We start from the raw sequence: 144,179 nt of genomic DNA, 5'->3' as shown, positions 1-144,179 counted from the left end.
CTTTGTGAGCAATGCCAGTACTGTTCGGGAGGATAAGACAAACGTGGGGAGGGCCCAAGTTTCCACAGGCAGAACAATACACAGTCCTGAGGGTGCAGAGCAAAGGTTGGCTTCTTTCTCTGCTCAGGATGCCTTAACTCCACTACACCTTTAAATTCAAATGAGTCATTTGATGCTATGTAAACATGTAAAATACTGCATAGTGCATGGTTAAGGTGTAATGTGCTAAGTTCAACCCTCATTCATATATTATCACCTACACCCAACTCTTCTGAGATATGAAACGGAATTTGGATTCTTATTCCACATCTTCCAGTTCCACATTAAATATTGCAGTAATGTCAGGCACTTGAATGTAATTGATTCTTCATTTAAAGTGGAACTGGAAATTATCTCGCTACCTGCCGAGACATCAGTGTACTACTAGTGTGTTTTATGCTTGTTATAAAGAAAATGTGCCATAATACATTAAAATTACATTAAACTAACATACTATAATGGTTTTCATAATTTTTAATGGAAAATACAGATATATTTTAGATTATTTCTCAAGGAGACCCCTACCCAAAGACAAAACAGAGAAATGTGATTATCCCTAATTCTCAGTATTGTTAATAGTGGTATCAGTTTTATATATATATATATAGGTGCTGATCATAAAATTTGAATATCATGAAAAATTTGATTTATTTCAGTAATTCCATTCAAAAAGAGAAACTTGTATATTATACTCATTCATTACACACAGACTGATATATTTCAAGTGTTTATTTCTTTTAATTTGATGATTATAACTGACAACTAATGAAAACCCCAAATTCAGTTTCTCAGAAAATTTGAATATTGTGAAAAGGTTCAATATTGAAGACACCTGGTGCCACACTGTAATCAGATAATTAACTCAAAACACCTGCAAAGGCCTTTAAATGGTCTCTCAGTCTAGTTCTGTAGGCTCCACAATTATGGGGAAGACTGCTGACTTGACAGTTGTCAAAAAGACGATCATTGACACCTTACACAAGCAGAGCAACACACTAATGGTCATAGCTAAAGAGGCTGTTGTTCACAGAGCTGTGTCCAAGCACATTAATAGAGAAGTGAAGGGAAGAAAAAGATGTGGTAGAAAAAAGTGTACAAGCAATAACCGCACCCTGGAGAGGATTGTGAAACAAGACCCATTCAAAAATGTGGGGGAGATTCACAAAGACTGGACTGCAGCTGGAGTCAGTGCTTCAAGAACCACCACCACACATACGTATGTAAGATATGGGTTTCAGCGTTGCATTCCTTGTGTCGAGCCACTCTTGAACAGAGTCAGAAGTGTCTCGCTTCCAAAAAGGACTGGACTGCTGCTGAGTGGTCCACAGTTATGTTCTCTGATGAAAGTAAATTTTACAGTTCCTTTGGAAATCAAGGTCCCAGAGTCTGGAGGAAGAGAGGAGAGGCACAGAATCCACGTTGCTTGAGGTCCAGTGTAAAGTTTCCACAGTCAGTGATGATTTGATATGCCATGTCATCTGCTGGTGATGGTCCACTGTGTTTTCTGAGGTCCAAGGTCAAAGCAGCCATCTACCAGGAAGTTTTAGAGCACCTGTACACAGTGCCAAAGCTACCAGTACCTGGTCTAGGGACCATGGTCTCCCTGTTATTAACTGGCCAGCAAACTACCCTGACCTTAACCCCATAGGCAATCTGTGGGGTATTATGAAGAGGAAGATGCAATACACCAGACCCAACAATGCAGAAGAGCTGAAGGCCACTATCAGAGCAACCTGGGCTCTCATATAACACCTGAGCAGTGCCACAGACTGATTTACATGCGTTTCAAACACAATGGGATTTTGTGTTCAAATTTACAGTTCTGAATCTATTGCCATGATATATTTGCACAAATAAAAAACTCCTCAAAGGTAGAGTTTTTTTCTTCATGTGAGAGGTTTCTTCATGATCTATGATTGTGTACAATTCCAGCAGTAATCATTTTTCATTGAGCCATGCCCCATGACCAGTAGAACAGATACTTTTGCATGACAGTTGTTATAACAAATCACACAAACAGAACATCCATAGCAGTGTTCGTTCTAATTTAACTAAACCTGCTAAGTGTGAAAAAATGCAGCTGTGAATGGGGCTTGTGCTATACATTGAGAATCTTTAATAATTGATTGATATTTATGTTTCTTTATAGACAAACACATTCCAGTGCATTCTGGCCACGGATGGATACCGCTCATTTGCCTTACTCCGTTACAGTGACATGAAATGGGGTCCAGGACAGAGGATTAACCACAATGCTCTAATAGGCTACACTGATGGTGCCATCACTTTCCACAATGAGATTCCCACACCTCTAAGCAACCTCTTTGGCTCAGGTGGGCATTATCGCCCCCAGACTATTGTGGGTAACACAGGGCAGTTGGGGCAGCTAATTTATGACCTGAATGGAGCCACAGTTGTCAGCACAGACTCCATGAGACTGTGCCAGGTTTGGGCTACGAAGGAACCAGACCCCAAGGAATGGGCATTAGGGATATCCCCATGCCCTTGTACACGTACTCAGGCCATGGAAGACCCGAGCTTTGGCTATGAGACATTCCCAACAGAGAACAGCCAGCTTGTGAAGGAGCTAAGAGGCATACGCTGGGGTGGTAGTGGGGGCCAAGTCTTTCAATCCATTCTTTTCAACAAGCAAAATGCAGGAAAAACATGTGTCTTTGATCCACAAGGTCCATTGCTGGCTGGATATAGTGAGCGCTACTTTTTGAAAGACAAGACACAGGATCACATCGGTAAATTTTAAGGAATTTTAACTCAGCAATATATCAGCAATAAAGTGTCTCTGATAAATATGCTTTACACAAAACCACAAACATGTTACTTGTAATTCTGTTTCTGCAGAAAAAGACCTCTTGCCTTTCCAGTGGTGCTGTGTCCAGTCACCACTGTGCCATCTGTACCTAGCCAAGAGACCACTGGACCGGTGCCAGGGCTTTGGCTGGACTAGCACAGATCCCAACATTCCTGGGAACAGAGGTGCACCAGGGATTGGTCAGTGCTGGTCTCCCTCACTTCAAATACACTGAAATACATATTTACATTCATGTGTAAACACAAACACAAACAAGAAAACACAAACAAGTTATAATATCATCAAACAGAAACTCAAATCAACTGACAGTTTGAGCTGTTTGATTCAGGTTAAAATCCAGTTATGATCATTTCATGTGTAAAACCCATTTAGTATAATTTATATAATTTCTAACATAAACATGCACATGCTGGCTCACAAACCACACTATTATATTAAGGCTATGGTTCTCTAAATGTTTAGACCAAGTGTTCCCCTTTATCAAAACAAAACCTACAAGTACCACCTATGAGTCTTATCACAGAAACATGTGCAACTCTGATTCTTTCTCTGTTCTTTAGGGCAGTTGCAGGGTATAAGGTGTGAATATTTGCATGTTTTTGTTGTCTTTTTACTTTATGTGTGTATGCTTTACACAAGATGATTCCAAAACAAGTACTAAAATAATATAGAGATTATGAATAACTAGGGCTTAAACTGAAAGTTTTAAACACAATACATTTATGAGAACAATTAAGAACAAGACAAGACAAAATTAAGACAAGAAGAAAAGTCCATTTATAAGATGCTGTAAAAGGCTATAGGAGAATGCAACACAGTGATTCTTTTTTTTACGTGTACAGAGCTCTCACTTTGTTTCTCTCTATTTTTGCCTCTGGATTTAGTCTTTCTGGACTTCTGAGTATTTCTCAGGCTTGGTCTCAGCTTGTCTTACTCGTCTCCACTTTGCCCCTTTTGTAATAAAGTCCAAATTGCTTGTGTCTGTCTCTAGCCTTTGCTTAGGTCCAGGTAGCAGCTGAAACTGGGCTTTCTTTACATGGATTTCACAAAATACTTGGGGATTGCTTTCCCTCCCAAAAAAAATATGGGGGGAACGCTGCCCCACACCTTCCCTTGAACTCAGTGGTGATTGCTCTAAGACTGCAAGGGAAGCTCAGCTTCCCCTAAAATGTAAAAAAATAAGTGATCAAATATATACTGTTGTGTGTACATGTCATTGAATAAATATGCACTACAACGTGCTCAACTTTTGTTCAGAATCAGCTTCTTATCACTGGTAAAGATGCAGCTTTCCTCTCAATCATTCCCGCGGTTTCACAGTGATTTAAACGTCCACAGAGTTCAATAGCGAAGCAGCGAAGTGTAGCGAAATGAGACAAGTCATTGGATAAATGCTGGGCTCAGCGTCTCTGGGGGTCTATGGGGCAGTGAGCTGGCCTCGGCTGGCCCGGACGCTCAGCTTCTGCATGATGATTGGATGATCTCTCTGAGGCTGCATCCCTTTTTGATTGACAGCGAAATGAGTGAATCAGCGATCCTTTGGTGTAAAGATTCGTAGTAGCAAAGGCGGACACACTTCACATGGGTCAAGGCCGTTTAAGCAGCCTAGCTCTGCTGGCCATTGAGAGGACACTAGTCAAGTCCCTGGAAAAGACGCCTTGTTAGCCTATATTGTATAGCCTATGTTGTATATTTTCACACACAAATTTCATTAAAGCATAATGAAAACTGTGAAAAATGGTGTAATTAACACATGAAATAATTACATTTTCAATTATTAATTCCTTACATATAATACATTTTTCAAGGTCAGCTGGTGTACCACCACTTGTTGCTTCACAAACCATGGTACTATGAATGTATTTTGAAATGTTGACATAGGCTACATATTACAAAAGTATTTAAATAAATGTTACATAGACACTACAGTTCCCATCCCCAGTCCTGAAAACTGTGTATTACTGTGAGTTTAAACTTACTCATTTGTTCTTTGCATCCATACAGGTTTGGCATTTGGAAGCCTCCATTTTGTTACATTTGATGGAATTACCTACACTTTCAAGGCCCTAGGAGTATTTGTCATTGTTCGTCTGTCCTCGAGTACAGGCTCCAATGTCTTCACGTTGCAGGGACAGACTGCAGTGCTGGAGACTAATGGCCAGCCCAGAAGAGTGCCCACGCTAGCACGCGTAGCTGCATACCACCAGGCCTTCGGCAAGGTTACAATGTTATTCTATGCAGCTGTGACTGGCACTATGTCTAGTTATATTCAAACTCTGTATTAAAGAAAAAATTAGCTACCTTTTACTTTTTTATATTTAAAGAAAAAAGAAACACTCGGGACATAAAATAGCCCTTCAGATATGTTTGAGAAGTTTTAGTGGGTAAAATGACCATAGAATGAAGATAACTGAGCTAAACATTCTTCTGTGTTTTCATCGGTGGTTCAAAGATGTGTTTTGCTACAGGTGGAATGGCGACGTTCTGTATCTGAAGAGAAGCTTGCATTGTTAATCAATGATGTGGATATGCCAGTCTCAGCAGGTAAGGACAGAGCTGTTGTAGTTTTAAAATTATGGAGTTCTGTATTATATGGCAGTTACATTAACTATGAAGCAGGCTTGAATCATTTGAATACTTGTTCAGTACAATGGTCTTTGTTTTCTTGTTAAGCATTCAGAACGCATACTCATTTGTTAACTGTAAAGCCCCCACTCGAATTATAGAACGGCCTTCATTTTGACAAATACATTTTATTATACCACAGTTAGTTGGGACCCTGCAATGCCACCTTTTGGTCCCAAACCCACTCCTCTAACCATAAGGCCATGACCTCTACCTTTTGACTGTGGCTTCACGTGGTGTTGGGCACGTGTGATGTGTTTGCTACATGGTTATGTGCGTGTGATTTGTTTGACTATATCGCCCTCTTGTGCTCGGACAGGCGTGGTGTATTCGGGTAAGCAAGGCATGGCAGTGCGTTGTTCCTCTGTAGTGAGCTGTGCTGTGGTTTATGAGGGTGGTCTCAGTGTGGCAGTGTGGATGGGGGACGCAGGGAGAATATCTGTCCAGGTACAGGTTCCTCAGAACTTCTTCAACCGCACTGTGGGTCTGCTGGGTCTCTGGAGCTCCAACACCACGGACGACTTCCTGCTTTCTAACGGCCGCCTGTTGCTGCTTCCGTCTGACAACAGCCCCCCCTCTGAGGACAAGCTCTCCCAGTTTGGGCAGTCCTGTGAGTGTACCGCGAAGCTGCATGATTTGAAACCATTTTCTAAATAAAATAAAATAAATAAATAAATAAATATATTCAGAAAATATCAAAGCAACAATCTTTTTTGTTAAAAATGTAAGCATGATAACATACATCAGTTTTGGCCAGAGGGCTTACTGTTAAATATTTTTGGATGTTAGAATTTTTCTAATTTAACCTCAGGGTAAACAAAGCCTATTCATTCTAGGGTTCAGCCATTATCTAAGAATGTAGCCCAATTATCACCACTAATTTAAAAAAATAAAGAATTTTTACATCCTTAGTAACATTTATTATGAATAAAATATTATCATCTACAAAATGGGGGCACAGCAGAAAAAAATTGGGAACCACCGTCTTAAGACATTAAAGAAGGAATACATAATATTGGTTATATTATTATTATTAAATGATTTTGTTAAATGTACATTCTAACCAAGGGCCTAGAGGTATCTACTGGCTTAAGCAACTGTGTTTACATTAAAGTAATACCTGCTTTCCAACAGTTTTCCAAAACGACAGCATGTTGTTCGTTTAAAAAGGTAGATCCTGAATTAGAAATCCACTTGTGTCTTATTTTCCATTGGAGCATCCTTTTATGGAAAGATAACATCTCACCTTCTTACAGAGTTGTGTTTACGGACTGTTACCATGTCCCTGTATTCCACAGGGGCTGTGCCTGTTCCGGAGAATCTCCTGTTCTTTCCACCTCCCCTGACACCCTTCCAGCCTGTGAGCACAGAGGAACTGATGGCGTCAGTTAGTCCAAGCACTCTGACCACAATTCAGCAGAGTTGCCAGAGCAGCATTCAATGTATGCATGACTCCCTGGCCACAGACAACACCGGCCTGGGGCTGCAGACCCTGAAGGACCAACAAAGAATCCAAAACCTCGCTGTCATCTTTGGTGAGATTGCCCTCTTTGTTACCACATGACCCTAAACAATGAAGTCATTCTGACCTAGTATTTAATATGCATTCTAATCTTAATCTCTTAATTTATTCCTTTTTATTTTAGAAAGCCTCTAATATAAATACTTAGACAGTAACTAAGTTAGTGTCACTGTCTAAAAAAACATTGTATATTAGGACTCTTGGTTGTGCTCTGCAATTACTCAAAGGCATTCATTCATTCATTCACTATCTGTAACTGCTTATCCAGTTCAGGTTCACGGTGGGTTTGGAGTCTACCCGGAATCACTGGGCGCAAGGCAGGAACACACCCTGGAGGGGGCGACTGTCCTTCATAGGACAACTTACGTTCACTCACACCTACATACACTTCTGAGTTGCCAATCCACCTGCAACTTATGTTTTTGGACGTTGTGTGGAAACTGAAGCACCCACATAGACTGGGGACAGTCACCAGGAGCAGGACTTGAACCCACAACCTCCAGGTCTCTGGATCTGTGTGACACTACCTGCTGGACCACCGTGCCACCCTGCTCAAATTTAAATGCATAAAAATCTCTAAAATCCATTGCAGACTGACAATTTTAGGATGGCCTTTATATTCTCTATGAACAGGACCTGTTTTCACTAATTGTGATTATTTGAAACAGGGAGCATGCCGCCCATGGTGAGTGAGCCCAAAGTGATCCATTGTAAGGTGAACAGTACAGTGAGAGTGCAGTTTTTAGCCCAGGATGCAAACAGAGATGCATTCAGTTTCTCATTGCTTAACCCACGGCCACCACAGGCCACCATAGGCACAGGTAAGACCCCTCTGAAACAACAAGTACAGTGGGCTGATTGTAATACAATGAAGTTCTTGAATTATAAAGCAATCCAACATTTTTATTAACTGTAATTTTTTTTCCATGTTATAAAACAATTATTATGCTGACACTTAGATCTATCAGAGATTCTGCATTAAATTTGAATCTCGTGAAATGCATTATGGAAAAGCATAATATATAAAGTAATAGTTCCAAATATCTGGTGTTAACATTTTAATCTAGAAACATTAGGTGTATTTTCACATTTGGAATATATGATGCAGTTTAGTGTAATGTAATATAGAATGAAGTTTCTTCTTGCTGAAGGTGATGGTGTACTGGTCTGGACACCGCTCAACATTCAGCCTGTGCTGCTGACCGTGCAGGTCAGTGATTACATGTCCAGCTCGCTTCTCAGCCCCATCTTGCAGATCTGCAACTGTCTTAATGGAGGAAGCTGTCAGTACCAGAGCGTGGTTGAGAATCATTTGCAGGGCAAGTTTCAGGTACACAGCACTCTTCATTCTGCACAACCATAACAGATATAAACAGGATTAAACAGGATTTATTATTTGCTCTTTGTAATGATAAATGCAGATGGTCAGTGTTTATCTTCTTTTATTGCAGTAATATTCTGCTGTTCTAGTGTGATTTTTTTAATAGATTTAGGAATATTTCTGGGAGGATTTGATGAATTCATCCACAAGAACATCAGAATTTTGCATTGAGAATGGGTCTTACTGAATTGTTTGATGGCTCAACACAGACCGTGCACTTTAACCACCCAAGATAGTGCTGCTGTTGTGTTAGACCCAGGCTTTCAAGTTGAGTTTATTTTAGTTGGAACATTCACATATGCTGTTCCTCACTAGCTCTTTTTTGTAATTCTTGTGATCCAGGTTGTGGGGTGTCTGTGCCCAGCAGGTTTCAGTGGCAAGTACTGTGGAAATCGAACAGACGTGTGTAAAGGAAAACCCTGCTTCCCTGGAGTGGCCTGCTTCAGTCAGAGAGAGCCAGACAGCTTCACATGTGGAGCATGCCCCACTCCCACAGTCTCTGAGTACAAACAGGGCTACAAGTGCTTTGAAAATGGTTAGCGTGACTCACTTTGTCTTGAATTAATAACATTTGCTTGCATGTGAAAAAAAAGTCCCTGATATATTTTTAGTTCAAAAAAGCATATTTACTAATAGTCATTCACAATGCCCAGCTGATTTATAATTCTACCAGTGCTGTGTGGAGAAAATTAAGTTCATATGTGCAAATTATTTGTATAAAACCTATTCATGTATAAAGCTTCTATTACATTCATTTGGTGTATACACTTCTTCCCTGATGGAGTAAGAACACTAAAGTACTTTCTCTTCGCTATCCAAAGATTTCTGTCTTCCTCCTTTTCCTGCTCCCTGTCACACGATGGCCATTTGTTATAGCACTGGCTATAACTATACGTGCAGTTGTAAACTTGGCTTTACTGGCAATGGAAAAAACTGTACAGGTAAATGCTCACGTGCTCATACTCTTGCTCCAAACATACATATGCATGACACATGTAGTGACAAATCTCCATGTTTTCTGGCATTCACAGATATAAATGAGTGTCTAAACCCCACAGCCTGTCAAAATGCTAAGTATGAGTGTGTGAATACATATGGTTCATCTTACTGCTCTTGTCGCTACCAGAGCAACTTGGAATCCAATGGCTGTGGTAAGAAATAAAGTTTGAATTCATATGTCATCAGTGACAGGACAAAACCTTGCACCTCCAGTGGCCTTTACCCTGTTAAAAGTTTTATTTACCGATTGATCAAGTGACCTCTTGAAAAGGTCATAGATAAGGTCATAAAGGTCATACATAGAAACAAATTTTGTTCCATTAACTTCTATTAATGTTTAAGAATGCTTTGTCCTTCAATCAAAGTAATGTTTCAAAGAGACGGGGCTTTGTTTAAAAAGAATGATGTATTTTGCTTTATTTTATTTTATTTTATTGGAATTATTTGTATTTTATTTTTTACACTTCATTGTTTTTGAATGTTTAGGTGATTCGGCTAACCCTCCAGGTAAGAATCACTTTTGGGATTGAGGAACAGCTGCTATAAATGTATGTGTAATATATATAAAGTTAAGATGGCTTCTTATTTTCAGGTTGGAACATTTTCCATGTGTCCGTGACCTGGAAAGATTCAAAAGGTGGACAGCAGCAACTGAAACAGGTGAGAGATGAAAAGAAATGCAATGCAATGCAAAGTTCCTGGTTTTAAAAGTTTTTTCTGTGCCTGACCTGGTACTGCTTTCTTGAGAATATCAGTAATGTAGTTACACTTACAGCAAGATTAAAACTTTACTCACCCTGATTGTTGTGGATGCCACAAAGCTGATGCCAAACTGGAAAATCATTTCAGAAATCCATTATATTTAGAAATACCAGAAAACAAACCTTTACTTTTCTTCTACAGTTGGAGCAGATACTTTCAATGGGATTTGAAAACAAGTTCTACAATGCCAGTGTCATGCACCCTGACTTAGTGTCAGACAGTGTGATGAATGAGTACAGAGTCAATGTGTCCAGTGACACTCCTCATTGGTACGTGATGGACTACATGAACCGGGTCAAACCCTACTACGGGATCACAGATGTTTATGTAGGAGGTAACCAAATTTCAATGATAAAAAAGAAACTTTAAAAGCAAGCATTTAGCAAAAAAAATTCTAGTGTTTTATTCTTATTCCTGTAGTTACTTGTCCAAGACCCAATAGACCAAATATTTAACATACTTACAAATCCATACACATTGTAAGGCCAGTACGATTGGGGGAGGCAATTTGCACAGAGAAAATTAGTGAGGTTTAAACTTACATTACATGCTAGCAACATTAGCCCAGTGCAAAACCAATGCAGACAAGTGTGGATAACGATGTAATTCATTATGTATTCAAGAAAAACATCATGATATACTTTGATCTTTTAGGTGTAAAAGCAGATATATTCATCTTTCAACAGCTGTTTAAACTTTTGCCCCCTCACCCTCACCCCACCCCCACTATTCTGATGTACTCTCAGATCTTGATGAATGCAAAACCAACAACACACTGTGTAAAAATCCAGCTGTTTGTTCCAACACCTATGGAGGCTACAGATGTGTATGTAATGGCACTGACGTCAAGGAGACCCAGACTTGTATTTTAGGTAAGTCAGAGTAAGGTAGATTTCGAAAAAGCATATTTATCAGTTAAGCAACATATTGTATTCTGCATGTTGTATTTAAAAACCACAACAAATCTTACAAATGTGACAAAAGGAAAAATCCTCCTGCCGTTTCTGGAGACTAAAAAGGGAAGACACATTCAAAGCCTAAATGGTATTTTCTCTCTAAGACAGGGGCAGCCTTAACCACACAGGCACTCCAGCTGCCAAGTCTCTGGAGGATAAGAAGCCCCTGATTCTAAGCCTGGTCCTGGGTATCGGCATCCCCCTCCTGCTGCTGCTCCTTCTGGCTGCATTGGCCTGCTTCTGCTGCTCCCACAGGAAGAGGGTCACTGGAGAGTGAGTAGAGCTCTCTCTCTCTCACTCACACACACACACACACACACACACACACACACACACACACACACACAGAACATCTAATAATGAAGCGTTCATATAAACACAATACCATAGCTAATAATATACATCGGAATATACATAATAATAACAACACATAGCCAATTTCACCTGAAATGACTAAAATCGTGCTCATTATTTTCTTAGAAGATATAAAGCTCAGGTAAAATTTAATATAAACATGGCAACTATTTCATGTTTACTCTCTATAGGGGGAGATAGAAAAAATGCCTTGAAAACAAATATATGGTAAAAGGTTCAACAGATAGTGTCGCTGTCATGCAGCTTTAGGGTCCTGGGGTTGCCACACACACACACACACACACACAGTCAAAAACATAGACACATTGTCCCTATCCAATTCCCACAATTTCAAACCAGAGTATCTGTCAAATACTTTTATACATTTGTTTCTTTTAAATCATTTAAATTCCAACTTGAGAACAGTGAGAGATGAAAAAAAAAAACATAGACTCACTCAGAGGCAGAGAGAGTGCAAGGAGAATGGGTGGGATACAAAATCCTACATTCCAACCCTCCTACTTCCAAAGTTACAGAGCCCAGAGTAGAAATGACAGAGGCTTTATTCATCCTGACACATCAGTGGAGCATCACAGTGATTTTGAAAGTGTAATTTTAAGGTTAAAAATATTACGTAGTGTTTCTTTCATGTATTTTTTCCCCCATGGCTGCGTGCTCCCCTAAATCCAGTGTAGGTTCTGTACAAACCTTTGAATGTTGCATTTAAAACATGTGAACTGTGTTTTGTCCCCCTCTGTGTTAAGCATTCCTCACATGGTGCCAGTGTATGTGAATGAGCATTTTGCCTCTCATTTAAACTACGATGACCCTGCGCTGCAGTACAAAAGCCACTGCAGCCCCCGTATCCTTGACAACATCACACCCCGATACAAGATACAGAAAAGGTAACATAGCTGTCTGCCTCATGCAGCTTGTTTTCAGCTTTCCAATTATATCATTTTTCAGTATTTTGACATAGGGTTAAGGAAATATATTGTACATACGAGTTTATAGATGCCCCTATAATTTAGCTACTTTAAGTTGCACCCATAGGGGACCTTAAATAATGCATCTACAGCTAGTAAAATCTGCATAGAAAAGCATTGCCCAGTAGAATGGGATGCTCAGGGGCAGCTGCACAATGACCTTAGCTTGTCATTAGCTAGCGGGCTATAAACCCCCAGCACTGGGCCATGGAACTACTTTCCATGGAGTGATAGAGCTCCCTCCATCCAATGCCTTTGGAATGATTTGGATTACCTTTTGGGAACCAGAATAACATCTTGACTACAATCAAATCCTCACAGAAATGTTTAGTTTAAAACCATCTCAGAAGAGTAGAAGTCTCTTGTTCCAGAAAAAATGATGAATGAGCATTAAGCCATGTAATATAGAATGAAATTCAGTAATTTATGTATGAAATACTTTAAAAGAATATTGTAAAAATGAATAGTGAATGTTTAATGTGTGAATCTGCTGTTCCTCTTGCTGTCAAAATGCCTTGGTGATGCCCTCTGAAGGTTGCTGTGATTGGTCGATCTGATACTCATGTGTGTTTTTTCATAGAGTTTTTGAGATAAGGAATGGAGCAGTAGTACACTCAAGTAAAGGGAGCTGCTGGGCAGAGGCCTGAAGAACAGCAGTAAACTAATGCACCAGGTTTTAATGATGATTGTCGAATGCAGAAAAGTGCAATTATCCATTTCATGTTTATGCTTTTGTGAATTTCTCTGAGAAAATATGTTACACACCCACACAGCACTGTACAGAATTTTCTGTTTTATTTGTTTCAAACTGTTTGGATGAATGACAATTTATTTATCTTTAGGGAAATTGCAGAAAATTATGTTACTGCCATTAAAATACTATGTATCATTATAAATAAATGTACACAAAACTGAAGAAAATAAAATTGAATTTTTATGTAGGTTATAGTTTTCAGTTTAGAAATATAAGTATTATAAAAAAATTTCTGAAAAAATAAGACATTGTGTAAAATGAAAACAAGAATTTATGATTCTAAGAAAAGACTTTCAGACAAAACTTTCAACACACTCCAGAATAGTTGCTCATTCAAACTTATTTTGGGTGTGTTGCAGACATCAAAGTCTAGGGCTGTTTTTAATTACAATTTTGCTTGTTATATTCAAGGACTCAGATGCATATTCTGGGTGCAAACCTTAAAATATGCTGCTAAAATGCAAGTAAAAATCTTTAAACACTACTTGTGTTTAATAACACAGTAAATTGGAAAGATTTCACATATGTGTTTGGGGCTTTTTAAAAAGAAAAAAAATCTGTAGATAGTACTAAGTGAAAAAGTACTAAGATTAATATTATTATTATGTAAAACAATATTTCTTAATGAAATGGTGCTTGTATACAATTTTATTTTTCAAACAAAAATCCAAAATAAATTAATAGAGTAAAAGCATTTTTCTTTTAAAAAGGAGCAGATCTGTTGTGAACTAGTGTAAAGACCAAAGTTTCCAGATGTTGTCATTGATTGTATGGATTTGTTAAATCAACAGCACACTTGATTCATCATAATTATTAACTAGGTAATGGATGATAACTTCAAATAATACTTCCCTGGAAGGAGAAGAGATTTGGAAAGGGTTAAACCAACACGTTCACATAATAATAATAATTGTTTAAATTCTAATATTTGTGTTTGTTTTGTAAGCAAATAAACTCTTACTGTGCAAATAAATAGCTTTTTACATGTATTGGAACAGTACTGTATGTAACAAGTATTCTCAAGGCCTGGTGGTCTTACATTATGCACATTAGTAACTAATCTGGTATATCTTAAATCTGCCAGGACTGATCTATACAAGGTGCTTGAATCAGCAGTATGCCTGTGAGGTTAAAGTTATTGTTCTCGTATTTCGCCACTGGGTGGCAGTGTGCTGTAGTGGTTATGCTGGGATGCAGTCAATCACAAGAAGCAATGTGTTTTAGTCTGGGCAGACACCTGCACCTCTGCAGCTCCTAGTCTGCCTATGCAGCATGAACGTAGTGAGGGAGAGAAAGTGTGTGTGTGTGTGTGTGTGTGTGTGTTCCCTGCAAGATGAGATCATCAGAGTGCTTTGCAGTCCTGCACTGCAGAGGGAGTCCCACACAGGGAGTGGGGGTCAAGGGCAGTGCACTGCATGTACATGCACACACTCTTTCTTTCTCCCTCACACAAACGCAAATACATTCTCAGATTCACTCCCTTGGTCTCTCACTTTCCCCTCCCTTTTTTCCAGCTACCTACCTGTTCCTTGTTTTCCCACAGCCCCTTTTTTCTTGCTTTCTTTGCAAATGGTCCATTGTACGTTCACCTTTTGTGTTTTGCGTATGACCACAGTTCAAGAAACTTTTATCATCTGCATATATCACACTCTAGTGAAGCCTGGCCCCTACCCGAGCCCCACAAGTTCTCCTAGACACCTCTCATCTAGTGCTTAATTTAACAACCACTGTCAGCATGGGTCAGGAGTGATATAATGCCTAATTTAGATTTTTTGTTTTCAAGTGCCCAATCATAATGCTCACAAGCATGCAGCTGGACTTTGCACGCTGCAGTTTATTATCACATGGCAATAAAACCATAAAACACAGAGGTTCTGAACTAAGCTCTTTCATGACATTCAGAAGGCTTATCTTTACGTTACGTTATCTGTGGAGACCCTGGGCTCACTTCATTTGCAGTATCTGCAGATGCAATTGTGCCATTGACGTGAAAGCAGAGTACAATTTTTGAACTTGGTTTAAACTGAAAGTGAGCAGTTGAATATAAGCAATGCCAATCAGGTTTTCTTGCTGGAATATGACTAGAGCTTTAATGCAGGTGTCCATACTGTGGAATGATGAAAATTGCATGGCGGTTGCCACTTGAACGCTCAAGGGCACCCACACCCCCTTACAAACAACAACTAAGTATTGCTCTACAGGCTAACACACACTTGTGAAAACTGACTCACTAGCCCTGTGCATTCTAAGGCCTCATACATTAAATATGGCACACCCTCTCATTACACAGGTAAAAAACTGGGCCTCGGGCAGTTTAAATGAAAGGACTTGCCTAAAGCAAAGTAGAGAAGGCTGTTTCAGGGGCCATTTGAAGCAGAAATTTTACTGAAAGGAACAGCTTAGAAACCACTCCACATCCTAATTCTCAGTGCCCTCACATGGACTCCAAAGTACAAGGTCACATGGTTCAGGCCAGGACTCGGCTATGTCTGACCCTGCCTTGCTCCTGGGGCCTAGCCTCAAATTGACCCTTCCCTATTCTGTCTTCTGGAACAATCTAGCCCACAGCCCATTGCTCTGTTAAGGGGAGAGGCAGTTAGCCATACAACATGCTTCTGAGGAAGAGAAAAAGACAAACCTAGCAAGAGAACAGAGAAATGGGCTCGGAAAGCAGGGGATGGTGAGTCATTTCAGGAATGGGAACACATTTGGAACAGCACAGACACAAACTTGCCTTCACACTCAAACCCACATACAGTATACTGTTCCTCATGCAAAGAAATCCTGTGACTATTCTAGGACAAGCATGTCATGCAGGAGACCTTAATGTATGTGCACTTGCACAAACACAATCTTACGGTGAAGGCTCAGAAAAGCGCATATTACATAAACCTGAATAAAATGCTGGCATTCTTCACACCCACAAAGAGCCCTTTCATGACAATTACTGGCCGGCCTATAAAAAGGATAAAACTCCAACAGAGTTACGAGCCTTATCCTTTAAGTGCACATGAACATACAAACACATGTACTACAGCATGAGACACAAAAGAAAATGTGTACTGCACTGCACAGCAATTGGCTGAAATCTAGACACTCTATATCAAATAGATTGGATACAGGTTTAATAGCCCATTAATTTGCTCACAGTGTACATTCCAATAAGCCAATTTTCTCAAAGCCTCTAAAATATAGAAATCTTCAAACTAGAAGTCCACAACATACAACTAGGTCCAAAGACAAAACCATGTTTGTTTGTTTGTTTGTTTTGTAAAATTATTAAAAATAAAAAAAATATGTTTTCACTGCCCAACTTGATTGTATTTCATAAATTTAATCACAACTCACTCAAAACAAATTTGGAATAGAAGCAAATAAAAAAAGTACAAAACATTCAAATACAGCAAACATAACACTATAAGCTGGTGTATTAAAGTTATAATAGGAGCATCCATTATGCAAGCAATGAAGGGTTGTAAGTCACCTTTTTGTAGCAAACCTCAAATAAAACAAAAATATTTCTTAATGTAAGATGTATTGTACATGTATTGGAAATCCAAAAAAATCTCAGTCTATGTAGATCAAGGCTGGATACCACTGCAGAATATACATGGTTTTTGTGTCCTAAGACAGCATTAGAACTCCTCAGGCTACTGTAATAAATATAGCCACACAGGGTCACAAGAACTATGTAAAACTCCTGTCACCTAACAAAGTCCACCACTGCATTAGTGATTGCAACATGAAATTTGTTGTACAAGGAGACATATGCTGCCATCAAGGCAAAGTTTTTTCTCCCAGGAAGTCCATGGTTATTTCAGCAAATTTTTTAAGTGTGTTTCACAAGTGTGTCAAATTGTACATTTGTTTATACTTACATTAAAAGGTTAAGTGAAAACAAAATGGTAATATATTCTTTGTATATTTCTCATTTAAATTAAGATATTTAAAATGAGCCATCAATTTTTGTTTTTGTTGCTTTTACAAAATAAATAAATAAATAAAAATAAAAACACTTTTCCTGAAGCAGGACTGGATGGACAGAGGTTGTTCCCGAACAGCAGAACCCAGCAATTCTATGTGTAGCACTGTGAGCTGTGAGCACAAACTGTACCTTTTTTCCAACCCAAGACTAAACATGAAAAGAAGCTGCCAACTTTCCTAATACATCCAGGGTCCTTTATGACTTCATTCATTGTTGTTTTGCATAATCCCCTCCATGAGTTGCAAAACCAGTTCAGAAAACAGATGGAAGTGAATGGATTCTACTGCGTAGATCAAGCTGCAATGGCTTTAGCAAAGGCCAAGCTGAGGCCATCATATAATATGATGTTGTATCAGACCAGCAGTAGGGACTGTTACAGCAGTAATGAATATTATGTGTATGTGTGCAGTGGGTGAGCACATGGGGTGTGGACATTTTACTTCCTGTTTGTGTGTGAACATGTCTGTATGTGCCTCATAGTTTCTGTATCCATATGTTTACATGTGCATATTATTAAGATAACTATGCTAAAAGAGGTCATTTTAAATCCCGGTGTAATTATTCTGATTATTTTAAATGTTTACACATTAAAGTGACTGAAGATGAATATCATATATTAATACACATTAATAGACTGATTCCCTATGGTGGCTACTATGAAAAATTAAGGATGTATTCAATTCTAGGACTAACAACACCTCCACAGTTTTTGCTCCCTCACCTGTTACTTCCTTGGGCTCTGTCCAGAGACAGGTGGCCAGTGGGAGAGAGGGGGAGAGCTGCGCACTGAAGCATAGAGAAGCCAAGCATCAGATACTGACTGTCGTCCCCTCACAGTGAACACAAACAGACCACAGCAAGCCCACAGACCTGCTGCTAGTCCCCACACCACACCATATCTGACACATCCACACAGTTATGGCCCAAGCATTAACATGACTAATAAAAAAATTCTCTGTGGAAATTTACATTGCGCTATTTGGAATACACACATTAGTCTTTAGTAGCTGTAGTTGCAAAAGCCCAATCTCATTCTCCTGTTCCAGCACCAGCACGGTAGAGGAAAACATCCACCTACAGGCTTCACTGCCAGTCTATTTTACAGAGAAATCAAACAGATTGCACTCCACGGCCAGTGCTCAGATCCATTCAACTAAGTGTGCTAAAGTCAGCCATTAATTTATGGGTCCCTTTAAGTGCTACTTCAGGGCTTCTGTGGAAATTCCCGACTGATGGAGTCTGCAGTTGTAATGCTCAAAGTATTTTGTTTTCACAATTTTTTTTTAAGAAAACTTGTTCCAACGTATTTCCAACACATGTACATGAAGAACATTCGAAAAACTTTTCCCACACCCCAGCTGTAACATTTGTTTTTTTTTTAACGACTGTTCATAAATATTATGCTGAGAGTTGCCCAGCCATCTCCATGTGAAGTCCACGTTCTGCTTGGGGCGATTCATGCAGCCTATAGACTGACTCGGAACGCAGTGCAACGCAGGCCAGAGAGAGTGACGCATTGCAGGTACAAACGCACCAATCACAGGCGTCGCTGCTCACTACAGCGCACTGTGCGGTGCGAGCCTCAGCACAGACCAGCAGAATTTGTCCCTACGCCGGCATATAGTCCCCGCAGCAAAGAGCGCGCCCCTGTCTGCTTTTAAAATGATTTCGATGCTTTATATTAAACATGACCGTAAGAGAGTTTTGTACAACCTTACTTAGTCCCGAAAAATCTAATTTGCGAGCACATTTATGGCTTCGTACATGCAATAGAGAAATATGTGTTGGCGGAGGATGACAGTGTGGGGCGGAGTTTACGAGCGAGCATTAAAGGCGCGTCCAACCGTCAACTAGTGCATCCTGTTTGTTTGCCAGCTGCTGACTGTTGTATTTGTGGATCTACATTTATTTAAAACAGCGCGATGGTAAGTCTCAGTTATTAATAATTATAATAATAATAAAACCACAAAGCTGTTGTACTGTAATTTAGGTGAATTATGTGCTCCATGTATGCTCTTTTTTGTGCTGGTATATTTGTCGCACAGAAACTGCGGTGTGCTGCATTCTGCACAGCGCCATTCATTTACTATGAGCATGTGTTGCGCATATCTTGGTCAAATATCTGGTTTATTAAGAGCAACATCTTACTGTATATGATTTTGCCATTTACTGTATCGTTTTTAAAATATCCGGACTGTATTCCCTGTGTATTTTAAACGTGAACACGTCAAATGAACAGCACGAACGCCACCTACTACAGGTTATCGTTGAGTTGCTCAATGATTGTATCGTTATCGTGTTGAGCCTTTTTGAAAGTTTTAGCGTTGTTGAAGTATGAAAGTTTATATAAAACGTTGCGATGATTTAACACATTCCTGCATCTGATGAATGACGCATTTCCCGAGCTTAACTCTCTGTAGTAGACCCGGTATAAAGCACTGAATGAAGACTAAACATTGAGTTAAATGTTCCCGGCCAGTGTTTCTGGGGGTGAATACCAGGACTGGGAGATTATGCTGAAGTGGCCGGGGTGTGTGGCCGTTAGGGTGCTGCTGCGCCACAGTCTGCGCTAGAGTCGACTGCTTTTCCAGCGGCCCGGGTCCAGTTCCTGGTTCTACTGAGGGAGCATCGTCTGTCTTATGCAATGAGGGTGTTAATGTATTTGTTATTTTTCCTTTTTTGTGTTTCGCAGGCTGACCAGCTGACAGAGGAGCAGATTGCCGGTAAGATTGCAGTCTCGACCGTTGGCACGTGGTTGGTGGTGTGGATTCCCTTGGTTTTTCACTCCACCCCCTCTGCTGGATTTATATTTTTCCCTTTTATGGCATATGCGCCCTAAGCTGCGCTGGGAAAGGCAATCCCCAATGAATGGACGCCTGTGGCAGTAATTGCGGGCATTTAAACAGAGAGAGAGGGAGAGACAGAGAGAAAGAGGAGTCATTGACACTAGTTTGCATTTTATTGCCAGCCGTTTTAGTTTTTAAGTTGTGCATACATTGGACTGGTGGAGAGAGTTGATAACCAGGCAGAGCAACTTAGGGTGTGTCTACGACTGAACTTTACATATGGCTTTCCTGAAATGGCTTCTGCCAGTTTTTGGGAAGTATATAGTTTAGTTTCTTCAGCTTTAATAATGGCATATTTTTCTGTTTAGAATGACTACAATGGGCCGATGATACATTGGTTTAAATTATTATTATTATTACAGTTTTTATGTTATTATGTAGGGCAGCTTTGAAAATGTGGCTTCTAAGAGTTTTATTTCAGAATAGTATAGCCTGCAGCATAAAATAGAAAATGGATGTGTTAATAATGCTCTGGTAAATACATGAATGGGGAAAAACTAGATTTCTTTCCCCACAAACCTTTTTTAGGAAGTAGTCCAATATCTGTGCTTGGTGATTTTTAAGGCTTTCTCTTGTCAGAACTATTATCAGACCCACTAATAGTGATTAGTATTTGGTCACAGAGGAAAACCTGAACCCAAATTGCTGTCATTTAGGTCACCATGGCCTGTCTCCATGGTGACAGTGAAGTCGCAGTGGATTGTCCACTGGGATGTAGACACACAAGTTTGTGCGCATGCGTACCTGGAGACTGTGAAGACATGAGGTCACTGTGTTTCCATGCTGACTGGTGAAGTCAGTTTGGTTTTTGGAAGGGAGTCCAGAAACTGTGTTAAAGCAAGATCCTGTATCAGTTCAGTTCATATTTAGTTCTGGCTGTGTACGGGTAGGTAGTTCCACTCCATGGGAACAGGGTGAGTTCAAATTGATCTCCATAGAAACCGTCTCTGCAGGTTGATATGCATATGAGTGATGGTTCAGCTTAAGTTCTTGTGAGGACAAACTGATGAATGTAGTGGGTTAACATAAGGACACTTTAAAATAGAGTTGCGTTCCGGCTTTATGGATTTTGACAAAGATCGATTTCTGCTGGCTTAGGAAACGACTACTCGTTTAAATGTCAGTTGAGGGACACTACAAGAAGTATCATGAAAATCTGTGTATTATGCACCAGTTTCATAACTGATTCATTATGACAGCTAACTGTTGCACAACAGCTTGTTTGTATACAGTATTTTTGCAGGAATGTTCTTGAGTTAAACAGGCAGCATGGAGTTATTTTTTTAGTGAAAAAAAGTATTCAAATCTTGTGACAAAGGGTGTGCGGGTGTGCACACATGTCCTCTGCCTACATAACTGTGGCAAAGACATCCCACCCCTCCCCCAACCACCAGCACCACTACAGGAAGCACTAGTGTATGACTAATGAATGTTAGAACCAGAGGACAGGTCATAGTTGTCATGACACTTAAAAGCTGCCTCATGCCACAGTTTGTTGTGGCTCAACTCATCAGTCTCTTCTGTGAATATTTATTTATTTATTCTTTCCCAGCATGTGAGCTGGGCTGTCTTTGTCTAAATATTCTCCAAGATAATGCACAAGAATTACAAACGTCTTTGGCAGTCAAGTTGCTGGTGCAGTCTGCCATCAGTTTATTGCAGTGGAATTTGGAGTCCTGAACAAAGTCTTTCGGCATTCATTGACTGTAGTTAATGTCGCAGAGGCATTTATTTATCTCTCTGGTCTTTTATGGTCAATACATTTACAGTCAGGTGTAAAATTTGATTTGGGAATCACTTTTCTTGCTGCTTTTTTCTATTTTTTTTTTTCAAGCTTAATTGTTTTCCTTTCCTCCCTCATGCAGAATTTAAAGAGGCATTTTCACTCTTTGACAAGGATGGAGATGGCACTATTACAACCAAAGAGTTGGGCACTGTCATGCGCTCTCTGGGCCAGAACCCAACAGAGGCTGAGCTGCAAGACATGATCAATGAAGTGGATGCTGATGGTAAGAAAGACATGCATTTGTACATGCTTCAAAGCTTCTGTACAAGGAACCTTTTGGGGTTCTTATTAGTGCTTCTTCCACACAGGAAATGGGACGATAGACTTCCCTGAATTCCTGACTATGATGGCAAGGAAGATGAAGGATACAGACAGCGAGGAAGAGATTAGAGAAGCATTCCGTGTCTTTGATAAGGTACATATTGATAATGGCAACACAAAAACTAAAGAGAATTAGTTGCTTGCGTTTCTGCCATCTCTGATCAGGACCCCTTCTGTTCTAGGATGGGAATGGATACATCAGTGCTGCAGAGCTGCGTCATGTGATGACAAACCTGGGAGAGAAGCTCACTGATGAGGAGGTTGATGAGATGATCAGAGAAGCAGATATTGATGGGGATGGTCAGGTGAACTATGAAGGTGAGTCTCCTGTAACACCGGTTTTTTAACAATTAAATCTGTTACTTGGGCTGTAATATACCATTTAGGAGATTAATCAGATGTAAAGTTGTCATGAAAAACTCAGCAGAGACTGAACACTTTCTTTTTGTCTCCACAGAGTTTGTACAGATGATGACGGCGAAATGAAAGCCTTGTACAGATCCTCTCTCTTCTATAAATAATTTGCCTTTTTTTCTGTTTAATTTATCTGTAAAACGTTAAGTCCCCTCCCCCTCCCGGCTGTCCAAAGGAACTGCATGTAAACTGCATAGGATCTAACTCCTCATGTCCCTTTCTTTTGCTGTCATCGTGTTTTTGGAGTGACGGTGCGGTTACACGATCAGGTGCTTGTTGCGGCGAAAAGGGGGCTGTGGCGCGCAAAAACCTGCACGTCACATCTGTCTGGCCTCCACCCGATTCGTAGCAAGAGCGGAGACCTGCCAGCTGGCTTGTCACCTGACAACAATGTTGGCAGGGCAACAATGTAGAGGAGTAACTCTGCATGGACTATGGACAAAGTATATAATATATGAAATTTATCAGCATTGCACTACTGCAAAAAAAAAAAAAAAAAGGAAAAAAAAAGACACGGGTGTATCTTCTAGATACTCGTACATAAACTCTTTTTGTATCTGCTGTTCTGTACCAGAGAACTTGTTTGAATCTTATGATGCTTTTTAATGTTTTATTCACTTTCTTTTCTTTTTTTTTTTTTTAAACAGCTTAACGGCATTGTCATGCCTCAAATAATCCATTCCAAGTTGTATATTTTTGTTTTCCAATAAAATTTACAACCCAGATTTGAAAGGTTTCTTTGTTTTTAGAGCATCCTTAAGCCCTTGATAACTCAAAGCTGTTCAGTATGTTGTCCATTTATGCATCCCGTAGCTGATTTAGTGGTTTCAGTCCACTTACCACTTTCATCAACCAGAATGTTTACAATTATTGTCGTAGAAATGGTTCATTTGTAAATCATACAATGTATCTCTGATTCAGCTAGTCAAATTACTATATGTAATCTCAAAATTAGGATGAGGGTATGGCCTCCTTGTCAAAGCAAAATAAACATTCATTAAAGTACTCTTGAATGACACTTGTAGTAGATGTCATCTTTTGCATTTGTTTTTTGTTTTAACCATAGCATGTGCTGGATGTATCCTCTTGTGTATTACTCAATGTCCAGTGCTGATTAGATTTCAGGGATTTCTACGAAAAGTTGAATTTACTGTGAATTAGGCACATTAGGTTGATGCCTTTTTCATAGTTACACATTTAAGATTCAATTTAACAAGATATACCTGCAGTCACAGCAAACTTATGATTGAGTGCTTGAGGGAACATATTTTGTAATTTATCTAATAACATTCACAATGGGGTAGTACACATACATTTATATGCTGAAATATCAGTAAGCAAGAGAGCAATCCTAAACAAATTCAGGAAATCTATGGGAGCATGTATTATGAATGCATAATAACTGTTCTTAGGGGACAACAGATACTTTGTTCATGCTAATTTGTACAAGAAACTGATTTGATGAAGAGTAAGCACAAGGCCTTAACTGTATCTACTTGGCAGCACATGTTCCAGGTATCCTAGCAACAGAGCAGAACATTCTGGCCTTGTCCCAGAGAGATGTTAACAGACCGAAATGATGCAATGATCACAGAGTAACTCCATCACATTAACCAGCACACTGCCAGAAGTGCACCATAATCACATATGCAGACATATAGCAGAGATGGGGATATGCAATTAAAATGAGGGGTTTTAAATGTCTGCACTTCAGTAGAGGTTTGAAGAGCAAAGTCAATACTTTTCCTCACCTTGAATCCGTAATGAAAGCAATAGATGTTACTGTAAGGTAAAAAAACATTTACATTAAAATCAAATCACATTAAAACCACGTCCATGTTCATCTAATTTGTTCACAGTTAACAATGCTGGTCAGTCTAGCACATCACAATGTTGTTAACTTTATAGAAATGTTGATAACCAATTACATTTTCTGTAGTTTGTACTTTAATTATGGTTGTAAGTATATTATTATATTATTAATACAGTTTCTATTAATGTCAGTATGAAATTTATAGTTTAATTTTAGCCTAAAGTGGCTTCTCCAATCAATCTGAACATTCAGATTGTTTGAATGTGAAATTCTGCTTTCTAGAGTACATAATCTTGCAATGATCCCCCAATCCCTATTTTATATGAATTTTAAAGTGTATACTGTGTTCACGTTAAACCACTATGAGTTGCTACTTAATAATTAAATGAAGTAATACTACTTTTTACATTAGTGGAATTCAATATATATAGAATTTCACATGGGCGGCATTGGGCCTGCCTGTTTTCCTGCTTTCCGCCCAATGATTCTGGGTGGGCTCCGGACCCACTCTGTCCCTATGAATTTCACATAGTCCAACACTAATAGTGTACCATATCGTCTAGTTTCTACATCTGAATAATGCACTACACAAGTCAAGACCCTAAACCTACTACATGTTGGATAGGTAGTGAGTGTTTAGTGCAATAGTATAACTTAAAGTTAGCTTGTTTCTTTTAAATATGGTATAATCCACTGAGTGTAGAAGTCGTTTTTCCTGAGCTATACATAGTATGTAAGCATGTTTGGGCACAGGGAAGAAGCCAGTTGATATTCAGCCTCTGTATTTAAACGTGCTGTGACTGAGCGGTAAGGGAAGAGGAATGAAGAGGGGATGATTGTACATGGACTTTGACTTTTCTGCTTATGAAAGAAGTTGGCCTACAGTTGGCAACAGCAGACAATCACATTTGTGGTACAAGAATGCTGTGTTTATTCATTTATTCGTTGGAATGACCATGTGTCCCAGTGTAATAACAAGAGTTTGTTTTCGTTTCATGGTCCAGATTGACTAGGGCTGGCCGAATGTATTGTTCATTTTTATTAGGGTTCAAGCACTCAGTGCGTAGAACCCTATTGTTTTTGTACCGGTTTTTCTTATTATTCTTTTTCTCCTGTAAAAGTCATTGTGCGGAAGAGACCATAGGTCGTACAGACCTCCCACTTGGAGGGTAGATGTAGTTTGTGTGCATCTCGGAGGACAACAAAAATTACACTGATTGGCCTAATGGTGGCGCTATAGCAAAGTGAAACGCGTTTAGGTTCATATCTCCTACACCCTGAGGCGTAGAGACAAAATCTTTTTTTCCACTGATTCTTTGGGTCCTGACAAATCAAAAACGGGTTAGTCAAAATTTCATTTTTCCAAGGTTATTATCACGCTAATTTGCATAATTTGCAAAACCTACTTTTGCGAACTAGTCCGGGGATTTTTGTCCAATTCTCTTGAGCTTGGTGCCAAAATGTTCGCAGGAGTCTGAAGGTTAATAATTATCAAAAAAAAGTTTAAATTTCGATTCAATATGGCCGCCATATGCAAATGAACCTCTTCGGCTTATCGTATGTTTTACTTACAAATTTATAACAATTTCATACTTTACTCCAATGTGTTCAAATTTCATATTCTACTTCCAGATATGATTCTGAGGTAGCATGTCAAATGAGGAGCCAATATTCATATAGGGGGCGCTGTAAATGCTACAAGTGTATATCTCAGCATCCGCAAGGCGGATCGGACCGCCGTTTGGCATGCTGCTTCTGTGGGCAAGGCTATAAGTGGAAAATTAAGGACAATTAGATTCGGGCAAAATTGTGATCGTCATCGGCCAATCAGATGTTAGCACCTGTTTGACTACCTTAACAAGGTCCAATCATCATGGGATTTGACTGGTATGTTCCTGGGAGCCTAAGTGCATAAAAATTGTTGTAACGATAGCCACTAGGGAGCGCTATATCAAAAAAATATGATATTTCTCAGCAAAAATTAAGCGTATCGACACGCAGTTTACTTCTCTGTATACTCTGCAGAGGGCCTCACAACTTTATAGTTGCAAGTGTTGTCAAAAAATGCATTGTATTTTCTCAATCGCCAGTTGTTTAAAATTGAACTTTTTCAAACTAGTCCGTGGAATTTTGCTCTATTCCCAAATAATTGACCTTGTTAGAATCTGCAGAGCCTGTAGGTCAATAATTATCAAAAAAAGTTCAACATTTGGACAAACTTTTGTTGTAATAAATCAATAAATCGAAGTGTGTGGAGCTTTAAACATTCTTTCAGCTGTAACTCAAACAAATTAAGCCCAATCAAGACTTTTGACATACGTATGTAGGGCCTTACTATGAAGAAGCATATACAATATGACTCCAATCCACCAAAAGGGGGCGCTACAATTGGACAATAACTGATAAAATAAGCTTTTTTTGTGTTATAGCGCCATCTAGGATTGCAGTAGCACCACAATTTAATCATGTCATCTGATCCTCATACTGATCAAGCATGTGCAGTTTTGAAATTTTTGGGGAAAGCTTTTTTGAGTTATAGGTGCATTTGTGATTTCTAGAATTCATGCTGGATCTCTATTATTTGGAGGGGCCTGTAAGCCACATAGTGATGAAAGTTCAACATTTTATTGATAATTATTATATGCCAGGTCTTTAGGATTCCACTGATACCACATATGTACATTTTAGGAAAATATCCATAGAGTAGCACTCCCTTAAACAGTTCTAACATGAAAGACTGTAACTGCTTAGCAACACTATGTTACAGTAGTAAATTCTTTCACCACCAGATAGAACTACAAAACTAAATATTGTTTTGTTGATCTATATGGAGGTTAAGATCCTATTCACCTGCAAAGGTTAATGGTCATACCATATGAATATGAATATTTATCATAATTAAAAATTATAAAGTCTCCTATAGCTCTTCAAGTGGCCATTTACCCTCACCAGTCAGAAAATACCTTTTGTTATTGTGTGTTTTATTCTGATGTACTGAGTTTCTGATGTTTATACTTGTTTCTCACAGAGTACAGTGTCCCATTTAATGCCTGACATGTTAAAAGGCAAGAGCTGCACTCTGATTGGCTGTAGTGCGAGGCAACCTCCTCCCCCACACCGCCTCCTGCATTTAAATGCCCACCTGCATTTAAATATTTTAGATTTATATATAACTACTCTATAGTAGCCTGTCCAGAGCACAGGTTGCTCTGATAGTGGCCTTCAGCTCTTCTGCATTGTTGGGTCTGGCGTATTGCATCTTACTCTTCACAATACCCTGTAGCTTTTCAATGGGGTTAAGGTCAGGCGAGTTTGTTGGCCAATTAAGAACAGTGAGACCATACTTAAATTAACCATTGTTAATTAAATTAACAACTGTGTGCAAGTTCCAAGTCCTGTTGGAAAATGAAACCTGCATCTCCATAAAGTTGGTCAGAGCAGGAAGCATGAAATGCCCTAAAACATCCTGGTAGAAGGCTGCATTGATCTTGGCCCTCAGAAAACACAGTGGACCAACTCGAGCAGATGACATGGCAACCCAAACCATCACTAACTGTGGAAACTTTACACTGGCCCAAGCCACACGCTTCTGATGCTGTCTCTTGTTCAAGAGTGGGTTCACACAAGGAATGCGACGCTGAAACCCATGTCTTGCATACATCTGTGCGTGGTGGTTCTTCAAGCGCTGACTCCAGCTGCAGTCCAGTCTTTGAGAATATCCCTAACATTTGTGAATGGGTTTTATTTAACAATCCTCTACCACATCTTTTCCTTCCCTTCTCCTCTCTATTAATGTGATTGGACACAGAGCTTTGTGAACAGCCAGCATTTTTAGCAATGACCATTTGTGTCTTGCTCTGCTAGTGTAAGGTGTCAATGGTCATCTTTTGGACAACTGTCAAGTCAGCAGTCTTCCCCATGATTGTGGAGCCTACAAAACTAGACTGAGAGACCAGTTAAAGGCCTATGCAGGTGTTTTGAGTTAATTCACTGATTAGAGTGTCGCACCAGTTGTCTTCAATATTGAACCTTTTCACAAAATTCAAATTATAAATTGTCATTTATAATCATCAAATTAAAAGAAATAAACACTTGACATATATCAGTCTGTGAGTAATGAATGCGTATAATATACAAGTTCAACTCTTTGAATAGAATTACGGAAATAAATCAACTTTTTCATGATATTCTAATTTTATGACCAACACCTGTAATATTCAAGTTTATAGTAAGCACTGCTCACACATTATATACCTCACACAAAGACCCTCTTACATCACACACATCACTCAGAAACAAACACACCTCAGAGACTGTAGAACACAAGTCACAAACACAAGCACCTATTACAAATAATCTGACACTGCACATACCTACTTGGCTCAATGTCTAACAATTTTGCCATAGCCACAAATGTCAATACATCCTCTCCCGATCAATTCATACTACAGGAGTTGTCAGATTTGACTTGACTGCCATATTAAGCCAGTTAGTGCTTGAACCCGCAGATAGCCGCTAGCGGCTCTAGTGTTTTATTTTTGTGAAAACTCTCACAAGAAACAGTACTAACTACCAGCTTCGTATGGGTTAACAGTTGGTCTATTACTTCCTGAAAGCTCACTTACAGAGAAATATAGGTGGGAAAATAAATGTGTGATCACATGGCGGTTATTTGTAGGCATGGTGGCAGTATATTTACATTTTGCATGTTTATTCGTAGTTTATTTGTAGTTGTAGTGTCATTTGGTTTTGAATGCACCCTTTCTGTTGACATATGCCCCAGATTTTGTTAGACAAACAGTAAAAACATATTCTCCTGTATTTACTTGGTTGCAGAGGTCATGAAGAGCAAAGCAAAACATTTGGACAAAAGAGAAAATGCTAAATAGTCTGATTAATAGTTAAACACCCTACGCGATTGTCTGCCGTACCTAAGCAACGGTTAGAGGCTATAGGGTGTCTTTTTCTGAATAGATAGGGCCTTTGTGTGGAGCCACACAGAAATGACCATGGGAAGAGAAAGAGGCTCTGCAAAGTTAAGAGAAAAGCAGTGGGCCTGCAGCGGTAAGTTTTAGTAGTCATGTTCAGCACAAAAAGCCCTCAACTACAGTGAATCAACTATATCATGTTACACTAAGAGTATCTAGTAGGCTCTTAGGCTCTTAGGCACAGATCTAGTATCTGTGGTTGTAAACATAGGTGGCCTGAGGTATTTGTACATGTATGAACAGTGCTAGAGTGCTGTGTTCTTTGTTATTACGTTTAGAGTCATAAGAAAGTAGAATCCACAAACAGAATTGGTTGGTGGATGCAGACTGTCAAGGTAGGTGATGTTTTTAAATATATGTATTTTGCTTTTTAATGAAATTAATTACAAAACAACAGATAGACCTATAGGTTTTATATGTGAATGTGTATCATGGCTGAAATAAGCAGTCAGTGTTATGGCTGAGCATTTCATATTTAAGACATTAGTGTTAAGACATTTTCAGACAGGTGAATTCAGAAAGCCAGGGTTAACGTCATGAACCCAAGGACCCAATCCCATCAACTCATGGGGTCAGGGTTCGAGCTGCAAGTGAGTGTCAATGGAATGGGTGGAGTGAAGTTGAGACTAATTGTGTATGTACAGTTCTGCACATATTGAAAGTGAAGGCATATAAAGGCATAGAGTTACATCTAAGGATATTTTCACATTACAAGCCCCTTTAGTCACTTCTGATTTTTTTTCTTTACATCAGAATTGACTCTTGACAGTTCGCATTCATAAATCTGAGGGAAAATTGTATCCATTTATCCTTGTTCCATTTTTAAACATATCTCTGTTTGTCGGTCAGTCAGTAGAGGAGCACAGGCTGCATCCCAAAGTACCATACTCCCTACATAGTGAACATCACAGATAATTAAACTAACAGTACTGCAGCCAGACAGTAATTTGAAGCTAATTTGACAAGGAAACATAAAACTTATAGCAAGCTAAAAAATAATTGTCTATAATGCCAAACATGAGTTCCAACACCATTATTTCCCAGACAGTGAGCATATATCGGTCCACTGGCATAAAAAGACTAGCACACCACTGACTGTAGACCACTGCTGGTCCACCATCAGACCACTCAGATTATAACTCAGATAACTCATTTATAATCTCCTCAAACAGATTTTACATTCACAGAGACTTTTATTCTGGAAAACAAACTAATACAAATATTACGAACAACTATGAGAGATATAATAATGAGTATAAACCTGATATAAAATTATTATGCTGAAAATGTTGACACTGTGCTGAATTAAAATTATTTCATCATAATTTCATCGTCTGCAAAGGAAACGCTGTACAAAACTCAAGTGGACCTCCAACTTTGCCCTCAGTAGACCAAACATGGTCATTTGTCTCCTTGCTATCAGAGTTAATGACTGACTATGCCCTATGGAGGGTGTAGGGAGACATTTGTGATTCGGTATAGAGACATCTCTCACTGACCAATCCCATTTTCAGACAGGGAGAATTAGTTTATTAAACTTTAAGCAAAACCAGAGAAATGATTTAGGCAGTCATGATAAAACAGATTCTCAGTGTGCACAGGCAGCAGGATCAGATTATTTACCCTGTAAACAGGGGGAAAAGAATGAGACTGAAGAATATGTGGCTTGTGTCTAATTTGTAACACACTAAAACAAAACACAAGTGAAGAAAGGCAATTACTAAAGCTTGTATATTATCTGTGTATGAATAACACTCAGAATCGGTCACAAAGCAGAGAAATGCACTGGAGTCTGTCATGCTAACAGGTTTCCATTATGTCCTATGATGACAATGCTAATGTGGCTAACAGATTTTAAAGTTTTTTCTCCTCGATATGCTACACTGTGGGATCATTTATGCCCCTGACACAAAGAGGTAATGGGCATATGTACTTCTTAGTTTTATAAGACTCTCCCCAGCGCAAGGAGAGGAACTGTATCCGATCTGACGGTTCACTCATACAACATGCCCACAAATCGCAAACACGTCCAATCTGGGACCACAGACGAAACTGACTCATATTTAATTTGAGGTCAAAGATCATCTTTTACATGTCCACAGAGCCCTGAAAATTATCTGATCTGTTTCACGTTAAAGCAAAATTTAAACCCACCCTCCCCAAGCCAGCTTTACCCACTTATCTTACCCTTTACCATCAACAACCATAAATCCACACTGGCCTCCCTGGTGACTAAGGCTGTTCCTAGTCCCACTGGCACCGTTAACGCATGCTCAGTGCCAGCAGTTCCATGTGAACTTTACATGCTACATCACCAACAATCCCAACAGCATCTCTACAATGCATTTCCCCAAGTAGAAATAATAGTAGTAAAGCTTTAAATTGGATGAAGAGATATGAGTTTTTGGGGACTTTAATGAGTACTCTTCTTTTTTTTCAGAATACTCCTATCCCTGGCAGTTACCATTTTCGAAATGTTATAGAGGAGAACAACCTCAACCCTGTCCGTAAGACTTATGGTTTTAAGGGTTCTAATCGTAAGCCACAAATTTTGTGTGTACGAAATGGAGCCATGCTACTTCCAGGGGCTTATATTTTCACTGATTCCACTCAAGAAGCTCTCCAGCACCAGGCTTCCTACTCCTTTAAGAACTGCCCCAGACCAAACAACTACATCCTGGGCATCCGGGATAAGGTGGGTAAGATTTATCTGAGTGTTTTTTCAGCAGTGTTGTGATTTCTACTGTGCAGTTGTCAGAAAGTGTTTTACACTTTGGTCTTGTTCACTTTAAAAAAAGCCAAAAAGTTAAAAAGGAAATAAATGGCAATTACCATGTGTGTGTATATTTTCAAGGACATGGATCTCTCCCCATGCCACTACAATGTGATTGAGAAGCCTGTCCCCAAATTTCCTTGCAAGTAATAGCCATTTTTGAACTAAGTGTCCTTGACTCAATCTTAGTTTGTCATAGTACACCTTGCTTCTCTTCATCCTATACTCATTTTTTCACAGTGTTGTCCTCCTCTTCCATGAAACACTCTCTGTCTTTTACTCTTGCAGGCATGTGATGTTCCGTTCTACTGTGCAGAGGCTCAGCTTCCTCACTGTAAGTTTCCTGTTGTTACATATGAATGTAAAAAAAAGTCAATGGAACCACAAACACAATCACCTTTTTACTATTCTAAACAACATATGACAATAAAATCACCACCATCAAGTTTAGTATAGATTACTCATGACAAAGTCTAAGTAATGTAGTTTACAATATAGACTCCACATATTACTAGAATTAATTTTCAATCCTCTTAAAAGAAAGCAACAATAAATTGCTCATATTTTTATCCATATGTGTGTGATGCTGATTTGCTCACAGTAATCTGCACTGTGAGGCAGCTGGTTATGTAGTGGCTGTCAGCTGTCAGGTGGTGACAGAAGCAAGGGTGCTAAGCCACCCTTTGGGTGTCATTAGGTTGAATGTTAGGGCTTTGTTTGGTTTTAATGGCATTGCATCTATTGTAAGACACGTGTTCTGTCAAAGGTTAAGTAGTAAAAACGCTGTATGATTATTGTAATAATTATAGATAGCCCTATTTGGATGAAACATTTCTTGGTGGACACCCATTGAGTATTATTGAATACAGCTACTTTAAGGTGTCTGTGGATGTTCAGTAAACAGTTTGTGAATTATCGACAGAGAAGCTTAAAATGCAATGATACACTCTGGAGCAGCTACCTGTTATCCTAAGTCCACCATGCCCCAATACCAGGTGTCAGCAAGAGGGCTGGGCTATGGAGCAGTGGAACTGCTGTCTTTGGAATGATGGGGCTTCATCCTTTACCCTTGAGTTGAAAAGGTTGTGATACAGAACCAATCTGGCACGTCACTAGAGATTAATGATAACCCTCACTCACTGGTACTGAATTGAATATACTGTCATTCACCTCTTTAGTGGCAAGGCGTTGTATATTGTTTGTATGTCCTCAAGGCCTCCTTTGATTTCCATGTGGCTCTGTGACAAGATGTATTTCCTCAGATTGGAAAAAAATCTCATTTACTTTGAAAGGTAGCAGTGCTGCATTTTACTCAAAATGGTTTTTTTTTTCTTGTATATTTTGACTCACTTCAGACTTTTTTCTTTTTTATATTTCACTATGGAAATTATTTAGCTTTATCTTAATTTTTCTAGATGTCATTTAAGGTTTTTTTTTTTTTAAATCTGGGTTGGTGTTAATATTAAAAACTAAGGTTCCTCCGGGTGCTCTGGTTTCCTCCCATGGTCCAAAAATACGTTAGTAGGTGGATTGGCAACTCAAAAGTGTCCAAAGGTGTGAGTGTGTGAGTGAATGTGTGAGTGAGTGAAGGACTGACGCCCCCTCCAAGGTGTGTTTCCTCCTTGTGCACAGTGATTCTAGGTAGGCTCTGGACAAACCGCGACCCTGAACTGGATAAGGGTTACAGACAATGAATGAATCAATTAATTAATTACAGTAAGATCTGAAGTGAAAGAACCTTATTGGTCTGAGAGTCTAAATGTCTCATCCTCATTACATATGTCCAGTCAAAATGTCATAGAATGAATTGCTTATTTAGGACTCATCTAATGTGATTTTTATGAATAAAGAATTACTTTGATTTAAAAAAATTTATGTGATTTGTTGAGGGAGAATGGAATGTAGTTTCTCCAGGACACGGTGCTAACATTAGTTCTGTCTGAAAGCAGAGCTGGAGAGAGATTAGTCTCAAAATACTTGACAAATGCATAAATGTTAATACAAAGTCACAAATATGCTTCAATATTCACAAATAAATATATCCCAATACTGTTAAATTCATGAATACATGTTTTTGTTTTTCATTGATATATCATAATTTTATGTGAAAATAAATACATTTGTTTAAATTTACATTGCATATACTTGTAAAACCACATTCTCACATTTAAACTTTATTTATTAAGTGTTGAATCTGTGTTTGTGGATCAGCTTGTTTTCCATGATGTATTTTTATTAATTTCCTCTCGTGGGTTTTTGGATTTTGAGACTTTTACTTTAGAATTTTACTCAATCCACACATAAATGCTGTGTGATCCACAAATCTGGCCAGCAGGTGAACAAGCCACTACATGAGCATATTCTGTCAAGAAAGCAATACAGACCAATAGCCAAAGGCATCAAATGGACATGCAGTAACAGCAGCAGGTCCCCCAGGTCCTAGTGCACCCAAGTTCCATTACACTGTTAATATAGAGACAGAGAGGAGCATTGTTGAATATAGCCCCCCTAAAACAGGTCTAACAATGTGGAACCATGGAACCAATTATCCAACATTAGTCCCGGAGCTCACGCATGCTCTTATGGTTGAAGTCACTGAAGTGAAAAGCCATCCACCAAATTTCTGGCTAAATAATTTTGACAGTGTATATGTTCAGAACAAACAAGGCCAAGGTGCTTCAACTGTCAGTTAACAAAAAATGTCTATGTTGGACATGTAGAATGAGCTGTGATAATTTCTAATCTAAACTGCACAAGTGTAACAGTTTTTTTTTATTATTATTATTTCACACACACACACACACACACACACACACACACACACACACACACACACACACACACACACACACACCAGAACATAAAACCTTCATTTAGATTTAGCAGTGTACCAGTCTTCATTAAATTCACACAGGTGGCCGGCATGAATCAGACTTTCGACTGAAAGCCCTTGCTTTGTTTCATCTTAAAGTCCAGCCGAGATGTTGACACCCAACTTGCTGGAAAGATTCCTGTGCTCTTGTGGTAGTTAAGATGGAGGCAGCTAGAATGAGGCGCCTCCTGGGCACACTGCCTCCCTTTTAATGAAAGAAAAGGTCAATGGCTCGGCAGACATTTATGCTATGAGGCAACTATCTGCAGCGGCATGTGGGCCAGTGGTGGGGCCACGCCACAGAGAGCTGTTTGGCACGCTGCTCATTAGGTGGCAGGCAGTGGGAAGTGATTTCCCCTTGTGTCCCCTTTTAAAAGCCCCTGTGAAATACACCTGCATTAACGCCTAGGATGCACTTCAGCTTTCCACACACCGCAAAGCAAGCCAGGCCAGATCATGTTGAAGCTGCTGCTGGAGTTAAGTGGCACATAATAATAGCAGCAGCTCATCCAGAGCAGGGTAATGCAGCCCAGGTCTCCAGGGATCTTGTTGTGTGGGTGTTCCTCTCTCCTTTTGCTTTCTGGTAGGAAATAAAAAAATTCTTTGTGAATTGTAATGTAGCTGTTTTGTTTGCATTCCTGCTTCAACACATCACTTGCTCATCTGCAGGAATGGGATAGTTTCAATACTTGTGTAAAACCTACTTTTTGGCCATTTATTAGGTTTTTCTCTTTATATTGATGTGTTTAGAAGGAAGGACCACCCCCGGGTCAATACACACTGAAGCCCAGTCCAGCTAATGGCATCACATCCTGCTTCAGGTCTACAGTGCCTCGCCTTCACAGCGTGCGCTCTGTGAGTTCCAGTGCCCTTTCATCCACTTTGTAAACATTTTGGTAAAATTCTGAGATATATTATTATCAGCAGAAATATAAGAGATTTAATTTGTATATATTTGTTTCCTGTTTGAGTTTGTCCCTACATCAGACTTTAATTGTATATTATAAAATATTAATCTCTCTAAAATGTAAATATATCTCTTTAAAATAATATTTACTAATAATGTGGCCCACTTTTCTTTTGGCTCTGACAGAGGACTCCTGGACCTGGCACATATGATCCCTCATGGCAGAGGGGCCCTTGGCTTGCCACCGAGGCCAACATGAGTTGTGTTCATGGACTCTTTTTCCGTAATGCACTTTAAAACTCCATTTTATATCACTTTCCCAGCCATGCATGGACCATTCATCTTCATAGTCACTGCATCATCTCTGAACTAGCATTTGACAAACTGCTGCATATTTTTTTTCCTGTTCACATTAAAAAGCAAAACAGCCTTTGTTTCTGACGTTCTTATTAATTTCACATTAGCTGCATATGGTATTACACAGATGAGCAAATGAATGTTATCTCAGACAAGTTAATTGTTGCATGCATCCAAAGGATCAAACTGCAACAGAACATTTCTTCCCTTGCTTTTAGGCCCACTATCTTTTACTTAGCATGCATATAGGCAGAACCCTAGCTCATTATCTACCTATTCCACTTTCTCTGCTCTATGTCCTGCTGTTGTGCCTCGCAGCTATTTCAGCTATGCCATGCTCTGAATGCAGGCTGGCTGTCCATATAATACCCACGCTTTTGTGATGACCCTCACGCTTGTCTAACTCATTCAATTGGAACAAAGAGGTCAGTGTCACACAATGAAACAGCTGTTTTCAGCACTCTCCATCGCACACAAGACTAAACAGAGCCAGAGAGTAAAATGTGTGTAAGAGGTTCCAAAACCATCACAGTGTCATGAGTTCTAAGCGCCCCAAGTGGAAGGTGCAGTTTTCTTTATTTTCTTTATTTTGCTCCCCCAGGTCAAAAGACAGGTAAATAAAAATGTATAGTCTTCTTGTTTTTTCATGTGTTGCAAACATATATTAAGCAAAAGCCTCTACATAGACACAAATTATATCAGCAGAAAAAGACATTGGTGCTTGAATCAACAGTAGCACATGTTAAAGCTTAAAAAGTAATAGTGGATCAATTTGGCACTGTGTTGCTGCATGTAGTGTCATTGTAAGGGTCACAACGTCAGGGTTCTAGGTTTCTGTGCACTATCCTTAGTACAGGACACTGGTGTATTCTCCCCATGTCTCCATGCATTTCTTCTTTCTTCTTGTTTTTTTCTGGTTTCTTCCTACAATCCAAAATCAAGTGTAGGCCAGTGTATTGGTTGTATGAGCAACTAGGTGATTGTGATGCTCTTAAGTGGCTTGGTGCCCTGTACAGGGTGAGTTCCTTCCTTGTGCCTAATACATTTGGGAAGGCTCACTTTCTGTCTGTAATTTAGGTTTGAATATCCATATATATATATTAAAAAATGTATTGTGCTATCTCTAATTTTAGCATTAGCTTCGATAGTTATCACACTTAGTGGAAAATTGTATACCTTCAGATTATCTTCTTATACAGTCATACATTAAGCAAATTCCAATACTATAATTTTTTAAATCTTTTTTTTTTAAAGTATAAAGTAATGCAGGAAAAAGAACATCCTCAAAAATGATTATAAAACATTTGCCATTTTAGGTTTGTTGTTTAAAATAAGATGCTTAACTGTATCCGCTCTAATTACAAAAAAGAAAGCATACCATAACAGAGCTGAAGATCTCAACACATCTCAGTGCTTTATGACCAAATGTATGAAAGTACAAACCACAGTTTCATGTGAATTAATGTCTATTATAATAATGTTGATCTCAGGGGTCACGTCATCTCAAGCTAATCCTCCAACTCTCTCAGTAATTAAACAAATACCTTTTCTCTAACATATTTTGACTTTTGATGATCTGATACTTTCTCTCAAGCTGTCAGACTGTTTGCCTTTAAATTTTTCATGTATGAGCCCTCTCGTCTTTCACATTGGCCTGACCCTAGCTCGGCTTTTACATTTAAACAAGCCACTGCACTCAAGCTGCACACAGCAAACAGTCCATCCTCCAGGAACTCTGGAAAAGCTTATGCGTAGTATAAATTATGAAGTAAGTGTGCTGGAATCTAAATAAAAGCATTCTAATTTATTTCAGTATAGTGCTATAATTCAAACAGCAAAATCCTCTAAGAAGGAGTAGCGATAAAGTAGCAGAAGCCAGAATGTATGAGAGGATTAAGTCTTCTTTGGTTTCTGAAAAGCATCTGGCATCAGCACAAACAAGAAACAGCAAGGATATGGCCACTTTGTTCTAAAACACATTCAGTAAGTATTATTGTGCGTATGGCTAGACACTAAGATTTACGCCAGCTATCAAAGACTGTGCCCCCAGCTAACCTTGTCTGCATTGTTGGCATGAAGTCATCATTGACTTGCATTAGATGCACAGAAAAAATGTCAACAATTTCCATGTTTGTTTCTTCCTAAAAATAGAACATTGATAGTGAAACTCTAGTCCTTTGGCTCAGGGACATCCCAAGCACTTGGAGGAGCTGAAAAGTCTTTTGAGCCAGGGTCATGCTCAGAGCACACGTCAAGCAAAACAAAAGCAGCATGTGGTCTCAGATCATTTGACTTGGACATTGACAGGTGCGTTAGTACTACGGTAGACCTCAGTTAAATGATTCATGCATCTTTGAAGAGGCTTGAGGGTTGGATGGCACTCATTTGAGAGTAGCCCTATTGTTGGTGTTTGTGAAATATGAAGAGGGTGACTTTGTGCATGATTAGCTTGTTTGTCTCCACTCCAATAAAGGAAATGGTTCAGATAAACAATACCGTATTAAGGCATGACCATGGTGCTAGGAAGCTTTTCGTGACTATCAGAGTTGCAGAAGAGGCAGGCATATATAATATTAACTGCTAACCCTATAATGATAAATCGTGAGAAACTAATAAGATGTAACTATGTAACATTTTAGTTAACACAGATTTGGGTGAAGGGCATGACAGTAAGGTCAAAGTTATTCTGCATTTATACTGCTGTCTGCTGAAAGAGTGAGCACATCTGGCCAGCTTTCCTCGCACACCTTCAATCGCCTCATCAAAAAACAAACACATCAGTCAGGTGGTGGAGCTCCCTGCTGTCAGTACTGTAACCCAGTCTGGACATTTGACCTGCTCAAAGTCCGGCCTCCCACTGCAGCCACAAGAACCGCAGGCCATGTGTGAGCCAGTAATCAGAGAAGAAGCCTACAAACACACAATGGATACAGACCAGGGCTGAGAGGTCTAACACATCAGGTAAGAGTAGTAGAAACTAGGACACTTAGAAACACCTAGGACTGTTCATCCTCATATCAGGAGAGATGTAATTTGTCAGCATTGTGAAAGCCATTGTATTTACGTATATCCACATATGCTGATCAGCAATAATTATCACAAAGTGCAGCTTTTGTCTTTGACTTCACATTTACAAGGTGGACCAACAAGGGTATGTGTGTGTGTCTAATAGGTCCGACAGTAAGTGGACACACTTTTTAAAAGCCCTAGCTTCATTGCTGTGTCTGATCCACTCATCAAAACTACACATCACAAAAACATGTCAGTGTCACCGCAGCACTGAGAATGATCTACTACCCAGCTCAGCAACAAAAACAGAATATTTCATTGTAATGGGTAAAGCGAAGTTAGAAAATGGGCCTATTCAATATTCTTTTTTCAAAAACTATTTGGTTTATACCATATACCATAGTGTATATTTTTGCTAGTCAAGTATTTGCCCCACTTGGGGGACAGCTAATTTCTTACAAACTACTCCATTAATTGGGCAAGGAGAACTTGAGTTTGTGGAGTTTCACAAATGTGTACTGTGTACAGTCAAAGAATGCAGGCAGGCAGATGCAGATGCCCTGCAAGACTAAGCTTTTGCAGGGACTCAAACAAGCATTGTGTCTGTAATAAAGTGATTAAGAATGAGACACCTGAAGGACACACTTTCACATCAAAACAGCTCCATTTGAAAATACTGCCATATCTCACATCCACTGATCTGTCTTGTCCTTCTAATGATTCTCTCTCTCTCTCTCTTCTTGCATCAGTGTGTGGTCCCTTCAGTCAGAGCCTGAGCCATGTGAGTAGGGGAAACTGAGAAATGCAGGGATCTACTGGCTTGCCTAATTATTCAGGCTGTGGAGTGGATGAATAGCACTGCCTTGCACCCTTCATCAGCAGATGTCAGAGCAGCATGCCACGCCATTCATTTATCTGTCTCCTTTTACCAGCCGCTGTCATGACCTCCCCATGTGGCCCTATACATCACCCAGCTCCACCAGATCTATTCATCCCATTCATCTCCCCTTACCGCCCGCCTACCGTGCTTCCAACTATTAACACACACTGAGAAGGAGAGCAGGCGAGTGAGATTGAGAAAGTGAGGTTAGAAAAGATAAGGAACATGGAGTGATGAGAGAGGAGGAGAAGTGACAGTTTACACACCCAGATGAGAGAGAGAGGTATGCGTCAAGTGAACAGCACAAAAAGATGCAACATAACCACTAGCCTGTTGAGAAAACATCCGTTTGTGAGCAGAGAATACTCGCTACGTGATGAACCTACTGCACTTCAGGCAACAAATAGGCAAGATTATTCTTTTTATTTTCCACATCATGCTCTTGGCTTTGAGCAGACATCCATTCTGCTTTAAGGAACCCACTTAACAGCACTTACATAACCCAGCTCCCATCGTCTACTGCGCATCCCTCCCTCTTATTAACAGCCTGAGCCTCTGCATCAAACAGAAGAAAAAAAAAGAAAACAGCCCATGGCTAAGTGTACTCTTTTTTTGACTAGGCCCTCATGTTGGAAGGCCCAAAAGCTGAGAGGAGCTGAAGCTCCCTCCCAGTCTCTCCCCAGTAACTCAAACAGGGGCCAGGCTGCTAGGCAACCACTGCAGCCTCAGAGAAAAGAAAAACTGGGCTTACAGTTTCACAGCAGCACTGGAAATGTTACATAAGATCTCACTAAGCTCCAGCCATGGAGCTCGCTTTCGAGAGCTGTGGACAGTGGCATGGAACGAATGAGAGGGAATTAGACACACAATAAATGAAGCACATAAAATTGCTCTGTGAAAAGGAACAATGTTTGAATAAACACAGTAAAACACCAAAACATTAATAAACCAGTTCTTTTTATTTAAAATAATGACTGGAAATGTGCCACATTGTTGATCTATTTGTACAAAAACTTCAGTGATACGGAACTGTTATGCATCCTCCTTTTGTATATGTCAGCCATTTTTACACTGAGTGGTTGTTGTAAGTGTTTCGAGCCAATGCAGAGAGTGCTTGTGCAATTGTGTCATATAAATATGTGATGTATGTGTGTGGAAGCAGACATACTGGAGGAAGTGCATTTACGTTAAGAACAAATTGTAGTGTAATAACTAACACATTAATTACATAAGAGACAACATGTTTACCGCAGCTATGATTCAGAAAACAAATTCAACATGACAGGAAAAAGGAGATGTACAATCATCATGAAAAGGGAACACAGAAAACAGGGATGGAGTACGTTGTTCATAAAATGTGCATGTTTGCGCATGTTTGAGTATATGTGTCAGTGCATGTGTACAGACATATGTCTGTCCCTCGGGGCGTGTTCTCAGAGTTCTCTGGGGATGATTGTAAAGGGTCTGATGGGGCAGCTGGCCTCTAGCTCTAGCGCAGTGAGGAAGCAATCAGGCGCCTGAGTGCTGGCGCGACTTTGCAGTGCCTCGCCCAGGCCGCTCCATGCCTCGTGGGACACACTGTGGGACTGCACAGCATCCCGTAAAACCTTTTCCCCTAGACCCTCTCGGCCCGTACGTACCAACAGTTTACCCTGTGAACAAAGTGAGAGAAAATACATTCTTTTCAAGTTCTGCAAATGCAGTTGCAATTCTTTTCAAGTCTTTTTGACCAGAAAAAAATCTCTTAATGTCAAAGTGAAAACAGATTTTACTTTAAAAATTTAAATGAGTAAATGAGTAGAAGATTTATATTAAAAATGAGAATATGAGTAGAAGATTAGTAGATATGACTGAGTAGGGAATTCATTAATATGACATTCTTTACATAATTGCATACTCCCATTTTTCCTTTCATTAATGGTCAAGACCACAATTGAAATATTATTTGGGTGTTGTATAGTTCTTAGTATTGCAGGGACATTGATGTTTGTGCAAATGGATCACACTTTCACACACTGATCATTTGCATTGATCTTCGACTAGACTTTTCAGTGGTCAGTTTCTGGCCATTTGGAATGACTGACTAGATATTGGTTGGTGGAGTGTTCTCAGCAATAACACAGACAGCAGACGAGGAGAATAAGGAATAAGGAATACGTCATCAGCGTGGGGCGTGGCTGTAGCTGAAAACTGTTAGATAAACTTTTAGAGTCACGACAAGGTCATTGTTTATTCTTTGTTTACCGTGGTCTCAGAGCAGAGTGAGATATAATACGTGTGTGAACAGACATGGTATCGCGCCTAAAAGCGGGAAAGTTCTTGTTTTATTTAGTATTACCATTTATATGAATCATTGTAACATTACATAGTCCAGCTCCACTGCGCGATAACGCTGTATTTGAGCACGTTCTTGAGTTACTGAACCTCGACACACCCACGGACGACGTCACGTTTTGCGCTGAAAATCTTTTTTGGTTCCAATGGGGAACGACAGGTTTTAGTTCGTGAACCAGTTTGTCGGTGGAAACGCGCCAACAATTTTGTTCGCGAATTGGTGGAAAAGCGCAAATTTTCATATAGCATTCTACACTTAAACAACACAGCATGGTACAACTCAACCAGCACAAAGACATCACCACCCCCCCAATTAGAAATAGGATTACACACTTGAACACACCCAGAGCATGTCTGAGACCAGGCAAGGGTGTCTTAATATGCAGATTTCACTCTCACAATCTCCCTCTCTCCCCTTTTATTAACATTTATTTTTTCCCCTTTACAAAGTGTATGTTAGGATCACTCACTTATTCTCACTGGCACAGCCATTTATCTCCTGGGTTCATTCCAGCTGGCTTCAAGAAAAGGCTCTTGACCACCCAAGCCCAGGTGAGGGTGTGCCTGCTTTTTTTATTTTTATTATTATTTATTTTTTATATATATTTATTATAATTTTTTTATATATTATTATGTGTCAGCAACAAGGCTTATTTCTTATTATATTTTACAATGGGGGACACAAGTAGAACATAAACAACGTGCAAATTATATATGAGGTTACACACACACACACACACACACACATATATATATATATATATATATATATATATATATCAGAGGCGATTGCTCTAAGACTGCAAGGGAAGCTCAGCTTCCCATAAAATGTCAAAAAATAAGTGATCAAATATATACTATTGTGTGTACATGTCATTGAAGAAATATGCACTACAACGCGCTAAACTTTTGTTCAGAATCAGCTTTTTATCACTGGTAAAGACGCGGCTTTCCTCTCAATCATTCCCGCAGCTTCCAATAGTGAAGCAGCAAAGTACAGCGAAACGAGACGAGTCATTGGATAAATGCTGGGCTTTGTCCCGCCCATCGGACGCTCAGCGTCTCTGGGGGTCTATGGGACAGTGGGCTGGCCTCGACTGGCCCGGACGCTCAGCTTCTGCATGATGATTGGATGATCTGTCTGAGGCTGAATCCCTTTTTGATTGACAGCAAAATGAGCGAATCAGCGATCCTTTGGAAGATCCGTGGGAGCATTACATTTTCATTCTGTTCTGAGTTGAACCTGAGACATTCTTTATGCTCTTAGTGGCATTTTCTTTGTTAAAAATGACTAGCGACAAATCAAGCTTCTATTTCTGGTGGGTTTTTTTGTAGCTGCTTGTGTTTGGAGACTGATTCTATCACTCTTTCTGACTTCTATCGCAGTTTCTGTCCAGCGGGTGCTGCTGAGCCCCACCACCCTCACAAAGCACTCACAGGCGGACACACTTCACATGGGCCAAGGCTGTTTAAGAAGCCTAGCTCTGCTGGCCATTAAGAGGACACTAGTCAAGTCCCTGGAAAAGACGCCTTGTTGGTACGACAGGGTCACACATCATTTTCTTGAAAAGGAACGGAATGGAGATTTTACGTATAAATAAATTTTTATGATGTAGGCCGAAATTGAGCTTCCCCTCCTTTAAAGACCAGCATCCGCCACTGATATATATATAAATATATATATATACAACCTGGTTCCCTGACAGCATGGTGTTGCAGCAAATACTGTTGCTAACACACAGCTCCAAGGTCCTGGGTTTGTGTGTTTGAACCCTGCCTCGGTTAAATGTCTGTGAGATCTGTTCTCACTGCGTCCGTGTGGCTTTCCTGCATTTGCTCCTGTTTCCTCTTGCAGTCCAAAAACAAATGTTGGTAGCTGGATTGGATATTCAAGTGTCTACAGGTGTGAAAGTGTAAGTGTGTGATACACTGGTGGACTGGTGCCCCCTCCAGAGTCCTGCCTTGTACCCAGTACAATTCCACGTACACAGCAAATTCACCAGTATTAAATCAACCATTAGTGTAAAAGTGTAAACAGGTCAACACTCTTTGTGTTAATTTAACACTAACAGTGTTGATTTAATGCTAGTGAATTTAAAGTGTAGGCTCTGGATCCACCACAATCATGAACTTGATAATCGGTTACAGAAAATGAATGAATGAATGAAAAGTTATCCTCACATATAATTACTGTTAAAGAATATCCAAACCATTCAATGTATGAAGCATGAAACTGGCTTTTGAGGGGAGAGAGAGAGAGGGAGATAGAAAGAGAAAGACAGACAGCTGAACCGGCATCGAGAGTATGATATGAGTTTTTGAGGGAATATATACATGGATTTGTTAGTATGCGTTGACTTGGCTCATTTTAGCCTCACAGCCACAGACTGCAATTGCATTTACATACTCCCTCATGTCAAAAAACACACACACATTAAAGTACTTGCACATGCTGTTCAGTAACTCACAAACTAAACTAGAGGTATGAGATGAGGAGGGGGAACTGTAATGACAGAGAAAGGGAAAACACAAGCACACACAGGGAGCTCTGCTATTTCTCAGCGGCAACAGATGGCTGCTGATTATGCGGGCACTTCAAAAGCTGAGAGCAGAAGAAGAGAGTGACTCCTTGTAGAGGAATAGAAGAGAGATGGAGGGAAGAGGGTATGAAAAACAAGTGCTCAGCACTCGCAGGAAAATAGTTGTTACAGGTTTGTGAAATGGGTGCTTGCAGTTCCCCTGACAACACACATTTTTCTAACCCTATAAAACAGATCTGAAACACATGACAAGAAATGCAGAGCTTGCTGACACAACAGCGAACAAAGACAAAGAGAGAGTCACTGGCTATATCTGAAACTCTGCACTATTCACTACATACTGCTATCATGGGAGTCTCTCACGCTGTAGAGGTGTCTGATAACAAAGTGAAGATCTTTCAGTACTCACAATCCCATAATGCCCTGTAATATGTTGTGTACACTCTTAAATATAAAGGTGCTACAAAGGGAACTTTGAGCAATGCCATAGAAAAACCACTTTGGGTTCCATAAATAACCACACAGCAAATTCTCCAGTGTTAAATTAACACTGAGAGTGGTAAATTACTACACTAACAGTGTTGATTTAACACTGGTGAATTTACTGTGCATGTTTGTTTAAGGGACATGTGAGTGTGAAGAACATTTTAAAGGTTTAAAAATCCATCACTCAATCTTTAGATTTTTTTACCCATTTAACACGTTATCAAAAATGGTTTTTTATGGAATCAAAGTGCACAAACACTTGTAGTCAAGAAAAATGGATTCACAGCCAATTCTCTGAGCAAAACAGACAGTTTACTCACATAAAACTCATTCATTCATTCATTATCTATAACCCTTATCCAGTTCAGGGTCATGGTGGGTCCGGAACCTACCCAGAATCACTGAGTGCAAAGTGGTGTGTTTTTGGACCATGGGAGGAAACCGGAGCACCCGCAGGAAACTGATGACACAGGGAGAACTCCTCACAGAAAGCTCCCCGGCGCGGGAGTTGAACCCACAACCTCCAGGTCCCTGGAGCTGTGTCACCGTGACACGACCTGCTTCCTGCCCTACACATTTGAACTTGACTGACCAACTTTTGTTGGAATGTGCATGTGTGAGAGGGGAATCTGGTCAGGGGTGGGAGGGTTTGATGGTGGTGGTTATGGATTTGCGTGCAGGCAAGGCATTGCCTCCCCATTACTGAAAAATTTGTTACACTTAAGTGACAAATGCTTTCCAGCTGATAGTTGTCAAGCAAACATAGGTTCTGCCCTAATGAGCATGTAAAGTGATAGAAAACTGAGATGCTGCTGTAGTTACATTAACTCCCAGGTATTTCACAGTTAAAAAATAGCCCCTGATACACTTGACTTTATAACTTTAGACAGAAGAATACTTTTACAGCATCACTTGTGACTTGTTAACCACTTACTATCACAACACTGGCATTTATATCAGAACTGAGAGCTATGCCTTTGCTCTTTGGGTATCTAACCTATCCAGCCAGAGTCGTTTAGTGCCTAAGATTTCCACCTGTAAAGAAACCCTCACCAAATCCAGCTTTTAAATATTTTAGTTCTAACACAGTGACTTGCAGCAATGCAAGGATGATTTTTTTTTTCAGAAAATATTTACTTTATTTTTAAGCATCATGTCCAGCATTATTTTCTAAATAGACAATTATGCCTAACAAGATTATTTTCATTTAGAACATTGAACCTAAATCACCAGGTGAGGCTTATATAAACCATACGCTTTCATGTGCCTCTGATATCCCTACAGTGGGGCAAAAAAGTATTTATTCAGCCACTGAATATGCAAGTTCTCCTACTTAGAAACATGAGAGAGGTCTGTAATCTTCATCATAGGTTCACTTCAACTGTGAGAGACCAAATAAGAGAAAAAAAAAAAAAAAACAAATCCAGGAAATCACATTATAGGGTTTTTAAAGAAATTATTTGTAAATTATGGTGGAAAATACGTTTTTGGTCGCCCACAAACAAGCTAGATTTCTGGCTCACAGACTTCTTCTTTAAGAAGCTCTTCTGTCCTCCACCCGTTACCTGTATTAATGGCACCTGTTTGACCTCATTATCTTTATAAAAGACACCTGTCCACAGCCTCAAACAGTCAGACTCCAAACTCAACCATGGCCAAGACCAAAGGGCTGTTGAAGGACACCAGGAAGAAAATTGTAGACCTGCACCGGCTCGGAAGAGTGAATCTACAATAGGCGAGCAGGTCTGTGTGAATAAATCAACTGTGGGAGCAACTGTAAGAAAGTGGAAGACATACAAGACCATTGATAAACTGCCTCGATCTGGGGCCCCACGCAAGATCTCATCCCACAGGGTCAAAATGATCATGAGAACGGTGAGCAAAAATCCCAGAACTACACAAAGGGACTTAATGAATGACCTGCAGAGAGCTGGGACCAAAGAAACAAAGGCTGCCATCAGTAACACACTACACTGAGAAGGACTCAAATCCTGCAGTGCCAGGCATGTCCCCCTGCTTAAGCCAGTACAGGTCCAGGCCCCTCTGAAGTCTGCCAGAGAGCATATGGATGATCCAGGGGAGGCGTGAGAATATATCATGTGGTCAGATGAAACCAAATCTCAACTCGTGGTGTTTGGAGGAATGCTGAGTTGCATCCCAAGAACACCATTCCTACTGTGAAGCATGGGGGTGGAAACATCATGCTTTGGGGCTGTTTTTATTAGTTTTTATTACAGGACGACTGATCCATGTTAAGGGAAGAATGAACGGGGCCATATATCATGAGATTTTAAGCCAAAACCTCCTTCCATCAGTGAGAGCATTAAAGATGGAACGTGGCTGGGTTTTCCAGCATGACAACGAAGGAGTGGCTCCGTAAAAAGCATTTCAAGGTCCTGGAGTGGCCGTCTCCAGATCTCAACCCCATAGAAAATTTGTGGAGGGAGTTGACAGTCCGTTGTGTGTCTAGAGGAGATCTGCATGGAGGAATGGGCCAAAGTACCAGCTACAGTGTGTGCAAACCTGGTGAAGACATAAAGGAAGCGTTTGACCTCTGTCAGTGCCAACAAAGGTTATATTACAAAGTATTGAGCTGAACTTTTGTTGTTGACCAAATACTTATTTCCCACCATAATTTACAAATAAATTCTTTAAAAACACTACAATGTGATTTCCTGGAAGTGAACCTATGATGAAAATTACAGACTTCTCTCATGTTTCTAAGTAGGAGAACTTGCACAATCAGTGGCTGAATAAATACTTTTTTGTCCCACTGTATGTAGGGAGACAGCTCTTTTGAACACAGAAAATGTTTGTAGATCATTGACTTGTTAGGTCTGTGACCCCAGAGACTTCAAAAAGCTGGATGGGGCAACACTGGCATGGAGAACATCAATAGAGCATGAACAGGGGTGACGTCAACCAGGACGCTCTAGGGCAGTGTTGTGTACTGGTGTTTAACGGGTCGTTGGCACACAGTGAGGGTGAATGGCAGCGTTGCAGCTCAGAGATCCTGCAGCTTTCCTGGGCCGCTGTGGGACACAGCTCAGCGGAGACCTTTGCCTGGACCTGCTAATCCTGCTGGACACAGACATGATCCATGTGTGGATCAGCTGCCTTTAACAGAGCCATTATCTCTCTATTACAGTACAGCAGAGGGAGCGCAGCCACTGGAAACAGTCATTGGTGACTTGAGTAATTGATATTTAAAACAGTTTATCTGGGCAATATGCATTTATTTGCTTGCACAATGAGAATAAAGCATGAGTTTGAATAAATTGGAATTTACATGTGTCAATGTGTCCTTTTTAACAAGGAAGCAAAATAATTGTAGGGAGTGTCCTATGTCTGGTTTTACTAATCAATACTTTAAATGTTTTAAATTTCTTTATTACACAATCTGTAGATGTTCTCTCACTACAATACCTAGAATATCTTAGGTCCTAATATCTTGGGACCATCTATAGATATGTGCAGCATCTAGCATAAGACTCCTAAAATATCTTGGTGTGGTGACTGTTGTATAAGGTTAGCAACAGCTGGAGAAACACCTAAACCTTTCAATTTAGCAGGAATGTTCCTCTAAATTATGTGCACTGGTAATGCAGTTTAACAACTGAGTCAGTGAGACGACCTGAACTGCCAAGAAGACTTAACCAGTGTCCTTCTAGCCACCTCTCAAAATATACATTTCTTACAAGAAACTGCTACTTGTACTATATAAATATGTACTTGTATTTCTTTTAACCTTCATGAAAGATTTTACGAACAGAATTACCCAGCAATAAACAGATAAATATATTTAACCATTTCATGGCTTTAAACTGTCAAAGTATGGAGACACACACACACAGAAACACACCACAATCCATGTATCTTTTTCTATCTCTCCCTCATTAGCAGACCTCTTGGTGGTGAAATACAATTCCCTGGTTGCTAGGCAATCCCATAAAGGCCTGAGAAAGAGTGAAGTGTTATAAATAATGTATTTGCATGATCTAATCACCTCATAGCCAACCCTGTCCCGCATATGAGAGAGAGAGAGAGCGCACAGTGAGCAGCAGGGCAGAGACACAGAGCCAGTGCTGAGTCACACCAAGATGCAGTGAGGCAGCACAGCTGATCTAATGTGGGTAAACTCACATGACACAAGGGCAGAGAGTTTCACTGAGTTTGACTCAAACAATTTTGCACTTATCCCAAATACTCCCAACCAGCAGCCTAAAGCATTGACTCACACGTGCACAGGCACACCTATATATATATATATATATATATATATATATATATATATATATATATATATATATATATATATATATAATTATTATTATATTATTATAGATATAATTTGTTAATATACATACAAATCTTTATAACATTCTTCAGCTCTGGACTCAATACAGTTACAGTCCTGAATTTTGTAATCACTACACTACACTGACAGCAGTTGTGCAATCAGTTACTGTATCAGTTCATTTACCTCCTTGTTATTACAAAATTTAGGGATGAAAACTGAATGTTGCAACTACTCACTGGGGGAAGTCCATGGCAAGTATGACCCATTAGCAAATTTTAAAAGCTTTATTTATATTAACTTACTTTTCTTTAGTTTTATTAATTGTGACATTTAAGATTTTACATGAAATTATTTATTATACCTGATTCCCTCCATCCTTAGAGATTTATATTTCTATTTATTTTTAGTGACTTCTTTCCCCTTTAGAGCCTCTCCTTTCTGTTTCTTTATCCTGTGTTTCTTCTTTTGGAGTGCTACTCATTTTCCCCTTCTTTCTGAATCAACGTTCTGCAAAGAAATCTACTACAGTTACAATTTTCTCATGAATGTAAGCAGTCTCTGAAATGACAACAAACAAGACTCAAGCCCTTTTCTTCAGCAACTTTAACTTCAAAATGTATGTCCTTCAGACATTTTCCTCTAACAAGCTGAGTCATTAGCAAAATTTTTTGGCTCTGACAAATTTGGCAATATTCTGCTGAAATAGATGTGTTGAGTCATTTCTGAAGTATGTCATTTTGCAGTTCAAAGCAAGACATCATTGAGCACCTCTAAGAGGCCTGAAATCAAACCAAGCATTTCCCTTTGTGTAACATTAAAACATGCTAGAAATACTTGTTGGGGTCCCGTAGTTGAAAATGATATTACCTCATAACTCTTTTTAACTAGGGTCTGTTAGAAGTGGATCCTGGTGAAACTGTATTCTGTGGATTGTATGGCTGACCAGGCCATACTACTCTGTCAACTCTGATTCATACTGTTGATTTGTAATGAAGACATACAGTGAAGTGCATACAGCAGAGCCAACTGGCAGCGATTCAGGTTTTTATCACCTCTGGGGATTGACAGAGTATGTCTGCAGTCTAGAAATAGCAAGAAAACATATTCTGATTGGCCAAATATAGGGAGAAAATGGCCTGGCTTTTCACTGCAACTTACTCCAGCACTGACTAATGAAAGCCTTGACATTATTGAGTCAGAATGAGTGGAGGCAGCGCTAATGTTAGCTCACCTACCCCTGTGGGCTGCAACTGCAGCCTCCTCATGCTACTGCAAATGTAGTGTCCTACAGAAAGAGACTACCCACTACACTTGAGTGTTTGTGGTACACTATTATGATTCATTATTAAATTGAAGACAGAGGGGATATACTTCATGAGCAAGTATGTGGCAGTTACAGTTTTAACGGTCTGTACAATATGAAAAAAACAATAGTATCCTGAAATATCCCCTAAAAAGCTATTCTTTCATAAATGAAATACAGTATCAAACACTCCAGTACGTGGAGAAGTTAATGGATCTCCTTTGAAATTCACATACTTTGCTGTTAGCACTGTTTAATCAAGAGGCTCACACTAAACACTAACTCTCTGATACTATTTAGACAGGATTCGTTTCACATGCTGAGGTGAGGTAATTTAATCATTACAGATATTATTCTTTGCTTTAAGTCCAGCCTGAATCAGCCATGTCAGAAATGTTTACAGATGGTGTTTTTGTATCAGTATATATCCCTGAGGATTTTACCAGCTATCAGATATATTGTAAAAGCAAAAATGGCATAGCCATGAGCACAAGGCATCAAGGCATGTCAATATCTTGGTCTTGATTCCTAACTCTTCTTAGCCTGATTAGTCCATGTTTTGTTTGGTTGTTGGTGAAAATTTCCATGTCTCTGTAATATCCAATCTTTTCCTACAGCCTTGAGCACACATATTTATTTACACTACAGAGAACACATTGCAGATGTGCCAAATGACACCACAAACGGTGCTGAGTGTGTGTGAGAAACTCTCGTGTTTGAATTATGCAACATAAACCTGTCGTAGTTTGAAGATATCCTAAGATATGCGGTTAGAAGCAGAGGTTCACTATATCTCAAGAATGTAATTCAGCTTTTTTTTGTGTGTGTGTGTGAGTAGAGGTTACAAAAAGGTACTGTGTGTGTATATGACGTTGTATAATTGTGATAACTGAGCTGGCTGCAGTGTGCAGTATGTGTGAGTCAGATGATTGAGATTAACCCCTACAACAACAAGTCTCTACATGTGGGCCCACACTTCAACTCCTCAGGTTTATAATTTCATAACTTACGTAATTTTGTAGTAGTGGATACTGAAAAAATCATTAAAAGTAGTGATTAAATAAATAATGTGATTAAGAAGGGAAGAATATGTCTGTGGTTCACATTTGCATGTGTGATCAAATAGTCACTCACCAGGTGTATTAATATATGTTGTCCTGTGGGATTGATGGCCAGGGCTTCATCATACAGACTTTTGGCTTCGGCATCATTGCCTCTGAGCTCAGCCAGCTGGCCCTTCAGGAGCAGCACTGAGTGGGAGGTGGGGAAGAGCGTTCCTGCCTCCTGAACACAAAACTGTGCCTCCTTCACCCGCCCATCCGCCATGAACAGCTCTCCTACACACACACACACACACACACACACACACACACACACACACACAGAGTGAAAACACAGCTGCTTCAGTGACAAGGATGTTACATCAGCTTTGACTACAATTATACAATTGTGTCCCAACTATAGCCTACTTATTAGGAATGCATGATCGGAATTAGTCAAGATCAGAATCCACTGTTCTTATTTCTCCCTACATGTGACCCTACATATAACTTTCATCCACAATGTAAAAACCATCAGTAACTGAAAGATCAAATGCTAGATGATTTCACCGAGCTGAGAGTTGGAGTTTCCATTCATGCTTACTGAGCTGTCCAATGACACTGCACTAGTGGGAGGCAGTAATGATATGGTGGCTGGTTTGACCTGAATTTGACAAAACAAACATTTGCCGTCATGCTATAATTGTGTGATAAGGGCAGATGTACAGTACCAAGCAGGAACTGGAAACAAATAAATTGGGAGAAAATGGATTAAAAATTACCATTGGCCAGTCTGGTTTTAAAGAAATCAGTATTATTCATAAACATTTTTAATCAAGGCAAGCCTATAAAACATGTATGTATGTGGTAAATGAATGCTTAGAATATTTAATTTTTTAATAAAGATGGTCAGGACCATAAAGTGAAGTGGAAAACTTACTCAAAGGAGGAATACATAGATAACATGAGTCTAGAACTTACAAATAGGGTTTATATATATACAGTGTTCTTGTTTTCTGAAAGACATATGATAAATTAATTCATTCATTAATTGTCTGTAAGTGTTTATCCAGTTCAGGGTGGCGGTGGATCCGGAGCATACCTGGAATCACTGGGTGCAAGGCAGGTACACACCCTGGAGGGGGTGCCAGTCCTCCACAGGGCTACACACACTCCCTCACACAGACAGTTTTGAGTCACCAATCCACCTAACAATGTGTGTTTTTGGTTTGTGGGAGGAAACTGGAGCACGCGGAGAAAACACACGCAGGGCATATTGATTGAGGTCACACACACACATTCACTCACACCTATGAACATTTTTCTTGAGTCACCAATCCACCTACCAACATGTGTTGCACCCGGAGAAAACCCACACAGACACAGGGAGAACACACCAAACTCCTCACAGACAGTCATCTGGAGGATACCCACGCAGACACAGGGAGAACACACCACACTCCTCACAGACAGTCACCTGGAGGAAACCCATGCAGACACAGGGAGAACACACCACACTCCTCACAGGCAGTCACCCAGAGGAAACCCATGCAGACACAGAGAGAACACACCACACTCCTCACAGACAGTCACCTGGAGGAAACCCACGCAGACACAGGGAGAACACACCACACTCCTCACAGGCAGTCACCCAGAGGAAACCCACGCAGACACAGAGAGAACACACCACACTCCTCACAGACAGTCACCCAGAGGAAACCCACGCAGACACAGAGAGAACACACCACACTCCTCACAGACAGTCACCCGGAGGAAACCCACACAGACACAGGGAGAACACAACAAACTCCTCACAGGCAGTCACCCAGAGGATACCCACGCAGACACAGGGAGAACACACCACACTCCTCACAGGCAGTCACCCAGAGGAAACCCACGCAGACACAGAGAGAACACACCACACTCCTCACAGACAGTCACCCGGAGGAAACCCACACAGACACAGGGAGAACACACCACACTCCTCACAGACAGTCACCCGGAGGAAACCCACGCAGACACAGAGAGAAAACACCACACTCCTCACAGACATTGACCCGGAGGAAACCCACGCAGACACAGGGAGAAAACACCACACTCCTCACAGACAGTCACCCAGAGGAAACCCACACAGACACAGAGAGAACACACCAACACTCCTCACAGACAGTCACCCAGAGGAAACCCACACAGACACAGGGAGAACACACCACACTCCTCACAGACATTGACCCGGAGGAAACCCACGCAGACACAGAGAGAAAACACCACACTCCTCACAGACATTGACCCGGAGGAAACCCACGCAGACACAGGGAGAAAACACCACACTCCTCACAGACAGTCACCCGGAGGAAACCCACACAAACACAGGGAGAACACACCACACTCCTCAGACAGTCACCCGGAGGAAACCCATTCAGAAACAGGGAGAAAACACCACACTCCTCACAGACAGCCACCTGGAGAAAACCCACGCAGACACAGGGAGAACACACCACACTCCTCACAGACAGTCACCCGAAGCGGGACTAGAACCCACAACCTTCAGGACCCTGGAGCTGTGACAGAGACAATTCCTGCTGTGCCACCCTGCTGCCCACATATGATAAAAGGAAAGGTAACAGCATGATCACTTACTTTAATGTTAAACACAACCAAACTCTTAAAGGACTAAAATTACATCAGTGGTATTAATGTTTAGTTTAGTACTGGGGCACAACAAATGACTATAACAGAAGTTATACTATGCTTTATATATCTGACATCATAAATGTGTACAAAACACAATCTTCTGTGGAAGATAAACTCACAGCAACTTTAACACTTATCTTATGATGATCATAAACAATGACTTCATTTAAAGCAAGTAATACACACACCTAAAACACAGAATGTTTATTTTATGTGTGCTTTAAGCTCATCATGTTTGGACATTTTAAAATGTGACACTGGTTACTTAGCCCATGTAGACAAGCTCACACAAACAATTGAGGATATTAACCTGTACATCTAAATAAGGCCATGTGCTGCTGCTGTTAAAGCCTGGGTTCACACAAAGGGCTATCCCAGACAGCTGCACACTTCTTCCTCACTGGCTAATACAAAACACACACACAGCTCTGTACTGGCATGCACGGCTGCCCACCGCCATATTACTACAACCTCATTAAAGCCTCTGTGTGTGAGCATGTGTTTGTGTGTGTGTGTGTGTGTGTGTGTGTGTGTGTGTGTGCGTGTGTGCGTGTGTATGTGTGTGTCTCCATCCATGTTTGTTTTTCAGGAGCGCAGATGGGATAATTTGGGCATGCTAATACACTGAGGGAAAATAAAGATTAAAGCTTTGAGGGGAAGACAGTTGGAAGCAACTAAACAAAACGAAAAACAAATCAGTTTTAAAGCCTCTCTCCTTAAAAGAGTTTTTACTCCTCAAATCCATTACTTATAAAACATATTTATTTTAAACTCATATTCTATAGGAGCACATAATTGCAAAATATCTGAAAGTTATTTGATGTCATTGCGGTGTTCTCCCAAACTGTCCCAATTACTTTAATATAGAAAATGTTGACATAATGGACAAATTGCTACCATACAACCTACATGGTATACTATTATTGCTCAATAGTGGAGGGCTTTCATTTCTTCCAAATGCAGTACAGTGGCCTGACTGAATTGGGCCACTCACCCACTTCTGCTTGCTTTTTTTCCCTCTTCCTCACTGATGAAAAAAGGATGTAGCCCATCTCAGGCAGGAAATGAGCCCATGACAGTGGAATGTTGGGAATGGAACTGGGAAGGGCACAAATACCCTGAACAAGAGCCCTGGGAAAGGCACTTTATATGCAGGGACATATAAATAACTGTAGGATAAAATACAGTTCATGTGAAGGTCAAAAGTTAAGGGTTTTTCTCCAGTAGGCTCTACACAATATTTGGAATGATGTAGTTATATTAACAGTATTAAAGCTAAAAATATTAATTTCATATCACTAAATTTAAAGTTGGTGGCACACGGTGGCACAGCAGGTAGCATCACAGTCACACAGCTCCAGGGACTTGGAGGTTGTGGGTTCAAATCCCTGTGAAGGACTGGCACCTCATCCAGGGTGTGTTTCTGCCTTGCTGCCAGTGATTTCCGGTAGGTTCCCGACCCACCACAACCCAGAACTGGATAAGCGGTTACAGACAATTAATGAATGAATTAATGAATGAATTAATAATTTAAGGTTGAGCATAACAGTCTCCCATCAATGGTTTTACATGCAACAGTCTCTTCTCACTTCTATGTAGACATTTGACTGGAGAGGGAAGAAATAAAATGGTGATCTTTGTTTACCTGCTTGCAACCAGATGCGCTCCAGGGTGGTCCAGATATAAGCAGGGCCTTGTCTGTGGGTGGAGCTTATAGCAGAGACCTCTGACATGGCCTGTTCCAGCCGAGACACAGCCAAAGATGGGGCACCCTGAGAGCCTGGAAAAAAGATAGGGGTTCACAAACACATAATGATAACGATAAACACACACACACACATACACACACACACACACACACTATTACTCACATATACACAAGGTGTTCTGCTACTATTCTGATGGACCAGATTTTAGTGCAGTTGATTAGAACTCAACCGATATGACAGTTTTATCACAATAAAATTTCCTCCATTCAATTTTTCACCACCTCCCCTCCATCTAGATTTCATGCATTGTTAGAGTCAAGCGACTGAAAACAACCTTTACACTTACAAATTTGTGCTTGGGCTGTGGGGAGAAATCAGAGAGCCCACAGAAAACCCACAGAAATGGGGACAATACACCTCCTTACAGACTCTAATACATAATATTTTAGTAGTATTAATATGGGGCGGCATGGTGGCGCAGCAGGTAGTGTCGCAGTCACACAGCTCCAGGGACCTGGAGATTGTCTGTGGGTGACTGTCTGTGAGGAGTTGGTGTGTTCTCCCCGTGTCCGCGTGGGTTTCCTCCAGGTGCTCCGGTTTCCTCCCACAGTCCAAAAACACACGTTGCAGGTGGATTGGCGACTCAAAAGTGTCCGTAGGTGTGTGTGTGTGTGTGTGTGTGTGTGTGTGTGTGTGTGTGTGTGTGTGTGTGTTGCCCTGTGAAGGACTGGCACCTCCTCCAGGGTGTATACCTGCCTTGCGCCCAATGATTCCAGGTAGGATCTGGACCCGCCGCGACCCTGAATTGGATAAGCGGTTACAGATAATGAATGAATGAATGAATAGTATAATATGAGTGTATTATAGAATATTTTATATTCATTCATTCATTGCTTGTAACTGGTGGGTTCAGTGGTCGGTCCAGTGGTGGGTCCAGAGACTACTTGGAATCATTGGGCGCAAGGCAGGAATACACCCTGGAGGAAGCGCCAGTCCTTCACAGGACATATTGATTGAGGTCACACACACACATTCACTCACACCTATGAACATTTTTCTTGAGTCACCAATCCACCTACCAGCATGTGTTGCACCCGGAGGAAACCCACGCAGACACAGAGAGAACACACCACACTCCTCAAAGACAGTCACCCGGAGGAAACCCATGCAGACACAGGGAGAACACACCACACACCTCACAGACTGTCACCCAGAGGAAACCCATGCAGACACAGGGAGAACACACCACACACCTCACAGACAGTCACCCAGAGGAAACCCACGCAGACATAGGGAGAACACACCACACACCTCACAGACAGTCACACAGAGGAAACCCACACAGACAAAGGGAGAACACACCACACTCCTCACAGACAGTCACACAGAGGAAAACCCACGCAGACACAGGGAGAACACACCACACTTCTCACAGACTGTCACCCGGAGGAAACCCACGCAGACACAGAGAGAACACACCACACTCCTCACAGACAGTCACCCAGAGCGGGACTCGAACTCACATCCTCCAGGTCCCTGGGGCTGTGACTATATTTCATAATTTAATACAATATTATAGACAGGAATAGATTTACAAAAGTTTTAGTCATTGATATGACATTAATTGGACAACTACATATTTTTATATTATAAAATATCTCCAATAGCATTAATTCAATCATTCACTGTATGTAACTGTCAGGGTCGCGGTGGGTACAGAGCCTACTTGGAATCTTTCCAGTAGACTGAAATATTATAAATATTTTAGTGCTGAAGCTGGAGCTTCTCTGGACTTTTAACATATATTATTTGTTTTGTGTCAGTTGCCTCTTTTGTTTATTGGGTTTACATTAAATGTTTGTAAAAGATGTTGTAAAAGTTGCAATCAAAGGTGTAATGTAAATTGAATAAAGGCGTACACCACACATCCACAAGGAAACAAGAACTAGAACATATTCAAGGTGACTAATGCAATATAATTTAAGAGATTTAAAACTTTGACCAAAATGACAAAAGAAAAAATAAACGCAAATAATACTGTCACTTGGAAACTAACTCGGGTCTAAAGTTTTCTAAAGATTCAAAGACATAAAAATTTTCCGTCATTTAGAAACAAAGGCACTGTAGGCACTGCAACAAATTACTGCTAGAATTGATTTTCCCTAATTAAAAAAAACACTTTTGCCTTTGTGAAGCTGGTTGCCAGGATCAGAAAAAGGTCAGTATCTTTGTAGAATATTGATGTACCCCTTAAACACTTAAATACACAAAGAACAGCTTGACACTGTGACTCTTAAGTGTTTGCACAGTCCCTCAACTATCCTGGTGAATTACTATTAACTACCAATATGTGTAATTACCTAGCTGTGTAATAAACCGACCAATTCATCAATAGTATTAAAAATGTAGATAAAAAACATAATCTTATATCTTACAAAGGAAGAACATTCAGAACTATTTATGCAGTTAGCAAGGTGCATTAAATATGGTGCTGGTAGTACTGGGTGACATGGCCAAAAATGTTATCACAATAAGTTTTTCTATTCATTTCAATATTTATCACAATATGAAAATTATGTCACACTGTGACAAAGGACATTCTTCTAAAAATGTAGACTGAACACACCAAATGTTCATTACTATACAATATTTAAATGTATATACTTATACTATATTTTACTCATTGTTAATTCACAAGGAATGATTTCACTGGAACAATAAAATTTTCATACCACATAAAATAATGAATGAATGCATAAAGAAGTAGAAAGGGTAACAAGATTAAGAGGAGCTTAAAATAATAAAATATTAGAATGCTAGAATGTTTTCAGTTTCGCACGTTCATTCATTCACTGTCTGTAACAACTTGTCCAGTTCAGGGACGTGGTGGGTCCAGGGCCTACCCAGAAGCACTGGTTGCAAGGTGGAAAAAGCCCTGCACTTGGGAGTGTTTGTATATTGGCCGTGTTTATTTAAGAGAAGTAGCCTCGGATCTAATTAAATAATTTGTGAGCGAAGAAAATAATTTTGTTTGGGGAAAAAACACGTTAGGCAATGGACAGTGCTCTCGCAAATAAGAAAACGTGTGTGTGTGTGCGCTTGTGTGTGTGTGTGTGTTCAATATACATATATGTTTAATACACACACGCACTTAAATAAAGTGTATTATAGGCTTGTTTACGGTCTCATATTCATGCAGTCTCCTATGTTCATTTACCATAATAGCACAAGTATATGAGCCTGACAGAGTGCAGCTGGCTGTGCTAAACAGGAAAGGAAATGAAGGTTTATTGAGCTCTGTTACCCAAAGCTTATCATCATTATCGAGCAAAAATTAATCACTAAATAAATCAATGTTGTTTTATCGCCCAGCACTAGCTGCTAGGCCCTAGCTATTCATAATCACTATTTATACAACACTGTTCTAGATATATATAAACACTGTTTGTTGTTTTATATTTAAATCCCTATTTTATGATTTGCAATTCTAGCCTCACTGCAACACTTTAAGACTTGCAACACAAAGTAAAATATATTTTTTTCCGAACATATATATGTAAAATGTATATAATGCTGAATTAAAATACGCCTTTATCTAATTTTTTAAATAGGCTTTGTGATTTGTCCTTGTTATTGGACCATACTACATTCCATTGGTGGTTCATCTCAGAGATTACAGAAAAACAGTAAAGTGATTCAGCAGATAAAATTCCTACAAAATTATTTCAGAGCTGGTTTAAAATAGTTTCACCAATCTTTATATCTGTCAATTTTATCAACCATAACTGTGTGTTTGAGAAGGAAAATTACAACAATGTGTTGGAAACTCAGAGACAACTGATATAAAAGACAACAAAAGTATGTTTCAGATCATGTCCAAGGTATAAATGTGGTCATAGATACTGACACAGGCACACAGGCTCACACACAAATGCATGCACACACACACGCACACACACACACATACACACACACACAAACACATGCACACACGCACAAACACACAAATACACACAAACACACACACACACATGCACACACATATACACACACACACACACGCACGCACATGCACACGCACACACACATACATCTAATAATACAGACCAGTTTCTGTTTCCTGGAAGTCTGGAAGAGCGAGGTGTAAGCCACTGGACTTTCTGCTTAGTGGGCTTGGCTCAGGAGGTGGAATACTGCTGTTGTCGTCAGCCTCACTGCAACATCAAGCTCCACATTATATCAATGGCATTCATATTATCCTGCCTAGCAATGTAGACTATGCACACAGACATATTTTACCTGGAACGGACCAAGTCGTTTCTGCCCTGCCACAACTGAAGCATGTCTTCACATGTCTGCAGAGCGACAGCAGGACCAAACAGAGCCTCCTCCAGTTTCACTTTAGTAAAGAGTAGGCTGCAATACACAGACAGAGATCCCCATTATTTCATCATTTTAACCAGAGGAGCAGCTTTGTGCTGAACAGGAACTGCAGCTATGAGAAAAAAAATTGTAAATGTGCAACCAATTTTAAAAGCTTGTCACATATAGTTAAAGTACAAGTTTGTTACCAGTAATAAGTGCAGTCCTGGCCTTTTTGAGGTAGGTTGAAAGTGAAGCTATTAGAACTGGAAACAAAATATTTTACTCAATATTCATTCATTTATTTTCTGTCAGTGCAGTATCTAGTTCAGGGACATGGGTGCAAGGCAGGAACACACCCTGGAGGGAGGCCAGTGCTACACAGGGCAACACACACACATTCACATCTATGGACACTTTTGAGTCGTCAGTCCACCTACCAACATGTGGTTTTGGATCGTGAGAGAAAAACGGAGCACCTGGAGGAAACTCACGCTGAAACAGGTAGAACACACCACACTCCTCACAGACAGTCACCCGGAGGAAACCCACGCAGACACAGGGAGAACACACCACACTCCTCACAGACAGTCACCCGGAGGAAACCCACGCAGACACAGGGAGAACACATCACACTCCTCACAGACAGTCACCCAGAGGAAAAAAAACGCGGACACAGGGAGAACACACCACATTCCTAACAGACAGTCACCCGGAGGAAACCCACGCAGATGCAGGTAGAACACACCACACTCCTCACAGACAGTCACCTGGACTTGAAACCACAACCTCGAGGTCTCTGGAGCTGTGTGACTGCAACACTACCTGCTGCGCCACCGTGCCAACCGTTACACAATATATTTCAATATAATAAATACTGTTTCATTTATTTACAATATTATTCATTATAAAGGTAAATTGTGCTTATTTAGTAAATAATTACTACTGAAATTCATTATTGTGCGGGTTATATGCCTGAGCTTGTAACCTCCCAACACCCTTTATAAATTACAACTATGATTTTAATGAAGCAAAGACAAGGCATCAGAACACATAAGACATGTGAGTCATCCTTTTGCTGTTTTCTATAAAAAAAAAACCCTGTGCAGTGACATTTTCTGAGCTGAGGCCTTTAGTAGTGCTAATATATGCAGATGGATACTGTGTCAGTGTGCTGTTTGTTTGTGTGACGCTGACAGGCTGCATCCATGGCCCAGCGACTCTGATGCAGCCAGGGGACACACTCCCACTGAAGCATGCCTCCTTAGCAGTTCATGAGTGGGTAGAAGGGTTGATATATGTGGAAGGGTGCATGAGTGTGAGTAGTGTGACATGTGTGACGAAGTCTGTGAAGCATTGAATTGTTTAACAATCATGCCAAATGCAGCAAAGGGATGGTAATTCTGATTGAATATCCTAGGAGGAATCCAGATGCATTACATGCCCTCAATATTTGGAGCAAAGACAATTGCAGTTCTCAGCAACTAAATAACTGAAGGCTAATCCCTGGAATACAATGGAGCCCTCCTAAAAATAATAAAAAAAAAAAACATATGCTAGCCATTTTCACTTTTAAGTAGCACTGCTTGCTCGTCCACTCTGAGCACTGCAGATAAACTGTCTGGAGAGAATAAGTTTAATTTTAAAAATAGTACCTAATCAACAGCAGAAGATCTTTAATAAGTGCATTATTTTAAATAAAGCACATCAATCAATGCCATTCCAGGCTTTAAGACTTTAAAATGTAGACTAATACTTCCTCTGAATTATGAGTCATTTCGGAGTTTATTATATAAATATAGCTAAAAGCTAACATACAGTGTACTGAACTGATATCAACTGATATCAAGAACGTTTAAAAAATTGAACCTACACCAGCAAGGTTTTCATATATGGTGTTTTAGACGATTTTGCAAAGGTACCAAAACCAATCCATAAATAAATGAATCAATCAAACAGAAAGTTGTTACAAAGCAGCTGTACAGAGATTCTGGTCCAAGCCTCCTATGAGTCGGCCAAGGGCGACACTGGCAAGGTAAAACTCCTTCATGAGTGCATGAGGAAGAAACCTTAAGAGGAATGAAGGCTCATAAGTGGGAATCTGTCCTCCTCTGGTCAACACAGGAAAAAAGAAACAACACTGCAGATCAAAAATTTTTAGTAGCTGATATTCTTACATAATATTGTTTCATTTAACTGTAGATATTTTACAATGTTATTTCATTACACAAAGTATTTAATGCAATATATTACACTCCTTTTTCCACAAGTTAACACTGTACTTTGGAGGTTGCTTTAGTCAAAATAACAGAAGGCTCCAACTCAACACCATTCTCCCACTGTCTAATATACATTTATAATATATATATATATATATATATACTTTTTTTTTTTTTTTTTTTTTTTTTGTTTAATTTAAATTAACTTGAAATAAGAAAATATTTAATTTACAGTATTTTTTATTTATCATTTGTACAGCTCTGTGGTAAACCTGATAATATTGTTGATATATTGAATTTTAATTGTACTATGTAATATGATGTGACATTCAGTTGTTGGCTATTTTTTTATTATTTTACGTGAACCAGTGTCCAGAAGAGGGACTTGCCTCAACATAATTGCCTCAACTTGCCTCAGCATAAAGCAAGTGCATAAGGAATTACAATAGTTGAAACAAGATGACACAAAGGCATGAATAATCCTTCTCAAAGCACAAAACATGTCTGATTTTAGCACTATTTTTAAGTGGAAAAACAAGACTAGACATGTTCCTTCATAAGCAGAATTCATACTAAATACTAGGCTGAGGGCAAAAAATGCCCCTGAAATAAATCGAGACTAAAAATGGCATGCATCCCTCTCTGAAGTGAAGATGGAATTATAGACATATTATATTATAATATATTATTAGACATATTATAGCAGAACATACATGTTCATTATAAATGTATCACCCATTAAAAAGGTTTTAAATTTTTCCTTGTGGCCTATATTTTAACCAAAATGTAATCAATATTATTATTATTTTTATTGCTGCCTTAGAAGTTATGAGATAAAAAGATCACTTGCATGATTGCATGCTTTCATTTAATGTGTCACAGCATTTCACACTGTAGCATGGCATGTTATAGCATATATTTCTTTGAACATGACCTTATCAATACAGATGCAATTGATAAGACTAACACTTTTGAAAACCTGGCAATTATATAGTAGACCTATCGTTTTCATGACCGGAGGCAACATCCATGCCTGAAGTGCCCCTGAGCAAAACTCCTAACTACCAAAACATTCCACAGGTTCCACACACTCACATATTCATTGACACACTGAAAACTATAGACACTTTTGAGTCGCCAATCCACCTACCATTGTGTGTTTTTAGATTTTGGGAGGAAACCAGAGAACCCGGAGGAAACCCACGCAAAAACTGGTTGAACACATGAAACTCCTCACAGACAGTCACCCAGAGAGGGGCTTGAACCCACAACCCTGGAGTCATGTGACTACGACACTAAATAAAATAACAGGAAGAAAAATTTGACAAGTGATTTTTGAGCAGTAGTGTATGTGGGTCCATTTACTCGTCTGTACATAGTGAAAGTGATCCTCCAAACAAAACCTGAGCTACCAGTCCTGGAGTGCTTGGCCCAGTACAATGGGCCATGTGATATGAGATATATGATATGACAAGCTACGCTTCAGTTTACGAGGGGCTCACACAGTCATTATTGTGCATAATGTTAAGACTTGAAATAAAGATAATGGAATATTTAAAAATATCCTTGTCATTCTAGACTTAGGCACATACTAGCACTGATAGTCTACTGAAATTCCTTATATGGACACAAATGTATGTGTACATATAAGCAAAATATTCCTCTATGGAGTCCAGAGTCCTGACCTCTGATCATAGGCCTAATGTTTTCCTCCCCCTCTCTCTCTCACTCTCACTCTCTCTCTCTGTCTCTCTGTGTGTGTGTGTGTGTGTGTGTGTGTAGGTTTGTGTAACCCTAGAGAACAACACTGACACCTCATGGCAAAAATGGGAAGAGTCTGCCATGCATCGTTAACTACATGAACACATCTCAGGTTTAAAGGTGAGGCCTAATCCTTGTCTTCATTGTCTAGTGAAGCTGTTTGTGTCACCTCAAACCATGGCAACCGAAAGTGTCACAACTCACTTATGAATCATTGTCAGGTCTAACACTCAAGGGAATGGTATGTTGAAATTTCCACACACAGGGGAGGCCACCCTTATTAGCTTATTAGACTCTTACAGAGTTAGTCATCACACATACAATAATCTCTGCACCACATGCAAGCAGAAAAAAACATACAGACCTACCTGAGGGTTGTTAAGTGTTCAATGGAAAGAACAGGTGATTTACACATTTATTTCTGGAGTTATTTTTTCTACATTATGCACAAACCTCAACTTATTGACCTGGTGCTTGTCCTGTCTGGCCAACTAGGCCACTCTCGGCTCTAATGAAATCCCTCTTCCCTACAACACTTTGGCTAACATATAACCTACTTCTATGTCATTGCACACACACACACACACACACACACACACACACGCAGCAACACACGCACACACATACACACACACATGAATCAGGATGTCACACCTTAAACTAGGCTAGCAATCCCTCTAGACTAAAGCTAGCTTCTTGGTATTGCTAGAAAATTAAAGGCTTCTGAGCACCTACACTACTGTTCAAAAGTATGGAATCACTGTTTTCAGTAACACATGTTTTAATTGTTGACGCATATTTAAAATGATTCCACCACGGTGCTAGATATCAAACTTATGTACACAATACACCAGGGGAATTAATAATATTTCTGCTGTCACATGAATTCTGGTGTTCAAATCTTGCAAGTGATTACAACATATTGTGTACTGTTAATTTTGTTAGTCACCTTTGTTGACTTTGTTTCGGAAATAAATAAAAAAGTTATGTTTTTTTAAAGGTTGTGAATCTGACGACTGCTTAGGGAGAGGACTCAGATGCCAGAATTGGCCGCCTTTCTAAATAAGGCAGAGCGAGTGTCTCTAAGCCCAGCCACTACTGCAGCTACACACAGCAGTTATACTTATCCTCCCAGACACAAACTCCTGCAGGGTCAAGAGATTACAACACCAAAAAGGCCATGCCAATGTGCACAGTGGGACTAGCCAGGGGTGGTTCAAGGACATATTCAGGTCTATGATTTTAGAGCATTTGATGTCATACAGGTAAAACCAAGTGCTGGGAGAATGTAAAAACCTGTTCAGCAGGTGTATATGTTTTGTCATAAATAATAGAACTGGAAAAATCCTGTATTGTATATACATTGGAAATGAGTTGTTTAGATCACAAGAATATTTAAGGTAGTTTGGTCAGTTTAAAATATTTTAATTTTAAAAATAACTGTTTAATGCATGAATACATTGCTTAGGTCTTAAGGACCAATGTGTTTTGAAAGCTCAAAATAAGTCACTAACTGTGAATAGAAGTGGTAACCTGACCAGTGCCAACACTGTAGCAGAGCTCTCTACTGAGAGAGTCAAACCTGCCTTAAGTTATATGCAAAAATATTAGCTTTAAGTTCCCGGTATAAACACAAATTGAACGATCTTCAATTATGAGTGTTTAATCTAGAACCCCTATAAATGATAATGTGAATGCATGTTATTTCAGTGCTAAAATAATTGTATATTGTGTATCACTCCACTCAGCTACACTTACCTCTTATAGTAATAATTGTCATAAGTGGTAACTTCCTATGTAACAAGAAATTTTAAAGTCTGATCATAAATCTAATCCAAATACAACCTCACAAAATGCAATGTTTAGTTTTTTCAACATAAAAAAACAAAACATTTAAATGTTGTAAAAAGCATTTTACAATATAAGGATGCCATTTATTTGTTGTCCTTATATTGCATTAAAACTCATACACTCTCTCAAACACATACTTGAAGTTCTCTGGATACTGGTTGAGGGCAACTGTGAGTGTGTCTAGAGCATGTTGGTGGTGTTTTTGAGCACTGAGCAAGAGAGCCAGCAGGTGCAATGAGTGCAGATCATCACTGCGCATGTTCAGAGCCAACTGCAGAGGCTCCATCGCTGCTGACACCTTCCATACAGAGAAAAAGAGAGCGAGAGAGAGAGAAAGAGAGAGAAATCAAACAGCATCAGTTCAAGCACTTATCAGACTATATATATATATATATATATATATATATATATATATATATATATATATATATATATATATATATATATATATATGAGAGAAAGTAGGGTGGGGTATTTTATTTTATTTTCTACCAGATATGGACAAAATCAACAGTGCAAAGCATCAAAATGTCAAAATGTCACACCTTTTTGGAATATGTGTTCATGAGGCTGATAGAGAGAATGTATCCTCACCTGTCGCACCAATGCAAGCTGCAGAGAGAGATACAGGGCAATCTGAGGGTCTTGGTGGTCCACTTCATGTGCTCTAAGTGCAACAAAAAACAAATTTAACATGCAGCAACATACTATTGCTCTGAAAACTAAAAGAAGGAAAACGGTCATTCTTTAGGCTTACTTTTGCAGTGCTTGTAAAGCTCTTCTGTTAAACTCATCCCGGTCACCTTTCAGTGTGGCTGTAAACACGAAGGGAAGTAACATGAAAGGTAAAGGACAGAGGGAGCACATTGAAACAGGAAAGGGGATTAAAAATGTTCACTCTAGTTGCCTGAATAATGAAGTGCTTACCATCTGAAGCCCGAAGACTGTAGCATATGCCAATGGCCAAGTAGGCTGTGGCAAGAGACTCTTCAGCTCCTTCTCCCAAAGCAACCACACTTTGTGCAAGAGTTTCAGCCTCTTCTAGCTGTAACACATACAGTTACATCATATAAACTAAATTGAGTAATAAATATGTCCCATATTTACACAAATAAATATATGTAATATGACATTTCTACTTTTATACCCAACTAAGTATAGGTTTTTCAAGTTTTTGTTTTACTGTGGGTAAACTAGAAATATGAATATTACCAAAGTTAATTCATACACTGTAAATGATTCACCAGCAGCTCAGCTACCAATGAAGAACTGTAAATATATAGTATTGTACTGTACAGCATTTAAGTCATATTTTATAATTGAGAAACAATTCACCACAGTAACACTAAACCAATTTAATCTCACTCTATACGATCTGCAGCAATAGCTCCACCCACAAAAACAACCTACTGATTCACTAACTCAACAACAGACACAACAACAGAGACAATATATATATCATGGTTACTATATCACTTTCTTGTTATTTTCAAAATAATTAAACTTTAACTTATAAATACAGATTAAAAATACTAATTAATTGTATAATGTAATATAAGAAAACGATGTTTCTAAAATGTACAGTATTTTAATGTATACTTATAGACAAACTTATATAAAAAGTATATACGGATATAAGCTGCTTGCATTTTCTGCTTCTCACAATCCAAATATTTTTAAACATAGCCAATGATGTTGAGGTCTGGGCTCAGGGCCAATAATTGTTTCCCAAAGTGCATTGTAAGATGTAAAATTTTGTTAGTCTTTATCAACTTTCATAATACTTTCAGTCAAAAACAAATTACTTACTCCAGATTTGGGTATTTAAAACCAAAATATGTACTGATTAATTTCCATGCTCAACTAATGGTTATAATAGTGGCCTTTCATAGTAAGAGGCACAAAAAGATGAAATTTGCAAGCCAGCTAAAATGCATTTGTATAGTTGGTTGAGTGGTTGCTTGTTTCTATTTCAGAACAGTCCTGTGGCAACCTGAAGACTTCAATTAAAAAGTATCAGTATGGCACACATAAGTAAAGAGTGGACAAATTAAATACTGGTAGACCTGGCATTACACGTTTTATATACAAGGCTTTTGTGTAATTTAACTTAGGTGTGTGTTGACTGGAATTCAAATAAACAGAGGTGTGGTCTATTCACATTATTGTAGCTCTTTTGAAAATGATGACAAGCAACAACATTTTCATTTGCTGGGTGCAAGTGATTTTCTGAAGTTCAGAATTTTTTTCCATGACAATTTTTGAAAACAAGCACCTATCTACAAGCCGCTCAGTGATTCAGTGATGTTTCAGTGATGTTTAGTTTCAGCGATGACAGTGTAATATTCTACACACTGTAGCTTCCAATTACTTATCAACAACTCAGTTGTTAACAAGCTACCAGCACACATCATTCAAACATGCTGAATGTAAACCATGTCCAAAGTAATATCTCCTATCTCTTATATCTAGTGTTAAATTTCCATCTCTGGTTCAAAGGCTGATAATAGTAACACTGCTCTGCTGAGAATCCAAGTGTTGAGTATGAGTGGCCATGTACTTAAAGTGGAGGTCTACAACTTAGTGGCCTATTGTGATTAAAGACATAAGCCTCTTATGTCCTGCTCTCCCCAACGTCAGCCCTGCTCTCGCCTACTCCAAAAGATGTGTCCTAATCTCTTCCCTGTCAAGCCCTCTATTGTGGGTAGGTGGTTATGCGAGTTGTGATAGTGTGATATTGTATTGTTAGGTATTGGCATAAATTGTATGGCACTATTATGTGGGGCAGTTTACATAAGGTCCATTCAGTAGCATGGGAAACTTCTTTACAGGAACACAGATTTTGTATCTGTGTACATGTGTATGTGGATTACCCAGTGCAGCTGGTTGATGCACAATTTGGCTGCTAGTAGTGGTGGTGTAGGGTCCTGAGGTTTCATTCTGGCACACTCTTTAAATACTGATACTGCCCCTTCAGCCTGTAACATAAACACACCATCAGTAGCACACACACACATACATACATATTAATACACTCACAAACATATGCAGTGACATAGTGACACAGTGACAGTTAAAAACACCCACACTGAAAATAGAAGTACTAATGTCACTGCCATATACAGTGAGGCCTATTTCCAAAGCCCCTCATCACTGATATGTACTATTATTTCTCTCCTACAAATCCACTCAGTTTATTTTACAAGCGGCCTTGTATCTCTGTATTGATATAATTTACTAATCTTGCGGTTAATATTATCATGGTTTTAGGAAGTGACGCTTTCTGAGAGTATATAATGAAAAAAGCTTTCGATTATAAGTATGTTGCAGTCACTGTGATAGCTAAACCATTATGTGTAACACAATGTGTCAAAAAAAAAAAAAAATTGTGATGTTGGTTGGTGCTTAGACAGTAGTCATCCACCCTACAACCGAGACTCAGCCCAAAAGGATTTTATCATGCTCCTAAATTTAAAGAAATATAATTGTGGAAAGCAATTTTCTGACAATAGCGATAAATTCAAATTTGTCAGTTAAAGACAAAACATATTTTTCCCCTTGAAATGGAAAAGCTAATTACTAGACCTAGCTAATCGTCGCTGTCAGATACCACATCCACAGATATGGATACCACAGACTCTTGAGAATGTGAAGTCTATCTCAAGCAAAAATGGGCAAAAAAGACACTTGCAAAACCTTAACACTCTGTATTCTCAGCTCCCAAACAATTTAAAAGTGTAAATTAAGAAAAGGTGTTGTAACACAGCAGTAAACATGACCCTGTCCCAACATTATTGGAGTGCGCTAGAGGCAACAAATTCACAAAAAATCTCTCATTCAACACAATAATAAAGCATGCTGGAAATGGGGCTTGTATATGTAAATAGTTTAAACATTCAGATAAACCTTTGATATATTTACAATGGACAAAACAAAACAGCACCAAACCTTGAATGCCCACACCCACCCGCACCACACACTCAGCAACACACACACCAACACATGGAAGAGTGCCTACTTGCTAACACATGGTCAGCATTCCAGACGTTTCTGTCAGCCTTGCTTGCAGTCTGACTCCAACTAGTAAATTAAACTCCAACAAGCGCTACTGGTCTTTATTTAACAACATGCATTGCGTTTATTAAAGGACTCATGCTATTTAAAGGGTGTATTCAACTTTGTGCTCTCTGTGTCAAACGAGGTGGGGGACTGAGTTGGGGGTTTGATATCTCACCTTTCCACTAGCCATGAGAGATAAACCCAGCTGGTACCAGAGGTGAAACTCATTAAAGGAGAACTTCATAGCCCGCTCCAAACACTGATAAGACACACATACACAGACATGCACATGCACACAAAAAGGGTTGTATAATTACTCAAATTTTTACAAATATATCAATCTTTAGGGATCACTCATAATTATACAATGTCAACACTACCATTCTAAAGTTTGAACACAAATTTGCAATCCATGGAATCCATTTTGCAATATTCTTAAAGATTTGTTACCTCAAATTTATGGATTTACAATTTCAAATTTATTTCTAAATCTATATAAAACATATACATTTGCATATTCATATCTGTGCATTAGCCATGCCTATATATAGCTACATTAGACTATTTCAGTATACATGTTTCTTCTTAAAATATGACCAGTAAAACATCAGTCCTCATGCAAAACCACAAAATGTGAATTTTAAAATGATCATTTATTGAAGATAAAAGTTTAAGTTTTTGTCACAGCATTTCATTTCACAGCATTTCATTTCATCACCAGACATGTTCTATTTAAGTGATTCTTAGATTCAGCAGGTCTGACTGTGATCATGCATGGGTGTGAACTTGGTTAACTGGTTGATTTAGTAGATCAGGGTGCAAATACTTTCTCGACAGTTAGGCCTGAACAGAATTTTTACTTCAATAAATGAAATCATCATTTAAAAATCATATTTTGTGTTCCCTTATAGTTTGGTATAATATTAAAATCAATTCATTTTTATTCAAGTGTGAAAAACTCAAATGTGACAAATAATGCATATTTACAATAATATGAAAATAATAAAAATGGAAAAGGGTAAAAAACATTTTCACACCACTGAATATAGTAAAAATGGTGTGTATAAAGTGTGTACAAACTTTTGTTTAATAATGTATTTAAAATGATGATGTGACTTTGGACATAAAATGGTAGTACCAGATGCATGATGTTTATTGTCAAAACCAGGAGTTAGTGAAATGGCAAAAACATCTGAATGTTCCATTAACATACAGCAAATGTGTAACAAACTAACAAATCTACAGGTTAAAAGCAGTCATAGTCTAAAGTGACTTAATAAATGTCAGAGAAAATGAGGTGGTACCTGTGTTTTCTTTGTAATATTAAAAGCTTTATTAAAAGCTTTATTATTTGTAATATTAAAAGCTTTATTAAAGGCTGCTCCCAAACATCTGACAGTGGCAATGTTCCTTGAAGGTCAAACCTGACACTTACGGCAGAAATATCAATATTCTTGCTGAGGCTTTCATTCTTTTTTGTTTTTAGTCCTAAAAGATTACTATCTGATCCAAGATAATGCCAGCATTCTTTGATGAGTTTCAACGTTTCCTTTGAGTGGCACCTTATATATTATAATGGATACCAATTTAGAATAAGACTACACTAACAAAGGTTTATACATTGTTTACACTCTGTTTATTAATGTTATTAATTAGGTTGTAAATGCATTAAAAGTCATTATTAATCATTTATAACACAGATAGAAAGTGTAACAATGACCTACTACTTGCTAAATTGCGAACCCTCATCCATTTACATTGTTAAATCTCAGATCTCTGGATACTGACCTTACTTTGTCTTCTCCTTCGGTCAACATCAACACTGTCAGCTTCTTCAGCACATAGTTATTAATAAGTTTAATGCTTTAACAACCAAGTTTAATCAGTTAACCTCAGAAAGAATGTCTTTTTTAGACAATGATGATAATGTGGTGCACCTTAACATATGAAATGACTAAATTCACATTCTTAGGTCTTAGCTTATTCTTTCATTTTCACCAGTTCTGACACTTTCACTATTAGACATAAAAGAGGTCACTGTTTCCCTTTTTATCTGTGTTACATATTAAGGTGTTTACAACCTAATTAATAACCATGTAGTAAATACATTTTTAAATAATGTATAAACATTATATAACATTATAAACAAAAGTGCAGTTTTATTTTAAAGTGGTACTTTATAATGCACATACAATATGAATGGATATTGCAGTGAAAATGAAGAACAATGATAATGAAGTGATTGCTTTTTAATGTGATACACATAAGATTTAATGACATTTTAATAGGAGGGAGATACCCATGTTAAACACATGTTAAACACATGCTAAACACGTCCCAGTATGTAACACAATGTTAGTAATAAACAATACAAGACATTATTAAAATATGTGAATAGAGGGTTTCAGTTAAAGAACAACATAATCTTTATCAGTTCTCCTGAATTCACCTGAGTGGCTTGGAATTCATCTGGCCTACAACTGAAACAGCCTGAGGGAAAAGGGCAGAGGAGGGAGGAATGAGATTTGAAGAATAGAGAGGTAGCTTCTGACACAAAAGGAAAGCAAAGAATGGGGAGCAGAAGAAGAGTAACTTGATCATGGTCTTGATTTTCAGGTTACCTCAAATGGTCATTCTGTCTATATTTTGCACTTCACTGACAGGTTTCTCAGAGCTGTGGGACTGATCTCACCTGAGATAGCATGGCATACTGCCCCCTCCTGGCCATGCCGATGCTGAGCAGGTCATACACAGAGGATGCCTCCTGCATGCTGGTCTCCCGTGCCTCCTTGTGCTCTGGTGTCCGGCTTATCACTGCCTCTCCACTGGCCTGCAATAATCACAGGGCACATTCAGATGGACAATATTCAACAAGCACAGGGCTCAACCCTCGTCCTGGTGTACCTCTGTCACAAACACATTTTTGTGTCTCCACTGCTCACAGACTGAAGATATGTGCCTTTTCATTCATTTACTTTAGCCCTCAGATGTTTAACATGCTGGTCAATGTTAAACATATCAGCACTATATCAATATATCCCAGCACTACTGTCATACTGACACGGTAGTGACATGTTTGTGAGAAAATGTGCTAAAATTAATCAACAGCACAATGTCACGACTAGATTAGGAATTAGCCTTCAACCAAAATACCAAGCCATTTGTCCTGTAGCCAGAAACTGACCACTGGGGAAAGCTCAAACAGATAAACTTTTATTTACATCTTTACTTTTAAAAGGTTGGACCAACAAGTTCAGTGTTTCTAACTGAATGTTAATGTACAGTGTTTACGCCTGTGTGTGATTCACTTGCACCAACACACAACACACACTCACATCTTATAACCTTGTCAGTGTCACTGCACTGCCCAGAGCCATCCATCACCCACACAGCACCTGTTCAGTGGTGGTCTTTTGGGGTCTTGACCACTTCCGAACAGAATAAAGGGTGTAACAAATTAGGAAAGGAATCAGAATCTCATTGTACATCGAAAGTGGGCCAAATGTAAAAGACACTAGGTCCTTTTTTTCATTCTAGAATACACCTAACCCCAGTGAGTGTATATTTTACAGATTTATTTTCAGGTGAATGATGTGTAATAATCCATGAAGTACACTACAATCCCTTGCCTGCTCCACACTTTATTTACTTTGTGATGAATCAAAATGAACTAATGTTCATGTTTTCACAACAAACATAATTTTCAATTATGAGAGTATAGACTGATAGGGGTATTACAGAACCAGTGCTGGGATTCACTGCTTTAGTAGGCAGCAACATGCACACTGATGCATGTTGTCTGATTGGATAGGTACCATAGAATGCAGCTACATTCAGATCAGAGATGTGCTTTGATGTTTCTCCTAGAGTTAAGATGCATCAGAAATCATAATGCAAGTCCCTGCTGTACCGTGATGTATTTCAAACATGGCATTAGGCAGGGTCCTTGAGCTAGCTGAGTGTCTTTAGCTTTGTAAACACTTCAACATCATTATATATAGATATAATAAATAAATATTCTGTCTTTGAAATTTTAGAAATGTTTATGATCTCAAAAGGACCTTAAATAAAAACTTCCACATAAATTTCTGGGAGCTCTAAAAACTTTTATTTTATGTGTATACAGCAGCAACTTTTGCCCAAATTGCAGTTTTTTTCCATCACCTTTCAGGTCATATGGCAAACATAATGTCTCACTGCAAATGGTGACATCTTCTTTCCATTCTAGAATACACATGATGTGTAATTCCCAACCACTCCAAAGTGCAGTATTACTCAGGGATATCTGGTTATACTGTAGAGTGTAACAGAGGTGTAATAAAGAGTAGAAGAATGTAATGAGGAAAGTGATGGAGAAGGCGAATAATGGGGAAGAGGAGGAGGAGAAACAGAAGGGCTTGTGAAAAAAATGCCTCACCATTGATTCGGTGATAAGCAGCAGGAGCACAGCCTCTTCCACCACGTCCTGAGGACAGAACGCTCTGCTCAGAAACAGAAAAGGGACAGAACACGTCATGCAGATGTGTGAGAGTGTGTTGGAGCATGTGTGTCCAGTTACACAAGTGCTCTACTGGTATCATGGAAAACTGTAGCCTACTCTCAGGTGTCCGGCACACTGCAGCTATTGTTCCCTTGACCGCCTCTATGCCAATCTGGGCTACTTTCATTCAGCCTCTTGTCTTCTTGTCTGTACTTTTTATGTGATCTGGTGATACAAGTCTGAGAAAATGAAGATAACACTTTATTTTGATGGTCTAGAGGGCTTTATCTGTCCAAAAGTTTGTAGACTGCTCATCTAATGTTTCTTCTTAAATCAAGGGTATTAATAGGCAGTGTCTCCTCCCAATGCTGCAAAAATTTCCTCTTGTCTTCCGGGAAGGCTTTAAGCTAGATATAAACTAGAAAACTGCAACGTCCCTTTGGGATCAATTAAGTTGTGTATTATCTCTCTTATTTTAAACCTGAACATGGCCGTGAATATATGGCTGGTTTCAGGCTCTTGGTCATTTTTAAACTCAGGTACTAGTGCTGAATAATAACAATACTATCATTAATTTTAAAGGTATTGAGAGAAAGTCTTCTGCTCTAGAGCTCAATGAGAGGTAACAATGCTTTCCTCTTCCACAGCAGTGGGTGCACCTTACTTTAGCTCTTTCTCTCTCCTATCTCTCAGCATGATGTTAGCCAATATTAGCTAACGTAATCAAACTGGGCCCAGTCTCCCAAAAACATCTTAGTGTTAAGATAATTTTAACAGTGAGAGTTCAGTATCTTTGTTCTAACACACTTTTGGGAAAACCAGCCCTGGTCAGTTACTGGTCTCCAATGAAAATGTTTCATTTTCCAGTGGCTTTGTAATTTTCAAGGACAAGATGAATTTTTCTGTATGGAAAAACTGTGCCGTTTCTAAATCTTTATCCACTTTCCTTTTGTTCAGAGAAATTTCTCATTTATTTCTTTTTATCTAAGCCCCTTTTCTGTTTAGATATACATTTAAGATTACTCTGTGTAATATTCACAGGTAAGGGAGCATCCTGCTGGGGCAGTAATTCTCAGTAAGATATATACAGATAAAATATCCTTGTTTGTCATTCAGTCCTCTCTTTTTCCCCCCAACCTCAATTTCTGCTATTCCCTGTTCTTTCTACTAGTAAACACTTAGTCACAAATAATGTGACAGAAATGGATTTAACAGCAGGGGATGTAGCCAAGCCTGCAGGAGGCAGTGAGAATGTGTGTATGTGTGTGTGTGTGTTTTGTCTGTTTGTTTTTATACATTTTCAAGGACAAAAATCAGAGGAAAAAAAGTGTTTTGCGTAAAACTAAAATTGTAAAATCATTTCTTTATGCTGCATAGGTTAACATTAGGGTGTGTGTAGCATTAGATACCACCATCATTGTCAAAAATTTTTATTCCACAATTTTATATCCTGAAGGTTTCAAAAATGCCAAATGTGTTTTAGCAAAAACATGTATACAAATAATTCCTATCACAGCAACAAAACATACATTATACATATGGGGCTTATGGATAATCACGTCTTAACGTTGTATAAAAAGGGTATATATATATATGAGAGAGAGAGAGAGAGAGAGAGAGAGAGAGAGTCTGACCCCTCTGGGCTGTAGCGTTGTGGTGGTCTGGAGGAAGGGTAGATGGCATCTTTCGGATGAGTAGCCCCTTCCATGTGCAACCAGGCAGGAGGTGGGGGGGACATTGGACCCCAGTAACTGTCTTCACTCACTGAGTTCAGCAAGACTTCTGCTAGCTTCCTTGAAACAGCCTTTACAACAGTGAACAGTGAACGTGTGTAAGAGACAGAAAAGACTTTATTTAAATAATTTTTAGAAGCATGTTTATGTTTTCTATTATTGGATTGGCTATTGGACCGAGTGACCTCTCACCTTCCGAAAGCTCTGAGAGCCACGACTCTCCACCACTCTCAAAACACGACGCAACTGATGAGTCCCCTGAGCCAAGTGACTAACACAGTAACAGAAGACAGGATTGAAAAAAGTTATATGAGGACAGAACAGGTTAAAATAGAACACTCCTCTAGTGAGTACAGAAGGAAAAGCCAAGAATAGCACAGATGACTTCAGTGTCTGATGTCAAGACAAGCCCTGCTGTGAAAGCTATGAATGAATCAGGGTTGAGATATTGATATGGCGAACAGAGCTGGAGAGCATTGATGCCCTCTAATGTATCACTGTGGTACAGCGAGTAACATACACAACTCGAGTCTGTTCAATGCCTTCTATAGAGACCCACTGACACCTGCTGGACAAAAATGAAGATCTTCATTCCATGCAAGGCATTTGAGATGCTGTTTTGGGATTTATAAAAGCTTCCAATAATTCCTCACTGCTGGCCCACCACTTAAAAATTATACATGTGATCCAGTGTTTTGAAGAGACTAATTAGCTAGTAAAAAGATGTTAATAAATTGAACACTCACCCTTTATGCAACAGGCACAGATATGCACTCTGGAGTGCAGCCTGCAGGAAGTAGCCTGGGTCCATCTCTAGTGGAGGAGCAGAAACACTGCTTTTGGCTGTCTTGGCGCTTGGTGTGCCAACAGTCTATCAAAGCAGCAAAACTTAGTACACTTAAATGCTAAAATTGGCAAAATATCAGTATCCTTCAACTCAACAGTGGACCTTTAATAAATGTCTTTAAACATAACACAGATACATAATAATGTTGTACTAAATCAGTGCGATGCAAAACTTAATGCCTTTCATCTATCACACATTAAAAATGTGATGAACCAAACGTTTGATTCTGATAAAGACATCATTATTATTTTACTGAAACAATAACAAATATTTCATTTGCTGGTCAGGTATGTTGAACACTAACCGTAACACACACAGACCTTGTCTAGCTCCTGCAGGTAGAGGAGTGCAGTGTCACAGGCCCGGATATAACAGGACAAACATTCCTCTTCCCTCTCAGAGAGGCGAACGCGTGAAGCCGCAGACATGGTCTGATGATCCAGAGACAGTCCTGCACAGACAGGCATGCTTAGGAACAAAGACTGTATGCATGCATTTGAGCCTTTCTCTGTGTATTCATGGGTACAGCATAAAAAATATGAATGACAAAAATAACAAAATAACAGGGATACTGAGAGAGAGAGAGAGAGAGAGAGAGAGAGAGAGAGAGAGAGAGAGAGAGAACTATACTTGATCTTTATCTTACTCGACGATTGATCAGAATGTAAGATAAAAAATCTTGAAATGTGTCCTCTAAACATCTAGACAATTGGTGGGATGTTCCCATATCCTTCTGTCCCAGGGAGAGAGAGAGAGTTTAGCCCTGCAGATCTCTGACATGGGAATTTGCTAAAGACATTAATACACAAATAAATCTGTGGTGGACGTCCTAGGCAGCAGGAAGAGAGGAGGAAAGCAGACGTCAGTGGTAATCAAATAAGGGAACAACTTCCAGTGCAGAGGAGACCAAAAACAAACAGATCATTCAGCTGCACTTCCCCTCTATTCTTCGTGTTCACATCTGCATACCATGAGCTATAAGGCACTAGAAACACCAGAAAGCCTATCCACAGATTAGGCCTCATAATCCCATCCAGATATGCAGTTTTGCAGCCTAGGGCCATATCACCTTAGCTGTGAAAAAAACATACATCCAGTAAAATTCTGTATTAGATTTTTGGGATAAAAATGGTAGAGACATAACTGATAATATCATTCAGTTCTACTGTACGAGAGAAGGCCTTCCCATATTAGAGAGTGTAGCAATGTTTGGCTTTCAAAAGTGCTGCCTTAACCTCCTCACCTCTAATCAAATACATTTTTATAGATTTTATTTTTAACTTTTATATTATTGACTAATTTATTCTGATGTCAAAAATGTATTTTGTTAACAAAACTGTAAAATAAAAAAAAATGTCCATGGCACCATGTCAAAAAAAGTTTGTGTGTGTGTGTGTGAAAGAGAGAGAGAGCGTGTGTGTGTGTGCGTGTGTGTGTGCGGGGGGGTTCTGAAATTGAAGTATGTTCTGACCAGGTTTTTGAATGAAAAGTAATAAAGCAATCTGTCAGTATATATGCAAAAAAGAGACATTCCATAACAAAACAAAACAGTTTTTGTCTTATAAAATATAAGGGAGATATAATCTACTGCTGGATGGATATCCAGGCAATGCTGCCATGTCTATTTAGACAGACAGGATGACCATAGTGTTTCAGAAAATTGAAAATAAACACCTGCACTTGGAACTTTGGTTGGGATTTGAGGGATTTCAAGTAGTTGCACCATTGTTGCATGGCTATGTGTATAGGGTTAGGGTGTAAACAGCTGACAAATAAACCAATAGCCACCTAACCAATAACCAGTAATGCAACTTTCTTCTTAGAATTAGAAAATTCGTATTCGTTTTTATTCAACATTTGGTTCTAAAGCGGCAGGTAGTGTTGCGCCCAGTGATTCCGGGTAGGCTCTGGACCCACTGCAATGCTGAACTAGATAAGCGGTTACAGAAAAAAATAACAATATATAATAAAAAAAATAATTTAGCTTTTCAGTTCTCATGATCACAGATCATGACCATGGAAAGCCTGTTATTTTCTGTCCATACCAAACTACAAAATTAAATTGTGTTGAAATGATATTCAAACGATTCATTTACACCAAAAAATGTGTGTGATCTTAACAGGAACCAACAAGATTACATTTTAAATGTTTTTATAAAAAGTTTTTATATGTTATCAAAGCAAGCACCTTCACAGTTTATTAAACATAAGTAATATATACTTGATAAAGTAACATGGAGTGGCTGGGAACCAGAGATATATGTAGAAACACTTACATTATGAATGTAATTTATATAACAGTGCTGTAAAGTCAGTAAGTCTATTCACAACCTCATATGTTATGCTATGTAACCCTTCACTCTCTGGTATTCAGGCTTTAGTGGTGTCTTTCTATACAGTTAAAGCAAACCAAACGCTGTGCAGATGAACTCAGCAGTTGTGTGTTGTATGACTTACAGGCAAGTCTGTCCAAGAAAGATCTGAGTAACGCTCATTCACACTGAGCAGCATCTGCTACACCTACTGCTAGTGAATGCCTGAGTCGTCACGGCCTGCCAGAATTTTCACTGAAGGTCTGCTTCCACCCCTTAATGCTGCCAGAATCGTGTATGAGCAGATTACTCCAGTAATGGTTTCGAGGATGCATGTTCATTGTCATGTGGTAGTGACTGATGTTTTCCAGCAGCTAGTAGCCAGAAACGTTAGCAGAGCTCATAGTCATTACTCTGTAAGGTCATCAATCTGGAAGTGTGTGCTTCTGTTTTCTGTTTATTGAACAAAGAACCCAGAATTGGCAGATTGTCAACAGAGGCAGAAGATAAAGATCCTAATTATGAATTAGGGACAAAACACTTCCTTTTATTGAAGTAAATCATTTAGCAATTTCAGGCCCAGGCCATACTGTCTATGCAAGTACATAGAGTACTATGCAAAAGAAAGGACTTGTTATATGATTTCTTTTCGATGGAATGTTAACGTATAGTAAAGATATTCTGAAGTGATCTACTTGCACAAGTAATGGGAAAATAAGATATATTCAAAATTTTACTTATAGAAATAATCAGGTATTGAGAAATATAAGTATAAAATAAATGCACATCAAACTAATCTTGCGGTTCATGTATTTGTTGCTACTTCTTTGTGCTTTTCTGTAACAGTTTCTTCTTTTTAATTGTCTTTCTACTATGAAATTAAAGACTATGGCACAGCACCACAGAGGGTTCTTTTAGCTACACAAACATAAGTGAGTTAAAAAAGTAATAAGCATTCAGGTCAACTTGTGTTTAAGTTTAAGATTCTGGGCACGTTATATATAGCTCATTTCCTATAGACTGCAATTCCAGTACCTATATATGTAGCCACTCCTTCCTGTTCCCAGCGCTCAACATTTAATTTTTTATTTTTATTTTTATTTTTTGTGCTATGCAGTCAAAGCAAATACACCAAGACGCATAAAAGTGACCACGGAAACATCCTCATTCTCATAAACATTCTCTGTCCTGATGGTATTCTGTTCTTCTATTCTTTTGAATCCAGAGTGAACATACCTGAGGCAGTCCGTAATCTGTTGAACACTTCCAGAACCTCTGGATAAACCTGCTGATATGAATTTAAACAACCAATGCTGAGGAATTTCAGGGACATATATGGAAATCTTGTTTTAGACTTCCAAAACTCCTACATAACACTTCTTTGGTCATCCATGTTTAGCCAGTAGTAGTGCAGCTTGAATCTAAACCCTGTTTGGAAAAGGTTGTTTGCTTTGCTGATTGGGAATTCTGCCATCATTGCAGACCTAATTAGTGCAAGACGGAATACCACAGTCATGATGCCAAGTGTCATCCTTTCTAAACTTTGCTTCACTTTCCTTAATCACAAATCCTTATGGTGGCAACCTGAATGAGGGTTTTTTTTTAAAACACACACCGTGTATGGGTACAGTGATAGAAGACGTGGTTCAAATACAAATAATTAAACACATTATGTAGGATTTATTTATGTCTTATTAATCTTCTGGTCCAGCAAGGCTTAAAGATCCCTTGTTTTTTGGGTGGTCCTAGGCAAGATCCCCCACATCCCCTCCTCACTGATGTTAATTTTGTAAACAGTTTAAAAACTATGCAGTAGAATTTATTTACACAATTTTTTTAAAGGCTTAACACTGAAGCTTAAAGCCACTTACTTACTGATATTAGATTTTAACTTGACAGCACCATTATGTCACCATATGCTATATGCTCCCTGGGACTATATATCATAGCATTCATAACCCCCCTTTTTAAGATGTTCTCGTGCCACTACATTGTCATAATATCCACAACAGCAATAATCCCAATCAATAAAATCAGTCATCCTGATTCCAGTGAGTGAATATTATAGGGTAAAAGCCTAAATAGTCGTAAATAGTCTAATAGTCTGGCGGCTAAGCAGCTTTTTAGAGCCATTATTAGATGGAGCTGGCTACGATTCCACTCAAAAGTGGTTGCAAAACCCTGGTGTAAAGTCATGAGTCATATATAGATAATTTATACCTTTGATGACGAAGGCCTCAGCCAGCAGACGTAGATGGTAAACAGGTTGCTCATCACGCGTGAATTCTTCAATGCCAGCTCGGGCACACATGCCCTGAGCATCCCGATAGCGACCCTGCACATAGTGTACTTTAGCCAGCAGCAGAAGAGCCTCATTCAGATACCGTGGCTGTAGAGACACAGACAAAACACTAAAACAAGTATTTTTTTTTTCTTTCCAAATTGTGAGGTGTTCTTTTCAACTTTCAACTTTATTTCAAGTTTCAACTTATTTAATTCAGAAACATTGATAGGTCTTGAGGTCATGGACAGTTTGCCTTCACCCCAGCAACAAGATATCAATTGACAAGGCCTCTCCAAATTTTTTTACATTTTTTAAATTTTTAATCTTTTAATTTTTAGCCATTTGCATGTGAACTCATGGTTCCTTAAATTATAACTTTGTAGGTTATCCATATCCTAGGCTTTCCCACCACCTTCAGTGTGTTTTGGCACGTTGCTATGATTTTCCCACCAAGAAAAACAGAACTGGTTTTACAGTACTTTCTCGTTACAGTAGAAATTGGTTCACAGAACATTATCCCAATTGTGATTGTCAGCTTGCTGTTTTTATATATATTTCTTTTAGCTAACAACATTTTATGCCTTGCAGCTTTTCCATGAATGCAATGTTTGCCCAGTCACCTTATTTATATCCTAGTTTGCAAACCAGCTTTCATTATGTTTATGGCTCCATGTAGTGACACAACATTACTGGCTGTGCTACCTATTACAGCCAAACCTGCCAACGGCTTCTCATCACCTAGAACATGATAAAAATAGGTTCATACTGTAGATTAACACTGAAAAAGTATAGAACTGAACTTGCCACTTCCATTTACATTCAGGCTGAAAGTAATGCTTAATGCTTATGGAGACAAAAATTCCATATCATTAAAAACTCCGTATTTCATCATATACTGTAAGACACATATGAAAACGTCACACACCTCTAAGTGTCCTCTGCTCAAGAGATCATTGAGGTGGCCTTTTGCTTTTGCAAATTTGGGATGAGAACATTCAGACAGAGGAGTAGAGTTCTTTAGTAAAGTCACGTTTTCCAGCAGGCATTCCTCCAACAGAGCCTCAGCCAAAAGCAGCGTCCCATAGTCATCTTCATACACCATGGAGAGGCAAAAATGGACATCAATATTCAATCCAAATGACATTTTAAACATAGCATATTATGGAAAGTAAGAGTTTGCAATACAGGAAAATGCATCAGGATGTTCAGTGTTTTTTTTTTTTACTTTAAAGCAAAGAAAATGGTCAAAGCAGTTGGTCAAAAATGTTTGTGATAATAATTACCATGTAGTTTAATCTGTTATTGCTAACAAACTGTTTAATCATGATGTGTGCCTTTTTTCACTATTTTATACGTAATGACGTATAAATGACGTATGACTCATGTACTGCACAGAATGTAATCAGGGTTGTGAAATATTTTAGTTCAGTCATTGTTCCTAGTCTTCCGAGTTCCCACTGTCCCACTGAGTTTCTTGTTCTAACTGTCCATAGTGTGTCCAGTTCCTGTTCCTGTGTTGAGTAAATTCTTCTTTTCGACTTTGCCTTATTGATTCTCTGATTTTATGAGTATCTGCCTGGTCCCCAACCCACGATTCTAGAAGTTAAATCACAATTTCTATAAAATGTTCTGACAAACAAGCACATACATTATTAAAATTACAATATTTCAGATTACTGTACCAAAAAGAGTGCACTGAAATGTTTCTATACATTTCTATGCTTTTTTTAACTATTCATAAATATTTTTTATCATGTATCCCAATACAGTTTCAACATGTATGTAGGTTACACTTCTGCTATTTACAGCTGCCTGCCAAAATCATCTGTGAGTACTTCGACATATCAGAGCTGAGAGATCTCTGACAGGTCAAAGAGAAATTTGGCTCCCTGCATATGGTTGTGCTGGATGTTATCAGCTATGACTGAAAAAGCCGTGGTCATCAGACAGCTTTATTTTTTTATTTTATTTTTTTTTTGTATGAGGCAGTGATAAAACCTAACATTCTAATGGCACTTATTGACTTCAGTAGTATTTACTCTGGTATGCATTTGAACTTGAACTAGACTTGACTATAAAATTTTAGTTTTCCTTTTTAAAAAAAAAAAGTTTTCCTTTTTAAGATCTTTTGTATACAAATTGTGAATAAGGCGTTTCCTGTTTGGTCCTAGCTTTCACTCTCCTCCACTGATCAAAGCCCCATCGATAGGACACCTCCATACACTGTCTGTCAAATTAATATCTACCGTTTTTCTTTTTATATTTACCATTTCTCCCTATGCTCTCAGAAAAAAATTTCACTGCCTTGGTAACTTTACTTCTTGAAACATTTTTTATGAAATGTTACAAATATGAAAAAAAAAACTTTCCTTCTGGGGAAGAGAATGTATTGTACAAACAAAAACACTCTAAAACCACTGCTGTACTGAACTGCTTTACTGAACAATAATTTACCTGTACAGTCCAGGTTTTTTCTCATTGTAACATTTCATACACTGTTATATGACTGGCATGAAGAGAACTATGAAATGATGAAAAGCAAAACTGTCTAGTTCTGAGAAAAGTCTGCTCTAAAACTACCAGTAGCCAGGCTCATTAAATAGAGAACAAGTTGAGAAGCCTAATGTACTGAACAATTTCAGTCATGTGTGCCTGGAGTTCCTGAAGTTGTGATAGGCTAATAAAACTTTGATATGCTTGGATTGAAATGCATTACACAACCCCAGTAATAATGTGCACATATCTTGAGGGGAAGTCTTGTGTATGTGGCCTTTGCACTCACAAAAACGTTGTGCTGTTTCGATTTACAACAGGTAGCACACTGCTAAGGTCACTTAACTCTTGTTTACTTTAGGAATTGTGGTGGTTTCTGGGTGTGTGTCTGTATGTGTATGTACTTGTGTAAGAGATCATTTCAAGTGTGTGTTGAGCGCCAAGTTTGAGTGTGAAGTAGCTTAATCTGTGGCAGTTTGAACCTAAGGCAAAATACTCCAGATTGAGCCACCATGTCACTCCTGAGTACCAAACGACAGCTTTGTGTACTTTGTGAAGACTTGTGTAATGATAGTGACAAATGGAAGCAGTCGGTCATGAAAGGAGTTAGGCAGGAACGTACAAAGTCCAAACGTTAACACCGTCCAAGGGAATGAAGATTAAAACACGGCGGTGCGTAAAAGTGTGTAAACTTACCGTGTTCATGCGCTCGAGCCGCCGCCAGCTGCTCGACCAGAGGGGGGATCTTCTCCCACTGACACTCGGCCCTGCAGCGCTCTATCTCCGCCTCCACCCGGTACTGAGAGAAAGAGATCCTGGAGGACATCCCGCCTATATCCCTGTGTCCGTACTCTCCCACCAGCGGAGTAACTGCACACTGGAAGAGAGAGAAAGAGAGAGAGAGAGAGAGAGAGAGAGAGAGCACAAACACTGAGCATGTGCACTCGCCTGTACGCAATGTGTACAAACTTCAGAAGACCGTTCTTGCATTGCTCATTGATGTCTAGGACACTATATAGTGCACCACTTAAGCGTACACATTTAGTGATATGGACGAGCCCCTAACGATTTTTCATTAGAAACATATCCGAATACGCTACTTTGTGAAGAATATCTTTTTTCATGAGAGACATTTGGATTCCGGCTGTCAAAACCCGAAGGCATTTGACGAAACCAAGGCCAATGCTAATAGCAAATCAATAACAACCCATTCATTCATTATCTGTAACCGCTTATCCAGTTCAGGGTCGCGGTGGGTCCAGAGCCTACCTGGAATCATTGGGCGCAAGGCGGGAATACACCCTGGAGGGGGCGCCAGTCCTTCACAGGGCAACACACACACACACATTCACTCACAACTACGGACGCCAATCCACCTACCAACGTGTGTTTTTGGACTGTGGGAGGAACTTGATTTTGAACTTGTCTCATGCAACCACAATATACTGTGTCTCAAAATAAACGAAAAAATTAAGGAAATACCCTTATAAAAGATGCCGATGCAATTTCAGACGCAAGTTGTGGGGGAAGGGTGAAACCTGTTTGGCCATGGTTTTCCCCTTTCTTTTGCCTAAATTTGGATCACTGTCTTCCTCCCACAGTCCAAAAACACACGTTGCAGGTGGATTGGCGACTCGAAAGTGTCCGTAGGAGTGAGTGTGTGAGTGAATGTGTGTGTGTCTGTGTTGCCCTGTGAAGGACTGGCGTCCCCTCCAGGGTGTATTCCCGCCTTGCGCCCGACGATTCCAGGTAGGCTCTGGACCCCCCGCGACCCTAAATTGGATAAGCTGTTACAGATAATGGATGGATGGATGGATCACTGTCTTTTATATGGGTATTTCTTTACTCTTCTGTTTTCTGCTTTGAGACACCCTGTACACATTTCCACTGTGTGAGTTATTTTCCAATAGAGCCTAGAGAGCCTGGTTGTATTTTTGGACATTTATTTCATACGGCCTGTATGTACATCATTAGAATTTCTTCAGTACAGTATTTACAGCTATCTGACTATATTTATTGCATATTTGTGCTAGTGTTTAAGGCAGTGGTTTCTGAGATATTGGTTACAGATTTTCATTTGGGATTTTCAGCCTTATTCTATACAGGGATTTCTCCAGATTACCTGAATCATTTGATATTATGTAGAGGGCAAATCTCTACATTAAAAAAAAAATAGTGTTAATAAATTGTTGCATTTTTTGGAAAAATTGTGAGCCTCTGCGCATCCTTGGTCTTAAAATACAAGGCTGCTACTGGATGCTCTATTTAAGTCTAACAGGACTGCTTTACTTGAATAATGTTTTATTATTATTTTACACTGAATGATCACTGGATCTTACACCTGCATTTTATCTACATGCAATGTCCACTTTATTAGCTCTACAGACCATACAGGACATTGTGTGTAATTTTACAATTACTTTTTCTGCATACTTTCTTATCTCCCATTTCATCATGCTCTTCATTGGTTAGGATCCCCACAAGGCCACCACAGAGCAGGTATGAGTGAGAATGATGAGAGACCACACAGGACGAAAGTGAAGCTCCTCACAGTGGTGTTCTGCCAACACCCTCTCACTTAATGTCAGTAAAACCAAATACATAATTGATTTCAGGAGGGGGAGCAGAGTGCATGGACCACTGAGAATCGAGGGTATGATGGTGGAAAAAATGAGCAGCTTCAAGTTCCTTGGTGTCCACATACCCGAGGATCTAACCTCACCTCATCAAATAGACCTAACCACAGATCCACTTGCTCCGAAGACCGAGAAGAGTCAACCTGCCTCATCAGCTTCTCTGCAACTTCTACCGGTCCACTCTGGAGAGCATTCGGACCAGCTGCATCACAGTCTGGTGTGAATATGCCACTGCAGCTGAACACAAGGCCCTGCAGAGGGTGGTGAAAACTGCCTAGCATATCACTACAGCTGCCTTCCCACATACATAGACTATCTACAAACAAAAATGCCTAAGGAAAACCAGCACCGTCTCCTCTGACCCTACACACTCCAGCCACATTCTGTTTCAGCCTCTGCCATCTGGAATGAGATACTGGAATATCAGACCACCAGATTCAAGAACATTTCTTAACCACATAACTGGTCTCACCAGCAGCACCAACTAGAACATAAGCACACATTATTGGACTATTACTCCCTTCAGTTACTTAGCATATATACACACTGAGCGCCAACTGCTCCTGGGACTGTACACACTCTGCATTGCACATGATTGTATTATCTGTACTTAAGGTATACCCTTGCAAACGTGCACATTTAACAACATATGTGACTACTTTAGCTGCTATGCTCATTACCTGTACTGTACACTATATGAATATAAATCTGGGACACTACACTGTTCACATAATGTGAACACAAACATCTAATCTGCTATCACTCAAAGTTCATATCTACAATTACATATTTGTGTTTTTGTCTACTTCACTGCACTGGAGATGTAGTCTGAAAGTGTTTCATTATACAGTACAACCCTATATTGGTGTAATAACAATAAAGTTTAATTTAAATTAATTGAACAAAGCAGGTGTGTCTAATTGAGTGAACACTGTTTAAAAACTCCAGCACTGCTGTGTCTGATCCACTCATACCAGTGCATCACACACCAACACAGCACCACCACATCAGTGTCACTGCAGTGCTGAGAATGATCCAGATCTGGAGAATGATGGGAAGAACATATGCAGAGAAACAGGTGAACAACAGTCTGTAATTATAGAACCACAATGTGCTCTTGTATGGTCAGTGGAGCTGATAAAATGGACATTTAGGGTAGATACAAGGTAAATGTCCTGAATCAAGTGATCATTCAATGCAAAAGATAAAATTAAATTGTACCAACTTGTGTTGCAGGCACTGATTTCAAAATAACCACATATATATATATAATATACACAATCCAATAAGTGAACGATTGTTCTAATTTAATAATTTAACCCCAGTACATATCTAAAATGGAACTGAAATAAAGAGTTACATATATGTTTGTATTTTAGATTTCCATCTTTATTTCAAGGGGCTTAAAAAGAACAATTTATAACAAATTAAGGAAAATAAAGCTCTGGATTTGATTGCATGTGTTGAAATTGCATTTGGTAGCTGTGTCAATGCAAGAGAATCAAGGCAACAATTTGCTGTATTCTTAAAAATAAAGAATACACAGACAGGCTTAGGATTACCAAAAATCCTGGAAGACCAAAGAAGTGGTAAATTTAGGTATATAATATTTAGGTAAATACATAATTTGGGTAAATATTTTCTTTGGGTACACCTTTCTCTTACAATGGCATTCATTTACATACACACCATAAATGTGGTGCACATAATGACATAATGTGTCATTAGTCTGGAGGAGACTGCCACAGCTTGTCCTGACAGAAGCGTTCCATTGGTTTAACTATAGCTCAAGGGCTTACATTAATTGCATTAACAGAGCAGAGAACAGCAGTGTTTAGAGTTCATCACTGCCGCAACACGGAGTTAAACACAGTGAAGTGAAGCGATATGGTGAAACAGTGTGTCTGTATTTTAACATCTCAGTGTCTTCATGGAACACATACAATGAGCGACGAATAGTAAAATTCACTTTGTCTAATGCGCCATTACTGCCATCTTGTGGACAACTGACCGAATTCTGTCTTGAATTTCAGGCTTGTAGGATTACAAATAGGTCACATTAGAGTTCATGATTATTTTCAGGTGTATCTCAACATGGCAATATACAAGATGTATTAAATAAACACAGGTGCAAGCAGTTTAGGAAAAATAACTTTGGATTTAAAGGGCTAATAGGATAAACAGGACAAACTACTTTATCATACATAACAACACAAAGAATAAATATCTACATTAGAGGCTAATAACAGCACGTACTCCGGACTACAGAGTGCACTACAGGCTACAGGCGTCTAATGCAGAGAAACACTGTAAAATGAACCTCCAGTCGCCGGAAAATAGATTTCGCAGTCTCATGTTCTTTGCACAGATTCGCCATTTTGTTCACTGGATAGACTACAGACTAATTGAAATACTCTATTAGAATGGGTGAAGAGAAATTCATCGACTACACACACACACACACACACACACACATTCCTCCTTAACTTGCACGCAGTCAGGATTAAAACAGCCAGTAGGAATGGCTTAGTGTCGCAGCACCAACAGCGAATTACAGTTTAGCTGTCTGAGTTATTTCATCCAATCAGGTTTTGGCGACTGTATTTTCATCAAATCATATCAAATTAAGTTTTATATATATAATAGTAATAGTGTAGTGATAGTAATAGTGTATATTGTCATTTACATATTTTTTATGTAATTCAGCTATCGAAAATATAAAGTTTATCTTAATGGCATAAGAAATAAGAAACTTTATTTTACAAATGTGAACTTTAAAAGCATGTTATCCAGCAATTGTTATACATATTGACAATTTGAAAATACGTAAATAACCACCTTTAATTGCTCGTAAAAAAGGTACAATTTATGTTTTATCTAAATTGCTGCTCCGGGGTCTTGGGGTCCTTATTTACGTCGTTCCTTACAAGACACAGATATGTGCTTCCGATGAGTGTATGCCAACCAGCTCAAATATGTGGGGTCCTTATGAGCAGCTCATCTGGGTAATAACAAATTTGGTTCAAGTGTTAAACAGATTTTGTATAACCTTTAAGTTCACTGATGGGGGGCAATTAGGGCAAATATGAGCAGCCCATACATTCTAAATCCTAAAATCTCTCTAAATTATGACAACACAATATGGTTCCATGTAGGCCTCATATATTACAATGTAGTGAGTTACTCATATAGGCAGCCTACCTGAATCCCCGTAAAAGCGCATACACCAACCCACTCATAGCCCATGGTCATCTTGAATCCAGCTAAGATTATGCGTGAGGGCTTCGCCAAGGTGTTCTGCTGACATGGCTGTGTAATGCTAAAACTGTGATTGTTGGTAGTGTCAGTTAAATTGTCTGTAATATGAGGGTGGCACAGTGGCGCTACAGGTAGTGTGGCTGTCACACAGCTGCAGGTACCTGGGGTTGTGGGCTCAAGCCCCCCTCCAGGTGACTGCCCAAAACCACATATTGGAATGTGGATTGGCTACTCAAAAGTGCCCATACACTAGAAGGTTTCAACACACTCACACCTGTGGACAGCAACATCCAAATACAATTTAACTTGTATTAACAGCAGCCAATGACAATTAAGCTCAAATTTCCAACAGCCAATTACAAATTAGCTGTCCTGCTACCAACGTTCAGTTTAAGTTTCACTTATCATAAGCCATTCACGCCAATCTTAATTTAACTGACATTACAGACAATCACAAATTAGCTGTCACTTACATTTTCACTTCTAAAAGCCAATCGTTTTCTCTTAAGTTAAACTCCTATTAGAAGAGCCAGTCATATTTTAACTGAATTTACCGACAAAAATGTTGCTCATTTTAGCAACACCAATCATAATTTAATTCATATTAGCAACGGCCAATCGCAATTTAGCTCACGTTACCATCAGCCAATCATAATTAAACTTTTATTATAAAACAGCCAATCACAATTTATTTATTAAATTATTAAAACCAATCCCATTTTAAATTATTTAACCAACAAGCAATGAAGGTTTTGCTCTCAGCCAATCACATTTCGCTGTCGTGTCCATAGAATGAAAAGAGACTACGGCGAGCAGACCGGGTCATTATAGTGTGATCGCTGTCTCGTTGCTGCGGGAGTTTGTTGTTTGCGCTGTTTCTGTCTGAGAAAGAACATTGTCATCGTGGTCGTTTTCCGCGGATAAAGAGGACAATATAGCAGGGGAGAGACCAGGCTGCTGAACATTCCCGAAATGAAGCAGAAGACAGTAAGGACTAGGTTGCTCTGTTTTAGTTTGAACATACAGTGTAAACACAAGAAGACACTGGGAACAGTTTAAAGAACAAAACCCAGCGGCCGAGATTCAGTTACTACCAAACTACTAAGCTGAAGTTGAATTAATGTTTGCTTTTCCTTCCACTTTAGTAGTGTAGTTGTTGACGCTTGAGTTCCATTCAGTGTTCAGCACTTAAGGTGGAACAGAGTAAAATTCTGCCTCGTTGTCAGTTACTCTGTCGGTCGATTTGGTATTTTCCCAAGCCATCAAACTGATGGAGTGTGGAAATGAAACAGATGTATGTTGGTACTCCTCTTCCTTGTTGGTCTACACAACGCAAATCGTTACACTTTACAGATGTCCTTTTAATAGTAATAAAGGTCAAATCCAACTATCTATCAGCATTTCTGCATAGTATAGAGGTTGATTTGTAGACAAAGTAATTCAGAGTGGTTTTGATATAATATGAAATATTTTATTGTTTTGCCATTTAACACATTGTACATGTGAATAGAATTTGAAATCATGCTATCGGCAAAAACGTTCGCAGAACTATCGTTAAACAATGTCTCAGAAATCAGACAACATTCATAACTATTAACATTGTGTGAGAGGATTTTTTTACAGTGAGATATTTGGTTTCTGTTTCTCCTAATGTGAACAATTCAGACTCTATAAGTTAGATTAGAAACCTCACCTTAAAATTCACCCCAAATCACACCCAGAAACTTAGTGGACATCCTCCTTAACACAGTGATTTCTTTTTTCAGTGCTGTACAATGAGGTATAGAGACAGGTCTGGACAGCCCACAATATGGAGCTGGTTCCTGCTGCTGTCCTGCTGCTTGGTCGTCGTCCAGTCTCACGGGAGCCACCATGAACAAGCACCTGGAACACCACAATCAGGAGATGCATACCCTCCCATTACTCGCCTGGACAGAAACATGGTCCAGGACAAAGAGTGAGTACACTGAATGAAATATTAGTGACATTTGGGATTTTTAGAGTTCAGTTAAATAAGCTACAGTGATAACTTATGTGAAATGTTTTTCAGAACAGTAACTGCTAGTTATGTATCACTGAGAGAGATCTCATCTCATGTCATGTTTGTTTTTGATGTCCTTGGGGTTAGGGCATTGTATTTGGTTAGAAACTGACCTTTGATACCTCTCCAAATGCACCTTCTGCCAAATATAAAAAAATGAACTCCAAGGGAATTGCACCAGTGTTTTCAAATGATTCAAAATTCATGTTAAAATAAGAATATTCATATTTTTAAAATGTTTTCATATGAAATACTCCACTGTAGAGAAACTTGGGGAAAAAAGACAAAAGAAGGTCATTCATTATCTGTAACCGCTTATCCAGTTCAGGGTCGTGGTGGGTCCAGAGCCTTCCTGGAATCATTGGGCGCAAGGCAGGAATACACCCTGGAGGGGGCGCCAGTCCTTCACAGGACAACACACACACACACACATTCACTAACACGGACACATTTGAGTCGCCAATCCACCTACCAACGTGTGTTTTTTGACTGTGGGAGGAAACCGGAGCACCCGGAAGAAACCCACGCGGACACGGGGAGAACACACCAACTCCTCACAGACAGTCACCTGGAGCGGGAATCGAACCCACAACCTCCAGGTCCCTGGAGGTGCCGCCCACAAAAGAAGTTAAAAGTCGTTAATGTCTCTAAAAGCTTCCTCCAAATGAATAACATGAAATTATTATGAATATTCTGATAACGTTGAAGAGCCATTTACAGTTGAGAGGTACATGCAGGGAGTTAAGCACTACAATAGTACACATTGTAGAACTGTTCAGAGTTCTATTCTCTCATTAGCAACATTTACATATAAAAGTCATATATTAATTCAATGGACAACTTAAACTCTTTTTTCGGTTTCTGTTTTTTAAAAATTGCAGGCAAAGTCCAAAGAAAAAGGTCTGTCTCTAACATTTCATATTAAACCCATTTTGGCATAATTCACCTTTTAACAGTCCCCCTAGGTCTATATTTATAAAGTAGAATAGAATGAGAATAGTGATCCAACATAAGGTTCTATCTGTTTGGTAACACTGTTTACATAATGCAGACTGGTTCCAGACCAGAATTCCTCCTTTAGATGTTGGCCTTTTTTAATATGTTATTAAGAATGTAATTTAGCCATTACTGTTTAACAAACCAAGTAATGTTCTTTTTACAAACGCTGAGTAATCCAGAGCTTAATATAAGGACAAAACTCAGTTTTTCCTTGGATCATTTACACATCTTGCTCTTTTGTGTTTATAAGCTCTCTTATTTCCTTTAAAGCCACATTATGGAACATTTGGAAGGGGTAATCGAGAAGCCAGAGGCTGAAATGACCCCTCAAGAACTACAGCTTCATTATTTCAAAATGCATGACTATGATGGCAACAACCTGTTGGATGGGCTCGAGCTTGCCACTGCCATTACACATGTACATAAGGAAGTAAGCTGATGTTTTCTGATGCACTACTTTACCATACATTGCTTCATGATGTTTAGCGCATACTGGATTGAAGGAAGCTTTTATTCATGTGCAGTGACTCATCAACTTTTGCAGAAACCTGTTGTTAAACCTGAAATGTCACATTCCTCATATAACAAACTGAATTTAGAGGGAATGAGGGTGATGTTATGTGATAGTCATAATCGTACCTATTAATTATATTGGATTTTTATTTATTTAATTGTTTATATATTTTTTCCAATTTGTTAATGGGCGATTTGAATCTTTGGCTTATTTTTAGATATTTGGATAGGCACAGATGATTGAACATAATCAGTTGCACTATGATTTTTTTTTTAATTAAATAGTGTAAAGCAAAAAAAAAAAAAAAAAAACATTGAGACTTAATGGATTCTGCATTTTATCCTTAAATAACACATTAATTAATTATGATCAGTCATGATGAGACACAAAAGAAAGGGTTTGAAAATGAACAGAAGTGACAAGAATAAGTAGGTGGGGGTATTATGGCTAAGGGTCTTTAATGCCTGGCGTATGAATTTTACTTTTAAACATGACCCATGACTAGCCATTATGTTTTGCAGGAACGAGGCGAAAGCACTCAACCAATGAGAGAAGATGAGCTCATCCGCCTTATTGACGAAGTCCTCAGAGATGATGACAGAAATAATGATGGCTACATTGATTATGCTGAGTTTGCACGGTCCCTTGAATAAAGTGGAGCATGTGCCTACTGCCTTACTGTGAGCTCTATTTACCTCTGATGTACAGATGTGATGCTGTCAATTATTTGTGTGTCACATTTCCAGGATAGCCCATATTGTTACCCAGATTGAGGCATGGAGGGCCACAGTACTGTAATATGTCATCTTTCTCTGTTCCCAACACATGCTTTTGAGCACATCAAGCATAATTGTCCAACAGTAATCTGGGAAATACAGAGGTCCTCCAAGCCTGGATATGAGCAGCCGGGGCCTACTATCTATACTTTAGAGCATCAGAATTCATTTTGATGAGAATAAGCGATACGGGTTGTATTATAACTTGTGCGTGTAAAATAAATCTCACAATTCAGACAGTACAAGGTTTTTATAATAAAGAGGAAACCATTTGTGTCGCCCCATAATGCATAAACTGCCAAACATTTCTGCTGTAAACAAATGTCCTCCATTTATTATTGCTGTAATGTGTTTGGTGGCAAGAGTTGAAATGAGGTGTCTGTGGTATTTGTTTTATGGCACAGATGTGATTTCTGCCTTACAGAAGAGGACTTGTTTTGGCATAGGTATAAAAGTGCTCAGGTTACCAACTTGGATTGAGATCAGTTTATACATTCCTAGGTTTTGTTTAATGTTTTCCAAACTGATTGCAGGTTGGTTCACGTGAGTAACTTATATCTATTGCCAGTTATATTCTTTCGAACATGAGTTGTGCCTAATGAACATTCACTGTTACGATAAAGACTTTGCTGTGGGTAACCATTGTCTGACAAAAAAAAAGTGATCTCTTTTTTTTAAATAATCCACTTTTTTGACATATTTATTATATTTTCTCAACTTAGTGCTGTTATGTGCGCTGACCTTTGGTTTGAGGCACATGATAAATATGAACTTGCAGGTTCTAACTAAATTTCCTGCTCTGGTGGTCTGAGCAGTATGTCACACACTTGCCAAGAAGTGTGTTTCACAATCCCACTGCTAATGCTAACTTTAGTGATCACTTGCACTGAAAAGAAAATCCTAAATTTAGAAAATATTATATAGATATTATATCTGTATAAAGCTGTAAAATGAGGGTTTTAAATGATTTTTCTAGACACTTTTACATTTTTATTAATATTTATATTACTGTATTGGCAAGTAATAATTTCTTGGACATTAAACCTGTCAGTACTAATATGATTTGATATGTCTTAAAGTGTCTTGAAACATGTTGATTTATCTTGTAATATTTTTCCATATATTCCTTACATTTAGGATACTTTCTCATGTCAAGGTATTCTTGCATTTCTTGCTGTTTGCCTGCTGTAAAATGCCAGCTCAAGATTATTAGGAAGAGGTTTTGTACTTCAGCAGATCCCCAAATCAAGGTCTAAGAAATATATGGTTTAACATTTTTTTTTCTCCTCATAAAGATCAGTTACAGGTGATTAAGTGACATTTACATGCTGCTTGATCATTCTTTTCCATAACAGTTAAAAGTTGAATGTAGGCAAAGCCTGCCATGTGTCATGTGTTAATGGTTACCAGAGTGCTCAGCCTCACTTGACATGCTAATTTATTTCTAGAACAGTATTTAAAATTTAATGTTGAATATGAAAGGTTTGTAATTACTGTTGTTCATGTACTATCATATTAGAAATTCATGTTCTGTAACCAGCTCTTCAAACAAAGCCCTGTTCAGAATGTAAACCAAACTCTGTTAAAATTGTTCTATTTTCACAGTGTGATTGTGTATGAAGTAAGACTATATATGTAATTATTTTTGTGTTCAATTATAGCAATAATTTAGAGGGCATCTTGTGTTTCGGGAACTGTAATAAAGTACGTAAACATTTTCTTGACTTTCTTTCATGTAAAAGAAAGTAATATTTGAACGCAAAACCCAGAAACCAAGGCTTAGTCTGAAACGTCCTTAATGCTGTGAGGCAGTATTCTGAGGGAAGAAGGTGCCAAGTCATGTCTGAATAGTGTTTGTATAAAATGCGGTCTACTTTAAGGTCCATTATCCCCAAAGTTGTAATTATCCTGGCTATGTCAAATCACTGTGTTCTGAGGCACTGACTCATGAGACAGCATTGATGTTGCTAACTTCTGTTTCAGACACAGCCCTAGTTTTAGAAATAAACTAAAACAGAACAATTGCTGAGACACTTTTTATAGGCTACTGGGCCCTTTTTTAGGCTTCTGCTTGGTTGTGCTCACAATACAAAATGTAATTTTCCACTAACTGTGTTTCCAGAGCAGAGTAAATGCATGTTGTCATTGATATTGTTAAGAACTGTATTAAATGAGTGAGAGTCCAGTCCAGTTCCATGCAGCGCTTCTAGTAAAAAAGAATCAGAACACATCCAAATCCAGTTTGAGCCAATTTGCCATACAGACCTGCAATGAGAATTATTAAATATGTGACTATAACAAGAACCAACTTAAATTTTTTTTTTTTTTTAAATGGAACTGGCTGGTAAGTCACTAACTCGTTCATATATACACTGTGTCACCCACTACATGCATACTTACTCGCATTTAGGAACTGCTCTGCCATGGGTGCTAATAAGTTCTTTATATCTGTTACACTTTTCATAGACTTTGCTTTTGGAGTCCCAATTCTGTGATATTTTTACTACTGCTAATGTTACAATAGAAAGTATATATGTAGATCCACAGAAATATTTTCACACTAATGACAGACGGGTCACTTACAAGGACCAGAAGCGCAGGGACAGAAGGTTTGAATTTTGAAAAACAATATGGAATTGAGAGAATGTTTTCCTCTAAACTACTCTAGTTCCAGTGAGTGCCAGGCTCCAGGGCTGACATAGATGTCAGGGAGAACACTGACGCATGGGGCAGGTTGGTGGTTGGAGCTCCAATGCTGCACAATTGGCTGTACCAGTCCTCATGCTGCCTGGCTGGTTGTGCTGAACCCTGAGCTGAAGGGCAGGCCAGCTGTGAAGCTGTTGCTGCGTGAGATGAGTAGCCACCAGAGGGTAGCACTGAGGGAAACCTGGGGATGTGGGGCAGGGAGTGATGACACTGGAACTGCCTCGCAGTTCCTGCAGGGGTCACACGAACGCTACCCAACAGAGCCCCGCGCCCTGGCAGCACCTTGTGGGTGGCACGCTCCTGCTTCCGCTGCTTAGCTCTACGGTTCTGGAACCAAACCTGCAGAAGCGTAAATAGAGAGCAAGGACAAACGGGGCTGTGAAACATACGGAACATTTGAGACCTCAAAGACATTTTTAACCCATTCACAGAGACACCAATAGGTCCAGAGATCCAGTCCTGTGCTCTGTATTATATATTAGCTTAACCATTGTGCCTTGTGCTCTTTGTAGCTACTTGTTAACAATTCTTGAGCAGTAGAATCCCAGAATGGAAATACTAGGTTTTTATTGTATATTTTAGGTCCACCAACAATTGTATGATAACTAGACCACTGTTTTAGTTCTATAGACAAGCAGAAATATTCAGACACAATTAATCCCTGGCCAGTCTGACCAGAGAATTGTTTCTGAGCCAACATTTTCTAGCGGTATATTCTTAAATGGTGGTTGTATAGGTGTATCGATTTTATTTATTTAGATCGTATTTATTTCTTTAGATCAGAGGAAATTGTAGATGTAGATAGATGTAAGGAGGGAAGATGTCATGAGTGCTCAAACATTTGTATGCTATGGTCAGTTCTTCTATATGGAAGGATCAGCAGCCATTGTTCTGACCTGTATGCGGGCTTCATTGAGCTTGGTGGCCTGGGCCAGTTCCTCTCTGTAGTAGATGTCAGGATAGTGGTTGTGTCGGAAGGCTAACTCCAGCTGTTCCAGCTGTTCATGGCTGAAGGTGGTCCGGTGTCTCCTGCGGGACAGTGAAGGGTGGGATCTTGCTCGGCCCACCATATCCCCACCTCTTTCAGGCCCCACAGGCACTTTTCTGGGAGAAGCCTGAACATCTGTAGAAGAAAAGAGATGAACAGAAAATATTTATATTGATTGCAAAAGGGAACCTGTCATTTAAAAATTTAATCTGTGAACCTGGTCTACAATGCTTCTCCCTGGTTACATGTAATGCCCTACTGTTAGAAAATTGTGGAACTTCTATCAGCAACGGACACAAGTGGAGTTTGGTTTGCAAGAATACATTTTGCTCTCTGAATGGACAGGGTTTAAGAGCCTAATGCTGCCAAACAAAAGTCTGGGAACTCAATAGGTTGTAGGCTTTGCTGCCTAAACTCAATATCGTGAGAGAGAGATACCAGAGGCCAAAGGACTGAGTCAAGATTAGTCAAACAAAAGCCAAAAAAGTGACCAATTTGTCAAAGTCACTGGACTTTGTTAGAATGGCTTTTTTTCCCCTCAAGATTGGTTTTCAACAGGGATCAAATAAGTGAGACTTAATCAAACTTAAGTGTAGGTAAGTGATGGTACAGTTGGTGTATTTCTGCAGCAAATTTTATAACATCATATTTTATAATGTTCATATGTGAGTTCACCAAAGGCACAATGCCCAAGGCACCCAGAGGGTAATACACCCCCCAGAAGCCCTGCAGTGATGAAGCTAATTTAGATACCCCTGGATAAACTGGAATAACATTTGTTATCTAATTAACATCTAATGTAACCCCTTCCCAGAAGAGTAGTGTTACTCTAGCTTTAATTTTGGATGACCATCAGATATGATTTGCACAAATCAAGGTAATATAGAAATAGTAATAATTATCATATGTATACCAACATTTCTCTCATATATGTATGTTATATATATTCTGAAGCTTCCTATTCACAAAGATGCAAATTGCATTGTTCCCCATGTTCATTGCAGAGAGGATCCACCATCAGAAGTGGATGAATTTTCTTTTGGCAGATTTTAAAGCCAGTTCAGTGTCTAGATTACATCAAGCCTGTGTCCAGTGTCCATACATTGTCTGGCTTTTTAATGATTTTGTTATCCTTTTATCCTTATATTTCACAAATTATTGTACTTCCACTTTCCTATGTCACTTGAACACAGCATCTGGCCCTTTATATTGCATGAAAATGTCTTTAGAAATTATCCAAAATTATTTATAAATCTATATTATTTATATTAATATATTATTTTACACATATTTTACAATATATTTAACCCATTTTGAATAAAATCTATACGGGTGAGAAAAAACAAATCTGCATTCAGTGGAAGCTGATGTAACCATTTTTATGTAACAATTATTACATTTTGTCTTAACCTAGAGATTTCGAAATTATGCCAGTAAGTTGTTATATTTATGTCAATGTTATATTTGATGTTAAGAAAGTTTTTGCATTCTGTAAAGGTATCGTTTTGGAGAGTTTTTTTGTTTTCTGCTAGGAACAATATATAAGGAGACTTGCAATATGAATAGTAACAAATTTGGAAAATGTTGCTATTCTTACCTGCACTTGAGCTGACAATAACTTCAGAGTACATATCGGAGAACGTTGGCTGATTAGGCTTAACAGGGTCCATAGTTGGTCCTCTCTGAGTCACAGTGGAATTTCAAGCTTGAGTTTGGACAATATGAGCTTACCTGAGTCTTTTACACTCAATAACTGACCACCCTTAGTGACATCATTCAGCCTATCCAATACCCCCTACCCCAACAAACACCTGCCTTTCTGCTGTAATGGCTTAATAACTATGTATGAGATTTTAACCCAATACATTTTCCCTATACATTTTCCTTATTTCCTGTTTTTAGGAATACAACACAACAAATCTGAGAACACTCCTCAGTATAGAATCTGTCCAGACCCTCCAGGATCCTGAGTCTTATGTTTTGGACCTTCCTCTTCAGGTTCTCAATGGGGTTAAGCTCAGGGAATTGAGATAGCCAAGACAGAACCTTGAATGTACAATAATTAAAGGGAGATGATTTTATCGAAATCTTCAACATAGGAATAAAATAAATATATGTGCCCTTTCCATAAAGAATCACTATACCCACAGGTATTTTAAGATCTCCTTTTTAATTGTGTAATACTAGCAAAAAAAAAACAAAAAACAAAAAAAAACAACTTTTTTTTTATGGAAAACGTATTATATATTTGACACCAAAATAGTAAGGTGGATGAAGGTGCAGGCAGATTTAGCTCCAGTCAAGTGACTGATTTTGTGTAAACTGGATTCATTATTCATTCACATGGATTCAAAAGCAAGAGTTAAGTCAGATAATGTAATAGGCTGATGTTTCCATTGGGGGCTCAACTATGAACTATTATGAACTGAAGACATTTCTTATTATTCAAAATGCCCCAGCCAGTAACTACCACGATGTGTTTTATATATAGTGCTACTGTTGTGCATGGATAGTGCTGTATCAGACTGAGTGTATGAGGCCTGAAAAGGTCCTTGCCTTAATTTCATTTCTATAAGAGAAAATCTAATTTCATATATTTATCCACACTTTGCCTGTTACAGACCCACTGCCTACACACCCTGAAACCATTCTGTGTTTCCAGGAAGCTTGGGTAATCTTTATAAATATGCCCTATCTTAAATGAAAGTTACAATTAATTTATAGTGATTTCTGATCATTTTACTGCCTATTTATGTGACCAAAGCTGCAGAGGAAGCTAGAAATTGAAGAAAAGAGGTAAAATGAGAGAATGAAAAAGGATTCTGCTCTGTTTAGTTGTGAGCCAGAGCAGGGCAGGGAGGCCAGTCATCTTCCTCTTTAACAGTTTCATGAGAAAAAAAAAGAGAATTCAGTAGCTTCCAAATGCCATGGCAGTTTAAGCATTTGTGCGTATCATCAGGAGATTGCTGGTTTGATCCATCCGTCACAGACATCCAAGGTCAGGGGTCAAATGATGCTTTTCCACTGCATGGTATTGGCTCCACTCAGCTCGCCTGGGTTGCTTTTCTACTTTCCCACAAAATATAGCAGGTGATGTCGCAAAACCCCATCTCAAACTGGAACTGCAGGCTTTGAAAATGACAACAGCTGTGGTAACATTACACTATGTGCATAGCTCCATGATGGCCTCATTTTTCCTTATTCAAAAGAACAGTGCTAGCGTGCACTTGCTAATATTTCAAAAATACTAACTGTTAATAATGCAACAAAAGTACAATAAGACATTGCTTAATCAGTTTAAGGTTTTGTATACGTTACAATTATCATTATTATGTAGCATCTCCTGCTCATATTTCTTGGTTGACAAATTTCTGAAATTGAATTAAGGAGTCACAAGGGTAGCCTTTCTGAACAGCATCAGCAGTCTGTCCATGTATTTTGCAAATATTATATTACTGTATATTACAATAAGATCGGAAGTGATTTGACTTTTATTGGTCAAAGAGGTATAAAAGACAGTCTCACCGAACTTACATGTCCAGTAAAAATGTCATATGATTTGATGTTAATTATATTAACTAATATTAACATAATTTTTAGAAATTATATAATATTAAATAAATCTTTGCTGCTGCCCTGTGAAGGACGGGCACCCTCTCCAGGGTGTGTGTTTCCACCTTGCCCCCAGTGGTAGGCTCTGGACTCACCGTGACCCTGAACTGGATAAGCGGTTACAGATAAAGAATGAATGAATAAATGAATGTTTGCTGCCATAATTTTAGTTATGTCCTCTGTTTACTACACAGACTAGTTTGCTTATTTAGGACTCTTATGTTATGCTAATAATAATTTTTTTAATGTAATTGTTATATGAAAAAGAATTACTTTGATTCTAAAAGTTAGCTTTATTGTCATAACAGACGTGTTGAGGAAGAATAAAATGTAGTTTCACCAGGACACGATGCTAACATTATTCATTCATTCATTCAATGTCTGTAAGCTCTTATCCAGTTCAGGGTTGCGGTGGGTCTGGAGCATATCCGGTATAACTGGGCACAAGGTTGGAACAAACCCTGGAGGGAGCACCAGTCCTTCACAGGGTGACACACACTCACACACCTATGGACACATTTGTCTAGCCAACATGGACACAGGGAGAACACACCAAACTCCTCACAGACTGTCACCTAGAGTGGGTTTCGAACCCACAACACCAGGACCCCGGAGCAAAGGAAAACGTCTTTTAGTGTCCAAATACAGGACGATTCTGTAGTTTACGGGACGTTTAGCAATGCTATTTACATGTTGGAAACCCCTGGCGCTTCAGCTCTGAACCCGATTTGAATGTGCGTTTGCGGAACAGGCAGGAGTGTGTCTGTGTGTGTGTGTGTGTGTGTGCACTTACACTCTGGGAATTAGGCCCTGTCCACATGGATCCGTTTTTTTTATTTAAAAAAATGAGATTTTCCTCTCCATGTCTGTGAAAATATCCCCTTCCATACAAATACAAAAACTGTTGTGCTTGTCCACTAGGGGTTCATAGTACCTCTTAAAGAGAGGCATCAAAACACCACTACGCATGAGAGAAACACACACATCTTAATCCAAATCACTTCATACTCTGTGCACTAGGTAAGTCATGAAATGACTGAATCTAGATCTTAATAGAGCATTATATATTTCTAATTATATTTATTCATATGTGGGAATTTGAAATTTAGTGCTAGCTGCATGTACACTTTAGTTAAATAACTTGTGTACTTATGCACTATCCAGGGAGTAAGAAGGTATTTGCATTTCAGCCAGAGACAGGCACACTTTGTGATGTCAGCGTTTCCAAAAATATCAGTTTTCTTTTGTCCACACGAGAACAGTGACAAAGGCATTTTCAAAAATTTCCAGCTTGGAGAGTGTTTTTGAAAACCTCAGTTTTCAGTGACCTAAATCACAGTGTAGATGGGAGGCCAAAACACTAACAACAACCTCCATTTTTAAAAATAAAAGGATCCGTGTAGACAGGGCCTTAACTCCATCTGACTGGGTGGGCCTTGGTCTGCGCTTGGCTATGTCCCTGGTGCTTAGAGCTTGGAGATTGTTCTGTAGGTTAGTGTTGGTTTTTCAGGGTACTGATGTGTTCTGCTGCTCTTTTATCAGGATGCTTTATCTGTGTTGGGAGGACTCCTGTTGGACAGATGTGAAGAATGTAGGAGTAGGTTCAGACCTAATGGACTGTGGAGCAACAAGATGAATGATGTGGTAGTAACTTCCCCTTAAATAAAGCCTACGCATGTATTTTCTATGCAGTGTCACATTTCAAGCCAGAAGACTTATTTTTTTCTCTTTTTGCCCATCCATCTGTTCTTATTAAGTGATGTATAGACTTTAGGGGTATAAAGATTCTTTGATATATGGAGATTTTTCCTGGTGAAGGCAATGATGACATGATATGAAGAAACAATTAACAAGATTATAGATACTGCTAATTGCTGAGTGGTATAACTGTAATATATCGCTGTATTTAAAAATGTGAATGGTATCTGAATATGAGGGCGTTAATTCAGAATTATGATGTGTGTGGAGTGTCACATTTATGTTCTGTCTTTAAGTACCAGGCCAGAATTCATGCACGTGCATTTAAGTGAGCCATATGGAGGGAGGCGCACTGGGAGCTCACTCACTGGTGATGTCACACTCTGAAAACAAGCCGGGAAAAACACAAGCCCAGTAGCCCAGCACAGTTGTTAGTTTAGCGTTGGGTTTGGGTTAAAAGAGCGAGAAAGGAAGACCCTTCAGTGGACTTTGTGCTCACAGGTGTGAGGCTTTATCCTTAAAATATATGTGATTTGAACTGGAATTCGCTGTAAAGCCTGTCAACCCTTTTGCAATTGTTCAGATATTTATTTTGCTTATTTTCGAACTTGTGCTGTCCCTCTAGTCCCCTCCAGGGTGTATTCCCGCCTTGCGCCCGATGATTCCAGGTAGGCTCTGGACCCCCCGCGACCCTAAATTGGACAAGCAGTTACAGATAATGGATGGATGGATGCTGTCCCTCTAGCACAAGTTGCTGAAATTTGCTCTCTCAGAAAATGGTTTTTAATCATCATCACCTGTGTTGGTATCCACTGTCAGGCTGTGCTGAGCTAAACTTCACAGTGCAAACACTCAGAAATCCAATGTCTTGACTTTGTGCTCACAGATATGGGGCTCAGCAGAGCCTGACAGTGCTCCCCTCTCCACAGTAATACCGTTTACCACGATAATATTTTCAGATAGTATGATGGTATGAAAAATATGGTAACTGCACATCCCTACTGTTAACTTATCCATATTGATAAATGCTATCCAATAGTTTATCATTTAGTTGTTAATATTATGTTTTATTATGCTTTAACAGCCAATCATAGAAGTTAGTACATCATGAGATTGTTATATAATGAAACAGAAGCCATGTATTTTAACAGTAAGATTTACATAGGGTTACCATTAATAAATAGAAAAGGGAAAAAGGGAGTGAAGGTAGAGTCTACAGCTCTTTTGCGGTTTTAATTGTCTTTAATTGTCTTTAATTGTCTGCCCCACTCAGTTTCATTTTGCCTTTTTGTAGCAGTGAGGTGTATTTCTTTTTTCTGCATTTGTTTTTATATTTTCTCTTCACATGCCTGAATGCTGAAATTATATTAACTCTAATGTTTTCCTACTTTTTAGTATTTTTACTTTCATTCATCAGAATCTGGGATTGTTCAGTAGAAGCTGAACTGAACATGGCTTGTGAATATTTCAGGGTGACAGAAATGGAGTGTCAAGAATGGAAACTGTCCCCCTCACTGCTGCTATGAGAAGACATTCTGTTTGTGTGTGTGTGTGTATGTGTGTGTGTGTGGCTGGGCAGGGTCAGTTGATTCTCCTATTCCCAGTCTTGGAAAGGGGACTCATGGGGACTGGCTGAACTCTGTGGACCCCCAGAATGCTGTGGCTAGGCTGCCCAAGAAATTCTGGGAATTTCCAATAATCAGAGGCATTCTGACTCAGACCCAAACTGCACTGGGTGGAGGTTCTGCCTTTGAGAGCCAGAACCTAACCACAGCATCCAAACACACAGACACACACACACACACACACACACACACACACACACACACACACACACACACACACACACACCAGTACCAGTACATGCAAGAGGGGGCTTATACATGTTACACACCTGTGAGATCCATTCACCCAGTAGATCAACACACACACACACACACACAAACTACTTTCTTGACATCACTTATCACAGAACTCATAACTCAGACAGTGAAACAGAGAAATGGGAGGGAAAGAGAATAAAACTATAGAAATGTATGACATAAAGACAGAGATAGAGGCAAAAAGATAGGAAAAAGATGGAACGATAGGGGACAGATGCAAAGAAGGAGGGAAAGAGGGAGGGAGAGGAATCTTCTTAGAAGTGAACTGGGAGTGACCTGGCTGGCAGCCTCTCAGCCCTGATGGAAGGAATGTAACCCAACTCCCCTCTGGCCTGAACTGAAGGGTGACCTGTGTGTGTGTGTGTGTGTGTGTGTGTGTGTGCTCTTGAAGGAGGTCACAGAAATAAACAGTTTTCATTAAGAATTCTTTCCTTTATGCAGCTTCATCTCTCTACAAGAACTGAATAGTTTCAGTGGTTTATAAGAATGTCACTCATCCGTGGTGCTCATCACAGTTGGGGTGGTGCTGTGAATTTGTGTGATTTAAATGGTTGCGCATTAATACACACTGTTTCATCAACGTGACAGCTGTCAGTTCATGAAAAGACATTTTATTCATGTGACATAGTAGCATGTTTTTCTGAGCAGATTCCTACAGAGAAGCTATGATGTGATTTGAACCTGATGGGGTGGTTTCCCAGACTAGGGATTAAGCCTTGTCCTGGACTACACAGCAGTTTGAAATGTGAGTTTCCACTGAAAGGAGTATGTAATTTAGTTCTAGGCTTAATCCCTGTCAGGGAAACCACTGCATTAGGTTTATCTCTAATATGCATTTTGACCTGGCAAAACCTGGGGTATTTATTTAAGGGTTAAGTCTTTCTAAGTGATACTGAGAGAGAAAGCGTGAGTGTACATGGATATGTAGTATAGGGATATCTAAAAATGTGAGTGTGGGTCCTGCAGAAAGGGGACACCACCAATGTCTGGTCCACAAGTATCCAGACAACAGCTTGGCAAATCCACACAGACTAGCTCACCTGCCAATCCACACTCTAGACCCCACCCCCCCACACACACACACACAAACACACAAATATACAGTACTATGTCAGGTCAATGGAGTCATATGTACATTAAGTACCATAAGTATTATATATATATATATTCCATTTCACTGATGGAAAGCACTAATTTCCATTTGGGCACAAATTTGGGTAATTGGAGGTTTTTAGCCTGATAAACATGAGTGACACAGTGAGTGAATAAAATTACAAATGAGTGGAAGTAATTGTGTTAGTGTGTGACTGAGTGAGTGAATGTGTGATCTAATAAAATACAGGTCAGTTCACAAAGTGTTTTGCATTTTAAAATGTAATCTGAACTGGATAAGTGATTACACACAAAGAATGAATGAATGAGTGACCCTAACTGCTTGGCATTTACAATGTCTGCAAAACATGAGTGAGGTAATGAGTAATTGAAGAAGTGTGCTGGTGGGTGAATAAGTGAGTGTGTGTGAGTGATTGAAATACGGCATGTTCATAAAGTGATTTTCATCTAAAATGTTAGCCTGCTAAACATGTGAATGAGTTAATGAGTAATTGAATGAGTGTGTTGGGGAACGAATGAGTGAAGTGCTTGTCAGATTTTTGGTCCTGTATGGAACCCTACCTTCCACCACACGCACACACACACACATTTACCATATTCGCACATCACCCACACATGTATTGCTTTTCATAGCTCTTCACATCTTGAAGCCTTTTCTTCCTGAATGGAAATATTTGTGCAACAAACTGTGATTCATTTTATGTTCTGAGTTTAGCTGCTCGTCCAGGATCTAATAAACACCACTAATGAAAAAAACACTTCCACTTAGAGAGAGAGACACGTAGCTTTCTCCCTCTCATATTTCAGTTACTGTTTACCTTCCAGAGAGGCCAAATGAAAAGAGGCAGTATGATTTAAAAAAACAAATAGAAAATACTTTAAGACACAGGAACTAATAATTTGCATTTGGCAGAGATTGTGACAGAGAGATGACAGTGGTATCTTTTCAACACAATTATTTAACTTACTATGGCCTAATTGTAATATATATTACATCGTTTTCTTACAGCTTTCTAAAACTAAAACACAAATTAGTGTATATTCTCTTTAATTCATGTTCTTAAGCTCAACAGACATAATGTGACCTTTTTGGGTAGATAGGGATTTCTGTTTAAGCTAAAGTACACTACATGTCTGAAAACATGTTTACACTTACCTTCTTCTGAAATCATGGGAATCAGCAGGGAGTGTGTTCTTTTTTGCTCTGGGAAAATTTTACTATATTCTGGAACATTGCTGTGAGGACTTTACTGCATTCAGCCGCAACAGCATTTTGAGGTTTGTTAGTTTTGGATCACAAATGACACTCCAGTTTATTACAACAGTACTGGGTTGGGCTCCATTACTCCCAGAAATGCAGTTAGACATTCAGCAGCTCTGATGAGGGCTTCATACCACAGACTGATGCTTTGTATTGGTTTGTGTGCCACTGCTTCAGTGTATTCTGCTTTATAGGCAATACTTTTCTAAGGTAAATGTGAAAATAGCATTGACTGCACATTAAAGTGGCTAAATGCTCTAGTAAGAAATATTCTGTTTTCATCTGCTCTTCAGATAAAATGGAAAAAAAAGATTTTCCCTAAATATTTTTGTTTTCAGAAAAAGTCAGAAAACTGCATTATTTGTGCGTGATTTTATTTTAGCCAAAATGGCACGCTCCTGCCTTCAGCAGAAACACTGTTCTGCCTCAGGGTGGCACTGTGGAGACCTGGCATACCTTCACTAACCCCCTTCCCTAAATGTCAACTTGTCCAGTCAATGCTTAATAAATGTGCACAGGCCCAGGTGTCCCTGACAAACATTCAGTTCATTCATTTTGATGGAATTGTAAAGGGTATCTCCCAAGAGTTTGCAGAGGTGGGTGAAATTTTAACCATTCTTTTAAAGCAAGACACAAGAGGAGATGTGTGAAATCTAAATTAACAAGTACCATAAAAAACAGCTAAATCCAAACGGATGTAAATCACCCAAAACACAAACATCTACTCCAAAATTTATCTTATTAGCCCCCAGCCAACAATGTGATGTTTTGGACATCGGTTCTGCTGAGCTTCTTCTTTTACTTGTTACTTCTAGTAAAATTAGTAAAGTTACTCTGAATTATGTGTTTAATCCAATAATACAAATTATTAGAAAATGTGCACTAACACTTCCACAAAATGTTGATCTTATTCCCAGTTAAGGATTTGTTAAATTTTTCCTCCTTGAATATTAATGATATTTCATTCTGAAATAATAACATGAAAAGTACAGTCAATACAGCCATTTGACTGAAACCATGGTGGAGTGGAAGGCTTCACTCTGAGGCTTGGCCTGGATGAATGGAGTTAGCTTGCAGAAATGATCAATGCTAATAGCTAACAACTTGGGATCTATTAATGTTTCCCAGTCAGAACTTGGCATTATAAGCTGTGACTCAGATCATAGTTGGACACACACACACACACACACACACACTTATTTGCATGCCTTGTGGGGCCATTACATAGATGCCCATTCTACTACCTTAACCCTAACCCTTACCCTTATTTTATAACATGATTTCACCTTAAAATGAATGGTTTGCATTGTGTGGTCTAGCTTCACTCCATTAGAATGACACAAACAAACACAAACACTCACACACACACACACACACACACACACACACACACACACGCACACACACACACACACACACACACGCAAACGTTTTATAATATCGTTTGCCTGCAAACACATTTGTTTCATAAGTCTAAAGAAAATGAAGGACACTCCTTGTAAAACTGAATGTTTTGTTTGTATTTCTATGATGTTCCAACATGTTGAAAGACATTCCCCATATGGAACCTCACAATTTTGGAATTTTCTATAGGTTAATATTAGTGTTCAATTTCTTGCTATTTGTTATGGTCAGATATTTCCTTCCACTATATAAAAATACCCTTTCCCACACTACCTATAACTAAGCTCTTTTTCACAGTACTGTAAAATAGTTTTGGGATTTTCATGGCGTCAGCCAATGTCTGAGAGTTGTTTGTCTCATTTTGGCATTAATCTCAAAATACTCTGTAACAATCTCTAACTTACAGTGCACCCAAAGCCCTCACCTAGCCATAACCTAAACCCACAATAATATCAATCTACAACTTCAATTCACAGTCACACAGCTCCAGGGACCTGGTGGTTGTGGGTTCGATTCTCGCTCCAGGTGACTGTCTGTAGTTGGTGTGTTCTCCCCGTGTCCGCATGGGTTTCCTCCCACAGTCCAAAAACATACGTTGGTAGGTGGATTGGCGACTCAAAAGTGTTCGTAGGTGTGAGTGAATGTGTGTCGTGTCTGTGTTGCCCTGTGAAGGACTGGCGCCCCCTCCAGGTTGTATTCCCGCCTTGCGCCCAATGATTCCAGGTAGGCTCTGGACCCACCGTGACCCTGAATTGGATAAGCGATTACAGGTAATGAATGAATGAATGAATGGACTTCAATTCAGGCATCTGGATTTGCCAAAATACAAACTAGTGTCTAGTGTGTGGGGTCCTACGCACTGTCCCATCCCCCCATTTTAGACTCTCCCGTAACCATCTTTGTGTTACTTTTACCAAAAGCATGGCACTTTAAATTAAGTCCCTAGACATGCGGCTCTTTGATCCCTCTGATGCAACTCAGCTTTTGAAAATAATTACTGAGTATTCAATTAAAATGTATTTTATTTTAGTTCGTTCATTTTCAAAATGTAATTCTATGAAGATTATAGCGATCTTATAACATCTAAAATATTTTGTCGCTCTTAATACACAAAAGGGTTTGTGGCTCCCAGTGTTTTCTTTACTGTGTGAAACGGGTCCAAATGGCTCTTTGGGTGGTAAAGGTTGCCGACCCCTGCCCTAGAACTATATATATATATATATATATATATATATATATATATATATATATATATATATATATATATATATATATATAAATGCAGAAACCATATACAACCACAATATTTGCATTTGTTTTTGTCTCTACACAGTGAAGCGATATTTCTTCTTGAAGAACATAAACATAGCATATTTCAAAACTTCCCAAACTGTTTGACCAAAATCATTCATTATAAGTGACCAGACTGTGGCGTGACTGTCAACTATTTCAAATGTAACCAGAGCACAAACCTCACTGTGGTTTGTGTGTATGTGTGTGTGTGTTCACTCCATGTGAGCTCTTGTCAGTTGCAGGATTAATTAGGAAACCTTCCCATCATGCCAACTACCACAACCACACCCTCACAACTAAAGCGAGAAGAAATAAACACACATATACATATTTTTTGTCCTGGTTTCCCAGCTACAGAACTATAACCAGCACTCACACTGCAGGAAAGGGGAGTATATGCACACATTTTTTAAGGGTGCAATAAATCATATTACAATATTGATGAAAATTGCTTCTAGTGCAACAACGCTAGTAGTTTTTGTATAAAGTCTTTGACTAATTTTATTGGTGTTTTAACTTAAAATAGACGAAAAAACGTGGATCAACTGCCAAAAGGTTACTTAAGTATTATCGTACTTAACTGAGATATTGCCCAGCACTGCACACACACACACACAAACATTAGTGCATTAGCAGTGGTGAGCACACACTTCTGGAGTGGCAGGCAGCCATCCGAGCATCCAGGGAGCAGTTGGGGTTTAGGTGCCTTGAACCCTGAAAAATGTTGCTAATCTGTACTGTTATTGCAATTTGTATTGCATATTGCAATTCTGAGCATTTCAAACTGTTCTGTGGTTATTGGCCCTCGTTGTTTTTGGACGCTTCTCACTGAGTTGTGTTTGTTTCCTCAATAATTATCTGATTTTACACCCACCATGCTTAGGCTAGTGAATTACTTGCTGTTTACTACGTGTCCGCATAGTCATCATCACTGCCTTGCGTATCCTGCGTCCGTTTGTTATAATCCTGTGACATGTAAGCAAGGTGTAGTATATGCATAAACTGTAGGGGCAGTGCAGGCGACCAACAGCATCACAACACTGGAATGTTTGAGGAAAGGCTGTGCCAGGGCCAAGTCCGCAATTTCCCATGTCTTCCTCTGGCCTGCCCTCTAGTGGAAACCTCCAGTTACAAGAATAGCATATAGGCAAGAATGTGAACAGTTGCGTTCATGATGCAGATTGTCTACACAAACACATGGCCAAACGAGATATATATATATATATATATATATATATATATATATATATAGCATTAGTCCTAGTCTTAACGGTTGTTCAGTTTTTAAAGTCTAATATTATAATAAAATTCTCACTCTTGTTAGAGACCTTGAACAGACTAAACAACTTGAACCCATTATTCATTCATTCATTCATTCATTCATCTTCTGAAACCACTTCATACTGATCAGGGTTGCAGTGGGTCCTGAGCCAAATCATTGGGTGCAAGGATAAACACATGGACAGGGAGCTAGTCCATCACAGGGCATTTCACACATACACTCACTCACACATATTGCCATGTGTTTTTGGCCTGTGGGAGGAAATCTGAGCACCCAAAGAAAACCTATGCAGATTTGGGTCACTGTCTATGCACAAGTCTGGTGGGGTTTGAACCCACAACCCCAGGACTCTGGAATTGTGTGGCAATGACACTACCTGTCGCAACAACATGGCTCCATGAAACATATTAAAATAAATGTGAGTGCCTCTTTGGAATCATCTTAACCCAAACTCACTTTAAGCCAACTTTTGTATAACTAGATACTTAAAATAAGTAATGATATATGTGTGTGTACATTTACTTGCAGTTCTTCAAAATATTGGAAATATAAAAGCCTATGACTTCTATAGGGTTGTCACAATAGATGATGAAAATAAGTTGCATAAGGCACTGTATGCAATGTTTATAAAGGTACCAAACACAGTAGATGTTCTCCAAAACTTCATAAGGTAGTAGTCAATCTTTTAATAACAAAAGTTGTACATTTAAATGCACAGTAATCATGGTAGCATAAATAAAATGCTATCCATGTGTGTACTTTTTCCTAATAAACGCACAACCAAAATTACAGAACCCATCTTTGTATCCGTTCATATTAAAATTAAGGTTTGCAATCAACTTCATAATGCATGGAATCAAGATCCTAATTCATTGGAACTGCTTAAGGAATAGGAATAAGGCATGGGAATTAGACTGTCAATAAAAGGAGAAGACTTATTGTTTGTGTGAAGAAGCTCATTTGGTTGAGACCACCAACTGACAACATAAGCAAAGCAATCAGATTAGCTGCTAGGGAGGTTTGGTATACATCCACCTGTAGTCATTCAATCTCCCAGGCCTGACAATTTGGTGGATGATAAAATCCCTCATGTCTGGCAAGTCTGCATACTGTGCCCCATTGCTAGTGACCCCAGTATATCAGCAGAATTCCCTCCAGGATTAAAATGAAAAAAATCAGATCTTTCGGTTTCTCAGAAAAGGTCTGCAGCCTTTGATGCTGCATTTGACTATAACATTTAGCCCATTATAACATCCCCATTATAACAAAACAAAATACTGTAACTCAATACTGAACTCAATCATACTGTAAACACACCCCAATAAAAGCTTTTAAATGCTTTAACGTTATGGTATCTACTTAATCTTCAGAGTACAGAGCCAAAGTAACAAAAACAAAATGTACTGTGATGTGTTTGGAGGTTCAAGCTGTGCCTTCTTTTTCTCACCGTGTCAGTGAAAGATTATTGTGGTAAATGTAGTTTTAGACGGAATTATCTAAATTACAACATCCATGCTTTTCTCTGACACATGAAAAATTAGATTTGACAGTGGATTAGGCTGTGTGTTTGTGCTCAGTAGGGTTATAAAATGCTTTGCATATGAGAATAATATGAGCTTTTGTTTGAAGCACTAAGTGAACAGTAAACAGCACATCAGCCATGTGACTGCAGTGAGTAGAGCAAAACCTCTATTCTCAGCAGAAGCGTCCAGCTTCACACAGTGGCAAAAGAATAGCCTGCATTCAATCCATAGCCTTAGGAGTCTAGTAGAGGGAGAGTAGTGTACCCCCAGCTTCACATTGCCATGCATTTGACTTGTTCGAAAAGTTGTTGTGCGACTGGATTCCAAAAGGCCAATCACAATGTCAGCTGGGTGTCATTTAAATTTGGAGCCATTATATGGTCTGTAATTGTCTGTCTAGCCTATAAGACTTTTCTTTTTTGTTCCAAGACCAAAGGATTTTAAAAGTCTTTTTGATTTTTAACATTTTATTCTTTTCAGTTTATACAATGGAAAACAGTTGAAAACAATGCAGACATCAAAAGACAACACTTTTTCACACGCTGTGAGCACAGTTTTTGTTTGATTTTTTATGTTATTTAGAAATTGAATAACAAAAGGTAAATTAATACATGGCCTTAGTAGAGGTGTGTGTGTGTACTTCTTTCTATATTACTGTCCATACAGGAGCACTTTGCATCAGGATTACTGCAGCACTGAGGATGGTCCACTTCCCAAATCATACCTGCTGGGTTGTGGTGTCCAAAAATGGCCAGTGTGCTTGCTATATGGCTGATGAGCTTAAAGACTAAGGCGAAGGAAAAATCCTGTAGCTGTAGCATTATATACCATCTCTGCTTAGACAGTCAAGTCAGGGGGTTTGAACCCACAACCCCAGGACCCTGGGACTATGTGGCTGAGACACTACCTGTTGCAACAGCATGCCACCATGAAACATATTAAAATACTTAAAAAGATCCTACCGAGTCTGGCAGGTGAGACAAGCACATGCTTCATCATAGACTTGTGAAGCCAGCCACCTCCTCTTTTCAAACTTGGTAACACAGTATCACTGAACTCTCAAACGTTATCTGTTATGCCAGTAAACAGATGCCCACAATGTTCAGTATGGTAGCTGTGTTCAAATTCAATCAATCAAAGTGTGAAGAGGAATCTCCAGTAAAGGTAGAGGTCAGAACAATGACATGAATAAGTGGTAACATTTACTGCAGCCAGGTAAATGATTCTCCAATTATGCAGATGTAATGCCATGTCTAGTTTTCATTAGAAAACATATCAGTCAGTTATTAGCTACAGTTATAGGTTATCAGAATAAAGATGCTCTAATTTCTTGGCATTTTTCAATGAACATTTCCTCAATTGTATCAATTTCTTTCTCTCTGTGTGTAAAATCCCTGTTGAACTTTGACATGTGTGGAGTGGTGCCAGGCCACAGAGAGCCTCTGCCCTGAAGAGGCCACAATGCAGAATGAAAACACTCAGCAGTGCAGAAGAGGGGGAGGAAAAAAAAGGCAGCATAAGATTGGAATAATTATATAAAAGAGGGAGTAAATCAGGAAATGGCTCTTGGTTTGGGAAACACGGCAAGAGGGAGCCTAGCCACAGCCTAAATGAAAACAGGGTTTGAGAGAGAGAGAGAGAGAGAGAGAGACAGACAGAGAGAGAGAGAGAGAGAGAGCAGAAGAACCAGGAAGAGGAGTTGAGAGCCAGAGGGGAAAGGAGAGTAGCCAGTGGTCAGTTGAGCTGCAGGACTGCCCAGGCTTTGCTTACTTGCTTCATGTTTCTGCTTTTCTTCGTTTCTGCTTTGATTTGCCTTTTAATTTCACCCTCCTTCTTGCTCAGGCTGTCGTGCCTGGAGCACTTTTTCCTCGCACATTTTTAATGGGTGTCTTCCCAATCAGGCTTTTACTGCAGGAAATTTCAGAACACCGCATTGCGTGAGGCAGCGGAGTGCTCCATTCTTAGCTCAGCTCTCCTCAGTGCCAGGCAGCTTGCAGCCTGCCAGAGAGCAAGAGGGGAGAGGGAGGGCCATGATGTGGGGCCCGTGCCAACATTACAGCTCGGCAAAACTTTTCTTTTTCTTTTTTCACAATAGGAAAGCCAAGTGAGCCTCTGAGAGCTCAGAGAAGAAACCCCATAAAAAAGCTTCAACTCTCGCTTGAGAACATAATCGGATTGACACTTTTTCAGACATTTTCAGGCCTTTGTCTCAGCCCCTGTGCTGTAAAACTGTGCAAGTGAGAAAAGTAGCTGTAGTTTTCAGTCTCTTTACTTGTTTTCCTTTTCTTTCTTGCATAGTTTGTGCAGCCAAGGCCTTTTCTCTCTTTATCCCCTTCTCCTTTTTCTTTTTTTCAATCTCAGGGATGTGGTAGGCCAGTGGTTAAATTGGAATAATATTTGCTGTACTCTGCTGCCTTCCTGGGCCTATTCTCCTTCAACAACGAGCCTTATTTTTAGCCCACGGTCAGGGTTTAGTCATTTCCTGCTGCTGGTGCAATGCAGAGCTTAATGGAGCTGGGCCGTGGTAGCAGTCCCAGTCTTAGTGTGGGCGAAGTGCACTCCTGAGAGCTGATCTCAGACCAGTTTTGAAAAGCTGAAAAAGAATTTACTTAGGGGTGCAATCAATGAATGCAAAAAAAACAATCTCAAATCACTGTAGCACAAGGACTGGCTTTGGGCATTTTTATAATGCATACTTTAATGTAATTAGGTTTTATTGGAGGAAATGTTTATATTTAACTCAACACACCCAGGTCCTTCATTACTTTATGAAAGTTGTAGAAACTCTGGCTATGCCTATGCCAGAAGCAACCAACCCTTGTCCTGGAGACCGTTTCTTCTGCTCCAGTAGTCCTACAATGATAGAATCAGATGCAACTCTGTTAGAAAAGGCAAGGTTAAACTTAAACTGCAGTACAGTAGATGAGGTCCTGGATGAGGGTTACTGCCCAATAGCCTACGTAGGTTGTGTAAAATAATACACTGAATGAAATCAAATGAGATGAGATGTGATGGCAATCCAGAGACATTTATGAGTTTAGAAGCAAGACGTTAACAGTAAGTCAACAAACATTTGTTGAGTCGTGGGCCTCACAGAATGGAACGTGTTATAAATTGATAACAGTAATTTCAAATTGAACATTTCTGTCCTGAAAGAGTTAAATGTTATGCTTTCAGTTTTACTTTTGCAGTTAGCAAATTACCATTCATTTCCTATTATGATTTTATCTCTTGTTGTTCTGACACATGTTCATTGGCTGATCGACTGGTGTATGGGGACTCCTCCTGTATAATGTAGCAGTTTGAACATACTGGAAGAAAAATTGTGTAAATTTGTATCACTTTTTTTCCTGGGAGCATGGGTGTCTGGGTTCCAACCATGCTTTGGGTCACTGTGTGGAGTTTGTTTTTTTCTCTTTACCTCTGTTACCCAGCCACTGGGGCTGTGCTTGTGTACTTCTGGTGCCAGTCCCAGATGCCAGTGAGATGGGGAGGAAGGTCATCTGATGTAAAATGTGTGCCCTGCCTGATGTTTGGATCAGTGGCCAGATTGGTGGGTGATCCACTGTGATAACCCATGATCCACTTGATTTAAATATACACAGGTTAAGGTAGTGCTAACATATGAGAAGTCTGTGCATCCTTGTATCACCCACTTGAATTGAACATGCGCACACACACACACACACACACACACACACACACACACAGGAAACTCCCAAAAAATCCTGGATTGATTCTGAATTAATTTCAGTGCAGGAATACATGTCTAAATGCCAAGGCCATTTTGACATGTAACACACAGAATGAGCATGTATCCATTTCATGCACCTTATAAATTTGAGGATTGAAGATGGTATGATTGTGCCTTGGAGTCCCAAGTTCAGTCCCCTGAGCTACAATGTTGGCAGGGGCTACCCCAACAGCTGTGTGAGTCAGACGGCCTAGTGGATCGCCCTGGGAGCGTGAGATGGTTTAGTCCTGGACCCCCTTCAGTGCTCTGGGAGATTTAAGACAGGGATGAAAGGAGCCTGGGCCACTCAGCGGTCACTCCACTCTGATTCATCTTTCTGGGAAAGAGCACACGGAGAGAAAAACCACAGGCGGATTCCTCTGTTCTCGGCTCTGCAATCACACTGCTTGATCAGCCTCGCGATTCAAACTGTACTCTGCAGCTCCAGTCAGTCCTGAACTCTCTCAATGCTAATGCTAATGACCGGTCATGCATTATGCCGACCACTGAATGCTACACCTATAGGACTTATCGAATGTAAATGTATGAATGGAAAGGAAATTTTATGCTGACATCACGGATTTCCAAAAATGGCTCGGCCTATGCTTTTGACCATTCACTATATACATAGTGTTTCTGTAAATAAATAAATAAACAGTCTTTGAGATTTTTGAAATTTAATCTATCCTCAAATGCTGCAAAGTACCACAGGGCTAAAAGATTACAGAAAAGCACCCAGTGTCAGGAATGCCACAGAAAACCCATATATATTTTTCTAACTGATAGATGGGTTTACATGTGGTTAACAAAAGCAATAAAATGACCCACTGAGGGCTTAATGAAGCATGTGTTTTTCAACTCTAGCCAACGCTTTTAACACCGAAGTTCTCGTAGTTGCTCCCAGAAGAGCTTTGTCACTTGGTGCACATAAACAATGGAGTCCTCCACCCTGGGACCTATACCAGTTTCATCACAGGGCACACGCAGTCCCAGCTTAGAGACTCATCTCAACGACTGGAACAATGAATGTGGAACAGAAAATCTAAAAGTATCCAGCACCTCATAGGGCCCAATCTAGGCCTATATGCTTACATGCCTTCAGCGATCAGTATTTAAAGAGTATAAATGAGTCCTGGCTTGGACACACATTTCATTCATGTCATTGTTAGAGATTCTTTACAGACATTTTTTTTTTAAATATGTCACATATCTTATTTAGAGTGAGAACCTGCCTCTGAAAGGCTCCAAGGAAACCAAAGAAGGTTTTTCTATGGCCAAAAAGCCTTATATATTGGCAGCTTAAAAAAAAAAAAAGCCCCATAGGATGAACTCCTCTTTATCATAGGCTCATGTCAGGTTCACTGCAGAGCTTCACAAAATGGCCTTTTTCAGACACACACACACACACCATTACAGGCCTGTAGAATCCTTCTCTTTTGGGGAAGAGAACTGAAATTAAATACCGGCTTGCCAGGTCCCAGAGGGAGGCAGAGAGGAAGTGAAGGAGAGAGGGAGAGGCTAAAAGGGAAGGATTTTGTCATAAACACGTGTGTATAGAGTCAGAGCCCTGTGCCAGCATTAGGGCTGAAGAAAAGTTTCCAGTGGCGGCTGAAGGCAGGCAAGAGGTGAGAGAGAACAGAGCTCTCGCAGGCCCAGAGTTTACAGCAAGGCCAGCCAAACAACAATGATACAGTACACTGAGAGAGATGGAGAAAAGAACGGAGACCGAAAGAAATGGGCGGTGGGGGAGGAGTGAGATTTCTGATCATTGAAACCAGATGCCTTTTAAGTAAATCAAATAAAAATGAAAGCAAAATAAGAACTTATAAAACATTTCATTAATAATCCCTACTGTATTGTAAAGTATGTGGCGTAATTTGGTGAGAAATGAAGGGAGCGGTGGAGTACTGAAAGTAAGGGGTAATACAGGAGAATATATACTCAATAATGCAAAAACCTTAGGGGGCTAAGGTTGTTTTTGTGTGTGTATTTAGCACAGCAGTGATTATTTTTTGCCTTTAAATATATAATATTTATTCATACATTAATTCATCTTCAATAGTCACTCCATCGTGATCAGGGACTAAACGTATGGAACATTTCACACAACATCTTGCGTGTTATTGGATTGCGAGAGGAAACCCATGCAGAAACAGGGAGAACACACCAAACTCCTAAAAGATGGGGAACCTAGGTGGGGATTAGTTACGTAACATTAAGATTTCATACAAATGAACATAAGACCAATAATTTTGAGATTATTCTCCATGCAATTTAACACAATGAAAAAGAAAAGGAAAAATAAAAACAAGACGTTGCATGACAATAACTGATAATAGCTATAAAATAATAACAAAAACCTTCTAACTTAAAAGCAGCTCACAGTACTTAGCTAGACATGGCGTAGATACATTTTAGAGTGATATTTATTCTGCTGTATCAAATGTCGATGTTTGTATGACACTACGTAATGTTTAATACTGGGATTTGATATGCTTTTCGACTGAGTGCATGTGCTAAGTGTAATGCATTGTTCTGACGGTGTTGCATGGCTGTTTGCACTGTCAAACCTGGTGCTACTGTCTTCTTCTCCCCAGTGTTTGCTCTCCATGTTTCTACAGAAGTCTCATGTTAATGCATTCCTCCTGCAGTGTTGGGAGTGAGGCACATTTCTTCAGATGATGGCGTGATGCTGATGGCTGTGTTGTTCTTGGCCAGGGTGTTCAAGTTGGCGCACTGGAAGCTGAAATAGGCCCTGCCCCCTCCTCCTCCTCCCTGCTTTGGCCTGCAGTCTTCCACACTGACTGTAAAGCACTGTCTGGGGGATATATTTCTGCCATGAAATATAGATGGAGGCTTGAGTGCGTGCGCATGCGTTTCCGTGAGGACGAGGTGAGCGAGAGGTCATCTCTCTCATTTTCCTGCCACAGACTTGGAGGCCATCCAAAGCGAGCAGCAGCAGGCTGTCTTTCTCCCTCTAGGTCTCTCTATCTCCCATCCTGCAGCAGTTCAGGACGATATGCTATGGTGTGTGTGCGCATGTGTAGTCAGGGTGAGTTGGCCTATTCTCTGTGTGTGTGTGAGGGGATATTTGGATGGTGAAAAGAAAGAGAGGAATACTGAAGAGGATCCACCCTCTGACCACTCTGAATGAAAGACAGGCCTTTCATAACTGGGACAGAATGTAAACTGATTCACCCATTTAGCATGGTACGCTCTGTTAATACAGTCCGCAAAATCAACCAAGGGGGCTGTTTGTCTTGCTGATTTCTACAATAAATGTAATCTTGTGTAAAACTGTGTGTGATTATTGAAGTCTTAAATGCCAGGCATTTAATTCACTATTATTTATTTATTTAGCAAATTAAAAGTACCATGTTTTTCAGTGTCAACTTGAAGCTAAATTAAGTTATTTGGAGGTTAAATGTGTTTATTAATTAGTTATCAATTCCTATCTCAGCTATCAGTTTGAATTTGCCATACCACCTTGTTTAGTAGTTAAGACATTTTACACGGTTTTATTCATGAGAGGTGCCTTAGTAAACAGAACTGAAATCTATATCATTTTAAAAGTCACAATTGGAAAAATTTGGATCACAATTTTGATTATAGCCTACATTTTAAGACCAATATCATTGGGACAATAGGCTTCTATATAACAGAGTTTGATCAATTAGAGGTGGCTAATTACTGTGCTGTGGACATGACAACCACAACTGACCACTTGGCTCTTCTTGGCTTTTATGATTATAAAAAAAGTCTGAGGGAACTCCACAAAGCAGATAAAGTTTCAAATCAAATGTGCCCAATGGCAAACAACAAGGGACATGCTGAGCTCATAGCTAACTCATAAATTCCACTTGGAGGAACAGCCAACTTGAACCTTAATTTGAGAAAATCCAAATGAAATTTAAATCACAATAGTATTATCCAAAAAAAAAAAACAATCAATTAGAGATTTTCCCCTCCAAATAATTCAATAGTATTAGCAATAAACTAAATATAACATAAACATGCATTAAGAAATAAGTTATGAAGTAATAAAAAATTAAATAAACAGAGTTTGCCTATTACTGCAGCATGCAAAATTACAAGAATGATAAGGAAGGCTCTGTCCTAATCATGTCATTTTCCAAAGAATGTGAATGGGAGCTGCTGAAAGCCTTCCCAAAACCCTGACAAGCTGAATAAACTTGTCTCATACATATCTGCAGGTTGAAAGCAAAGCATCAATTATTCATCAGCTCTGGATGTGATTGCGAAACTGATAACCCACATACAATTTATACCTCATTTCAGAGGGACACAATAAAAATGCTGGGTCTAAAGCCAGCCAATGAACTTTTCCATAAACCAGAAGCTGTCCGAGACCAACCCAGTTGCCTTCCTGGTATAAAGCAGTCTTAACTGCACATCAGAACCAATTACACAAAAAACCCAGCTAGAACTGCTTTGGCTTGTCTGGCCTTAAAAGGACAACAAACCCAAAACTAAACATTTAAACAGCCCTTAATACAGAAACAAATGCAGTTCAGATATTCAAGTCAATAAATGTGGGGCCTTTTCATGGTAAGGAATACACTTAACAATTTTATTTGTAATATTAAGACAATGAAGCATTCGCAAAGCACCAAGAGTGACAACTACAAGCATTGTATCCATTGGTTTTCAAAATGAACATGACGTTGATGGTGAAGGCAAAAGTAGGAAAGTTGAAGGATTACAAAAAGAAAGAAAAAAGAAAAATGAGAGGAGGGCAAGGTTTAAATACAGTTTTTGAAATGCAAACATCTTTATCATTTAAACATCCCATTTTATCTTGATGTCTGCTGATGGAATAAGAGGATGAACAAAAGGAACGGAGAAACAATTAGAGTTAGGCTGTATTTGTCTGATGAAAGCTCGTCAGCGTGTAGCAGTGGGGAGGATGTTGCGATAGGTCTTATAAGACCGTGTGGGATGCAGAATGACAACCATTAGTCCCCATCATTGTCAAGCCCTGTCATCAAGGTGCCTGCATTCATATAGCAACAAATGTGCATGTACAGCATTAAAGTGACAGTATAGCAACCATGGTTACATCACACTCATTGCATATCAGGGATATGGTTTATGTAAAAAATAACAATGATTCTGTTACTATGTTTGCATAAAAGTATTATACAGTCCTCGCCTTGACACTAATTCTAAAATACAAATCCAAAGTCCATAAGGCCAGAGCATAACACGTAGCCTTCAAGTCAAACTGAAGTTAATCTAAGGGCATAAGTAGGGTGGGCTGATTGAAAGTGTTCAGCTTTATATTTGAGAAAACGTTCAGCACTGATGCTCATAAATCCAATAGTTAATTCCCAATACTTGTTTAAAATCATTTACATAAAGCATAAGCTAATATTTTGTTTCTTTATTTAAAAAATGAGCATCGTTTGTGTTTAAATCATTTTTCCCCCAGTGAACAAAACCAGCCTAGAGCTTTTCCACTGAACTCTTGGCACAAGGTCTGTTTAACGTTCATAAAGGTAACATGTGGTAATGCAAAACCCGACACATGCCATTTCCCATGGGGAACAAAGTGCAGGAAGAAGCTCAGACTCCCCAGTACAGAGAGGCTATTTCCAGATCATACTAACCATTTTTTTTTCAGGAAACCCCACAACTCAAGATCAAATTTATGAGGCACAGTACAAAAGAGTCTCAAGAAAAGACTGCTTTATTCTCTGTTGCCATGGCTGAAAGATTCTCGGTTTCAAACGTGCCTAACAATGCCTGAATGGCAGGAGAAGTGCACAAAAATCCACAAAGGCTGTAGGCCCCTTAAAACTTATTCTCTCAAGGCTTAACCAAATAATGACCAACAGAGGTTTTTACCTCAACCCAACTGCCCACAGCAAGACACCAGAGCACTCAAAACGTCTCAATGAAGCCTTGTGTTAGCCTCGTGCTAACGCTAACTTTAGCAATGCACCCAAACTCTGAGGCCAAGCAGACTACATAAACAACAGAAATTCTGCTTTCAGCTCTGCATATCCGAATATGAGGGTGATGCTGAGGATGTGGTCAGACTGGGGAGGAAGAAAAAAAAATGCCTTCTCTATATTCTTATAAAACCTATCAAGAAACACAGACTGGCCATTTTAGTAGGTGGTAAATTTAGAGGCTAGCTTAGTAAATATAGCCAGTGATTAGAGCCTGTAAGGCAGGGCTTGGTTTAACTCTGCCAAGAGAGACTCATTTGAGGTGTAGTAGCACAGAAAGACCCAAGGACAGGCATAGTCTGTTATTTCAGCAATCCTATGCTTGGATGACAAGTCAGAGTGCAGGGTTTGGACTGTCTATCAAGTATGGCCAATGCTCCTTCATCATATTCTCTCGCTGCACAAAACTAACTGGTCCAAATGACACAATGGAACACTGGTGCTCGCACTTTGTTTGAAATGAAGATGTTTCTGCCTGTTGGCAGCCTCTCCATTCAAAACAGTACTGCACTTATGACTTCTGCTACGCTGAGCACTGTAGTTCCTAGAATAAAAGATAAGACACATCTGGTCCTGAAGTGGACAATACACTTTGTCCCTTTTGCAAAGGGAACTGAACCTTCAAAGTTTGCACTTGCATCACAGTCTCAGCTTGTTTTTGTGAAAAGTTATTTTAGGTAATTAGCCTTCGACTCTTTGATTAAAAACATGCAATAGCCTTTGTGCTACTGTTTAGTTTAGGAGCTGCTCAATTAAATATAATAATAATAATAAATGTTAATTTGGCTCAGGGGTTTGTTCAAACTGAAAGAAAAGCCACCAAAATGTCTGACGTCAGAAATCTACCTGAACGTCTGTTTACTTTCTGCTTTCTTGGACAGTTCATTAATTGAGCATTAGCCCCTAACCCATCACCACCTCACACTGCAAATCATATGATGACAGATGAAACTGAAATTCAGCCCGACCCTGTTAGTTAGTGTGTGACAACAAAATCGGGTGTAAAATTGCAGCGTATGCCTGACTTAAGTGGGTGCCAGTGAGCAGGACACAGCTTCTAAAAATGAAAATTCTTAGAACCTAAAAAAATTCTCACACCTTCTAAACCTACAAACATGTAATTTTCATCTGCACACAGATCACGAGGCGGACAGATCTTTTTCTGTGGGGCCATTATCTTCAGTCATTCAAAACATTTTCTAAACTAAAGAGGGAGAAGAAAGGACTACTGTCTTTATCAATAAACTAGTTTCTTGCAGACTATTTCAGTCGCAACGGTGCAATTTTACTGACATTTACTTGCTATTGTTCATTTAACACAAAATATGATAAAGGTTAGGAGGAAATGGAAGAAATCACCACTAATACAGGTAAACTGATACAGACAGACACCTTTGGTCAGTGAACCTATAAAATGCAAGCACTGAACAACATCCATTGTAATATGCATAAAATGAGTGGACCTGAGCAGTTTCCATATTAATATGATATTCCAACCTATGACATTAAGTTGAAGACTTGAATTTAAGTTGGCCTTTATTCGTCCAATACCAAAATATGCTCAATTTCGTTGTACTATGTGCAATGACAATAAAATCTTGAAATATTCATACCAGTAAATTCAGCATATGTCATCTTAGGTTATATGATTAATTCTGCTAACCCATTCTTTTTTTTTTCTTACAGTGTTAAAGGAATCTCATTGTTTAGTGCACACAAAAATGACACAGGAAGCAATATGCTTCACAATGGATAAAAGTGCAACACAAGTGGAAATAACCACCTTTGATAAAACAGGACATCAGTACTTAAACAAGTATATAAACGGCATCTCTGATCATGTTCTGTCTACAGTGAAGTAGTAAGTGAGGTAATTGTACAGGACTTAACCTGAAATCAAAATTGACTTCTTAATTTTCCTTGAAAGTTCATATGCTGATTCACCATTCTGGTCTATTTTCTTTAAAATGCAATGATTCTGCCCACCTCTAAAATGGCATGTTTCACCTGCCCCTTTTCCAACTCACACCTATCATCAAGAAAAACACTGAACCAAGCCAGAGACCCTCCCTGATACCACATTCTACTCAGGAATACTTATTTTAAGGAAGGAAAAATAGGCATTTCTGTTTTAAGCTTAACATGAAAACCCAGAAAACCAACACGTTTTGTGAAATATGACTTAATAATAACTGACTAGACAATATCATATTCAAAAATAGCAACAGAGCATTAAACATAGACCACTGAATTATGTCCTGAATGGGAGAAGACAATGGCAGCAAGCTATAAACATGAACCCATGGGATGAAGTAACAAAATATCAATAATTCTACCATAATCTGATACTGAATATATTTAGTCCATGTATCTTTTAGACAACTCAAATGATAAAGTGCCAGTGTTTTTCAGTTGAGATCCTCACTCAAAAAAAGAACATAACAGCAAACTTAAGTAGTAACTGCGCTGGGAGTTGCTTTGGAAGCCAATTTTAGACAACAAACCTATCTATTATATGGCACATGGTCAACTAAGTCAGTGTATTTCCTGTGGAAAAGACTTGTCTGTGTAGCTGGTAGGTAACAGAAAATAATCACTGTCTCTACCTGGCAGTTTCCTCCTACTCATGCAGTTAATTTGTGCCTTAAAAGAGTTCAGGGCAGAAAAGTGCATATTTAACTGTGACCCTGCCCAGTATTCATAGTTCTAACTGCCTTATGACAAATGATACAGAAGAGGATACACTAATTTGAATTATTGCTGGTAAACTGGCTATTATAACAGATAAATCATATAATACATTTGTAAATATTAGTTTTCAAGGAAGTTGCATGTAGCCTTAAGTGGCACACTTTAAAACGGTTTAAAACTATTCAGTATTTTAAAGATTTAAAATTAACCCTGTCCATTTTTTGAGTAAATATCTGGGACTAATTTGTATGAAAAGATTTCTTGCTCCAACTGAGTTTAATTGCAGAGAGGATGCAGGGTTGTGCAGGCGGTTTAGCAGACAGGCTTAAGCAGATGTGGTAGAGAAACTAAGCAGAGAGGAAGAAACCATTCCAATTCAAACCTGTTCAACACATAAAAACATGCTTGCCAGGTAGCATATTGGTTATTAGCAATGCGCTTTTCCATGTGAAGTATTAACTAAAATAACTGAATATTGGCAGTCCAGATCATCCCCTTTTACACATGCCTAAATCCATCTCAATGAGGGATGATGTCATCCAGAGCTGAGAGTCTCCTTCCTCCACAGCTTATGCTTCTCAGGCACAGAGCCGGATTTCACTTGACCTTGAGTGGCAGCTCTCTCTCAAGCCAGCGAACACGTACTTTCTGTTTGTAGTGATACTCCTTGAGGAAGTCCTGCAAGGCTGGTGGCAATGGCAGAGCACTGATGCCATCATAAGTAGTCTGACTGCAGATGGCGGACCGTGCCAGATGTTGTAGGCTAAAAGGAAATGTTCTGTGTAGGGGAGCTGTAAGCAGCGGCTCAAAGAACATACAGGCGCTTGGGTCTTTGTAGTGCTCCAGCAAACCTGTGACTGTAGAGGAGTGGAAGACACAGGGATCATGCGCATCAAAGCTAAAGTTGTGGTTCCACTGTTCAATGCGTGCATGCAACGAACGGTTGTAACGGCGGAAGCTAACAGAAAATAAGTAGTCCTCCTGGGCAGAGTCACGAAGAAGGAAGGTACCCTCTGGTCTGCCGTCCAACAGTGCCTCTGCTTGGTAGCGATCCATCACCCCCCAATAACAGGGAAGTGCTGTGATGGCCAGCAGATCAGGCACCAAGCAATGGATAAAGTCAATCTGTGTGTGAACCTTCCAGGGTCCTGATTGCCTAGAGGAGTGCCCATCCCCAGAGGCGTGCCTTTGCTTAGTCCTCCGTGCTTGTAAGCACAGAGTAGTCGAATCCTCCTCAGAGTCACAGTCAGCAGCCAGGGGCGGCATCGTCATACTCGCCCCAACCTGTGCCACTATCCCAGAAAACCCCCCTGAAAAAGAAGCTCCAGCACCCATGCTCCTGACCTCCCCAGCTCCTTCAATGGAACCAGGAGCCATCTTTGGTCCCAGTTTGTAGAGGGCAGATCTCTGGGCAGTGGCTTCCAGTGTGTGTATTTGCGCATTTGGAGGTGGGTCAACACCTTCCTCTATACTGAGTCTACGCCGTTCGCGAAGCCTCTCCTCTTCATCTTCTGGGGAGGGACGCAAGGGGTCAAAAACATCTAGCAGCGCTGTGGAGGAATGTGGGCTGACCGGTGCTGTGTGCTGCTTGATGAGATGCCACTTGTTGGCTAGATCGGAACCTGCCGGAAATGGGCATGTCTCCAGCATCAGTTCTGTTAGGTGGATCTTGCGCTTGGATGTCACCTGGCTCTTGGCCGACTGGTGTCGGCGGGGCGTTGGCAAAGGAAGGCACAAGCCTACAGTGTCCTTTAGTCGCTGCCGCACCGAGCGGACACTTAAGCTCCGTCCACCTCCCAGTTCTCCAGAATCGCTCGTTTCCTGGATGGAACTGGTCCCATAGCAATGCTCCCGCCTGTTTGCCCCTCCTCTTGAACGCCCTGTCCGCCTGTCGGCCTCCAGTGAGCTCTGAGTTTTAGTGGAGCAGGAGTGCTTCTTTTTACCTCCCCAAGGAGCATGCCGTGAGTAGGAATCCCTACGCATAAGTGGGACCCTCCGTACATCCTCGCTGTCTTTGTCAACTGTGATCTCCACAATCTGGGGAATATCTGCCACACAGTTGTGGGCCCGGCGTCCCCCACCTACCAGGGGTACCTGTGAAGTAGCAGAGTCCCGTGCTGTCTGGGGCTCAGTGGTGTGGGGTCCCTGGCTCAAGTCCACCACACAGTGGAAACGATCCATGTCTAGGCTACAAATGCTAGCCTCTGAGCCGCTGGTGTGAAAGAGAGTGTGATATCTGTTTCTGAGATTGCTCCACATTTTCCCCACTTTCTTCATAGACTGCAGACTAGGACCTGTTGGATAAAGAGAATGACAGAATTAGCTATTACAAATATGGCCTGTTACATAAATTGGGGATGTTGAAAGATCTGTATTTTTCTGTAATTACTTTGGTTATGTTATATCTTGAAAAGTATTTAGGGATATGCAAGTTAAATACTGTTCATGTCAAAATAATTACAAGCACTTAACTGTGAATAGAATGTGTCATGGTGGTATTTCTGGCTTCAAGTTGCACATGCAATGTGGGGTTGGTAACTGGACAAGGTGGGTGTGTAAAGCATGTTAAGAATGAGTACCCACAGTAAGGGTGACTACAGGAGTACAGTGTGCGTGTGCATGTAAGTGTGTATCTGTGTGTGTTTGTTATGACATTTGTGTAATTAAGATCACATCAGTGGCTGGTAGAGCCAGACAGTGAGCATGGAGTCACCAGGCAGATATGTAGAGGTACAAGGCCACAGCTATAAATGAACCTGAGGATCTCTAGTCCCAGCTGATCTGCTGGTATGTAATGTATTACTGAGCCAGTCTGGACCTGACTAAGAACTTTCCCTGTCATGGTAGCAGACATACGCTAGGAAGAAATACTGATTTTTGGGGGGGGGGTTGAGTAGGCACAGAGAGGGAACACACATGCAGAGAGACTACAATACAAGTCTGTTCTTTTTTCTTGACTGTTTAAGCTCCTATTCAAACGATGAAAAGTTTCTCTTCTCCTTTTTTCCACTGAGGTATTTCTGACCTTATCTGAACCACTGTGGTCATGTTGCACAACTTATGCAAACACTTGACCACATATGAATCCTTCTCCTTTACCCAGTTATATGGAGACAAATTGAAAAATAACATCTTCCAGGACACAGGTCTGTTTACAGCTCTGCCCCCAGCGTATAACATAATGTATTAAAGGGAACAATATGCACAGTGGATCCAGAGAGGTAAAGCTAATTAACAATAAATTAAGTTAGCTTGCAAAACCCAAAAGTGAAACAAAAACTTTTCAGCTCATTTTCAGCTGAAAAACAAACCATGTTCTTTAAGGTATCAATAATAAACAGACCGAAGTCTTCAACTCAGATCCCATTGTATCCATTTATCTCAGTGTTAAATTTCATTATAATTACACTAAAGACTAATTTCAATTTCGAAGACTAATTAAGTACGCTTAGACTGAAAGGAGACATATCCCTTTCCACAAGTTAAAAAAAATTCTTGATGAGCTGTCAGAGACATGCTTTGATATCACAAGGATAAAAAAAAAACACAGCACTGTTTTCCCCATCTACACAGCCCTGAAACAACCAGTTTTTAAATGAGAATGAGCCACAGCTCAATTCCTCACAAGAGCCCAAGAGTTACAAATAAGTAGCAGAAGCTCTGGTTTTTAGGAATTATTGCTTGTTTTTCTTTCTTCTCCATTCTTATTCTGCTGTTTTTAATAAGTACTCTTCTTTTTCTGCACTTGTGTTTGTTTTGTTCTGTTTAACCTCTGCCCCGTACTCTCACATAAACACAGTTTTTGAGACTGAGACAAGACAAATCTAAAGTGCATGCAATCTATGCAAGATACAGCAAAAAAATCACAACAACTCTTTTTATCCCACGTTTTCTGATCCAGATATTTTCACCCCGAGAAGCTGTAGATGTGAATGGGGCCCCTCCACAACATTCGTCCCAGACATTACCCAGACTTTGTACTCCTAGCACCCTAGTAAATACACCAGGTAATGTCAGAATTAGCTGAACGGTGTGGAGAACGTTCCAAAGGTTTTCATGCATGTGCTGCATAGGCGCTGCACCATGCCTAAAACACGTGTTACATTTCACACAGCGAGAGTGTGCCTGACAGAAAATCTCCTGCTGTGAACTGCATGTGTGAAAGACATCTCTGGACCAGACACTTTGGAGTTTCTCTAGATGTTTTCCATGTTTTGTTGTGTTTCCATATGCAAACCTACACCAGTCAGATAACCTATACCATTTCACACAGAGGCATCCTTTAAACTCACAATAAATTGATTATTAATGTTGAACAGAATGACTCACTATTTCTCCTTAAGCCACATCAGCAATACCCCTCTGGGCTGTCTAACTTCACATATCTGTTTTGATTGAAATAGCTAGGATAATACAACGATCCCTCGTTTTTCGGATGCGTTCCAAGACCACCTACAAAAAACAAATTTCCGCGAAGTAGAGGAAAGATTTTTATGTATTTAACGAGTATTTTGACTTTTAAAACCCTCCCTGTACTGTTAACAACCCACCCATTGCATTAAACAGTCATTCTATAATGTTTTTCAGCAATATAATAATAATAATGTTAATTTGGCTCAGGGGATTGTTCAAACTGAAAGAAAAGCCACCAAAATGTCTGACGTCAGAAATCTACCTGAACGTCTGTTTCCTTTCTGCTTTCTTGGACAGTTCATTAATTGGGCATTAACCCCCAACCCATCACCACCTCACACTGCAAATCATATGATGACAGATGAAACTGAAATTCAGCCCGACCCTGTTAGTTAGTGTTTGTTTTTCAGCTGGAACTACTACCAGTTTCTTTGATAAAGTAATTCCTAAGCTGTGATTTAGCGCAAGTAAATTTCACTCGGATGTGGACATGAACAATACACGTATTGTACGTAAGAAATGCTTGTAAATGATATATTTTGTCACCTACAGGCCTAGTCTATGAAATTTTAATGGATTTAATGAAATATTTTGGCTATTCATCTTTCACGGTTTTCCTAGATTTTCCCCCAATATCCGCTATATAGCGGACATAAGCGCCATTGAAAAAACCCGCAAAGTAGCAAATCAGCGAAAAATGAACCGTGAAGTAGCGAGGGATTACTCTATAACTCTATGCAAAAAAATTATCAGCTGCAACAGCTGTATTATTTTTCAAGACTAATTTTGCTCTTTTTGCATGAGAGATTTTGACAAGAAAAGGGGAAATCTTCTGAAATACCAATTCCTACTATATTTGTCAAAGAAAATGAAATTTGGTCTCAGCAGTACAAACAAAATCAGATAAATATCATATGTAAATCAGCTCTGAGTTTTATTCATACATAAAAAGTCAAAAATGATTTTATGCTGGATTTCTGAACGGTTTCCAATTAACAGGCCAAACTAATTCCCCTGATGACTGTTTATGGCTTTCATTAACATTTCAGCTACTGTTCCAACTTGGAATCAGGCTTGTACCATGTAATATATTGTCACTTATTCAGGGTAGATTAAAATCTTGTGATACTTTCAACATACTAACTACAAACAACTTCATGTTTAAATTAAGAGTGATGTAACAAACATCTTATGAGGTCTACCAAAACGCTTCCTGAATGGTGGCAATACTTCCTGTCTGTACATGAAGACTCTCTTTCTAAATTGAACTGATTCTAAGATTGGAGTCTTTAAATATATATGTAAATCATATGCATATGCACTTTAACAGCAGCAATAGCACAACTGATCAGTTGTGTAACTGGATACGGCAATCTGAATTTAAATGTCTAAGTGTCTAACACTACGAACTTAATTTTAATGCCTAATTCTCAAAAATAATTGTGTTATGTAAGCACAACAGAGTCAGATATATAATGAGTCAACAGTTAATAAACAATGACTATATATGCAAAATGAGCCACTTTATTCAGTGTATCTATTTAGGTCCTTTTTTCTGAGAACAAAAGAAATTTGGGTTGTAAAAATTAGGTTGTATTACAACAGAGGATAAATAGATCCATAGAATAAAATAGCACATAAACATTCAACTTCATTCATCTCCTTTCCCCTTAAATCCATTTGAGGTGTGCGGCACAAAAAAAAACATGGAACATTCAATTATTCCATTCACTGCAATATTTAAACCTGAACAAAAAAGTTGATATTCGACACACTCACTGGGCACATCACACATCAGCCATTTTAAATAGACCACATGACAAAAAAAACAATAAAGCTTTCATGTAAAAATTTCACATCATCTAATACTACACACATGAAAGGACACATTCTGTGTCCTCATTTATTTCACACAGCCCTCTAACCTCTGTTGTTCTTCCCTCAAGATGCATCACTAATGTGCTAGAATATCAGATGTATCTTTGGAAGCAAAGCTTTTTCCATGTGAGTTAGCATATTTTTTTTCCTTGACTTTGCTAATCATGGTCACAAAAACAAACAAAGCACAACTCTGGTTTTCCACAAGGGAGGGACTGAGTGTTTTTTCCATGTTTTCAAAGTCATACTGTACAGATTATGAAGACACATACAAATTAATCTGCAATACTTCCCTTACATGGTCAAAGATATTTTCTTAAAAATATTATAAAATGATGAGTAATTTCTCCATGACTGTCCATGCCACACAGCCTTTAAAACAGACAGGCAATTCTGCCCTGCTTTATCGTATTAATCCTTTTTACTATTATTTCTCTGAAAAAAATCTTGTGATATCAGTTGTGACATGTTCAAGAACACACACAAAACTGTCGATGAATGGTTAGCTGCATTTTTATCATCATCAAAACATTGTGATTACCAGAATTTGTTATTAGCATGTTCTAGGATACTGCTCCAATACTCTTAACTGCCCTTCAGAAGCAGTTTATAACACTAATATACTGATCAAAAGCAACCTCAGTATGTTTTAATGCCTGCTACACACTGTGCAGGAAACAGCATATAACAGTGTTTTGATTGCTCTAAAACTGTACAATATTCTATAGCGGAAATCTTGGCCCAATTATATGTAGTGAAGATTTTTTGGTGGTAAATCCACAATGAGAGAAAATAACTGATCATTTCAAGCCACCACATATTTGTTGTTTTACACGTGTTATAGCAGTGGTCACGCTGTGAGATTTTGGACTAAAATATCAGAAACTGCAAAACAAAAAATAAAAGAGACACCAAATATGTGGCCGTGAAGCATGTCAGATTATAATGAAACACATTAAAAGAACACTACATAATATTTTTACATTAAAAATACATCTTCAAATGAACGTTATTCTCAACTGACCTGTTTTAGAGAGAACAGAGCCTGTCAGTGCTATTCTGTGCTCAGCACTCAAGAAACTGCACTAAATAACATTTGGAGGAGGGTAGGAAACCACTCTCCTACCTTCCATTCCCCCTTTATTTTCATAAGTGCTGCAAAAATAAACTGCACTAGGGTGAACCCCAGGAGCAAAAATACTATGGCTTTCCCGAATACCATTTTTAGGGCTTTGAGTATTTAGTCACATACTTCAGCGCATATTGTGTGTGTATGTGTTGTGGGGGGTGTTTGTCGTTCAAAAAATCTGCGTCGGACGCCTGCTTTAAAATCCCAAGTCTGTGCTGCAGCTCCCACTATATTGCTCTCTAACTCTGGCCCCATACCAATGCGGCGTGGCGACGAAGCTTACAGCAGACTTTGGGCGTTAAACTGCTGGATGTCCAAGTGGTGTTCCGAAAATCAAGTGGGCTTTATAGACAATTGGTTTCGTTTTGAGGGCAAGCCTGGTCTTATAGGTAGGGATGGTATCCACCCCACGCGGGAGGGTGCTGCCTTACTTTCTTGCAGCATAGCACATAGTCTTTTAGTTAGTCAGCAGAGTAGTGTAGATAGCTGCTGACAATCACAGAGCTGGGACCAGGCCACAGGCAGACAGTCTAAACCGACCGTCTGCGAACTGTCTTGAGGCGTCACCCAGGTTCAACTGTATTGAGACTGTGTCTTTCCCCCGAACTAAATGTAAAAGTAGAAAAACAAAATCAGCCTGTTTCAGCAACCTAATCAATATTAAATCATACACAACACCTAGCAGCAACACCTCAGAACTAAAATTTGGGTTACTCAACATAAGATCACTAAACTCAAAAGCACTCATCGTAAATGATACTATAAGTGATCATAAATTCAATGTTTTCTGTCTCACAGAAACTTGGGTTAGACCAAATGAATATTTAGCACTAAATGAAGCCACCCCATAGGCTATAATTATGCACATAGCCCAAGAATATCAGGCAAAGGAGGTGGAGTATGTGTAATTTACCAAAATACCCTAGAAATTAGTCTTAAATAATGTGACACCTTCTCTTCTTTTGAGGTTCTCTCCACTATTATTACAAATCCGGTCACAAAAAAGGACGCATTTTTATTATGCAACATTTACAGACCACCAGGGCCTTACTTAGAATTTCTGAAAGAATTCAGCGATTTTGCTACAAACCTAGCGGTGTGCAATCATAAAGTTATAATTGTAGGAGATTTCAATATCCATTTTGAGAAGGAAAGTGACCCACTAAAAAAGGCATTTACCTCAATCTTAGACTCTATTGGTATTACTCAAAATGTAACAGGGCCTACACACTACTGCAGCCACACTTTAGACTTAGTTCTGACACTAGGTCTTAACATTGACAAAATTAATATCTTACCGCAATCCTCAGCAATCTCCGATCATTACTTAATTTCATATGAGCTACGTTTTAGCCATAATATATGTAGGAACCCTCGCTATTCTACAAGGCGTATAATAAAACCATCTACCGCCCTACAATTTATAGAAAACCTACCAGAACTATCGACCCCAGTTCCAACTCCATCAGACCCAATGGACCTAGATGTACTAACTGATTACCTAGAAAATACCTGTCGATCTACTTTAGAAAAGGTAGCACCACTTAAACATAAAAGTATAAGACAGAAAAAGCTCGCACCATGGTATAATGATAATTATAATGATAAATGGCGATCAGCCAAGCTTGAAGTGTTTCATTCTGCCTGGAAGGACAGCCTTATAGAGTATAGAAATGCCCTCACTAAAGCTCGCTCAGCATATCTGGCCTCGCTGATCTCCAATAATAAAAATAATCCGAGAGCACTGTTTAGTGTGTTTTCTAGAATTACAAAAAATCAAGCAGGTACTGAACAACTAATTCCAGCAACTCTCACCAGTAAAGATTTTATGGACTTTTTTAATAATAAAATTGAGAATATTAGACAACAAACTCAAGCCACAGGATCAAATCCATCCTGGCTGCCACCCGATGTGAATGATATAAAACATAATATAACTGTAAAAGAAAGACTTGAAACCTTTTACCCACTCCCACAATTAGAACTAGAGAAGATTGTCACCTCCGCAAACTGTACAACTTGCACACTTGATGCAATTCCCACAAAGTTGCTCAAAGAAGTACTACCAGCTATTATTGATCCTCTTTTAACCATAGTAAACTCATCCCTTAGTCTGGGCCATGTACCCAAAGCTTTTAAACTAGCAGTTATTAAACCTATGATCAAGAAACCAAATCTTGATGCTAGTACACTGTCTAATTACAGGCCTATTTCTAATTTGCCATTTCTGTCCAAGATCTTAGAAAGAGCTGTGGCCCAACAACTTAGTTCATATCTACATAAGAATCATATATATGAAAAATTCCAATCTGGATTCAGGCCACATCATAGTACAGAGACAGCTCTAGTCAAGATAACAAATGATCTTCTTCTTGCCTCTGACCAAGGCCACGTATCCCTGTTGGTGCTTCCTTCGATACAACAGACCACAATATTCTCATAGAAAGGTTAGAAAACATGGTTGGAATCACAGGGACAGCCCTATTATGGTTCAAATCTTACTTAACGGAACGTTATCAATTCATAAAAGTAAACAATCTAAATTAAAATTATTCTAAAGTAAGATTTGGAATTCCACAAGGCTCTATTTTAGGACCATTATTATTTACATTATACATGTTACTGCTAGGCACAGTTATAAGAAACCATGACATTAACTTTCACTGTTACGCAGATGACACACAATTGTATATTTCAGCCAAGCCCGATGACAAACACAGATTAAAGAAAATAGAGGACTGTGTAAAAGACGTGAAAGGCTGGATGTTGCGTAACTTCCTCCTTCTAAACAGCAACAAAACAGAGGTCCTGCTTTTGGGTCCAAAGTGGCAAGAAATAAATTATCAGATTTAATTTTAAATCTCACTGACTCTCCAATTAAACCTGGTTCAGCAGCAAAAATCTTGGTGTCATAATTGACCCGGATTTATCATTTGATCAACACATAGGTAGTATCACTAGGACAGCTTTTTTACATCTTCGCAATATTGCTAAGATTAGAAATGCCTTATCCCTTCAGGACGCAGAAACATTAGTACATGCCTTTATTACTTCAAGGCTTGACGACTGTAACGCACTACTGTCAGGATGCACCAGCAGCAATTTAAGAAAACTTCAACTAGTTCAAAATGCTGCAGCTAGGGTCCTCACTAAAACTACAAAATTTGAACATATCAGCCCAGTTTTATCATCACTTCATTGGCTGCCTGTTAAATTCCGCATTGACTACAAAATTTTGTTATTAACATATAAAGCTCTACATGGGCTTGCTCCTGAATATCTTCAAGATACAATTTCCTATTATGAGCCTCCACGTTCACTCCAGATCACAGAATACTGGATTTTTAATTGTTCCCAGAATTCAGAAGGCCTCAGCTGGGGGAAGAGCCTTTTCTTATAAAGCCCCCAGACTCTGGAATGATCTTCCAGAAAATGTTCGGGACTCAGACACAGTCGCAATCTTCAAATCTAGGCTAAAAACACATTTGTTTAGTTTATCTTTTGGTAGCTAATACTCCCCCATAGATAAAGGCGGCAGATCCGGGGGGTCCATGGACACAGGGAATTATAGTAAACTGAGACGCTGGTGCTGTCGTCCCGCCGCTTCTCGCGATCACTCAGGTTTGTTGACGGTGGAGCGGAGGGATGCCAGTGTTTCAGGATGCTCCCGTGTCTGTGTGTCCTCCTGGTTCTCTCCTTTTAGTTAAAGCTGTCATAGTCAGATCTGCCGGAGTCATTAGCCACACTCTGGAAATTTTTATATTTTCTACTTTACAAACACAAAACAGTTCAAAACTAATTCCATCCCTTTACATTTTTCCGAGTAAACAACTGCCCACCTGTCTGTCTGGACACTGATGGATGACAGTCGAGACCCTCCTCCACGCTTCAGACCAGCTGCCCATGCTCCAGCAACCACCAAGTGCCTTGAAGCTGTCCCTACAATGAAGTTCTCATGGACTACTAACTATCATCACCAGTAGATTGACCAGAGGAGGATGGGTCACCCCTTGTGAGCCTTGGTTCCTCCCAAGGTTTCTTCCTCAGCTGGGGGAGTTTTTCCTTGCCACTGTCGCCCCTGGCTTGCTCACTTGAGGGTTTTACATTTGTTTTTACATTTCATGTCAAATCTTTGTCTTACTGGAATTCTGTGAAGCTGCTTTGTGACAACATCAGTTGTGAAATGCGCTATATAAATAAATTTGATTTGATTTGATTTAACTCGCACATACGGTGTGGCTAAGGGTACATAAGTTAACCAGAGCTTTGTGGAGGTGGTCTTTTAGGCTTCATTCAGGACTTTTATTTTGACAAGGCTGAAAACGGGCTGGGGAGTGCTGGGGGAGCACTTTTTTTTTTTTTTTTTTTTTTTTTAAACCGTTGTAGAGCCTAAACACAGGCGGAGTGGATAGTTGCTGATATCGATAGCCACATGTATACAAAAATTCAAATACCAGAATCTCTAAATAAAAAAACTGAATACCTACCTAATGAACAAATATCCGAACAGCTGAATATTCGGGGCCAGCTCTAAAAATTCCAAATCTTACTTTATGTTCCTTTAAGTATGAAAGGGGACATATTCTACTTATTTTTCCACGCGTTCCCTGGAGTTTTAATGAAATGTTTTTGAAACGCATTGGTAAAATACCACAAGGATCATTCACTACAGCACCATTCTCTCTGTCTAAATAGCACTGTTCAAAAGCACCTGTGCCTTTAAAAGAGAATGACCCATTGTAATTCATTTACTGCCTCTTAAAATGATCAGGATGTGTCATCAAATATTAAGGAAACATGTTAATTTGAAGCACTGACATCTCTGCAGTGCTCTAGCCAATATAGTTTGAGGAGTGCCATTCTGGTGCAGAACCCTTATTGTGTTTTGGCTTGTGATCCAAATATGAAACAATATGAAAACAAAATAGCACATAAACACAGCGTGTTCTGCAGCCATGGAAGTGAGCAAGCGAACCGAGATATCTTTACTTTCTAACAGACCTATAAAGCCTCAGCATCCTTCTAAAGAGCTCCATGATCAGAGATTTAAGTAATATGAGAGTAAATATTGGTGAAGTATTAGAAATGGAGACATCTTAGCACCTAACACGACTAAAAGATAGATCCTGAGATGGCTAATTTTCACAGACGAGCAAGTAATTTACTCCATTTAATCTTTTTGTATTTATTGCATTCATATATAAATGTATACAACCCCAATTCAAATGAAGTTTAAAACATAAAAAAAACAGAATATGATGATTTGCAAATCCTTTTTAGTGAATATTCAATTGAACACACTACAAGGACAAGATATTTAATGTTCAAACTGATAAACATTAGTTTTTTTTGGCAATAATTCACTCATTTTGAATGTGAGGCCTATAACACATTCCAAGAAAGTTGGGACAGGGCCATGTTTACCCCTGTGTTACATAACCTTTCCTTTTAACAACACTCAATAAGCATCTGGGAACTGAGGACACTAATAGTTGAAGCTTTGTAGATGGAATTCTTTCCCATTCTTGCTTGATGTACAACTCCAGTTGCTGAACAGTCTGGGGTCTCCATTGTCGTATTTTGTGACAGGTCTGGACTGCAGACAGGCCAGTCTAGTACCCTCACTCTTTTACTACGAAGCCACACTGTTGTAACACAAGCAGAATGTGGCTTGGCATTGTCTTGCTGAAATAAGCAGGGACGTCCCTGAAAAAGACGTTCACAGATGTGCAAGTTACACATGCTGTGGGCACTAACACACCCTCATACCATCAGAGATTCTGGCTTTTGAACTTTGCGCTGAAAACAATCCGGAGAGTCCTTTTCCTCTTAGGCCCAGAGGACACGACGTCCATGATTTCCAAAAACAATGTGAAATGTGGACACGTCAGACCACAGGACACTTTTCCACTTTGCGTCAGTCCATCTCAGATGAGCTCGGGCCTAGAGAAGCCGGATGCATTTCTGGGTGTTATTGATATATGGTTTTCTGAAGTGTTCCTGAGCCTATGTTGTAATATCTGTTACAGAATGATATCAGTTTTTAATGCAGTGCCACCTGAGGGATTGAAGGTCACAGGCATTCAATGCTGGTTTTTGGCCTTGCCACTTACTTGCAGAGATTTCTCCAGATTCTCTGAATCTTTTGATGATATTATGGACTGTATATGATGAAATCCCTAAATTCCTTGCAATTGTATGTTGAGAAACATTGTTCTTAAACCTTTGAAAGATTTGCTCACGCAGTTGTCCACAAAGTGATGAACCTCGCCCCGTTCTTGCTTGTGAATGACTGAGCCCTTCGGGGATGCTCCATTTTCACACAATCATGACACTCACCTGTTTCCAATTAACCTCTTCACCTGTGGAATGTTCCAAACAGGTGTTTTTTGAGCATTCCTCAACTTTCTCAGTCTTTTCCCATCTCTTTTGGAATGTGTTGTGTGCCTCAAATTCAAAACGAGTGAATATTTGAAAAAAAACAAAAAACAATAAAGGTTTATGCGTTTGAACATTAAATATCTTGTCTTTGTGGTGTACTCAATTGAATAAAGGTTGAAAAGGATTTGCAAATCATCGTATTTTGTTTTTATTTATGTTTTACACAACGTCCCAACTTCATTGGAATTGGGATTATACAAGCACCATGCTTATTGAGAAGATAACTTATTTTAAATAATAATAGTAATAGTCAATAACTTAGGTGCATAAAATGTCCGCACAGTAAATGCAATGCTAGCCCCATCCACACTGTTTTCTTATGCATAGATTTTTTTCTCCCCTCTGAAATTTTGATTATGATATCTCAGTATCTACAAAAACTTTCAGGGCATCTAAAGCCTGCACATTCCACAGATGTTGACATTGTGACATTGCATGCCCTGTGATGTCACATGGCACATGCACACATTATTTCTGAAAATGCTGAAATTATATATTGTGCAGCCCTACATGCAAGCTTCTTACTGGGTGCCTTTTGTCCAAATGTTCACTTTAAACATTTGTGCATGTGTGCCAGCTAATCCATCATTATATTATGGGTTCAGAGAATGCCATTTTTGAATTTGGAGAAAATGAGGCTAAATAATAATAAAATTAAATAATGTCTTTTTTAATTTATATATATTGTTCTAACCTACCAAATTAAAAAAACACACAAACACACTCTCTGAGAGCATGCTGTTAACTGTGTTTCTTCCTGTGGGTAGTAGTGTTGGAGATGTTTGGACATGACAGCCTAGGTTTAGATGCTTATCTTGAATGATATATTTCAACTACAAAATGCATATTGCAAAACTCAATATATAATTGTATTGGTATTGTTATTGGTCAAGACTTGCTGTTTCAAAATCTATTTCTGCTAACTATATCTCCATATAGCTAGAAACAGCAGACTGTGTGCAAGTGTTTCATGAAAAACCACTGGTGATGTATAGGTATGTATGAAGATGGATATGACAAGGGCATAAAATGGCACACTAAACAAAGGAAAATGAGAATGTGATTCAAAGGAAGGAGCTGCTGCTGTCATTTCCCATCCAGAGAAACACTATTAAGAGCAACTAGTGACTGTTTCACAGTCCACAGTGTTATAAACCTACACAATAATCAAAAGCCCTTGGTTGTCTCATAAAATATTTGATTCATATCCAATGTGACACAAACTGCCTATAAAGAAAAGGCTAACAACCTATTTGAGCTATTACTGTAAAGTACAACAATGGAATCGTCACAAACAAAATGTGGAGAAGGATGAGTCATTTCCGTAGGATGAAGAATTACAACAAAAAGCCCACATATGGCAAAATAAAGGATCTGGCCAAGGACGTAGCTGTGGTGATTCACCTCCGCAAGACCAAATGGAGGAGCGCAGGAAGATTGCTGCAACACTGCTTCATGTTAAACCCCAAAAAACTCCTTTGCTGGTTCTCTATGCTCAGCACGCCTACCCTCATGGGGTCCAGATGATTGGCCTGGCTTTTATATATATTTATTTATTTATTTTTTTTTTTTTTTTTTTTTTTTAATGTAATGAGATGTTTTTGGTAACACTTCTGGAGAGCTACTGCAAGCTTGGGGTTCTCTGATAGAATTGCAGCTAAAGTAAATTTTATTTATGAAAAATAAATGATAACTCTGTATCCTGGCCCTTGTAACCGAAACCTAATGTTAGGAAACATATTAGGGCTTGCATTACTTAAGTTTTATCAGAATTTTGATCAAATAGTGCAAGCACAGGCAAAAAAAAAAAAGTGTACCCAACATGAAAAATTAATGTGGCATTTGGGAAAGGACTAACCGCTCTGTATGAACAAAATCTGTGGAATCAGGCTTAAGGGTGGTAAGAGGGCACTTGCTCCCTATTCATCCTGTCCACCACCCACCATTAATTTCTTATCTTCAATCCATAACATGGGGAGTTACTGTCCGACTTGTTTGTTCTGTTATAAAACCTTTAGGATTTTTCTATCCCTATGTTACTGATCTACGTTGTCTGGGGCTTAGTTGATCTTCACATCTTTTCAAGCTGACCTGAATGCAAAAGATAGGGAGGCAACTGTAACAGACAAATTAACTTTACATGGATTTATGATACATTTTCACTTATAAACTCTAAAAATGTATCTTAAATAAATAAATATTTTTATTTATAAATTTGCTTGTTCGGCTGTGTGATGTGCAATTCAGATATTTTAGTGTTTGTGCCCAAACTGCAAGAAGCCTGGTTGTCTTTATTTTAACACACATGATTTTATGTCCTTCCTGAGACCAGTAAAGTGTGATTAAACACACACACACACACACACACACACACATACATACATACATGTTTAAAAAAATTAATCTAAGTTAAATTAAGGAAGTTAATACCATTCAGTTAGTGGATATTGTACATTGAAATGATTTCAACACAATAGATTTATGATTTATGGCACTGTTATTTAAGTGCCAGAAGTTGTTTAAACTAAGCTTAGGAGGGAAAAGAGAGCTAAATTCCATAGAAATATTAGTATATGATTTTATTTGAAATATATAATTTGCCACGTTTTGGTGTATACACACACACACACACACACACACACACACACATACATACATACATACACACACATGTGTGTGTATATATATATATATAGATAGATAGATAGATAGATAGATAGAGAGAGAGAGAGAGAATAAGACCGAGTAATTATATATAGCTTACTGTCCTGTTATATCAGTGTGAGTATATATTCCTCCTAAGCGGTGAGTATGGAGGTTCAGTCGCAGGAGAGCCGCTGGGAACTCACTACTCTTCGCCCGCGTTCCGTTACACCCTCTCTGGGGCGTCCGCTAACAGGCTAACGGCCCCGGTAACAACAACAAAACCGCACAAACCGCTTCACAGTTAAGAGAAACTGAACGTTTATCGGCTGAAGTGTTGTAAATAGGTCGGAGAGTGTGTCCTTACCTCCGCTGTGTGTCTACCGCTCCGCAGTCCTCTTTTGTCTGTGAAAAGATGGCTATCGGAGCTGTCGGAAGATGTCAGACTCCCAGCTCGCTCTCCCGAGAAGAAAACGACTCTCCGGAACTGCTCTGTTCATTCCCCCAAATCCGTTAACACAGGCAGGAGAGAGAAAACAACGGTTTAAGTGGAATTCCGCTGCTCCTGAGTTGCCATTAGCTCCGTCGACAGCTCTTTAGAGAGCAGCGTTCCTCTGTCTGTGTCCTCCTTCTTCTCCACTCTCAGTGTGATGGTCTCCAAGAGACGAGAACCGACTCACAAGGAGTCAACGAACTGACTGGCTGACTTCAGCACAACTAGAGGAACCGATTGACCGATTCCGTGGTTACAGAAGAGGGCGAACATTTTTCGTATTATTAGGGGTTCAAGTACTGCAAGTGCTGGAGCCCTATTGTTTTTGTTCCGATTTTTCTTCTTCTTTTTCTTTTTTTTCTTCTTCTTTTTCTCCGATGAAACGCGATGGGCAGCCCAAACCGTAGGTCCTACAGACTTGTCGTTTGGCCAACTGGTAGTAAACCCTCCCGCTACTCAGGCGCAAAGAATCAGCCCGATCAGCCTGACGGTGGCGCTATAGCGGAACGCGTCGCTCCCTATATCTCCTGCCCCGTGTGGCGTAGACACGAAATTCTCTTTTTCCCTGATTCCTCAGGTCAGACCCTACAAAAAAGCCTCAAGAACCCATAAGCTCCGCCTACTTAGATTTTGAGCTAATTTGCATAATATGCGAAATCGCACACATTTTTGAGCGCGAACTAGTCTCTGGAAATGTACCCAATATGGACATATGTGTTATCAGCAGAATCCTAAGAACCTTTTTTCATTCATTCATTATCTGTAACTGCTTATCCAATTCAGGGTCGCAGTGGGTCCAGAGCCTACCTGGAATCATTGGGCGCAAGGCG

The 144,179-nt window shown here is 39.2% G+C and overlaps 7 protein-coding genes across 10 annotated transcripts; 4 read left to right on the top strand and 3 right to left on the bottom strand.

Annotated features, from left to right (window-relative positions):
• Positions 1-5,828: 5,828 nt before the first annotated feature.
• si:ch73-105b23.6 (mucin-like protein) lies at positions 5,829-13,291 on the top strand. The gene is made up of 14 exons (XM_066680140.1): positions 5,829-6,104; positions 6,793-7,029; positions 7,685-7,837; positions 8,168-8,346; positions 8,740-8,932; positions 9,219-9,338; positions 9,429-9,548; positions 9,883-9,903; positions 9,989-10,056; positions 10,300-10,492; positions 10,905-11,030; positions 11,219-11,387; positions 12,233-12,373; positions 13,035-13,291. Exons 1-14 carry the CDS (start codon positions 5,840-5,842, stop codon positions 13,099-13,101), a joined length of 2,052 nt encoding a protein of 683 aa, XP_066536237.1. The 5' UTR covers positions 5,829-5,839; the 3' UTR covers positions 13,102-13,291.
• A 5,702-nt stretch (positions 13,292-18,993) lies between these two features.
• Positions 18,994-23,578, top strand: calm2a (calmodulin 2a (phosphorylase kinase, delta)). Its single transcript, XM_066678758.1, has 6 exons — positions 18,994-19,118; positions 19,886-19,916; positions 21,905-22,048; positions 22,134-22,240; positions 22,329-22,464; positions 22,604-23,578. The coding sequence occupies exons 1-6, from the start codon at positions 19,116-19,118 to the stop codon at positions 22,630-22,632; spliced, it is 450 nt and encodes a 149-aa protein (XP_066534855.1). The 5' UTR covers positions 18,994-19,115; the 3' UTR covers positions 22,633-23,578.
• A 5,475-nt stretch (positions 23,579-29,053) lies between these two features.
• stpg4 (sperm-tail PG-rich repeat containing 4) lies at positions 29,054-36,236 on the top strand. The gene is made up of 7 exons (XM_066678255.1): positions 29,054-29,062; positions 29,640-29,696; positions 31,802-32,056; positions 32,216-32,280; positions 32,423-32,468; positions 35,757-35,861; positions 36,100-36,236. Exons 1-7 carry the CDS (start codon positions 29,054-29,056, stop codon positions 36,208-36,210), a joined length of 648 nt encoding a protein of 215 aa, XP_066534352.1. The 3' UTR covers positions 36,211-36,236.
• Positions 36,237-41,137: 4,901 nt separating this feature from the next.
• On the bottom strand, positions 41,138-91,398 carry ttc7a (tetratricopeptide repeat domain 7A). 3 transcript variants are annotated; one of them, XM_066678785.1, is made up of 21 exons: positions 91,334-91,398; positions 85,663-85,843; positions 83,399-83,562; positions 82,410-82,578; positions 78,198-78,328; positions 77,777-77,901; positions 77,223-77,301; positions 76,932-77,101; positions 75,235-75,298; positions 73,510-73,647; positions 70,993-71,076; positions 69,632-69,736; positions 67,686-67,803; positions 67,516-67,573; positions 67,353-67,425; positions 66,896-67,056; positions 60,865-60,981; positions 60,673-60,779; positions 56,502-56,636; positions 52,257-52,459; positions 41,138-41,811 (listed from the first exon to the last, which is right to left on the bottom strand). In XM_066678785.1, exons 2-21 carry the CDS (start codon positions 85,790-85,792, stop codon positions 41,593-41,595), a joined length of 2,550 nt encoding a protein of 849 aa, XP_066534882.1. In that variant the 5' UTR covers positions 85,793-85,843; positions 91,334-91,398; the 3' UTR covers positions 41,138-41,592. The 3 variants fall into 3 exon arrangements, with proteins under 3 accessions (XP_066534882.1, XP_066534881.1, XP_066534883.1); XM_066678784.1 differs by lacking the exon at positions 91,334-91,398 and adding an exon at positions 90,804-91,262; XM_066678786.1 differs by lacking the exons at positions 82,410-82,578; positions 83,399-83,562; positions 85,663-85,843; positions 91,334-91,398 and having other exon boundaries at positions 78,182-78,283.
• On the top strand, positions 88,584-97,171 carry mcfd2 (multiple coagulation factor deficiency 2, ER cargo receptor complex subunit). Of its 2 annotated transcripts, none has more exons than XM_066678788.1 (4): positions 88,584-88,680; positions 92,627-92,817; positions 94,171-94,330; positions 94,936-97,171. In XM_066678788.1, the coding sequence occupies exons 1-4, from the start codon at positions 88,633-88,635 to the stop codon at positions 95,065-95,067; spliced, it is 531 nt and encodes a 176-aa protein (XP_066534885.1). In that variant the 5' UTR covers positions 88,584-88,632; the 3' UTR covers positions 95,068-97,171. The 2 variants fall into 2 exon arrangements, with proteins under 2 accessions (XP_066534885.1, XP_066534886.1); XM_066678789.1 differs by lacking the exon at positions 88,584-88,680 and adding an exon at positions 91,620-91,847 and having other exon boundaries at positions 94,936-97,168.
• Positions 97,172-97,854: 683 nt separating this feature from the next.
• Positions 97,855-100,554, bottom strand: prop1 (PROP paired-like homeobox 1). Its single transcript, XM_066678251.1, has 3 exons — positions 100,482-100,554; positions 98,793-99,019; positions 97,855-98,235 (listed from the first exon to the last, which is right to left on the bottom strand). Exons 1-3 carry the CDS (start codon positions 100,552-100,554, stop codon positions 97,855-97,857), a joined length of 681 nt encoding a protein of 226 aa, XP_066534348.1.
• A 21,707-nt stretch (positions 100,555-122,261) lies between these two features.
• Positions 122,262-143,519, bottom strand: socs5b (suppressor of cytokine signaling 5b). The gene is made up of 2 exons (XM_066678629.1): positions 143,224-143,519; positions 122,262-128,646 (listed from the first exon to the last, which is right to left on the bottom strand). The coding sequence occupies exon 2, from the start codon at positions 128,627-128,629 to the stop codon at positions 126,950-126,952; it is 1,680 nt and encodes a 559-aa protein (XP_066534726.1). The 5' UTR covers positions 128,630-128,646; positions 143,224-143,519; the 3' UTR covers positions 122,262-126,949.
• Positions 143,520-144,179: the final 660 nt, after the last annotated feature.

Source organism: Hoplias malabaricus, chromosome 8, assembly GCF_029633855.1.
Source record: "Hoplias malabaricus isolate fHopMal1 chromosome 8, fHopMal1.hap1, whole genome shotgun sequence".
Lineage (NCBI taxonomy): Eukaryota > Metazoa > Chordata > Actinopteri > Characiformes > Erythrinidae > Hoplias > Hoplias malabaricus.
This window is presented reverse-complemented; position numbering and strand designations above follow the sequence as displayed.

Excerpts from the sequence above, each read along its gene's own strand:
- socs5b (XM_066678629.1), bottom strand. The coding sequence starts at position 128,629 with ATGAAGAAAGTGGGGAAAATGTGGAGCAATCTCAGAAACAGATATCAC.
- ttc7a (XM_066678784.1), bottom strand. The coding sequence starts at position 90,854 with ATGACCATGGGCTATGAGTGGGTTGGTGTATGCGCTTTTACGGGGATT. Across the intron at positions 75,299-76,931 it reads CAACGCTACAGCCCAGAGGG|AGCGTTCTGTCCTCAGGACG; the intron begins GTCAGACTCTCT and ends GTTTCTGAGCAG. Across the intron at positions 60,780-60,864 it reads AACGACTTGGTCCGTTCCAG|TGAGGCTGACGACAACAGCA; the intron begins GTAAAATATGTC and ends TTGATGTTGCAG.
- stpg4 (XM_066678255.1), top strand. Across the intron at positions 32,469-35,756 it reads AGAGGCTCAGCTTCCTCACT|AAGGAAGGACCACCCCCGGG; the intron begins GTAAGTTTCCTG and ends TGATGTGTTTAG. Across the intron at positions 35,862-36,099 it reads GCCTTCACAGCGTGCGCTCT|AGGACTCCTGGACCTGGCAC; the intron begins GTGAGTTCCAGT and ends TGGCTCTGACAG.
- mcfd2 (XM_066678788.1), top strand. The coding sequence starts at position 88,633 with ATGATCCAGATCTGGAGAATGATGGGAAGAACATATGCAGAGAAACAG. Across the intron at positions 88,681-92,626 it reads GAACATATGCAGAGAAACAG|TGCTGTACAATGAGGTATAG; the intron begins GTGAACAACAGT and ends TTCTTTTTTCAG. Across the intron at positions 92,818-94,170 it reads AACATGGTCCAGGACAAAGA|CCACATTATGGAACATTTGG; the intron begins GTGAGTACACTG and ends TTTCCTTTAAAG.
- prop1 (XM_066678251.1), bottom strand. The coding sequence starts at position 100,554 with ATGGACCCTGTTAAGCCTAATCAGCCAACGTTCTCCGATATGTACTCT. Across the intron at positions 99,020-100,481 it reads TATTGTCAGCTCAAGTGCAG|ATGTTCAGGCTTCTCCCAGA; the intron begins GTAAGAATAGCA and ends TTTCTTCTACAG. Across the intron at positions 98,236-98,792 it reads TCAATGAAGCCCGCATACAG|GTTTGGTTCCAGAACCGTAG; the intron begins GTCAGAACAATG and ends ACGCTTCTGCAG.
- calm2a (XM_066678758.1), top strand. Across the intron at positions 22,049-22,133 it reads CAATGAAGTGGATGCTGATG|GAAATGGGACGATAGACTTC; the intron begins GTAAGAAAGACA and ends TCTTCCACACAG. Across the intron at positions 22,241-22,328 it reads CATTCCGTGTCTTTGATAAG|GATGGGAATGGATACATCAG; the intron begins GTACATATTGAT and ends CTTCTGTTCTAG.
- si:ch73-105b23.6 (XM_066680140.1), top strand. The coding sequence starts at position 5,840 with ATGGCAGTGCGTTGTTCCTCTGTAGTGAGCTGTGCTGTGGTTTATGAG. Across the intron at positions 7,030-7,684 it reads AAACCTCGCTGTCATCTTTG|GGAGCATGCCGCCCATGGTG; the intron begins GTGAGATTGCCC and ends TATTTGAAACAG. Across the intron at positions 9,904-9,988 it reads TGATTCGGCTAACCCTCCAG|GTTGGAACATTTTCCATGTG; the intron begins GTAAGAATCACT and ends TCTTATTTTCAG.